Source organism: Mytilus californianus, unplaced genomic scaffold (assembly GCF_021869535.1).
Source record: "Mytilus californianus isolate M0D057914Y unplaced genomic scaffold, xbMytCali1.0.p SCAF_12, whole genome shotgun sequence".
Lineage (NCBI taxonomy): Eukaryota > Metazoa > Mollusca > Bivalvia > Mytilida > Mytilidae > Mytilus > Mytilus californianus.
In genome coordinates this window covers 5,571,424-5,715,602 of record NW_026262604.1, presented here as the reverse complement: position 1 = coordinate 5,715,602, position 144,179 = coordinate 5,571,424, and the positions used below count along the sequence as shown (strand labels likewise).

General features: G+C 32.6%; 5 protein-coding genes across 5 annotated transcripts; 4 read left to right on the top strand and 1 right to left on the bottom strand.

Annotated features, from left to right (window-relative positions):
- The first annotated feature begins 21,740 nt into the window (after positions 1–21,740).
- On the top strand, positions 21,741–30,620 carry LOC127721247 (heat shock 70 kDa protein 12B-like). The gene is made up of 5 exons (XM_052227924.1): positions 21,741–21,776; positions 24,340–24,664; positions 25,587–25,805; positions 28,549–28,684; positions 29,217–30,620. Exons 2-5 carry the CDS (start codon positions 24,365–24,367, stop codon positions 29,825–29,827), a joined length of 1,266 nt encoding a protein of 421 aa, XP_052083884.1. The 5' UTR covers positions 21,741–21,776; positions 24,340–24,364; the 3' UTR covers positions 29,828–30,620.
- A 12,557-nt stretch (positions 30,621–43,177) lies between these two features.
- LOC127721246 (heat shock 70 kDa protein 12A-like) lies at positions 43,178–55,468 on the top strand. The gene is made up of 4 exons (XM_052227923.1): positions 43,178–43,988; positions 44,932–45,150; positions 45,683–45,818; positions 52,894–55,468. The coding sequence occupies exons 1-4, from the start codon at positions 43,689–43,691 to the stop codon at positions 53,943–53,945; spliced, it is 1,707 nt and encodes a 568-aa protein (XP_052083883.1). The 5' UTR covers positions 43,178–43,688; the 3' UTR covers positions 53,946–55,468.
- A 17,107-nt stretch (positions 55,469–72,575) lies between these two features.
- LOC127721245 (heat shock 70 kDa protein 12A-like) lies at positions 72,576–79,058 on the top strand. Its single transcript, XM_052227921.1, has 4 exons — positions 72,576–72,926; positions 74,702–74,920; positions 75,521–75,656; positions 76,170–79,058. Exons 1-4 carry the CDS (start codon positions 72,627–72,629, stop codon positions 77,222–77,224), a joined length of 1,710 nt encoding a protein of 569 aa, XP_052083881.1. The 5' UTR covers positions 72,576–72,626; the 3' UTR covers positions 77,225–79,058.
- Positions 79,059–95,679: 16,621 nt separating this feature from the next.
- LOC127722253 (uncharacterized) lies at positions 95,680–97,865 on the bottom strand. Its single transcript, XM_052229148.1, has 3 exons — positions 97,368–97,865; positions 96,901–97,093; positions 95,680–96,323 (listed from the first exon to the last, which is right to left on the bottom strand). The coding sequence occupies exons 1-3, from the start codon at positions 97,497–97,499 to the stop codon at positions 95,680–95,682; spliced, it is 969 nt and encodes a 322-aa protein (XP_052085108.1). The 5' UTR covers positions 97,500–97,865.
- A 22,659-nt stretch (positions 97,866–120,524) lies between these two features.
- Positions 120,525–142,031, top strand: LOC127721251 (heat shock 70 kDa protein 12B-like). The gene is made up of 4 exons (XM_052227929.1): positions 120,525–120,853; positions 121,710–121,928; positions 138,988–139,123; positions 139,836–142,031. The coding sequence occupies exons 1-4, from the start codon at positions 120,554–120,556 to the stop codon at positions 140,087–140,089; spliced, it is 909 nt and encodes a 302-aa protein (XP_052083889.1). The 5' UTR covers positions 120,525–120,553; the 3' UTR covers positions 140,090–142,031.
- The last annotated feature ends 2,148 nt before the right edge of the window (positions 142,032–144,179 follow it).

Here is a 144,179-nt window from a genome sequence, read left to right as displayed (position 1 = left end):
TTATGCAAAAACAGATTTTATCAGTCAGTTCTATAAAACTTTTAGTGAATTCATACATCAGACTGGTAACTTCATAAATACAACTTTTGCAATATGGCTTTGTTTAAACACTTCTAGTTCATATATTAGCTAAATTATGTTAGAAATATGGTTATAAAACTGACCATTTGAGGCAGAAATTGTGAACTTTTATTGACAAATAGGCATACAGTAAGATGTGGACTGGAGACAGAGGAAGGATTGCATACTTTATATAATCTTGAATGTTGGAATGATTAACTACTAAACTTTACATTTATAGTATTCTGAAATGCTTTCAGTTTGTTATCAGAATAGTTTCAAATAGGTTCTAACCATTTCATCTCAGCAAACATGCACATAGGGTAAGTTGACAATAATAAAAGTCTTGTTTTCAAATTCTTTAAAAATTGAAACAGGGGTGGGGGTATAAAATGTACTGTAAAAGAAAAGTAAGGATATATGCAGTGATTTTTTTAAGGCTATAATTCTGATAAATAAGTATTGTTGTGAGAAAAAGTGTTTTTCAAGAGTTTTCTATTTGAATAAATGTAAGTATAGGTTGCACTTTGTAAATACAGCAGTTTCACAAGCCACGCCTCTTTTGGGGAGATATATAATATTCACTGATGGTTTGTTTTGTTTACGTACTGGTTCCCAGATATGATCTCTATGTTTCATCTCAAAGAGAAGTGAAGGTAGGGGTAGTACAGAATTTTATTATACGTTTAAACACTTAGAAGTTCGGGGCACATAAATGTTGAAAATATGCTAACAGCCCTATGTTTTTACCTTTGAATAAAAAAGTAGTGCATATCAACTTTCCGTTCTAGGATATAATTTTTTACTAAATTTCATAGTAAAAGTGGCCGCAAAGGGAGTTCCTATGGGAAATTGCATTGTCTATATTTACAGAAGTGCAACCTATAAATAATCTGCATTTAATTCATAAAGGGGAATAACTCTAACTAAACACTAGGAAAACTAGTTTTGAGCTAGTGTTTAGGAAACTCAAGACAGCCTTAAGCCTGTCGAGAACATATCAAGAAAAATTAAGACGAAATTATGGATGTCAAGAATATATTGAGTCAAATTAAGAAAACTAAAGAATGTCGAGAACTTGTCAGGTAAATTCAAGACAAAATTCAAAATGTTCAGAATATGTCAAGCCATACTGAGAAAAAAAAAGAATGTCGAGAACCTGTCAAGAAATTTCAAGACAGTATTCAATTGTCGAGAATTTGTCAAGAAATTTTTAGACAGTATTCAGAATGTTTAGAATATGTCGAGTAAATTTCATACACATTTAATATAAGTCAGAATTTGTTAAGAAAAATTCAGACATGAGTCATGCCTTTTGAAAATGTAGAGTTATTGTTCATGCTTATCGAGACAAAAATTGGTCTTTTGAGACTTTTAGATTTTTGTAGTGGGTCCTACTTGTTTCGGTACTTTGTGTATAAGAGATATCACGTGGTTTCTTGAACCGGGACGCCGTCAAGATGGCTACATGTAGAGAATTGATATTCTCAATTTGAAATCGATGGTGATCTCTTATCTAGGAGAATAAAACTTTAATATTTATGAATTTGTGATTCTTTATACATAATGAACATAATATCAATTTTTCATTTTTTTGCGAAGTTTCCCTTTAAGTGACATTTCATGGCCCAATTAGGACCTTTGATAGTCGTTAATCTTTTGGTCATTCGACCTTGGATTAATTAGTGTCGTCGTCACTTCTGATTACACGGTTGCAACAATTGAAATGTTACCTTGTAATTGACGTCAATCGAGACAATTTGTAAGTATAGATGAATCAGTTTATTTCAGAAAACAATTATTTCGTTAAAAATTTGATGAGTATTGCCAGTAATGCACTCCTGTTGAACAAGTTAGTGACACTGTTATATATTTGGATGATATTTGGCTCTCAATAATGACAACGTCAGTATGTACACTAAAGAGATTTATCCTGTTGAACTTACTTTAAATAACGCTAATACTAACAATGAACGCTGTCCTTTCCTGGATCTTGATATCTATATCTCTAACGGGAAGCTTAATACTAAAATTTACGATAAAAAAGATGATTTTTATTTCTTATTGTTAATTATTAGTTTTTAAAATGGTGACATTCCCTTGACACCATGGTATGGTGTTTATATATCTCAACTTGCTCAATTCGCTTTTGTATGTAGCAACGTATTTCATTTTAAAGAAAGAAATCTCTGTATTACTAGAAAAATATTACGCTAGGGTTTTTGATATCAACATTTCACAGCAACAAATGTGTCAATATTAGAACCAGCTAGATTGACAAACTTTGATACATGTTTGGGTTTTGTTTCGAAGCCTTATAACTATCTTGTTTACCAATTCGGATTAAAGAGGACGTGTCGCAACCTGTAAGAGCGTGGAGTAGCTGAACCAAACATCATTGGTTCAATAACTTTCCATATGTCGTGTGAACAGGTAAAACCCGTTTCGCGTCTTTGGTTGAAGAAACGCATCCAGTCTGAAACCACAATTCATCATGTTTGACATCTGAGTAAAATACCTTATACAAAGAAGTAAAACATAAGTGTCTGGTGATTTTTAATAGAATGCGATCCCTCTTTTTACCTTCTGTTCATTAGCAAACAGATCTGGAAGAATAATTCTTATATCTGCCTCTTCCTGTGTATACAACTGATTACAGTCGCTTACAGATCTGACATAAATTTGCTGCACAGACTATCGATTTTGAAAATATCCCGCTAGGAATATTTCTTCATGGTGTTGCAAGTCAAAAAGTCAAAATCATTGTAGTGCTGGAGTGCATAATCACCTACAGATCTTATCAACCCCTGTTTATTTTCGGGTGCACAGATAAATTTCTTACAATCTCAAACAAGTCCAAATATTTATCAGAGAGGTAGGAATAAATTGTAAAGCAGTAGGAATACTAAATTTTTATAGATATTAACATTATCAGGGTACCTTACGGTTAAAGCTGTAACAGTAAGGTCATTGTTCACAGCTTTAGTGCAATAAATCTATATTCAAGTGTTAAACAAAGGGAATACTAAATTTGACAGAGATGGATAGTAATCATTTAAAATTTCGAACGATCGTAAACTGCTTTTCACAATATTTTCAGCATCAGGAAGGGTCTTAATGCAAGAAACAATATGTAAATAGCAAATTATACGACAATGAAAATGCTTTTTTTCACAAACAGATGATCGTGTAGACTTTCTCTTTTTTTTCTTTTTTAAATTTCTTTATTTCCATCAATTGCTTGTTACATTGTCTTCAACAAGTCCAAGCTCCTTGTGAATAATAAGTATAATTATAACAATTCTATTATATTAATAAATTATTAAACATCAATCTAATAAATGTTTTTTTACATAAACTAAGAATTTAACTTCTTTTAACTTTTTAGTATAACACAATCGTTTTGTCGATTCTCTAATGAATAGACAAAATACATCAAGTCCTTTCATTTTCTGATCAGATACATAGTAGGATTTATACTTTAAGCTTTCTCTTATATTATGGAAAGCAACATCATGATCCAACTGATTTGAAGCATCAAAAATAAGTTCAATTTCTCATTTTAGCAAGTATTTAAAGATGCATGCTAAATAATGCAGCGCTCTGTCCTTGAAGTAATCTATATAGAAAGTAAACTTGCCACTGGATAGTCTGACTGGTAATTTGCGTCATTTAAAACATAATCAGCACGCTCAAATGACTCGACATGCCTTAATTGCTTATCTGGTTGTATGACTTTTGTCTGCCTTTAAACATTTGGACCAGTCTAATGGTAATGCCATGGAGCGTGTTTAAACGCATGTTGATTCATCATCACACGCTGTTGGGCATTTATTTTCCCTAATTCAAAAGTATCAAAAATTTTTCTTCTTGTACATGTATAGGCTTTATAACACGACCTATGCTACTTTACATGTACTTGTTCTTACTTAAAGGAATCATGCATGCAGCACTGCCAATCATTTTTCCGGATTTATTCGGATGTTTTCCAATGTGGTTTAAAATTAGTCGATTCGAAAAACTCAACAAATCTATATTCTTATTTACAAAAATTAAGAACATGCACATTTAATTCATTGCAAAAATCACAGCAATTTATAAGGGGAGAATAGGAAAAGGGAGCGCGACATGACTTATTGAGGTGAATATTAAATAGTAAAACTGATATATGATGAGTATTATAAAAAGGCTTGCAAAAGTTGATTCGTATGTCAAAATCAAATACAAGAGATGTATGTAAGAAATTTGATATACTTTGACAGACGTCAAGATTAAGATCACATGTCACATTTGATATACTTTGACAGACGTCAAGATTAAAATAACATGTCACATGAAATTAAAATTCTCCAAATTCACTCCATATGTATTTTCATATGATATTCAAGTTTTATATTAAATGAAAGCTGGTACATTACTCTTTCGTTTTATAACAAATATTTGCTGATATCTTCATTTAGGAATTAACAATAAGAGTTCCCGTGTTTATTATATAAAAAAGAATACAATCGAAAAATCGCGCTATGCAGCGATTTCACAAAAAAAACTTCATCGTGGGAAAACTCTACGACGGGGCTAAAATTATAGTATAATGTTTAGTCTATCATCATGTGGATTTCAACCGTGAGGTGTGTCGGTCCATTAAACTCTTAAAATAAGCGACTTTTTCTTGATTTGTCACTCCACTATTGAGTTTATAAGAGGTTATTATGGCAAATGTTTTATTTTAATGACCCTCACAATAAACAGTGCATACTGATTTTACATTTTCCTGGAATAATCGTTGTCAGATACTCTCAAAATCAAAGTATGGTTTGCCAAAAAATAAGTTATAGATAATGCATAGTTTAAGGTTTTTCTTGTCGTATAACACACCAACGGGTGTCAAGTTTGTTCAAATAAAAGACCGACCATATGCCATTAATGAATGCCTCGAAGAACTTTTTATTTAAACTTGGAATCGTCCGGGTTGTTTCTTTAAAATAATGGTATATCGTTCTGAAAGCAAATAACTCATATAGGTATATGATAAATATTTGAGAGCTCTAGCCTGATACGTAATAGTCAAAAACTTGAAAATGTCACATTTGCCACACGTAGTTAAAAGCGTTTTTCAAAAACATAATTAATCATACAATTAGAAATAAGTCATAAAAATGAATAAATAGTACTTCAGTGACAGCAATGTTAAATCTCATAAAATTTACTTACTTGTGATCCGCTTTCATTGAATACTACAGGATTTGGTGTAATCTTAGTTCTATTGAAGTCAATGTGATTTGTATTGTTAGCGTGGCCTGTACTAATGCAGTCACTGTTAAATGGAAGAATATGCTTGTGTAATACCATGAATACTGAAACAATTTTATTGATGTGATTGCACGCGAACAATTACAAAAATAAAAAAAAAGTGTTACGAAACAGTATAATAGTTTCGCTAATGACATACATCATCCTGGCAATTAAAAAGACTAATAAAAACAGAAAACGTAAGATTGAGCAAAACGAACCAAACAAATACGATGGATGAATGATGAAAAAATCAAGAATTATTAATTGTCAAGTTGATGTCAACCCTACTTAAGTTTAAGAGACACCATTATGACCTAGTAATCGCTATTATTTGCCCTTTCTTTTTACTTTTGTGCTACTTGTCGTGACTTTTAATTTCCGATACTAAGTGTTGGAACAACTATACAAGTCGCAATACAATATCGTGACAGTTTCTCCTAAATTTCTACTGTTTTTAAGATGCATATAAAGAAAGGAATGGAAAACCACGTCCTAATTTTTACGGTGATGTTGTTTATATAGCCCGTAAATTGATATACTATCAGTGTAAACTTATTGATCTTATGCAAAAACACTTGTTTAAAAAGGTTTAAATTGTTGCATTGTTTTTACATTTGTCGTGTCGAGGCCTTTTATAGCTTGCTATACGGTATGGGGTTTGCTCATTATTGAAGGCTGTATGGTGACCTATAGTGGCGCATACATAAACGTCCTTTGGCCTCTGATAAATAGTTGTCTCATTGGAATTCGTGACACATGTTCTTATTTCTATATTGACAAATGTATTTACAAAAAAACATGCATGTACTACGTGATAAATGCAAAAATGTTCACCTTAATCGACGCCTAACCTGATTTAGTATAAATCAAAAGCCACATGAATTATATTAAGAGAACAAACCAAGAAGGCATAATGAAAAAAGCAATGGCTTATTTTACAAAAGAATTGAACTTATTAAGAAGTATGGCCAGTTTCACATGAATTATTTTCATACCAGTATCAGCATCATGTGTCCACTTTGAGTTTCAACAACATTTTGTCTTATTCATAAATGTATGAGTCATCTGATCAGCTCAAAAGATGGCTTAAAACGTCAATTTGGAAGATTTTTGCTACTTTTTAGTAGTCATCAGGAAATTAAAAATGAAGCTCTTCACTTAATCATAATTCAATTCTAACTAAAGCTCAATATAATGCTTTCTTCCTGAATATGTAGCACCCATTAACATTTTGCTTATTTTGGTAGAGGTATAATTGTTTGAAAAGTGTATCTCTTTAATTGTTGAATTCTTTTTGTTATTCAACAACAATATTGCACACGCTGTTAACAATTACTCCACTGACACAGCTATCTCAGTGAAGGTCCCTGTTTCATTAGTACCAGAAGTTCAGGGATTCTTCAGGTAGATAACCTGCATATTGTTAGTCGTTTACAAAAATATGAATATAACATCAATAAATAATGATTTCATTATTTAATGTATTTATATCATCTAGCGTTATAATCGAAATTTCATAGCTCATCCGAGATTTTGATGGTATATAAAGGCAACAGTAGTATACCTCTGTTTAAAAGTCAAAAACAATTACAGAAATAAAAAAAAAGTGTTACGAAACAGTATAATAGTTTCGCTAATGACATACATCATCCTGGCAATTAAAAAGACTAATAAAAACAGAAAACGTAAGATTGAGCAAAACGAACCAAACAAATACGATGGATGAATGATGAAAAAATCAAGAATTATTAATTGTCAAGTTGATGTCAACCCTACTTAAGTTTAAGAGACACCATTATGACCTAGTAATCGCTATCATTTGCCCTTTCTTTTTACTTTTGTGCTACTTGTAGTGACTTTTAATTTCCGATACTAAGTGTTGGAACAACTATACAAGTCGCAATACAATATCGTGACAGTTTCTCCTAAATTTCTACTGTTTTTAAGATGCATATAAAGAAAGGAATGGAAAACCACGTCCTAATTTTTACGGTGATGTTGTTTATATAGCCCGTAAATTGATATACTATCAGTGTAAACTTATTGATCTTATGCAAAAACACTTGTTTAAAAAGGTTTAAATTGTTGCATTGTTTTTACATTTGTCGTGTCGAGGCCTTTTATAGCTTGCTATACGGTATGGGGTTTGCTCATTATTGAAGGCTGTATGGTGACCTATAGTGGCGCATACATAAACGTCCTTTGGCCTCTGATAAATAGTTGTCTCATTGGAATTCGTGACACATGTTCTTATTTCTATATTGACAAATGTATTTACAAAAAAACATGCATGTACTACGTGATAAATGCAAAAATGTTCACCTTAATCGACGCCTAACCTGATTTAGTATAAATCAAAAGCCACATGAATTATATTAAGAGAACAAACCAAGAAGGCATAATGAAAAAAGCAATGGCTTATTTTACAAAAGAATTGAACTTATTAAGAAGTATGGCCAGTTTCACATGAATTATTTTCATACCAGTATCAGCATCATGTGTCCACTTTGAGTTTCAACAACATTTTGTCTTATTCATAAATGTATGAGTCATCTGATCAGCTCAAAAGATGGCTTAAAACGTCAATTTGGAAGATTTTTGCTACTTTTTAGTAGTCATCAGGAAATTAAAAATGAAGCTCTTCACTTAATCATAATTCAATTCTAACTAAAGCTCAATATAATGCTTTCTTCCTGAATATGTAGCACCCATTAACATTTTGCTTATTTTGGTAGAGGTATAATTGTTTGAAAAGTGTATCTCTTTAATTGTTGAATTCTTTTTGTTATTCAACAACAATATTGCACACGCTGTTAACAATTACTCCACTGACACAGCTATCTCAGTGAAGGTCCCTGTTTCATTAGTACCAGAAGTTCAGGGATTCTTCAGGTAGATAACCTGCATATTGTTAGTCGTTTACAAAAATATGAATATAACATCAATAAATAATGATTTCATTATTTAATGTATTTATACCATCCGGCGTTATAATCGAAATTTCATAGCTCATCCGAGATTTTGATGGTATATAAAGGCAACAGTAGTATACCTCTGTTTAAAAGTCATAAATCGCCCAAGAGAAAACAAATCCGGGCCACAAACTAAAACTGAGGGAAACACATTAACCACAAGAGGAAATCATCGGAACAACAGAAACACTGAACCGCAACAAAAAAAAACGCCATCATGCATAGAAACGGACTATTTGATAACAACAGAAACACTGAACTGCAACAAAAATAAACGCCAACATACATAGAAATGGACTATTTGATAACAACTGCCACATTCCTGACTTGGTACGGGACATTTTAAGACAAAAAGGTTGGTTGAACCTGGATGTATGGCTAGCCAAACATTCGTTTATATGTCAATGTTAAAAAATACCGCTAAAATGACAACACTACGTGACAGGAATACAGTACAAACAAACGCAAGAACACTCAGGACAGAGAAATACACAACTAAATAATATAACAGTACATTACAACATGTAAACCGCAGAATAACAACGGAAATCTCCCATGAATTAACGACAGCACAGAACACCACAAATTGCGCGTCACATGAATGGATTATCGCCACAAAAAGTGACTTATTTTTGTGACGTATATATTATCAAAGGTAATCTTGAAATTCATACAATTATGTGGAACGAGATCCAAAAATTCACAATTATTTTCACAATACTAGTCCAAATAATTATCATGATTATGATGGACTTGAAAGGCTGTTTTAAATTAATGCTGTGACGACGTCATAATTAATAATATAACCTATTTCCATGTGTTTTCGGGTAAAGGTTGTTTTAATCAATTTCGGAATAAATTATTAGCATTATCCTCATTATTATTCAGGTAAATAATTTGAAAGATTGATAGTCATACTGTAACCGAAAACAATTGTCCTGTGTTTTTGCAATGTACATACATTTTGCCAGATCATATAAATATCCTCTCAAAAACGAGATGCATATGAAGGGTTCGAACTCGCGAGTAAATCCACTATACCACGAGTGCTGACATAAACCAATAGTTATATTATACTCTTAAAGCGCTTAATTGTCATTACATGTCAATAAACTGGATTTCTGTCTAATTGATAATTCGCCTATGAAATATATATATTATGTCTTGGTTTGTTCATGTTTCATTTCAAATTTATTTGATTTGTTTTATTATGGGTTTTTTGTTGTTTTTTAGGAAGATTATATTCTACATTTGAACGTTCTTGAGTATAATTATATAGCAGTATGAAAATATAAAATGACAAGAGAATAACGTTTTCTTTAGAATCATGAAAAAGAGTTTATTCCGGATGTCAGGTTTGAACATCGTTATAATGAACTGATGAACCTTTATATACGATTGTGTCTATTACACAATAGTTGTAACCACCATAGAATCAAGGAATTGTATATATTAGTACAATTCCTTGATAGAATAAACATCCATATGCCCATTATACTGGTCACTTTTAATGCACAAGGACTTTCAATTTTCCTTTTCATCATAGCAAATGCTTATAATATTATCATACTATCAATCAAAATTTTCTGTGTTTGACTATAAATGGTCAAAATACACCTCATGTCAACATTGAACGTACTCTAATTTGAATAAAGTGTGATACATAAGCCACGACCGTAAAACTTCTTCTTTGACAGTAAAAACAGAAACAAAATCATCGCCATTATATGAAAATGAAATGCATAATACCATCTTTAATTAAAACAATATTTACGATGAAAAAATTTCATTCCGGGTACAAGGTTTAAACTTCATACTGTTAATATCACCGTAATGACTTTCGTTACCAACGACTAGACCATCACGGCTATGACCAGCTTTATTGAAATTTTATACTAGTAAAACCAACATGATTATACATCTGTAGCAAAAGCAATTCTACATGGGATTCGGGAATACGTACCACAGATAATACTATTTTATTGACGGGTTGACGATGGATGAATGTAATAACGCTAAAATAATCCAAACTTAATGAAACGGAAACAGTTTAAACAAAATTTATATATACTTTTATTTATTTTGGCAAGCAACATGAAATGGAGCATCATAAAACGGTACGTTTGTGGCAATCACGCTAATCTTATAGATTTGGATTAGTACGGCTAAATGGTAGCAAGCCATCAAAAAACTTAGTACTATTACATGTTGCGAAATACTATATATATAAATTTCAATGGTTCTAAATTTTGGTAATTAGAATTTGCAAACTTTTCAAAACAAGATAAAAAAAAATCTGTATATTAATATAATATGTCTTTTTAAATAAATCATACAAACCAAAATCTATTCAATTTAAACATTAAATGAAATATGTATTTACCAATATGAAATTTCGAGTTAACTCCCAGGGATGGGCACGATTATTGACAAATGTAATCGAATAATAATCGATTATTTGAAGGTTTTTTATGTAATCGATTAACAATCGATTACTCTGATTTCTGTATGTAATCGATTGCAATCGATTACTTTATCAAAAGTAATTACATTACTTTTCGATTACTGAAAAAAAATACAAAATTATAAAAAAGTAAAAAAGAACTTTAAACACAATTATGTTGCTTAACGTATTTGTAGTGGAAATTTAGAACTTTACAAATAACAGCATTTAAAGCTTTCTTTCCAAATTATGTTTTGTTGAAAGTTTTTTTTTCAGATGGAAGCTTTTAATGAGGATCAAAGATATTTAAAAATTCATGACATTTTGATTTTCAACATGAGTGAGTGGTGATAAAGTCCTTGCAATGACCATTACATCAATCAGTTCTTTATAATTTGACTCCTTTTCTCCATATTTTGCAATTTTTTGCTGTCATACAAGCTTAAGTTTGGTTTTTAGTTTTTATTCATTATTAACCGGTATATTTGAATATTACAATGTTGGAAGTTCCCTATAAATATAAAAATATAAAAAAAATAGAATAATTAGTTCAGCTAATTTTAAAGAATTAAATTTATAATTTATAATTACATGCATGAAGTTACCCTTTTGTTTGAATAACCTCCATAATAACAGAAAACTGTCAAAGGAGTTCACTTTATAACCTGGGGCAATATAATGTAAATCTCTCACCTAATTAGACATAATTGAAATCAAAACAAAGTCTGCATCTCATTGATTAGAAGTCTTTGATCATCTGATTAGTAAAGACAAGAAGGTTGTTGAGAATTCTTTATTCTCTTTTCAAAATTATAAACAATATATATTTTTAGTGTGAAAATGGGATACATGTATTTATTACTGAACAAGAATTTTAATGTATTGGTTCATTTTCAAAAGGATTTAACCCCCAAGGGTGACTGGGGAATAGAAGTATGGTCACCATTGGTCTTCCTCCGACCGGCAGTAAAACCCTCGCCAAAGTGGGGCGTCCGTTTGGCTGTGCGGGATGTATAAATTTGCAGCCACGTCCGGTCAGAATGGGGACGTTAAATCCGATGCCTCGTGTAAAGAGAGTGCCACGTTCTTTGCACGTTAAGAACCCTTGCAACAACTCTTTGAGGGGTCCGTAGGTGACCTGTTGCAAGGCTAAATTTCTGTCCCTATCCAATATACCCTCATTTCCCGTGGCAGTCTAAATTTCACCGACCTTAATCCCGGACGCCTCTATTACAGAACCTACCTATTGTATTTATTGTGAATTTGTTCTCGTCCTGAATATGCATGAAATATTTGCCACTGGACGTTAAGCAACCAACAATCAATCAATCAATCAATCAAAAGGATTTTATATACTTTCAGAATTCTTATATCATAACATTATGACGAATCAATGGTTTATGTATTCCAAGCTAAAACTCCAACTCTAATAGAAAATTATGCAATTAGGCGTTTTAATACAAATGAGCTTACTACAATGCAATACAGAACTTAATTTAAGTCCATTTTCTTATTTTTAATCTACTTTTTTATTTTTAATATAATTGGTCATAAATCATTGACAAGCATTGAAATTCATTTGTTTCAAAAGCTGGAAATACAGCAAAATTTGTTAGATCTGGTTGAACATAATGCAGCTTGAGACAACAGAGTTGAACACAACTGAATAATGCCTTTGATTAATTCTCAAGTCATATAAATGCATTCTTTTTTATCTGTACTGTAAACTGATGAATACATGGAGCTGTCTATTTTCATTTAAACTAGGTTTTTCATCAAACTATTTTACTAAAGTAATCGAAATGTAATCGAAAAGTAATCGATGATTACATGTTATATTTTGCTGTAATCGATTAAATTACGATTACATGTAATCGAAAATGTTGTCGATTACAGATTACTGTCGATTACTTGAAAAAATGTAATCAATTACAATCAATTACGATTACAGATTACGATTACCCCATCCCTGCTAACACCCCATTTAAGTTATCTTAAACTTATGTTAACTTGTCAAATGTCTAAATATAGATGTGAACTGTGTGGATATAATCAATTCCAGCTATTACAGAATCAAAAAGACAAAATACGAAATTATCATTATGTAATTCCGTTGATTTATTGTCCAAACGTACAACAGACAGTCGTTTTACTAGAAATGGGTTAAGCTGGAGAATTGATAAGGAGTAGTGGATCCGGAAACGATAATCAACTTGCGACTAAAGTCGTCCAATGATTATCGTTTACGAATCCACTTCATCTTATCAATTCTCTAATATTTAAAATGTGTTTTCCAAGTTTAATTTTTTCTAACAGATTATATATTTCTTTCTAAAATTTATCGAGAAAGTGCATGTAATAAAAAAAAAATGTTCATAATCTTCTGTATCATTACAGTGATTACAGTCTGATTTTGGACATATTTTCCATTGTTTCAATAAAACTTTGTTTGGAAGAATAAAATGTAAGAGTTTCCATCTGAACATTTTAAAATCATTTTCTTTCAAATAGTTATGAACAAACTTTAATATATTTTGAGCTTTATTCTCTATGTTTTCGAAATTAAGTAATCACTTCCATTTGTAACTCTTCATCTTTTTCTATTAACATTTTGTAAATTTTATTTGTTTCTAATTCATTTATATTTAGTATGAAGATATTTTTGTTATTAATATACAGAGAATTATCTGTTAGTACATTAGTTGTTTTTAAATAATCGTCAGCTAATGTATTTTATACACATGATAAATGTAGTTATATGTTTTTATAGAACGGAAATGTATAGTTATAATTTATTGCAATTTCTATAGTCTCTCATAATTCTTCATTGAATGGCTCTTGTATTTTAACTTATAAAATTACTGTTTTATACAATGCTTTATATTATAATGATTGTTTTACATGTATTACAAGTTGTGAGACAACAAATATTGAATCTAAATCAATCTACTCGTTTGGTATTACGTTTTTTTAATTTTAAAAATTCAGCAATCCAATTTGTCTTTTGGTCATGTTTATGAACCTTAAGTCTGATAAAACTTTTTGTTTCCATTTTCATCAGTGATATCGTGTATGTATTTAATATTGCCATCTATCCAGTTTTGGAATAATATTGGTTTTTTTCCCCAAATAACTTCTTGGTGGATTAGTTTGTAGTTTTGTGGGTGTTTATTTTTTTTATCATTATTCTTATTCTTAATCAAATTTTTGATTATGTTAAGATAAAACTCTTGTTATTCTTTTATACCTGATATATAATTTTCACTATCCAGATTATCAGTAGATTGTTTCCGAATTTGTTTAAATAAAATTTTGGTATAACAGTCTAGTTTAAAAATTTCTCTGCAGTTAATCTTTCAATTCAACCTGTTTTTATAGATTCTATGTATTTTTCCAAATTCACCATTCTTAATCCCCCATTTAATTTGTCATAACTTAATATGGAGTGTTTTACCTTTTCTGTTTTGTTATTCTATAAGAATTCATATATCATTGTTTTAAACTGGTTTATATACTCTTTATCTATGATCGAGACAGACGCTAAAAATGTAATATTAGGATTAATTAATGATTTGATAACTGTGCTCCTCCCTATCATGGTTCAGTTTCTTTTTTTTTTTCCAATTAAGAATAATTTTTGCTGATTTTCTTAACGTTTTTTAGCATCTTTTTTTTATTATGACCAACATATATACATAGGCCCTTTATATACATAGGTATATTTGTCTAGTTAATATTTTCATATTTATCTTTACAGTGTTTTAGTTTCCAAAGCCAAACTCCCTAAGTTTTAGATCTGTTTAATTCTAACCCTGACAATGTTTCAAATGTTTCAATCATATCAAGATTTTTTTTAATTCTAGTAGGTTTCAACGCAAGTGCTTTCATTAAGACCCCGTTAGTGAAATTTAAACAGAAATAATTTCGGTACCTCTTTTTCTTAAGAAAAAGTATTATCATGATGTTGCGAAAATTGAATTAATTTGTTGCAGTCAATACACGCTGTTTATCTTCTCGTCTTGCTTAAAATGGTTCTCTGAATGTCTATATATATATAAAAGAGGACTGCTGCTTACACATGCAGAAAGCCTTTGAAGCAAGAGTTTTTAACAGTAATGTGATCCCAAATCCGAAAATGTGAGGAAAACCTCGCGATTGTAAGAACCGTAATAAAATATATTTTCAAATGACATTGACCTTTATAGTTAATTATATAACTGGAGAGAGATTAAACACAGAAGAAATAGTGTCCGGTTGGGATCAATTTTTGTTGTTGCTGTTTTGAGTGTAATCATTTTTTTGGAGTAAATAGGATAAAAAATGTAAACAAACAGACGTCCTTTCTAGTAAGACGTGAAATAGATGCTTGAACTTAATACCAGTATACAAGATTATAAAAGGTAGGTTAGTATTTGAGGTAAACAGATATCAATCCTAATTTATTTTGTGTTAAAACAGTTTTATTAAGCCTTGCAATGCCTGTATACCAAAAGACATGTTTATACACATACCAATGCAAGTGTTAAAGGAAATGCATACACAGAATCTACATATCCTTAGATATACAGAAACAAACATTCTTGTTATTGTATTGAGAAGGACATTCTGAGAATACATTCCTTTTTATATGTTCGGGCTTTTTCGAGAGCAATCCGGGTTTTTCTCGAGTACGATCCAGGTTTTATCGAGTGAATAAACAAAATTCTTGTGGTTTAAAATGTTATATGTCATTAAATTTACGTTTATAAACAATGAAATTTCAAAAATAAATTACTTTTCAAAGCACGAAACTAATGCTTTAAACCAGTTTGTTAATGCTGTATTAACATGTACATTTCATAAAAGTAACATCTAAATGTTTATATATTGTTGTTTGCCACATCTTATAAATTATATGGACACCAGCATACGTTTTCTTATTTTTGATAGATCAAACATGTCTATGCCTACATAAAGACTTCACAACATGTACGTCCACTATATTCCGGTTTATTTATTGATCGCGATCCAATATGTCCGCACCCAACATGTAAACGCCAAGGTAAACATGTCATATCGATCCAAACGTACGTATACCGATGTCGATGTAATAAATTTACTTGATGAGAACAATCTTCATACAAACGTACCGAAATTGATTTCATACAGTAAAAGATTGTGATGTAAACAATCTCTACGAGAACACAGACATTTTGGATAGAGACGTACGTACATTTAGTTTGCTAAGCGGGTAAAAGTACAAAAAATACATCCTCAACGTTTCATTTACTATTCGTCTTGATGGTAATTTTTTTCATTGTCTTAGAAACGGAAAACAAGAACAATGTTCAAATGCTACTACTTTGAAAGGGAGTCTGTTATATTTGGTCACACACAAAAAAAAAATATAGAAATAAAACACCATTATATCTTCGTTTCATTCAATTCCAATTTTATTGTCAATTGGAAATAGTACAGGGGCGGATTAAGTGTATGTGTGTGTGTGTGTATTTGAGTTTGTTTATAACATGTTTTTTGGGGCCGGCGCCAAGCCTGTTTTAGTTAAAATGTTTGTGTTTATATTGCATTTTTCTGATTTTTAACTGCTATTCATAAGCTTTCCTACCACCACTCCAGGATTCGTCATTGTAATATATATATATCAATCATAAAACAGTATTGTCTAAAAAAAGGGATCATGAATTTAAATTGAAAAGATTATGAGTCCCTGTACTGAATTGTTTAGAAATTACAAAGGATCCAGTGATTTCTTATATATCCTAATACTGCAATTTTATGGTCAAATGTTTTCAGAACAGAAAATTAGCAATTAATTGAAAAGGTCTAAATTTGATCAGCATTGTAATATGTTGTTGTGACTTATTTGGAATATATAATATTGTCCTTCACTGAATTACATTTATAGACTATGAAAAATATGTTTTTAAGTCCAAGAATGCCTTCTTTCTTATTCACATTTTCTTTTGACAAAACTTAACGTTTTGAATTTTTCTCTTGAAAAAAACCTAGGCCCTGTATAAAACGCAGACGTTTAACATGTTTAAGTGAAATACAAGGAAATTATGTGTCTTTTGTGCCAAAATATATATAGTATTCAGAATAAGATGAACAGTCATGTATAAAAACATTTTTCTTGCGAAATAGCAGGAAACCGATCTGATCGCATGTAATATCATTCGAAAAAACCTGGTTTACCCTCTTATAGAATTGGACAGATTCACTCGAAAAGAAATACAATATCAGCTGGACACTATATACATAACGTGTGGGGTTAAATGATACAGGTAATATAATGATAATCTGTAAGTTCTGATGAAGAGGTTTAACCTAAATGACCGTAATACTATTATTGAAATGAGCACCGAGGACGTCCTGTATCCACGGGTAATACATATCAAATTAATGTTATAATGTAATTAGTAAATAACTTACCCATTGAGGCAAATCTCAAAGATTGGATCACATAGTTCGTTGCTAAAAAAGCTACATTTTGGCCAATCTGTGTCATACCTTACCAAACCAACAGTAAAAGATGATGGAGCTGCGTCCGTGCTTGGTACGGTCATCTTAATATCAATTTTTAAAGCATTACATTACTATTCATTAAACATGTAGTTACATACAAAAAAGAGTTATAATAAAAGCTCTTATGATTTAAATTTTGCAGATACTCTGTCCTAAACGATGATAGCAACTACTAGTATTTAGTTATTAAAGTAACAAACGTATATCCAAGAGTTATAAATGATATCATTACGATATGACTTTACACTATAAAGTTATCACAAAACGGATCTGTTATGGAAATAAGAACCTTTTTTACTATCATCGACAAATCCTTGTTATTACGATAACAACTTTGATATCTGAATAAAGACGTCACAAACTCAAACGATGACCTTTGTCACAAAAATAAACTCGTTTCGAGAAGAAACTGTATTTCCTTTATGTTATTGATATAAGTTTCAATGCTATATCACTGCCTAACTGTATCGATATTTGTCGTATTAAGTTTCGCCGCGATATAATCTTTTTGTTCTGATGTGGCGTAAAGTAATCACCAATTAATCAATCAATCGTATAAAGTTAGGAAACAACTTGTAAAACGGCGTAACTGTACATTGTTTTGTGTATTAATTTTTGAACTTTCTATCGCTATTGTTTACAAATTAAAATTACTTAATTTAAAAAAAAAATAATAATAATACACAGCAGGTGATTTCAGAAATTGTAATTCGCACTTTAGAATATAAGAAAAATAGAGAAAAAGTTTATCTTACCGAATGTAACACAATAATGTATAGAATGATATTATCATAACACGCCATGTTGAATGGAGTGTCACATATATATGTTATGATATCAAGATATCAATTTTAAATATAAAACGTTATCTTGAATAATCGTTGACTTATGCACTTGTTGTGTTGATTAATTTTACCATAAGTATAATTTAACCTGTTATGTTTACATGATACATTATCACTATAGTTTAATTGGTTTATAATTAATACTGACAGGAACTAATAATAATCAGATTAGCGGATGTGTCTGACAATAGTTTATTATCTCTAATCATAGTTCACAGCTACAGTTTTCTGTTAGATTTTATGGGCGTAACTTTCCCATGGCATTATATTACTCTTTGTTTCATATATACTGATGTATTGCAAATTGTAATCATTGTGAGTGTAAATTGTACTTTAATAAACATATATACTCTAATGAAATAGTCATCACTGCAACCCACGATGGATATATAACATAACCTAAACTCTTTACATTATAAAACGTGGTTTTTCGTCTGCTAGAGTCCATGTTGTATTATGAAATAGGTTATTAAACTATTTTTCTGGTATGGTACGGTTTAACTTTTTCAAAGTCGTCTGAAAGTAGATCTTTTTTTTTAAATTTTGAGCAAGTGAACAACCACGGTAACACGATGTTCTGCAATAAAAAATGAACCTTTAGAGATTTTTTCGGAAAATATTTGGGGTGAGAGGTTGATCTGTATTGAAAGTATTTTACTGACTAAAGGAATAAGAACAATAACAAAAGCACAGCTTAGTTCAGGTTTTGTTGAAGCTCGTAGATAATTTGTACTATAAATTAATACATAATATTCCTTCTTTTGAGTGTCAAATTTATTTTCAAAGACCACCGAATTGTGTTGTGTGTTTGATTGTTGGTTTTTTCAGCACTCTTGGCTACATCATGGAGGATAGGGTTTTTTTGTGGAGGTAGCCACAGTACCCAGAAATAACAACCCACATTCGGCTTGAAAACTGGCAATCTTTATTCACTTCACAGGCATGATGCCAACATTTTCTATGAAAAACGTGTGGAAACATAAAGCGAGTGAAATTTAAGTTAATTTTGCAAAGAAAATAATTTTACAAAACAAAAATGAAAAAATCAATAAAACTTTATTTTGACCATAAAAGATGCATTTAAATTTAGTTAATATATCAACCAATACGTAAAAGAATAACAGCAATTACCAAAAATATTAGACAGTACAACATACCACAACCACCAACATGACATTTTATGTAGTCGTTTGAAACGGAATCGGAAGCATCATTACTTTAAAAAGGTACAAACGTTCAAACAAACCATGTTGAATTGTACGTCGAGGTTTTGTTTACTTGTTTGTTATAGAGTATCAATGGTCAATGGTTATCTCATCTTTACAAGAAAGTAGGGTTATCGTTTTCAAGATAAAATATTCATTTATAAAGTAGAAAGTCTACAATCATGAATGTTATTACTCATGACTGTTTGACACATAGAAAAGCTATCAATTAACAATCTTGAGAATGTTACCATCAATATAAGTATTATCAATATATATATATATATATATAATTACTCTAAATATCAGCACAACAATGTTAAACTGCAAATTTGCGGCAGCAAATTTTTGTTTTTTCCTCACCGGGATTCGAACTCATGCTATTGGGATATCGAGACAATACCGCCTGCACCGTGTTCAACGCTATAGACCACACGGTCACCTAGACTGAACTAATAATTCAGCTTTCGGTGGCCTAGGGTTACCTTTCCTCGTCAGTAGAATCTAGAGTTGTAACATATATACATATAGAAGTCTATAAAAAGGACCAACCAGCAAATTTAGTATGTACCGGATCGTCTAGAATAGACGATACTGCGCATATAAGGAAACAAATTATATAAGTCTGAAGATTTGCACAACGGTACTAATACAAGATGGTAATATACGAAGATGATGTTATAAAATCGTGTTGACAAATATTTCGGCTTAACAAATAGTCTTCGTCAGTGTCAATAATTTTAATAATGTTCAGCCGTGTATCACCTTCACTGGTGATCCAATGCATGGATCTGTCGTAGAGTTGTCACTTGTTTAGAAGCACTTATCAAAATCATCATTTCTGTGACTGTATCTTACCATCCTTAACGATAGATATTTAGCTAATCTGCAATCAATTCCATCTTCATGCCCAGTATATCATGTACTGTGTTACAACTCTAGATTCTACTGACGAAGAAAGGTAACACTAGGCCACCGAAAGCTGAACTATATGTTCAGTCTAGGTGGCCGAGTGGTCTAGAGCGCTGGACACAGTGCAGGCGGTGTTGTCTCGATATCCAAATAGCATGAGTTCGAATCGCGGCGAGGGAAGAACAAAAATTTGCCTCCGCAAATTTGCTGATTTAACATTGTTGTGCTGATATTTAGAGTAATTTATATATATATATATATATATATATATATATATATATATATATATGAAACCGTGTCTTTCATAGTTGTTAAAGGGCAAGACATCTTTTGCATTTTGATACAACAGCTGAAAACAATTATAAACATGATCAAAGGCTTTGCCCAAATTTATTATGCTGAAAGATGTATTACAGAAATGTTGATTTGGATAATCAAGCCCTTTCTTGCTTTGCATTTAGACAACTACGGAAGCTAAAGAGCTGTAAAAAGGATAAATTTACTTGCAGAGAGCGTGACACTTTCCTGACGCGAGGTGAATATTAACCGTCCTGATACATCGGAGAACCCTCGGGGGATATGTTTTAAAACAACTAGCTGTCTCTCAACATCCTCACTGTGCCCCTTTTTGCTCGACCTCTCTGAATTTCCCAAAGTAGTACTAGTAATCAACGTAAGACTACATATGAGGCACCGACCATTCATCTTTTGTGGTGGGGCATTGTTTTTTATATTTATTCAATAAACTGTTCGATTTTTTTAAGTTTTGAAGAAAAAAAAAGGTTTCAGGAGGAAAGTGTAAAAAATGTTTCAGAAGGAAAGTGGAAAAAAATTGTTTGTTTCAATTGAAAATTAGAAGGAACATAAATATACTATTGCGTTTCACATGTTTCAAAACAAACCCTTGTTCCTGTACCTCTATGGATAAAAATAGTTTGTTTTTGATTAAATTTGGGGACAATAAAAATGATTGTACCGAGAGAAAAACCAATTCCTCCCACAGAAGATCAATGGTCATTGCCTGAGTCTTAATTCTTTGTTAAAGTCAACACTTTTTTATGACGAATCGACGTAACTTTATTCTTATTTTGTATGCATATGTTAATCGTCCGCAAAAGTAGAATGCATTTATAATAGGACATCAAACAGACAAGAGTTGTGTATAAGGAGGGAGAAACACTTACAATAATTACCTTCCGTAACGTTTTTTAAGTGCATTATTATTGTAACTTAAGAGTTCACTTTTAAACTTGTAATAGATATTCCATTGATTTTTTTTATAAAAACTGTGTATAGAAATTTATACCATTGACATACAATAAATTCCGTTCACTTTGAAATAATCAAATATAGGTGTAGTCATTAATTTCGATTATTTTCCGAAAATGCCTTTTTTTTTGTAAACATGTCTAAATTTAGCTATATGTTTAGCTGGAATGCCCATAATTCTACATCGTCAGTTGGGTGATAACATCTGCCATGCGCACTGCCAATCAACTTCCTTATAACTGTTTCATACCAGGTAAGACACTCTAATATTTTCAATGCAAATATTAAATTGTATTCGTCACATTATTTTGTCCGTTGAATAACATAAATCCGTAAAGTTTTATTTCTTTAAAACTAAGTTTCATAATTTTCGAGTAGTTTTTAAATTTATCATTATTCCGCACATTGTGCAGACGCTGTTGAGTATCTGCTGAAACAGTGACTTCCTAATCCTAATACTCGTGACTTCGTCGTGATATTTCCTGTTTCTATTATTCTTCCGATAATTTATTTATTTTACCTTTTTTTCTTTGATCCTACATCTATCAGTTTGCATTCCAGAAAAAAAAACTAAAAAAAGATATAAGCATGAACATGTTGAAAATGAAAAGAGAATGTGAAGTCATACGTTCGTCATAGGATTAAGTGAGCAAGATGATCATATATAATCATTTTTTTCAAAACTTCCTCAATGGTATCGTGCTCGGGGTCGTGGGTTCGAGTCCCGGTCAATTTAAACCAAAGACCTGAAAATTGGTATTTGCTGCTTTTCCGCTAAGCACGCGGTATTAAAGTAAAGAGAAAGAGCAAAGACTGGTCGGTTTGGGTAAAAAAATCATCCGGATAGGGCAACTAGCACGACAGTAAAAATCGCGCTCAGCGTGTCGGTCTAGTACAAAGCAGGTGTTCATATTTGCATATTCTTATTTCGTATTAATTCGTTCTTGTCCTGGATATGAATTTTATTTGCCACTGGACGTTAAACAGCCATCCATCATCATCCATCATCAAAAGTTTTATTTGGCCTCATTTGTGTTATGTTGAAATCATTTAGTGTCCTTTCCTTACCACTCGTCATAGCACCCAAAAACTATCTGTGATTTTTCGAAATAGTATTAGTACACAAGTCCATTTTCCCACAGACATCAATGCGCAATTAGTGTAATTTGTACCTTATTCCTATATTAGGTCTTTATCTATAAAATTAAAATAACAGAATAGTTTTTTAATAATGATTTAATCTTTCAATAATTAGGGACGAAAAGAAGTTTCAAACTGAAAACGATAGACGAAAGTAGAATAAAAATGTTTTAAAGATATACAGGGATGAAACAAGATTTTTATTTTTGCTGTAAAATTATCAAATAAGTGTGTCAAATCTTTAAATCATGTCATGAACATTCAACTTTTTCTTTTATTTTCAGTTTATGTTAAATTTTCAGAAAAATTACAGGTAAACTAACCACAAGCAGTATTAATATCAGATTATAAAGAATTTACCTTTGCATAATTATCGATAAATGAAGGTACATAATTATATACAAAATAGTTAATTATTCTGTTTCCACAACATTTTAAAAGTCAAGGTATGTAATTTAGACCTTTAAAATGTATCATTTGTGAATTGCAAACGGCTTAAGTGTGTAAATATTATGCATACCACAATCGTTTGTAGACATGGCAAAGGAGCTGCGTATTTTATAACAAAAATATAAATAGTGAAAAAGAAAACTTGGGTCTTTTAAAAGTGGTATGAGGGTCTGGATGGGATTTACAGAATAAAGAATAGTGACCCAATTAAAATTATATAAGGAATAGAGAAAATTAAGCCAAAAACTTAAAGAATAGAGAATAATGGGGTGCAAACGTATAAACAATAACAGAGGAAAATAAAAGAATTAGGTAATATAATACTGATTACAGAAATGAACGATATGTAGACTAAAGAAATCATATAATTGCTGAAAAAATCTACAGTAAAATCAATTTCAGGTGAATTTTACAGAATTAGCGTTATTTTTAAAGAAGAAGAAAATTGCCATAAAAATTTAAAGAATTCTGAAATTAGTGATACCCCATCTAGACCTTCAGATATTGGCTGAAAAAGAGAAAATGTTCTTCCACATCCGGTCAGAATGGGGACGCTTAATCCGATGCCTCGTGTTAAATCGACTCTACAAGACAAAATTAATACACCACATCATTTAACAATTGTTGTTACAAAATTTAAATAAATCATTGGAAATCATTGACAATATATTATCTCACTTATTTCAAGTGCTTCATGTTTCCGTCTGTTAATTGAGTATCAAGGTCACACTCGGTAAACTTCGGCACAAAAAAACCAAATGCTATTTATTGTCGAAATGCACATCTGGCACAGCAAAAATGGTTCCATTATTGTTATTAAGTGTCAGCCAACGTATTTGCTCAACAATCATCCAATGAAATATTTTTTTGTCGATTCGTAAAAGGTATTTTAAAAAAAAAGTACACATGGGACTTAAGTAAGTTTTCAAGAATTGAATGCTATTTTTTGTTATTTTATTGATTTGTTTCCCTTGCCGTTATCGTGACGTTGTCATGGGAAGCACGTGCAGTCATGAATGTTGCATATTATAAGAAATCAATTTATTTTGAAACGCGACTATTGTCATCCAATCAAATGGTACGTATTCTTATGAAACATACATGTAATGTAATTATAATTATATGCATGCATTGGTTCAACAATTTTCTTAACATTATAATCATCAGAAACTCGTTTCATATTACTGTAAGCTCTTTTCTGAACTGAAACACATTTTTATTTTTAGATTTTCAGGTAACATGTGATAAACGATGGCTATTCATGTAGCTGCCATAGATTTTGGGACAACGTATTCAGGATATTCATTTTCAGTTAGTGCACCAGAAACTGAGCTGAAGGATGTAGAAATCTTATCTAATCAGATTTGGAATTCTGGGACGGCGGAAGTTGCATCCCTAAAGACCCCCACGTGTCTGCTGCTCTCTAAAGACCGAAAAGTATCAGTTTTTGGGTATGAAGCAGAAGAACAGTATGCAGACATTGTATTGGATGGAGATACAGAAGATTACTACTTCTTTCATAGATTTAAGATGAAGCTTCATAATAACAAGGTAAATAAAAGTGTTATGAAAATACAGGATATATTCCATGTTTATGATTTCTTTTGCAATCCTTGACCTGGGACTATAATACTTAGAACAAAAGTCCCAGCCTTGACAAAGATTGTTTTTATGTTGAAATACTTGGCCTCCTTTTCTGATATTTTAGCTGTTTCTATATTCGCTAGTTTTATCAATAATATTACAGTTAAAGCTGGGTACCGAATACCACCTCAAGATATACCTACTGCCCATTTCGACTGTATGAAATCTACAATGAATAGATATTCCCTCAGGCAAAATTGACCATAGGAGAATTTGACTATTCTTTTTAGGTTCCTTTTGATTTTATAGCTCCTAACGTTGCTAATTATTTTCATCCTTGGGCTTAAATGTTAATGTTGGAGCGTTCCTTATGAAGCTTAATCTAGAAAAATGCTTCTGATACGTGACAGGCGAAATAGCTCTTTAATGACCATTTTTATTTATCTATTTTGAAATCACAGTTGAAACCAATCGTTTTATTCTTTTCCGTCTATTATATTGAAACTAAAATGGATATGACATGTACGAGTATAAAAAATTGATCAGCGACAAAAATTTGGCCAAAACTAGTTTCAATTCTGCAAAAATATTATTGTACCATTGTTTTATGCAAAAGTACCAGGTGAGCGAAAGAGGCTACGTCGTGCGCCGAAAGTTCCCAAATTACTACAAACCATTCTTCAAAAATAAATTTCTATACTTAGAAAAATGGAAAAGTTTTGACCATTTGATGATATCTTTATCCCTATTTCAATTTGTTTTCAATACAAATATTCGGAAGTTATTCACAAAAGTTGCTTTATGACATTTCAGATACTTTTTTCTCCTTTTTCTGCTGTTTACATTGACAAATTAATGACTCTATTTCAATATAATAGTCATTTTGCAGAATATTACTATGACTATGGTTCTGAAAGATGTGAGAGGGCAACCACTACCTGCTATAGATGTATTTTCGTTGTCAATTAAAACCTTAAAAGACCACCTTAACAGTACTGGTGAAATAAAGAACATAGTACTTGACGATGAAAAAACTAAGTGGGTACTTACTGTTCCTGCCATTTGGACGGACACAGCCAAGCAGTTTATGAGAAAAAGTGCTGAAAAGGTAAAACATTCATAGTTTATTCCTAAATATGAAATATAATATTAGGAGTTGTGGTATGATTGCCAATGAGACAACCATCCACCAGAGTTCAAATGAAGTAAAGGTAACATGATGGTACCCAAATTGTACCTACTTTGACAGTTTTTCACCTACGTTTATCTATGATTCACACAAGTTTCTGTGTTTATTTTGTAGATGTATCCTTATATTCTATATAGTTCTTTCTATTTAATATTGAATCCATATTAAATCATAGAACAATAGGTTTGAACCCACCTCCAAACAATCCATGATTCTGTAATGCGGAGTACCAAAATTGCATCCATGCATACATTTATATTTGTAAAAATCAAATAACTGATGTTTTGTTTTATTTCTCCAAATATTTAGAACAATTTGACATTCGTCCATACTTGCTATTCATTTTTTAAGAAATGTATGCCGGTAACATATTATAATTGCTCATTTTCAAAAGTTGACTTCTAGCGGACGTCGCATAGCGACGTTTCTGTAGATTTTACTTTTTCCAGTGGAATGTTCATCTGTTGACATATTCTGTGAACGTTTTGTGTATACCTGAATATGTTTAGCTATCTTGAAAGACGTGCATAATGTCAAATCATAAAAACACAAATTGTTTTGTCTCTAAGAAAACATTGGATGTTGGATGTGTACAGATTGATAATTTAGTCTTAGATGCATGATTTTTTTTTATTAGTTGTTAGTGGCTTTGAACTAGCTGTCAGTTATTGCGATTACTCTCAGATCTGTACTTAGTGTCTTTTTGTTGTTTGGATGTACAAGTACCCGGCCACGTCCACTTGTATTTGTAGTATTTGTATTTTTATCCATCTGATGAGTTAAGCCTCTTTCAACTGATTTTTATAGTTCGTTCTTATGTTGTACTGTTACACCACTGTCTCAGGTTAGGAGGAGGGTTGGGATCCCGCTAACATGTTTAACCCCGCCACATTCTGTATGTATGTGCCTGTCCCAAGTTAGGAGCCTGTAATTCAGTGGTTGTCGTTTATTTATGTGTTACATATTTGTTTTTCGTTCATTTTCTATACATAAATTAGGTCGTTAGTTTTCTCGTTTGAATTGTTTTACATTGTCATTTCGGGGCCTTTTATAGCTGACTGTGCGGTATGGGCTTTGCTCATTGTTGAAGGCCGTACGGTGACCTATAGTTGTTAATTTCTGTGTCATTTGGTCTCTTGTGGAGAGTTGTCTCATTGGCAATCATACCACGCCTTATTTTTTATATAATTGATTTCCGCTGATGTATTTGCTAAATGCGAGGCAATTAAAGACAACCGTTCGGCTTTCAACAACGAGAAAAACACATTCCGTATAGTCGGCTATAAAAAGTCTGACATCAAAAATGGAAAATAATTCAAACGAGAAAACTAACAGTCTTATTTATAACAAAACAAATTTAGGAAAAACATATATGACAGACATGAACCAACGACAGCCACTGAACTGCATGATCCTGACATTGGACAGGCACATAAAGAATGTGGCGTTGTATATCAATCAAAATTGTATTGATGTTATTTCAGCTTTTTATCGATATATATGTTAGCGGCAATAAGTGAAATTGGGCATTTAGCTTAAATACTAGGCAATAAGCTAATGCCTAGGCAGTAAGTTTATTGTCTAAATAATGTTAGGCATTACTCTTAAATCCTAAAAATTATGTCCAGGAATTAATGTTAATGCCTAAAATAAAAATGAGAGTAAATAAAAAGAAATTTTTTCAAAGTTAAAATACATTTTGTACATAATAAAATAATAAGAACTTAAGTTTGAATGTCAATTACATGAAATAAAATCATAAGTAAAATATTGGTGTTATAACTCATTGAATAAACCTCTTAAAATATATGTAAACTTGTTGTATAGTTATCTCATTAGCAATCATACTGCATCTCCTTATTCTTATATTGATTAAAAATTGTATTGGAATTTATTTGTTACCAATTGCTGCAGAGATATGGCACAGACTATTACACAGTTTTAATTCATTCAAGCATTTGTACCTGGTGATCGTCTAAATATAAACAAAAATTAAGTGATCTTGGTACATCATAAGAAAATATAGTTTCTATCTTCCTTAAACATACTTTGATTGGAAATCGATTAAATCAACCTGTCCTGTTTCACAAAATGGAAGAAATAGTACAATGGAATCATGGAAAATGTTTGCAAACCCATCATTAGGTTGTTTAATTCTACGGTCTTTAATAATAATCGGCCGCTTTGACATATTTCTTCATATGTTTTCCCCAAAATACCATACAATTCTTCTAGAAAAACATAAACTTTGAAATTTTCCTCATCATTTTCCTTACTTTAGTTACCAGTCTTTCCAACATCCAATGGTAAAAAAATTGTCATACCATTTTCAATTGTAATAGTCTATAGTTGCCTTATTTTCTAATTTTGAAAGTTTAATCTTGCCAAATGATCATTGTAGTTTCGCCTTAGGTATATGATCTTTATTTTCCCTGATTCAAATAATCCAGATTAAAAAGTGAAAAGACAAGATAGGTATTTAAGACATTAGTACTGTAGTGAAAAACTTGTTTTGGATGTTCCTTCCTTATTGAATATTTTTACCTGATTTGTAAGTAGGAAACCATAAAAATGAGATTAATTGAAATGCTCTATTGTCAGGCGACTCTCCAAATTTAATTGACAATAGCCAGCGTTTAGTCAGTGTAATTACTTTTCCTAGGCTGGAATACCAAGAGATAAGCTAACAATTGCACATGAACCAGAAGCAGCATCGATATATTGTCAAACCTTCCCGTCTGCTGGTTGCAGAGAAATTGCGGAAATTGGATCAAGATATATGGTCGCAGATCTTGGGGGTATTTTGTTAGTTATTCCGATGCTAGTGATTAGCCCTTTACCGGGTTCAATTGACGAGATACATACTCCGAAACAGCGGTGACGTTGCTACGTAGCAAAGACGATGTTTCCACTGTTTTGGAGTTTGGACGAGACCTAGCCTACACGTCTAAATAACAGAAAACAAAACATATAACGACAAAAAAGTACAATTAAGATTAAAAAAAAACTTTTTAAACATGACAGATGTTGTCAGAATTAGATATTACATGCTAAGAACCACCGCTGCAATATCTAGCAAAATCATTCTGATCTTTTAGTATATCAATGTATTTGGTGCAAAAATTAATAAAAGCTTTGGTAAAACAATCAATTATTTGAAACATCTGTCCAAACGAAATTTAATTAGGAATCGTTCAACGATTAATGATTTTCTCTTGTAACTTACAGATGTTTAAATTTAATTTTTTACTAAATATTGCTGAAATTGACGAATTGTATCTATTGATCCCATTAAAATTTACAGCATGCTGTTTTCTGATTATATTCTAGGTGGTACAATAGATGTAACGGTACATGAAAAAATTCCGAACGGCACTTTGAAAGAAGTGACAAAAGCCTGCGGGAATGGTTGTGGCATAACCTCAGTTGATGATGCATTTATCCAGCTGTTCGTTCGCATATTTGGCGGACCACTTCTAAACAGTATGAAATCAGACAGTCCAGAATCTTACTTATATCTGATGATAAGTATAGAACAAGTTAAAAGAACATTTCAACCCACCCAAACTAGAAAAGTGAATTTAACCATTCCATATGCAACTCTCGACGATCTCTGTCAGTCAAATTTAGGGGAAAATATTAAAAATGTCGTCAGTTCATCCTCCCTGGCATGTAACATTGAAATATGTAAAGACAAAATAGGAATTGAACCATTATTCGCTAAATCGCTTTTCAAGACAACATGTGATAATATTAAGGCTTTAATACAGTCTGTTCTACAACAGGCGACAGCATCAAGCGTTTCAAGCATTCTGCTTGTTGGTGGTTTCGCTGAATGCAAGATGGTACAAAATGCCCTGAAAACTGTTTTTCCAAGCATGAACATTATATTGCAAGAGGATCGTTATCGTTCTGAAAGGTGCAGTTTTATTTGGTTATAAATCCGATATCATATCATCGCGAATAGCACGATATACATATGGTCTAGGTTTCCGGTTGCCGTTTGATGAAAGTATTCATGATCAGAAAAGAAAATCGATTTCGGGAGGAATAGCATATTGCAGATCCTTATTTGATCCATTCATGGGGATCAACACACCAATTCCATTAGGACATAAAATTGAAAAATTATATTCAACGAACGAAAAGACCGGCTGCATGTGTCGAGTGTATATAACGGATAGGGACAATGCTATGTATACCGATACGGGAGAATGTACTTTACTTGGGGAGTTCAAATTTTCCATTGCAAACCCTAGGCGCGATGAAAGAGAATTGAAAGTTGTATTTAACTTTGGAGACACAGAATTTTCAATGACTGTAGTAGATCTTGAATCAAAATCTGAAAAGAAGGAATTTTACGAAATTCAACGTTAGACTGATCTTAGTTACTACTTTGCTCCTTTAACACTATCAATTCATGAACTTCAATAATCTATTTCTGTAACCATGTTTCATAAGGCATCAGCTTTATGATTAGTATCTATAATCAAATAATTGTACAGTCTTATGATGATGAATGTGATGATCGAATCTCAAAGTTCAGTGACAAATATTAAGGAAAATACTAGGATGTATACTATTGTTCATATGTACCACCATGAGTATTTAGTATGACGGTTAATTTTCACTTCTGTACTCGTACTGTGAACAACAAAGTCATTAATTTTGTAAAAAATGATTTCCATACGCCTAATAACAAAACTATTACTAGTATATTTAAGTTGATATGTGCACAGTGTTTTATTTAACGCTATTTTGTCCCAGGTTAGAGTTGTCTTTTTGACACTGTTCCTACATCTTTGTTTATTAATATTGTATTAATATTGTGTCATAGATCAAACTTATTCGTTCAGTGTATGTTTACCTGTTTTTGTTCAAATGTCTATTTAATCGAGTTAAGCCATTTCAATTGATATTTTTATAGTGTGACGTTTTATGTTACTGTCTCAGGTTAGAGTGAAGGTTGTTGCCTGTTAAAAACGTTTAAACCCGCTGAATTTTTATGCTCCTGTCCTAACTCAGGAGCCTGTTGTATAGTGGTTATTGTTTGTTGGTGTGGTTCATAAGTATTTCTCGTTTCTCGTTTTTTTTTTTATATAGATTAGACCGTTAGTTTTCCTGTTTGAATTGTTTTACACTAGTCATGTTAGGACCCTTTATAGCTTGCTTTTCGATGTGAGCGAAGGCTCCGTGTTGGAGGCCGTACTTTGACCTATAATTGTTAACTTTTTATACATTGTGACTTGGATGGAGAGTTGTCTCATTGGCACTCATACCACATCTATATAAAAAGGGATAACACAAATCGCCAAAAATACCACACAGCACAACAAACCACATAAACCACCAACACCCGACTCTCCTACAAAATGGCAGACATATATAATGAAAAGTGATGAATACTTTTAGTCTGGTAGAATATGATTTATTTATGAGCTGTAATTGGTTTTCAACTAGCTTTTAGTAACTGCGAGTACTATATGTCCTATGTCTTTTTGTCATTTCTGTTAATGATTCGAGCCAATCTGATAAGTCAAACCATTTCGAACTCATATTTACAGTTTGATTTTATGTTGTGCTGTTGCACCATTTTCCCAAGTATGGAGCCGGTAATTCAGTGGTAGTCGGTGGCTGTTGCCTGCTATGCGTGTAGATCGGTTATTGTTTCAGGCTGTTGATTTTTTAATTAGATCATCAGAAGAAAGAACTATTCTTGATAACTTAATGAATCTATCACGCGTGTAGCCCTTGCTAAAAATTGTCTTATTTTGTCAAAATTCATTGACCTTCCCCTTTTTGAATTAACCTTGGAGTTTAGAATTTTTATACTTTTTTTCTCGTACCGATCTTTTGAGTTAAGCCAATTGCAATTGATTTTTTCAGTTTGTTCTTATTTTGTGCTGTAACACCACTGTCCCAGGTTAGGGGAGGGTTGGGATCTCAAAAACATGTTTAACCACGCCACACGCTTTGTTAGCCTGTCCAAAGTCATAAGCCTGTAGGTTAGTGGTTGTCGTTGGCTCATGTCTGTCATATGTGTTTTACATAATTTGATTTCCTCTTATAGTTGATGTGTTTCCCTCGGTTTTAGTTTGTAGCCCGGACTTGTTTTCTCTCAATCGATTTATGACTTTGGAACAGCGGTATACTACTGTCGCCTTTTTTTAAACATTTCGCTGTAAAATAAACCATGATTGTTTACCTTAAAACGATAGTGATAGATTGTTCTGTAATTATGCTTGGTCAAAATTTTACTGTAGGCCTAGCAAAACTAAACAAAAAGTACTTCTACGTCATTTGGTCTCTGGTTTGGAGTTGTCTCGGTGGCAACCATACCACATCTTCTTATTCGTGTAAAGGAACTGGAACCTATTTTCAACTTCCCGAATCCTTACAAGTGAGCAGGAGTTCGTCCATACAACCAAGATGTACAACTTTTTTTTAAATTCTTTTCGTATCGTATGACATCTACAATTATAGTCTCCTAAATTTACTTTAGAATACTTTACTTTTAAGAATAGAATTAATGTCCAACAAAAATATTGAAAAGAAAAAAATGAGCAAAAAATTATGGAATAGCGAATAATGGGGTGCAAAAGTTTAATGAATAACTGTGGAAAATAACAAAAACACGTAATGAAATACTTATTACAGAAATTACAGGAATGAACGATGTACAGAATAAAACAATCATATGATTACAGAAAAAATAATAGCAAATCAATTTTATTAGAATTTTACAGAATATGCGTTATTTTTGAAAAAATAGAAAAATGCCCTAAAAATTTAAAGAATACAGAAATTAAGACCATCCAGACCCTCATGCACACGCTGACAGATCGAGTTTTATTTTTAATTAATCTATAATATGGCTTGTTTCTGAACATATGACCAAACTATGAATGTCAATAACACTAGCGATACCAACTTAACTGCACTATATGCGCATGTCGACAATTAATGTCTCCGGTGATGCTCGAAGTCAAAAATATTTGAAATCCAAAACCTATATGTTGAAGAGGTGGTGAAATCAAACAGGACCAAACAACGTGTAATTTTGATATATTTCGTCAAATTTGGCATACTTTAGACTAAATTCATAAAAGATACAATCTTTATCAAAAGCATAAATCTACATTTAATTTAGTTCAAGCACAAGCACAAGATATGTATTTCACTCATTCAGTGAAGCAATAAGGAAAGGGGGTTTGCCCATTCTGAGTCTCTGTTTTAATTGAAATGAAAAATAGCTTTCCATCTAATACAACTTTGCTTTTAATTTTGATTGACAATTTATCTTCTTCCCTTTTTATTAATCAATAGGGTAATCTATTGATTCGTTACTGAAATTATAGATGAATAAATTGAATCTTTTAAGGGGCAGGTACTACACAATTTGCCAAAATCAATCAATATTGTACATTTGTGCCATTTGTTTATGAACTTTTTAAATCATTTTGATATTGACAAAAACTTAACATAAACAAATAACCACTAATATAGTCAATTCGGCAAACTTTTGCAGATGCCGCTCGAATTTCGGCGACTGATGCCTCGGAACACCAAATACAGAACAATTACCGTGAGTAAATAATCCAGCAATGTTGATTTTCATACAAACTATTTGTACATTTAGCTTACCTATGTAGATCTTATCAAAAGTAATTGCTTGTTTCTGTATTTGGTATTCCGCCGTTTTAGAATCTAATGCATTCTGGGTAATATTTTCAAAAGTGTACACCAAAACATCCAAATTGATTAAAAACGTCCTTAACAATGGAAAGTTAACGTTATTTTCAATTTGGGGTACGAACAATAAAATTAGCCATAGTCCTTTAGATTCCGAAACGGCCAATTAAAAAACAATAAAAATGACAAGACTTCCCTTTGAACCCCCTTTCACATATGTATATTCTTATTCGGTCAAAAATAGTTGTTCAAAAGGAAGAATTTCAGTTGGACGCTCATAGTATTTCTTAACACAGTTTTAAATGTCCCTTATTGGTTGACTTAATTGTTGTGTCTCATTGACGGTAATCTATCATGCATTCAATCGTAGCAAATTAAGTTGTGTTTAATATTACCCAAATCAGATACCTTATATAATTATGTAGACATGTGTCACTGTGGCCCAGCTAAAGGTCATTGCTCAGCGCGTTAGATTGTACTCTCATCAGTGACCATGGAAAGTTTATGACAATTTTTCTATTTTTATGCTCCCGCCGTAGCGGAGGGGGCATTAAGTTTTACCCTTGTCCGTCTGTTCGTCCGTACGTACGTCCCAAAGTTGGGTTCCGTTCTCTAATTTTAGTTTGCCTCCACCAAATGTTATGAAACTTATACACAATGCTTATTACCACAAAACACAGATCAAGTTTGAATTTTGGTGGCGTCACTTTAGCCGTTCTAGAGTTATGCCCCTTTACAAATGGAAAAATTGCTGAATTTTTCGTTTCCGTTCTCTTACTTTAGTTTGCCTCAACCAAATGCTACGAAACTTATACACAATGCTTATTACCACAAAACACAGATCAAACTTGAATTTTGGTGGCGTCACTTTAACCGTTCTAGAGTTAGGCCCTTTTACAAATGGAAAAATTGCTGAATTTTTCGTTTCCGTTCTCTAACTTAAGTTATTCTTAACAAAATGTTTTGAAACTTATACACAATGCTTACTACCCCAAAATAAAGATCGAGTTTGAATTTTGGTGGCGTCACTTTAACCGTTCTAGAGATATGCCCTTTTACAAATGGAAAAATTGTTGAATTTTTCCTTCCGTTCTCTAACTTTAGTTTCCCTTAACCAAATGCCACGAAACTTATACACAATGCTTATTACCACGAAATACAGATCAAGTTTGAATTTTGGGGGTGTCACTTTTATTGTTCTAGAGCTATGTCCCTTTACAAATGGAAAAATTGCTGAATTTATCGTTTCCGTTCTCTAGCTTAAGTTTGCCTCAACCAAATTTTATGAAACTTATACACAATACTTATTACCAAAAAACTCAGATCAAGTACAAATTTGGGTAGTGTCACTTTTACCGTTCTTCAGTTATGTCCCTTTATAACTTTATATGATATTTTTTTTTATATCAACCGATAGATGACCTATCAAATTTGATTCATCGTAGCTCGATCACACACTAAAACCATCCGCTCTTGGATTCGGCGGAGTGAACACAGGTTGGAAACAGGGTGGACAAACCTTTTAGATTGTTCCCAAGTATTCTTGATAGAGGTGACATGTCATTCCTTTTCTTCCAAAAATAAAAAAAAACAACTATAAAATGAGTTTAACTTTTGTATTCGCTATTAACATTGAATTTGTATACATTGAGAGTCCAAATGTTAAAAACTATAATTAGATCGTTAGATTTCTCAATTGAATTGTTTCATATTTTTTATGTCGGGGCCTTTTATAGCCGACTATACGGTATGGGTTTTTCTCATTTTTGAAGGTCGTACGGTTGCCTATAATTGCTTACATCCTCTTCATTTGAACTTGGGTGGATAGTTGTCTCATTGGCAATCATACCTCATCTCCTTATTATTATACTAGTACACATGTATATCGCATTGCCAAGATATGTAAATATAAGAATTGAATGTTTTTTTTTATCAATTTATACAGAAATATGATCGTCACTCACTTCCATTTCGAAACCGCCTCGGTGTTCTCGTGGTAGCGTGTTCGCCTAGAGTGCGGGAGGTCGTGGGTTCGATCCCAGGCCGGGTCAAACCAAAGACTTTAAAATTGGTATTTGCTGCCTCTCCGCTAAGCACGCGGCATTAAGGAGTAAGAGCAAAACTGGTCGGCTCGGAGTCAGAATAATGTGTTGATTGGAATTTTTTATATTTAGATATCTGGGGTTTACTGTGTTCACGGTTTGCTGTGGATTATTGATGCTTTCCTGCACATTTATTTGGGAAAATGTTGTTTTGTTGAAGCTCAATAGTGGAAACATCGCAGTAAACAAAACGCAAGAAACATGATATAATGATTGCACTCACATTAAAAAGACAAAACAAATCTACGTTGGAGGCGTTTCGGTATATAAGTTTTAAACAGTAATAAGTAACTTACGTTTCAGGGATAAGTAACATTTAGCAGGACTAACAGTACTATTTTTTCTATATGATACAGCTTCTTTGTTCATTTTAATGCCTTTACAATGCAATCAAAGTATATTTCATCATGCATTAAAGATTAAAGATAAGTCAATGTTACAGACCCTGTAATCTGAAATTATTAACTCGTATCAACTCTTATAACAATGATAACAATGTATATCTTTTCAATAAAATCTACTTACTTCTGAATAATTGTAATTGAATACTGCGGGATTTGGTGTAATGGTAATTTCATTGAAGTCAATCTGATTTGTATTGTCACTTTTGTTTGTCTTAACGCAGTTACTGTAAAATATGAAGTTAAGCTTTTGTTATATCATAAAAACATAACTGTTACAATTCTATTAATTTTATTGACTAAGCATGACCAATAAATTTATTTATGGATTTCTAAAAACATACTGAGGTGCAATGAAAATTGCAACAGAACAGACACCAAAAAGAGGAAAAATGAAAGACCTAACAAAAAACTACGCATTTAACGAAGAAAGCCTACTGTGTAAACCGGGTTCTTGTGCTAAAGGTGATATCACTCATTTATACGATTTGGGGACCGCTAGGGATGAAATTAACAGCCTTCAAAATAAAAATAATCCTTTTAATGTTACACATTTCTAGAACAAAAACTGGGACCATTTTCAAAATGTTTTTCAATCTTTACGGAAATTCCCAATTCTCAGCTTCATGTGCAATAATGTGTTTACCTAGAATTTATAACATTATAACGGCGTATTTCTAATCGCAAGTATTATTTCCAAAAACTGCAATTTTGATAGATTTCTGCAAATTCTGCAAATTTTGAAATATGAGGGACGTTCAAAACCAAAATCTCAAATTCCATTGTAAGTTATAAGCTCTGTAATTTTCGGTGTTCAATCATCTTCAACTTAGTATTTGAGCTTGCCTTTCAACTGTTTTGATTCGAATGCCACTGATGAGTTTTTTGTCTGAGTCGAAACGCGCATCTAGCGTACAAAATTATAAGTCGTGTATCTTTGGTGAGTTTTTGCATATAAAAAAATATATCTATTTCGGTTAAAGATGTCGTTTAATGTAAATTTTTAGAAGACATGTGATTTTAACTTCAGCATATCAAAATCGCCCTCAACGGCAAAATATAATGCTGAATAACATTTTTATTTAATGGCTAAATCAAGTACATGTAAAATAAATCAAGTACATGTAAAATTGTTTAACCTATTTCAAGTGTTTTACACTTTAATATTCATTTGTTTTTTTTATTCTAACCTTGCAAGTGAAACAAATAGAGACAGAATGGCGCAATAACTTCTCTTGCGATACACACGATAAAGCATAGCTATAATTCTGATGTAAAAGTAAGTGAAATCGTTGAAGAAAATCTAAGCTATGTTTATATACCTATTTTATGGTTCTATAAATATTTGCAAGAAAATAACTGTGCTTTTTACGGATATTTGACACTCGCTTTTCAAACTTTACGAGATAACTGAAAAATTAAGGAGCCTCTCGTTTTCGAATTCTGCATGCAATTACAACTTTAATCGTGCTCCCTTTTCTAAATAACGTTTTTATTCTGTTCCTCTAAGTACTTGAAAAAAAGAAATTATACTCTGCCGCAAAGCTTTAAACTGAATAATCGATTACGGCATGTATCAACGTTTTTTTGTTGTTAAAGTATATATATGTTATAATGTAACTAGCAAAACACTTACCATTGAGGCAAATTTCAAAGCCTGGATCACATAAGCCGTCGAAAAAAACCGCATCTTTGCCAATTAGTATCATACTTTACTAAACGAACAGATACAGATGCAGTTTCTTCAATGTTTGGTACAGTCTGCGTAATATGATTTTTGAAGTATAACATTACAAGTCATTTAAAATGTTTAAAAACAATAAAGAGTTTTGTGTTATTGTCAATAATTAAGTCTGTAAAAATTCAAACGATGACGTTTGAACTAAAAATTGACTAGTTACGGGATCATGATAAGCAAATTTTCATCATATTTTGATCGTGATAAGCATTCATTAGTTATTTGTTATATCAGTGCCTTACTTTATCGACATTTTTCGCAAAAAACTTAGCAAACTGTAACTGTAAATTGGCTTTGCATATTCCATTCACTCTATACACCCTAATGATTGGCTCGGGATATGGATAGAAATCAACAGTCAATTTTAATTGTTAGTATGAAATGTAGCTGTTTCGACCTTTGCTGTATAAGAAAATATGAAAATGTCAATTGACTCAACCCGAAGAAAATATTAAGATATCAACGATTTGGTATAAAAGGTGACTATAATTATTGCCAAACGACATTCGAATTTCATAAAAAGTTTTGTTGTCAAAAATTGTCATTCGATTACAAGAAAAGTAGAGTAAAGTGTATTTTACCGAAAATAACATAATAAAGAACAGAACTAAATGAGCAAAACATGCCATGTTGAATGGAGTGTCAATATACAATAATATAATGACAAGCAATCAATTTAAAGTGTAAAAAGTTATCTTGAATAATCTTTGACTTATGTACTTATTGTATTGATTACTTTTATCATGAATATAATTAAACCTAAAATCGTCACATTTTAAAATGAGATCATTCGGATGTGGTGAACAATCAACCTTATGAGTTTAAAGATTTAATGAAAAAAAAAAAGAAATAATAAGACCTTCAAGAGAATAGCAAGACCATCTTCATCAATCCTTTTATTATATATTAACTTTATTGTACAAGAATAAGAAATATACGGAGAAGTTCTTAAGAATAAAATACTGAATTTTGATACCAAAGAATGACCTAAATCAACTTGAATAGGTTTTCAAAAGGAAAAATATGATCACAAGAAATAACGTAATAATTTATAGTGAAAAAGTGTCTAGAGATAAAAAAATATATATATATATATTCCATCAACTTATTATTTTGTTGTTTCTCGAATATGCTCGACTTGGGCAGTCTGTGTGAAGTCTGTTGCAAGTCAAATATCCAGCCAACAACAATTATCTAGTTGAAGTCATAATATCATACCCATTGCCCTTGACTAACGACCCACTTAGCAAAACCTGCTTGCTAGATTTATAGTCGGCATGTTAATCGTTATCACTCTGCATATACATGATATATTTGCTACTGGAAGTAAAGCAAACAAATAATTAATAAAAATTCTCCAAAACTACTTTCTGAAGCTAGTAACAAAAAGAATAACCACATTGACACGATGTTCTGCAAGCAGAAATGAACCATTTTGAGATTTTTCCGAATAATGCAGGGGTGAGAGTTTAGTCTGTGCTGAAAGTCTATCTGTGACTAAAGGAACAAAAACAGTTTCGATCGCGTTTTTTTTCAAGCGCTTAGAGATTTTGTATCAGGGTCTGGATGGTGGTTTACAAAATAGAAAAAAATGGGCAAAAAATATAAAGGATAGAAAATAATGGGCAAAAAATATAAAGAAGAGAGGAAAATGGGCCAAAAAATATAAAGAAGAGAGAAAAATGGACCAAAAAAAAAGAATAGAGTCCTAGATTATCACATAATCAAATAATCATGAAATATTTGGTCTGGTAATCAAATAATCACTATAAAAACGGCCAAGTAATCACAAAATCAAAAAAACCATGAAGAGGCTCATTGGTGGAAGAAGCCGGGGTACCCGAAGAGAAGCACCGAATGTCGACAGGAAAACTTGCAATCTTTTTTCACTTTATCGACATGAATCCAGTTAAATAAGACAAAACATTTATATAAATCATACGTATGCAAAAAATTGCAAGTGAATTTAAGCTGCATGTAATTTAAAATTCAAACAAACTTACAAATTAAAGGTTACTCGTAATTATTTGCTAAAGCTATATTTTGACTATAACAGAAGAAATAAGGTTTTGTTAAAATATCAACCAATACGTAAAAAAACAAGAACTACCAAAAATATTGGACAGTAGATCATACTACAACAAACACCAAATTGAGAGCAAAAAGGCACAAACGTACAAAACAAACTAGGTTGAATTGTATGTAAGAGATGTGTTTGCTTGTTTATTATAGGTTATCAATAGTCAATAATTATCTCAACTTATTATCTAGTGTCTTTTTCCTATTATCTCTATTGATATAACTAGGTGAGTAACTATAATCAACAGGTTTTACATGTACAAACTGTGCTAAGCAATGCCCCTCCTTGACCTTGACATCTGAACGCATTTTGTTACAAAAAAAGGTAGGGTTATCATTTTCATGATAAAATATTACTTTATAAAGTAGATAGTCTACAAACATGTAAAATTGCTACCTTTCGGTACATTGAAATAGAAAATCAATCAAATAACGGCAATTAGAGTGACACCATAAATATAAGTTTGTTAAAATTATTAATCAATAGATCAAATTATGTCTCCCATATTTGCTAAAGAGAAAGACACCGTTTGCATTTAATGCAAGAATGCAGCTGCTGACATCCTCAATACTCTTCAACTTTGTACTTTATTTGGCCTTTTATTATTTTTAAATCAAATGTCCCTGGTGAGTCTTTTGTAGAAGAAATCGAGAAGAAAAGCGCGTCTTGCGTACAAAATTATAGGGCTGGTATCTTTGTTGATTTTTTATTTATCCAAGGCTTTGCCCAAAAATATTTTGCTACAAATGAATTACAAAACCTTTGATGTGAATGAAAAGACCTTTTTCTAAAATCTAATTGGACTTGATCTTCCCCCCTGCCTTATTTTGTTCATTGTTTATTATTCAACTATAGATATTTGTTTGATAATTTATATGTTTGTTTGTTGTGAGTTCGAATCCGGCACGGTGCAGGTGTACTCGACTTTAATCTTAATTGACTAGGATTGTCAGTTTTCCTACCGAAGGTCGGTGGTTCTCTCCGGGCACTCCGGCTTCATCCACCAATAAAACTGACCGCCACGAAATAGCACAATAGTGTTGAAAGTGGTGTTAAACATCAATCAATCAATCAATATGTGTTTATAAGACATGTACATATTACGTTGTTATACTCAGAATATGTTTTGATTAATCGATTGACGAAGTGATCGACCTAACCATGCTAACTTTATTCTTATGTTTACATAATTATGTCAATCGTCCACAAAAGTAGAATGTATTTATAATAGGATATCCGACAGATAAGATAGTTGTGTATAAGAGGGAAAACACACTTATAATAATTAAATTCCGTAACGTCTGTTAAGTGCATATTATTTGTACGAATAATATGTACCAATGTACGAATGTAGTTGTGAATAGATATTAATACCATTTCCATACAAATAATTTCTTTTTTGCTTTAAAATAATCAAATATAGGTGTAGTTATTGATTTAGTTTTTTTCCATAAATATCTTTTTTTTAGTGAACATGTCTATTTATAGCTAAATAACATCTGACATGCGCAATGCCAATCTACTTCTTTCTAATTATTTCATACTAGGTAAGACACTCTTATTTGTTCAATGCAAATATCAAATTGAATGAATTTGTCGCGTAATTTTGTCCTTTGAATGACATAAATCCGTATACATTATCAACTGTTTCTTTAATATAGTATCACAAGTTTCAAATGATTTTGCCCGCCCGTAGAGTGTCTACTGAAACAGTGAATTCCTAGTCCTATAACATATGACCTCGGTTGATATTTCTTGGTTCTATTGATCTTCTGATAATTCATTTATTTTACTATTTTTATGCTTTTATTGCTTTCAGTTTGCATTCCAGAAATTAAAATTGAAAAATTTAAAGATATAAGTATGAAGACGTTGAAAATGGAAAGAGAATGTGAAACCATACGTCATGTCAATTAATTTGGCAAGATGATAACATAATCAGATTTTCAAAAGATTTCTTTACCGCCTCGGTGGTATCGTGCTCGCCTCGTCTGAAAACGAAAGTCGAAAGTAGGCTACAAATGCTTCACAAAGATGTAGCACATTTTTTTTTCCTTTAAAATTTTCAAATAAGTGTGTCAAATCTTTAAATCATGTCATGTACATTCTACTTTTTCTTTCATTTTCAGTTTATCGTTAATTTTCAGAAAATACAGGTAAACTAACCACACCTATTAATAATTTACCTCTAAACTATGACCGATAAATGAAGATACATAGTTATATATAATATATATATATACACCTTATGTTTGCGGTATACCATCTTTTCCGCAAGTTTATTGTTTTCTGTTTGGTATTAAATTAATAATTAAGATCAATTTTGTTACATCTGGGTTCCGTTTATTTGGCAATCGCCATGACAGTCAGCAGGGTTTAAGAACATCTGGTGTTCGACCTGCTAGTCAAATGCGTTTTGTTAAAATATACTTTTTCACTTTTTTGGTCTTTTGGAAAATGTTGTTTGTGCTGTATTTAGACCCCTCTACCAAGAAATTTGTTTTGCATGCACACGTATAAAAATTGCGGTTTTTATCCAACGCAATCATAGGTTTGAACGTTGTTTTCAATTTAGACTTGTTTATATATAATATATATATATATATATATATATATATAAAACATTATAATACTCAAGGCATGTAATTTAGACCTTTTAAATTTATCAGTTGTGAATTGCAAACGACTTACCTGTGCTCATTTTATGCATACGACAATCTTTTGTACACATGGTAAAGAAGAATTTCATAACAAAAATATAAAATGTGAAAAATAAAACTTGGATATTTAGTGATATGATGGTCTGGATGGAGTTTACAAAATAGAATTAAGTGAAGAGTAGAGAAAAATGAGTCCAAAGCATAAAGAATACAGAAATATGGGGTGCAAAAGTATAAAGGATAACTGAGAGAATTGAAAGAATAAGGTAATATAATACTGAATATTGAAATGTGAACGATGTACAGAATCATATAATTGCTGAAAAAATCAATAGTAAAACCATTTTCATGTTAGGTTTACAGATTAAGCGTTATTTCTAAAGATAAAGAAACATATCATGAAATTGTATAACAATAACAACAACAGGTAAGAATACAGAAGTTAGGAATATCCCATCCAGACCCTCTGATACCATTAATGTTATTAATAAGCAGCCAAAGTTTTCGATCAACAATTAATGAATGAAGTATTTTTGTCGATTATACGTTACGGATTCATAAAAGATATAAAAAAAAACGTACACAGGGGACTTAGTTAACTAAACTAAGTCCCCTGTGTACGTTTTTTTATATCTATTAAGTTAAAAATTGACTGCTGCTTTTTGGCAATTTTATTGGCATGTAAAAGTGTGGACCGAAGCACATTTGCACTTCATACTTAAAATGAGCGCACGAACATCGTTTTTTACACCCTATAACATTACAAAAAAAGAAGCTTTCAATTCTTTTAATTACATTTATATGCTACAACCATCACAAGTTATATCAAGCTTTTGCTTTGTGTTCCTTTACATTGACGTGACGTTATCTAGGGAAGCACGTGTAGTCAGGAATGCTGCATTTTATTAAGTGAAAAAAAATTGTTTTGGAACGCTTCGCGATTTTTGGCATCCAATCAAAAGTACGTATTCTTATGAAACATATAAGTAATGTCAATATATACATCCATATGTTAAATAATTTCCTTAACATAATTATCACCAAAAACTCGTTTCATATGACTTTAAACTCTTTTCTGCACTGCAACACATTTTGTTTTTAAAGATTTTGAAGTCACATTTGATAAACGATGACTGTTTATGTGGCCGCAATAGACTTTGGGACAACGTATTCAGGATATGCATTTTCAGTTAGTGCACCAGAAACTGAGCTGAAGGATGTAGAAATCTTATCTAATCAGATTTGGAATTCTGGGACGGCGGAAGTTGCATCCCTAAAGACCCCCACGTGTCTGCTGCTCTCTAAAGACCGAAAAGTATCAGTTTTTGGGTATGAAGCAGAAGAACAGTATGTAGACATTGTATTGGATGGAGATACAGAAGATTACTACTTCTTTCATAGATTTAAGATGAATCTTCACAATAACAAGGTAAATACAAGTGTTATGGAAATACAAGATATATTCTATGTTTATGATTTCTTTGACTCGGGACTATGATACTTAGTACAATAGTCCCAGGCTTGACAAAGATTTTTTTTATGTTGAAATATGTGACCTCCTTTTCTGATCTTTTAGCTGTTTTTATATTCGCTAGTTTTATCAACAATGCTACAGTTAAAGCTGGGTACCAAATACCACTTCAAGATATACCTATTGCCCATGGCCATTTCGGCTGTACTCACGAAAACTATAATGAACAGATACTTACAATTGATCTTATGAGAATTTGAATATTCTGTTATAGTTCCTGCCATCGATCTGAAGTTCTTAAATTACTACAATGCATCCTTCGAAGATCAGCATGAAGAAGTCGACTGCTGATTCGGCCTTATTGACGTATTTCGTTATTGATAAAAAAAATGCTCTATAATGGAAATAAAACTTTATAAGTTGTGTGCATCAGAAGCATTTTTCTAGATTAAGCTTCAGCATGCACGCTCAAACCTTAACATCTTAAGGCCAAGGATGTATAAAAATGAAGCAATATTAGGAGCTTTAAATGAAAAGGAACTAGCTAGAATGTTCAAATTCTCCTAAGGTCAATTTTTTTATAGCATTGTATCAGTTTTATGGAAACATATCAGATGAGCGAAAAGGCTAAGCCATGGATATGAAGTTCTTAAATTACTACAGTGCATCAAGATAAATCTTTATAATTGAGATGAAATTTAGTAAAAGTGTTGATCCATTTATGATATCTATATATCATTGTATGAATTGGATTAATCAAGTATTTCTATTTCTATTTCAATACCTTCTTAACAAAAATTCATTCAATATTTTATGAAAATATTCATCAAATTCCAAATACTTTTTTCTCCCTTTCTGCTTTTGTTTTGACAAATTAATGATTTTAAGAATAATTTTGCAGAATATTACTATGACTATGGATCTTGAAGACGTAAGAGGACAACCACTACCTGCTATAGACGTATTTTCGTTATCAATTAAAGCCTTAAAAGACCATCTTAACAGTACCGTTGAAATAAAGAATATAGTACTTGACGATGAGAAAACGAAGTGGGTACTTACTGTTCCTGCCATTTGGACAGACACCGCTAAACAGTTTATGAGAAACAGTGCTGAAACGGTAAAGCGCTCATTTATTTTGAAATATGAATTATCAATCAAAATTGTATTAATGAAATTTCAGCTTTTTATCGATATATAGTTTCTTGGGGGGAAATGCGGTTAAATTTGATGAGTGCTGCCACTCAATTCTTATTTGATAAAAATACAACAAACGGGCAGAAAATATAAGCTACTGTTATTGTAAGATAACGTATCATTGAGGTGTTTTTTCCGGAATTTGCCGTTCGACGTCGAAATGCCATGCGATAACGTTACGGAAAGGAATGCGATAATAACCGGAAGCAGTTGATATTTTTTTCATAGCATCCCGCTAAGCACCGTTAAGGAAAATATGGAATACTAGAAAATTGAATGCTATTATCATACTGTCAAAATTATAAGTTATTTGCTCTAAGTATATGATAACAAACGATATCCAATTCTCACGCGTTATGAAACCTATAAATGGCTTATTTACTGGAAAACTTTATTACATTATTTTAGTAAAATACACAGCTGAATTAAAAAGGACGCATATTTTCTTTTGTTAGGCTGGAATATCACGAGATATGCTAACCATAGCCCTTGAACCAGAAGCGGCTTCGATATATTGTCAAACCTTCCCGTCACCTGGTTGCAGAGAAATAGCTGAAATTGGATCAAAATATATGGTCGTGGATCTTGGTGGTATGAATTATAGTCATTTCGTACCCTAACCATTTCGTACACCCTATTTCGTACCCTGGCAAAAACCATTTCGTACCCTGACCATTTAGTACCTTGACCATTTCGTACCTCAAGGAATATTTACATGTATACCATTTCGTACCTCATGGAATATTTATATGTATACCATTTCGTACCTCATGGGAGATTTGTATGTATGCCATTTCGTACCTCATGGAAGATTTGTATGTATACCATTTCGTACCTCATGGAAGATTTGTATGTATACCATTTCGTACCTCATGGAAGGTTTGTATGTATGCCATTTCGTACCTCGTGGAAGATTTAGATGCGTTTTATTTCTTGGTTAAAACTGTCTCATTGACCTTTTACTGTAAGGCGGTAGAGGTCACGAGAAATGTCTAAAATATAAAATTAAAGCACTTATGAGACATATTTATATAGGAATAAAGTCAATAAACGAAATTCTTTGAAATCTGTAAAACTTTGAATTTAAAATATTTATTTCAAATATTAGCTGGCGGTTTAGTAACAGTTCACTTTTCTGCCTATCACATTGATTTTGTTACTTCAGTATACACTAGAAAACATGCAATACACACGAAAAAAAGATGTTTACCAAACGTTTTTAAAATTAAGAAGGTCAGATATATGGATACAAAATAAATGAAGATGTAATTTCTCAAATTGAAAAAGCCAAAGCAAGTTCTTTGATTGCTCACAAAAGGTGCAAATTCTTATGCAAACATTTTTATTCGTGGTTTCCTTTTGGGTGAATATCAGCTTGTGTCCCTTTTCACTGCATTTCCCGACGAAATCAACTGGTAATAACTATAGTTATATATATAACCTCATATTTTTAAAGTTGAACAATTAATTAAGGATTGGCAACCATACAATTTCTTAATTCAAATTAAGTACAAAATATCTGAATATCTAACTAATGTCATATTCAGATATTTTGTACTTAATATTGAATTAAGTTATGGTATGGTTGCCAATAAGACAACCCTCAACCAGAGCCAAAATTTACGTAGAAGTGGGCATCTATATATAATAGGGCGCAAGACAATTAGCGAAAAATTTTGAACTGCTAGGGGACATTTTAGTTCAGGAATAATCCGTTCACCTGTATTTTCGATAGCCCATTTAGCGCAAACTTACCTGGTTGAATAATACTCATCATACTAAAACCACGAACAGTAATTTATGCTGGCTTAATGTTTAAGTTGTTTGCATTTACAGTTTGGTTAATCATGGAAATAACGTTTTACATTTTTCTGGATACTATCATCAAATTGAAAACAACAACATTTATCAAAATAAGAAGTGTAGATGAATGTGCACCGCAATCTAGACATAATAAAGTAAAGGAACACTTCCTACTTCAATTTTATGAACAATATTGCACAGGTGGTATATCAAGAGCTTCTTACGTACGTTCTCTATGATATAAATTTCATACTAGAACGGACTTGTAACATTTGAGTTATAACCTTTTAGACTTTTGGTGTTGTATTGTAATTGACATACTTTTTTTTTATATTGTGCTTTATTGATTCTATTGAAATTTATTATTCATAATTTCGGTCGCTAAAATAGGCATTGCTCATTTAACTTTACGCTAAAATGTTTTAAACATCTTGCGCTAAAATGGGTTATACTTTGGCGCTAAAACATCCGAATTTATCGCTAAAATGTCCTGTCAATGCACTAAAATGTCCTCCGCCGCTATAATAGGTCACCATACGACCTTTAAAAATGAGCAAAACCAACACCGCACAGAAAGCTATAAAAATCAGGGTTGCCAAATTAGTACCTGTGCTGGGCAATACTCCTAAAAATGGGTAATACTGGGCAATATGTTTTTTGAGCTTATGTTTACACAAAATAGTAAAGATTGTTTTAGTTTACTTTTTTTTTTATTACTAGGTGTCTTTTGGCTATTCCTACATTTTGTATTTTACTATTCTGGCTATTCCTACATTGGAGATTAAGGGAAGAATAATAGATGTTGTTATTGCAAAATATGTTGTTTTAGTCATTAGTGTCTAATTAGGTCACAGGTAAATTTACTTGTGGAAATTAGATAACAATAATTATTTATATGAAATTTATGTTAAACATTGATGGTTTTTTTGTTTTTTTGTTTTTAAACATGTATCAAGTGTTATGATAAAGTGTTTGTAATATGGAATTTCTTGAAAAGAAAATTACTTGAAAGAAAAGATAGTAAAAGCATTTAGTAGTATGGAAAATAAAATTATTTCAAAGAAAAAATGGTAAAAGCATTTAAAAGTCTGAACAAATAATATTTAAAAGGAAAGGTAGTTAAAGCATTTAATAGTAACCAACACTTTCAACTTTAGCTTCGAAAAAATAATTAATTTCATTATTTGAATAAATTATGATTTTTAAAATGAATATATTATCAAAACTACTGTTAAAAGTACTTAATTATTATAGATAAGTGCATTAATTGCCCTAATAGATTAAGCCAAGCCAAGTAACTTTGAGCTCTGATTAGCTTTGAACACTTTTAAAAGAGGTACTCAGTGTCTTAACTGAACACTACAAACTATGCCAAACAAATAAGCATTATTATAAATAGCAAGATTTTCCTGTGGGGCAACTTCAATTTAATTCCATTCTTTATTATCCAAATGTTTTACAACATATAGGTACATGTATAATTAATATATATTAAATAGAGATTACAAAAATATGCGATCATGACAAAACATAAGTTACATTCGTATTTAAGAATTATACAATAGTTGCAGCTGATAAAAATAAAAATAAACACAAACAAGCGACACAATATGTAATTTATTATAAAACTCACAACCCAAGTTAAAAAACAAAAGAAACATCAGGTACTTTTTTCTTAATTAAAATTAGGTACATAAAGGGCGCGATTTCAAACAGGAAAGCCGTCGTCTAAAAAAACAAATCTTATTCACTAGTAGAAGTTAAATTCCTAAATAACAATAAATATTTTCTTCTTTTTTTAAAAGTTATTAAAATAAGTTTTAATATTATAGGGCAATCTAGCGCATTACCACAAAGCAAGTGTATTCGCCATCAAAGTATTAATTTGTATTTGTAATGAACCTTATTTTTTAAAGGTAATTAATATTGTTGAAAATATAATGAACTAATTCCAAAAAAGTAGTTACCAGGGAGCAATTACCAGTTGGTAAGACGTAAAAAAAAAATAACCGTAACTATGTGTGTTCATTCTCAGTTAATCATGGCTAATCCACAGTTAGATATCGGATTTACAACAAATAGATTAAACAAACAGAGCTTAGTACACAATTCCTACCAATTCCAGACGTGGAGACAGATGTTATTGGAAATGCTCTCCCCGTAACTGCCCTGTCACTATCAACACACACAACAACATTCCAACCAAAGTGAATGCTAACCCCAATCACCACTCAGACAGAATGCAACTCAGAGTAGACGATGTACTAGAACGTATGAAATCCCGTTGTAAAGTTGAACTCACTGCTCCGTGACTGGGAATGGAATGATGTAACACCAACTAGTTGAACACATACCAACCCTCTACTCATGCTAAGACCAGCTTACAACGAGAGACACAAGGCATTACCTGCACTACTAACATCAGTAGCAGATATCACAGTAGATGGTGAATGGGCTGAAACTTCTACTGGACAACCTTTTCTACCTGCAGATGATAACACAAATGGTCGAGTGCTTGTATTCAGTACCCAAGAGAACCTCATACATCTAGTAGCAGCCACCATCTACTGTGATGGAACATTCTAAGTTTGTCCAACACTGTTTTACCAGCTATACACGTTCCCTGCTAAAGTTGATGGTACTATGTTTCCACTAGTTTATAGTCTCCTACCTGGTAAAGATCAGCAGATATACACAAGCCTACTCACTATTCTTCAAGATCTATGTAACCAATTCAACATAATACTACAACCAGCCTCGATGTTCCTCGACTACGAAATAGCCATCAGAAACGCTGCCACTTCAATCTTCCCAGGAATCAACATTGAAGGGTGTTTTTTTTCACGACACTCAGTGTATCTTGAGAAATGCCCAGAGGCATGGTTTGCAAACTGCATACAGTGAAAAAGGCTACATTCACCAACTCGTTCGAAGAGCTGCAGTTCTGTCACTTTTACAAGCCAATACAGTCGAAGATGTTTGGTTTAACGCACTGGAGGACATCGATGCTGCAGATACTGATACAACAACTCTTAACTTAACAGACTATGCAACACGCTACTGGGAAGAAAACAATCAAAGCCTATGGAATCACTACGAAACAGAAGGTCATAGAACACCAAATCATTTAGAAGGTTGGCATAGTAAACTGAAGAAGCTAGTCAAGGCACCTCACCCAAACATCTTCAGCATGATCAAGTTGTTGAGAGAAGAAAAAGCTTGCCATGCTCTCACACTTATTTATCCAATACCGAGCCGGTGGGAAATGTATTCCAAGAAAGAGAAAATACAGGGAAATAGATGACAGACTTCAAACACTGAAAAAAAGGTTACAGAATGATGACCTTACGCCAGTTCATTATGGCGATGCTGCTTCTTTTTTCCTATACATTGATTAAGACTTTGTATTCTCCTGTGTGTTCAATTTAGTGTAATGTATTACTGTGTTAGTGCTCTGTTTTAATGTCTATTTAGTGTACTTTTCGGTGCTTTGTTTCAATGAATATGTTTATTAATGTTTTCACCTGTGCCTATAAATTCATGTTGAGCTTTTGAATATTATATACACAAAATGTGCTACGAAATTATTAAAGAAATAATTGTAATATAAACTATTCTTCTTCTTTTACCTGGATTTACCTTGGTTCATTAGTTTAGTGTTGTAACAACATAATCCTACATAATCCCATTGTTTTCATAAAAATTCTGAGAACTCCAACATAAAATTTTACTATTTTACCTATAAAATTCAAAATGTAGGCCAATAGCCAAAATAAGCCGTATTACTAGTAAAGCTAAATATATACATTTAATGCAGATATCCATTGAGAGTCATTTATATAGGATTAAAAATTCCATTTCAACCTTTTCTCCAATAATTTTATGTAGACAGAATACAAGTTTTGTTTCAGTAATCCAATCTTTTAAAAAAATGTATTTCATTGCAGTGTTTAAGTGAAGTGTAAATTTTAATTGTGATACATATAGCTAAATAAACACCCTAAGGGGACATTTTATGGACTCTTATAGAAATGAAAAGGCTGATTATTGTCATATAAAGAAATCTCTGTTATAATGTGACTAATTAGTGATGTAAATTTCTCTAATGTTTGTGCTATTTTCACACTTCTTGATCGGTGTGAGAAAAGTATTTCTCCTCACTAGTGAAATATCTGTTCTCGGCAAATGATTGGTCCTATTGTGACGTCATGAAAAAAGGCGACCATGTCTGATGGACGTCACATATAAAGAACACAACGTTCTGCAGATCTTTAAAAAGTAACTATAAAAATCATTAGAAAAACAGATTCCAACACTATAACTCGTGTATTATGATATTTCTCCACTCAACAGTTGAATCTTAATCATTTAAAAAGGTCGGCAAGCTTCGCGTTTTATTTTATTAAAATTTAACTGTCTCGAGTGGAGAAATGTCGTAACACTTGTTGCAGTGGTGGAATCTATATATACTGCTTAGTAAACATTTTTACTAATGAACGAAATTTGTTAAAAATTATTTTCCTTACGCATAATTGTAAATTCTTTATAGTTATATATCTTAAAAATATCAAATAGAATACTTTAGCTTTATGTTAACCGTTTGACAAATTTAAACTGAATGTTGAATTAATAGATTTTTAGGAGGATTATTGAGGAAAGCTTTTTACATTTGTCTAATGTGTCTTCATGTACACTTCTCTTAGAGATGCTGGAACTTTCTCAGATTTTTACACTTTATAATAAGATTCTTAAATAAGTGAAATTATAAATTAAAATAATATGTTTTATTTTTTTAAATATATTTAATGTTTTGCATTTGTAATTAATCACTAAAACCTCTTTAAATTTCAGGCCAGTATTTCATATAATCGAGTATTGCCCAGTTTTACCCGGTAAACCCCATATTTTTTACTGTGCTGGGCATTACACGTGGTACTCGGGTGTTTGCCAACCCTGATAAAATGCCCCGACAAATGAAAAATGTAAAACTAGTCAAACGAAAAACTAACGGCTGGATTTATGTTAAAAAAAACAATGAACGAAAAACAAATATGATATACAGTTACAAACGACAATCACTTAATAACAGGCTCCTGACTTGAAATATACACATACTTAAGCCTTTTGAAAGGTTTAAAAAAAAAAGGAGGCGAAAGATACCAAAGAGACATTCAAACTCATAAGTCGAAAATAACTGACAACGCAATGCCTAAAAAGAAAAGGACAAACAGACAAACAATAGTACACAAACCAACATGGAAACCAAAGACTGAGCAACACAAGCCCCGACTTAAGCTAGGGTGATCTCCGGTGCTCCGGAATGGTAAGCAGATCCTGCTTCTAATGTGGAACCCGACGTGTTGCTCATGTTAGTACCAATCCGGTGATATGTCTTATTCGATAGGTCACATCCGGTACAAAGGGACGATATTATAGTTACGAATTGGAACATATCCGTCGTTATCAGTTAAATTAGCGAAACTTAGCCTTAATGTCCAAACAACAGAAAAACAAAAGAATATAACGACAAATATACACAATAAAAATATGACTTACATGAGAGAAGATTTAATTTTAAGAACCACAACTGTAATATCTAGCAAAAGCATTCAGGTCTTTTGGCAGTTCAGTATATTTATTCCATAGATTAAAAATAGTATTTGTCAGAAATCAAAATTATTCATCTGAGTGTCTAAAAATAATTATATAAAAAATCATTTAAACATTTTTCTGTACATATGTATCACAAATTGTTAAATCTAATGTGGTAGCTATATATTGTTTAAAAATGACTCTTTATACTTTATATTCTTTATACTACTGACCCACGTGTATAGCATACTTGTTACGTATCATTTTCTAGGTGGCACAATAGATGTAACAGTGCATGAAAAAATTCCGAACGGCACATTGAAAGAAGTGACAAAAGCCTCCGGGAATGGTTGTGGCGGGACCTCGGTTGATGATGCATTTATCCAACTTTTCGTTCGCATATTCGGAAGACCACTTCTCAACAGTCTGAAATCAGAGAGTCCAGAATCTTACTTGTATCTGCTTAGAAGTATAGAGAACGTTAAACGAACATTTCAACCAACCCAAACCAGAAAAGTAAACTTAACAATTCCATATGCAACTCTTGACGATCTCTGCCAGTCAAATTTGGGTGAAAATATTAAAAATGTCGTCAGTTCATCTTCATTGGCATGTAACATTGAAATATGTAAAGACAAAATGCGAATTGGGCCATTATTCGTTAAATCGCTTTTCAAGACAACGTGTGATAATGTTATAACTCTTATACAGTCTGTTCTACAACAGGGTACCGTTGTCAACGTTTCAAGCATTCTGCTTGTTGGTGGTTTTGCAGAATGTAAGATGGTACAAAATGCCCTGAAAACTGCTTTTCCAGGCATTAACATTATTTTGCAAGAGGATTCCGGTCTTATCGTTCTGAAAGGTGCAGTTTTATTTGGTTATAAATCCGACTTCATATCATCGCGAATAGCACGATATACTTATGGTATAAAGGCTGAGATGCCTTTTGATGAAAATATTCATGACGTAAAAAGAATGTATATTTCAGAAGAAAAGACATGTTGCATCGCTATATTTGATCCATTCATGGAAATCAACACATCTATTCCATTAGGACATACAATTAAAAAAGAGTATTCAACAGACAGTAAGAACGGCTGCGTTCTTTCAGTGTACAGGACGGACAAAGAGAATGTTATGTATACAGACACAGATGAATGTACATTACTTGGGGTGTTAGACATTTGTATTTCAAACGAAGAAGGGCAAAGCAGGGATCTAGAAGCTGTATTTAACTTTGGAGACACAGAATTTTCAGTGACTGTGATAGATCTTAAATCGAAATCTGAAACTATGGAATATTTCGAAATTCAACGTTAGACTGATATTAGATAATATGTTTCGCCTTCAAAAAATGACAACTCATGTCATGCACTTTAATAATCTGTTTTATAGCCATTTTTCATCAAACATCAACCTGTTTCTGTATTGTTATGAGTTACAATTTATGACTAAAATCAGCAAAGATCCATCGAAACAACATCTGATTCAAAAATTTAATAACACTTTTAGATATTTAGATGATATATTGGCTCTCAATAATGACGACTTCAGTGTGTACACTAAAGAGATTTATCCTGCCGAACTGACTTTGAATAAAGCTAATACTAACAATGAGCACTGCCCTTTCCAGGATCTTGATATCTATATCTTTAACGGGAAGCTTAATACCAAAATTTATGATAAAAGAGATGATTTTTCATTTCCTATTGTTAATTATTCATTTTTAGATGGTGACGTTCCCTTGTCACCATCTTATGGTGTTTATATATCTCAACTTGTTCGATTCGCTCGTGTATGTAACAACGTATTTGATTTCAACGAAAGAAATCTCTGTATTACTGAAAAATTATCACACCAGGGTTTTCGATATCACAAGCTAGTCAAATATTTACTAAATTTTATCATCGGTACAAGGACATCATTCGTAAATATAAATCAACATGCAGACATCTTATACATTCAGGTATTTCACATCCAATATTTTATGGTAATATTCTTTACAAAGCACAAAAACGTCGGCATTCACCTCAAAAGCTAACCAAACCTTTAAACAGACTTATTCGGAAGGGTTATAGTTACGATACTGTTGTCAGGTCATTAAGGATTGCATATTTTGGTATTAATATTGATTCATTCATAGGGTCTTTGCATCGGCAATAAACACATTTATTCTAAAACCAGTTGTTGGCATGATACGGGTTATGTTCTTCTCATATATTTTATGATGGTATGATGCTAAACCCTTAACGGGAGGAATTGTAACTGATTTTCATATGATGAAGACATAATCTTTCAATCAGTTTAATTGAGGTCTGGAGCTGGCATGTCAGTAACTGCTAGTAGTCCTTTGTTAATTTATGTATCATTGTCATTTTGCTTAGTTTCTTCTGTTACCTATTCTGACATCGGACTCGGACTTCTTTTAAATTGAGTTTTACTGTGCGTATTGCTAATTGTTGCTTTATTCTACATTGGCTAGAGGTATAGGGGGAGGGTTGAGATCTCAACAAACATGTTTTACCCCGCCGCATTTTTTTGCGCCTGTCCCAAGTCAGGAGCCTCTGACCTTTGTTAGTCTTGTATGTTTTTTTAATATTAGTTCCTTTATATGTTTTTGGAGTTTAGTGTGAACCAGTACACAATTTTATTTAGGGGCCAGCTGCGGACCACCTCCGGGTGCGGGATTTTCTCGCTGCGTTGAAGACCCATTGGTGGCCTTCGGCTGTTATCTGCTCTTTGGTCGGGTTGTTGTCTCTTTGACATATTCCCCATTTCCATTCTCAATTTTAGTATTGACATTTATAGTCAAATAATTGTACAGTCTTACGATGATGACGATGATGAACGAATATGAATGTTCAGTGACAAGTATTAAAGAATATACTATGATATATATACTATTTTTTTCTGCCTGTGAAACATAAAATCAACAAAATAAAACACAGCAGGACTTACCACATTAATCACCAAGACCTGACTCTTCTGCACCTTGGCGCACATATATTATGAAAAATGATTGATATTTTAGTCAAGGAGAGTATGATTTGTTGTAATAACTACGAGTACTGTATGTCCTTTGCCTTTTTATTAGTTGTGTGAATCGTGACAATATAATTAGTCAAGCCATAATTTCAAACATTCATTTACATTTTTCTTAAATGTTGCATTGTTTCACCACTGTCCTAGGTATGAAGCCTGTAATTCAGTGTTAGTCGATGGTTGATGCCTGCTGTATTTGTTTTTCGTTTATTGCTCTGTCATAAATCAGGCCGTTGGTTTTTTCCATCAGATCATCAGAAGAAACAAGAGGGCACACGCTGAAATGTTTCGCGTGCTTTACTGACCATTGATTTTATGTTGAAAGTCTAAAAGGTAAAGGTTTTACTACAACTATCACATAAACTTGCCATTTTTAAAGATCCATGACAATGAGTTAAAGGTAAAATACTCCCTGTCAGACAGACATGTACACCTAACAATTATTCCAATTTCCATAATTGCTTATAGTAAATCGATAAACTGACCAAAACAAAAAAATGTCACATTGACAAATGAACCGTGAAAATTATGTCAAGGTCAGATTATACCTACAAGATAGACATGTGCACCTTACAATCATACCAAAACCAAATATAGTTGATTTACTGCTCATAGTTCATTAAAAACAGATCAAATACAAAAACTGAACATTGACCAGTGAACCATGAAAATGAGGTCAAGCTCCGATGATTCCTGCTAGACAGACATGTACACCTTACAATCGTTCCATATACCAAATATAGTTGACCTATTGCTTGAAGTACTTGAAAAACAGATCAAACCACAAAACCCTTACATTGGCCAACGAACCATGAAAATGAGGTCAAGGTCAGATAAAACCTGCCAGACTGACATTTTACCCTTGCAATCATTTAATTCATCCACAACATATAGTTGACCTACTGCTTATAATATCCGAGAAACGAACCTAATCACGTAACGTTTACCTTGATCAATGATCCGTGAAATGAAGTCGTGGTCAGATGAACCCTGTCCGACGGACATGTAGACGTTGCAAGGAACCCATATACCAAATACAGTTATTCTATTGCTCATGATAAGTGAGAAACTTGCATGACAAAAACACTGTTTTATCAAGCAGTTGTTGAACCATGAAAATGAGGACAGTGGACATATGACAACCGGAAACTTCATCATATGTCTGCATTTCGTCTCTCCAACTAAGATATACAGCCTGTTTTCTTTCTATTAATATCACATGACTTCTAAAATCATATTATACTAAATTTACTTCTCCAATTTTACATGTTCAATCCTTACTAATATCCACGGCATCGTAACTGCACAAGCATGATGGTCTGGATGGGGTTTACAGAATAGAGAATAATGGCCTCCCAAAAAAATGAATAGAGAGCAAAAAATTAAAGAAAAGAGAATAATAAGGTGCAGAAGTATAAAGAATAACTGTGAAAAATAAAAGAAACGGGTAATGAAATACTGATTACAGAAATGAAGAATGCAAAGAATAAAGAAATCATATCATTACAGAACAAAAATATTGTAAAATCAGTTAAATGAGTATTTTACAGAATAAGCATTATTTTTTACAGATATAGAAAATGCCCTAAAACATAAAAAAAGACAGAATTTATCCACCACCCCCTAATTCAGAGCCTCGTAGTCACGCTTATTCTAGTTCATTATGCAGGCAGGCAGTCATGTGTCAAGCTGTCTTGTCTGATATTGGTCATATTTAGTTCAAAGTTTTACCACACTTTTGGAAAACCTTGAGAGAAAACCATGATATTTTGATATAGTCATGATCTGATGAGATGTTACCAAATAGAAGACAGACCTATGTACCATATACTGTATATTTATATTATAAATGGTTTATTTATTTATGTCGAATAAAATAAACATCTCTAAACTTGACGAATTACTTTATTCCGTCCAAGAACTCGGTAACATATGAATGCACAAATAGTTTGTATAAAAATCAACATTGCTGAATTATTTACTTACGGTAATTACAAGTTTCTATATTTGGTGTTCCGCGGCACCAGTCGGTTAATTCTCAGTTTCGGAATCTAATGCATTCTGGGTAATCTTTTCAAAAGTTTACACCAACACGTCCTAAACAATGGAAATTCAACTAATGACGTGACTTTATTTTAATTTTGAGATACGAACAATAAAATTATTCATAGTCCGTTAGATTTTGAAACGGCCAGACAATAAAAATGACAGGACTTCCCTTTGAACCCCCTTTCACATATGTATGTTCATATTCCGCCAAAAGTAGTGATTCAATGGGAGAAATTTCAGTTGAACGGTCACAACATTTCTTTACACTGTTTTAAATGGCCTTTATTGGTTGACTTAGGGTGTTTGGTTGCTGTCTCATTAACGGTAACTTATTATTCCATCGAAGCAAGTGAAGTTGTGTCTAGTTTTACCCAAATGATCAGATACCTTCCATGGAGACATGTGTGACCCCATTAATGGCCATTGATTTTTAGCATTTGATAAGAATGAACAGCGCGTTAGATTGTGCTCTCGACAGTTACCATGTAAAGTTTATACATTTTTTTTCTATTTTTTTTTTTTTATTAACCGATATATGACTTATCAAATTTGATTCATCGTAGCCCGGGCACACATTAAAACCATCCGCTCTTGGGCTGGGTGGAGTGGGCACAGGTTGGAAAAAGGGTGAACAAACCGTTTATATTGTTCCCCCAGTGTTCTTTTCATAGGTCAAATGTCATTCCTGGTCTTTAAGAAATGAAGAAAAAAACTTTAAAATGAGTTTAACTTCTGTATATGCTATTAACATTGAATCGGTAAACATTGAGAGTCCGAATGTTAAAAACTATAATAAGTTCGTTAGTTTTCTCAGTTGAATTGTTTCATATTTTTCATGTCGGGGTCTTTTAAAGCCGACTATACAGTATGGGTTTTTCTCATTGTTGAGGTCCTTACGGTTGCCTATAATTGCTTGCATCCACTTCATTTGAACTTCGGTGAATAGTTGTCTCATCGGCAACCATACCGCATCTCCTTATTCTTATACTAGTACATGTATATCGCATTGCCAAGATATGTAAATATAAGAATTGGATGGGTCTTTTTTTACAATTTATACAGAAATATGATCGTCACTCACTTCCGTTTCGAAACCGATAAGGTGGTCTCGTGGTAGCGCGTTCGCCTCGAGTTCGGGAGGCCAAAGACTTTGAAATTGGTATTATTTGTTTCTTCGCTAAGCACGCGGCAAAAAGGAGTAAGAGCAAATTAAGACTGGTCGGCTAGTAGTAAGAATAATGTTTCCAGGTAAGGTGACATGTCTTCCTGTGGACTTTTACCTAAAATTACGAAGTAGCATGTTAAAAATCCAGCTCCGCGTGTCGGTCTAGAACAAAACACAGTGAATTTTCATATTACAGTAGCATGTTCTCGTCCTGAATATGCATATTAATTTGCCACTTGACGTTAAGCAGCCATACATCATTAACACTTCCATTTCGTATAAATTGTTGAAAAAAAACTCACTCAATTCTTTATCATGTTTATCTTAAACAATGCATATTAGGTCATTTCTTATATAAACTGTAATCAGTTAAAGGATATCGATTTTTTTTTATAATTGTCTTTAAATTTGTATTTTTCTGTAAAGAGTTTATTAATATGACACCCCAATGAAGGAACTGTAAGCTGTTTTCTGTGTTTATTTAACAGGGACTTACGGATCTTTTACCTTTTTTCTAGCCACAATTTTTCAAATTTGAGATATTTCAATCTTAACTGTATTGACATGTTTCATCAATTTTGCAGGTTTTTATTTTAGGTTTTTAAATTGTGTTTAAAAATAAATCGAGGAAAAAATTTAGCTACACATACTTATTTATTAAATATCAATATTCTATTTGTGTTTCTTTATTTCAACCAACAATCTATGTAAGTCTCAGAATAAAATCACATAAATCTTTTGTTAACTTTTATTAGAATCTATCAAATTATGGCATTCTATATTGAATGACTGAAAACAGTCACATTATCAAATGCTTCAGTTATCTGAGAGCAAACTTTAAGGTCATGCCAGCTTTTTAAAAAGCCTATACTCAATTATGATTCACGATTTCTGAAATACCAAATGTTCAACCTGTTGCATAATAATATTTGAACTAAGACTGCATTCAATATTTAACTACAGTTCCATTCACATCTAGATGAACTGGTTCCTCTGGTAAGTTTTCTAGCCTTTCATCCCAGCTCTCTACTAAAGGACCTGCGACTTTCACTGCCTTGCTAAAATGTAGTCCATTTTCTCTCCAGTTGATAGTCATCCCCGTTTTATTAGGAAAATTTTGGTAAAGAGTTCTCTCGTTTTTACTGTATACGTAATAAATTTGCCACATAGTCAAAATATGTTCATGCGTTCCAGCCTTCAACTCTTTTTTATACCATTGAGATGGTAAAATGCCAGGAACTAGCGGCAGAAATGTTTAATTATTATGAGCTTCCCTGAACCAATTCTGAAATTTTATCCAATTATCCCTATTTGGTGAAAAACCCCATGAACCTAAAACAGGATAAAGAAAGATAATATTTTCGTCTGGTGCATGTAGAGGTCCTTTTCCACCTCCGTGTTTTAGACTTGCTGCTTGTTAAGCAAAGCCATTGACTTCCGGTCTATGATCATAACTCGCATGCATCTTTTTCAAATACCGATAGAAAAATGTTGAAACAGACAAATCGTTCTCTAAGATGACACAGATTTATTTTGTATCAGATGTTGGCTGCCATGTCCATATCCACTGACCATATATCCCGGCATGCTTTTTCTGAATATTTAAGAAATAATTCATGGCAGCCGTAGATTTGTTTTCATTTAACCATGGGTTGGGCATTAAATTTCGATTATTTTACCCTGAACGTTAGCGAGGGGTAAAATACGAATATAAATGCCCAACCCATGGTTAAATGAAAACAAATCTACGGCTGCCATGAATTATTTCGATTCTAATAGGACAAATTCGGTAATTTTGTTAACCGTGAAAGCCCTATACATACGATATTGTTTTGGCTGTTCCGTTTTACCCAATTTTGATAATATTAGTAATATTATATAATTCAGTGATTATTTTTTTTAATCGCATTTTTCATTTACATAATTTCTTCCAATGTAATTTTATTCGTTCTGAGGCGTACAAGAAGCTTTAAAACGCCCGGTATTTACATTTGACTTTTCGTTTACGAAAACATACTTGTGATGTCACCTTGTTTCGTTGCCATGCCAAGACAATAACATCATTTCGCGGAATTTTTGTTTTATGAAATTTTACCATGAAAAATAAATTGAAATGGACTGATTAGTTTATTTTGCTGTAGAATAGAGATAAATATATTAATGTATCTGAATCTTGGCCTACGTAAACTTGGGGTTTTGATGTAGAAAATTGAGAATATCTGGTAGTATAAATAAGTTGGTCGTAACGCGGAACAGCCGTTTTTGTGTATTACTGCGTTTGCGCTAAAGGTAGATATATTGTGATTATACTGGTTGACGATAATAGGACGTCATATTAGAATTATGGATTTTGTCCTTTATCAAAATAAAGTTTTTGGCCGTGACATAAGTCTGTTCATAAAATTCTTTATCTTTATTTCTTTCAATCCAGATTTCTATTACTACTTTGTCGTTTAAATAATCCACTTTGTTTAGAGATTCCAATAGCCTGCGTAAAGAGTTTGATCTGTTTTATGTAATTACAATTGTCCGAGCGTCCACGTCTGGGATATGTACAGGAGGAGGAGTTCTGAATGAGATTATGGTATAGGTGAATTCGGTTTGTAGTTCAGTGATCCCTCAATTATTCGTGCCTTGAATTCTCGAGTCAAATGGTATATTTTTTCATTGCTCTAAAAATGAAAAATACAACACAATTAACATATTGTTTAAAACTTTTAAAAAAAAACAACTTTATACCATTAAAGAACAATAAAAACTGTACCATTGTGCCTCGTTTTGACTTACAGATTGAATAAGTTTCTATTATGCGTAGTTAACGAGCTTGAGTTTCCTTGGAACACCTCACATCACATATAGCTTCGAATCGACCAAATAAATGTCAATTCCATCTTGATAACGATTTGCTATTATTTTTACTTAAGAGTAAAAATTACTAATGTTAATTTATCTATCAATGGTGTTTTCATACTACTTGTAATAGAAAACAAAGTTTACCTTTTTATGGCTTAATTCAACAAAGACTTATAAACATATATTTTTTATAACTTTAAGAAAATTGATACTGACAAGTTACCTATTGAAAAAATGCTACTTCACTCCTTTCAAAGATGTTATATGAGAGGGTCCGGATGGTTGTCTTTATTTTCTTTATTCTTTAATTTTTTTAGACAATTTTTCTCTATTTTTATATGTTTCAGCACCTCATTATTCTCTTTTCTTTATTTTTTTTGCCTATTTTTCACTATTATTTATATTTTTGCACTTTATTCTGCAATTTTTTTCCATAATTTTCTATCATGCAAACCCCATCCAGACCCTCATATAAATCAAATGTATTGTACTTAGCAGAGTTGAAGATCAACTTGATTTACGTAAAGCGGGGGGGGGGGGGGGGGGGGGTTATCAAAAATCATAGTTCACCTTTACCCACGTAATCTACGAAAACTGATATCCCAAGAATAATAATAAATAAACAGTAACTGAATTGTATTTCCTTTCAACATGATCAGATAGATACATTTTTGTTTTAAAAACATTTAATTATATTTATATCTATGTTATTTGTTTTATATATTTATATATTTTTATATATGGGATGGACACGATTGGATGTTGCTTAACGCAAAACACGTGCAGAAAACCTTGGTGTGTACTCAGGATCTCTCGATATTGGCAGTTCTTGTTTATATAATGTATACATTTTCTAAACCTGTGAATACTAAATCAAATATCAAATTTCGACTATGATGTAGTGCAATATTATTCCCTTAATATTCACATACCAGTTTAACATTATAGTACATATTTCATTGCACAAGTCAATTGCTTCAAAAATAAATGTTACTGCTGGAGCACGAATGTTTTGAAAATAAAAGATACACAAATTTTAGAAACTTTACAATCAAGAGCATCGACAAATAAACAGTCAAAACCTCCAACATCAATTTTGTCTGAGTTAAACCTGCTGTTTAATTAATGAAATATAATCACAGACCTACAATGCTAAAACGAATAAAAAAAACGGACATCTAGAGGCGTAATCACAAACTGTGAATCGTAAATTGAATTTAAAAAGCAAAATGTATCGAGTACACCATGCCATCATCTTGTATACTCGAAGACTGAAAGTTTACTAACCACGATGAAAAACTAATGGTTAAAGAATACACGATGTTATCCAACTTCCAGATTAACTTGTTCTTTTAATCAAGAAAAGGTCGATTATTGCTTTTGATTTTAGATTTTCTTAATTATAAATCTTGATTATTCACGCAAACATATCATCAAGGTTACGATAAGAAGTATTTTTCAATTCTTGCTATCAAATGAAATTCAGATGGAACTTTACTGAGTTTGGTCATAATTTTTTTTCCATCACAACGCCTCAAGGATCGGCAGGCAGAGATAGAAATATGGTAATCCCTTGGTCTTCTTCCAACTGGCAGTAAAACCCTTGAAAAAGTTGAGCGTCCGATTGGCTGTGCGGGATGTATCATTTCGCAGCCACGTCCGGTCAGAATTGGGACATTTAGTCCAATGCCTGGTGTTAGATAGTTTCACGCTCTCAGCTTTAAAAAAACAACTCTTGCTACAACTCTTTTAGGGGTTCGTAGGTGGCATGTTGTAACATGAAATTACTGTCCTTAACCAATATACCTTTTTTCAGTGACATTCGAAGTTTTCTTCATCCCGGTCATTCCCTATTGCAAGACCTACCTGTTGTATTTGTTTTCAATGTATTCTCGTCCTGAACATGCATGAAATATTTGCCACTGGACGTAAAGCTAACAACAATCAATCCATTAATATTCATTACAATACAGAAATAAGTCTGTTGTTAAAGGGGCTCAATTTGGTGCTAATAGAAAATAGTCAGTAATGCTTACATAATTAATCAATACTACATCTAGAAGATCCAGTCGCGCAAATTATAACTGTGTTTGTTCTATTTCTTTGCTCGTTATAGCCTGTGGTCATTAGACACTTTCCTGCACTTGTTACAATCTTTATACACAGATGTAAAATTATCGGCATCTGACAAAGAAACTCACTAAACAGGTGCTATGGGCAGTCATGGACTCTAAGTGAGGAGTTTTTTTTTCGTGTTGAAGACCTGACTGTGACTTTTAGATGAAGTAATGCAATAAAGGTGTATTCTAGATTGAAATATAGAAATAAATATGTAGTCACATTTTGGCTAATGTTGATCTTGTTTTTCGCTTGAAGGTCAAGATATTTCTTCAATTATTTTTCGTTTTTTTTCCCCTAATTTTCTAATCAAACAATGTAAACGTTGAATAGAAAACACGAACTCGTGGTATTATGGATAGGACTATGATTCAGCAAACGATGAAATATTGTGCCAGTCGACCGCTTACTGACATTGTGACAAATAAATGTAGTACCCCCTCCCCCCAAAAACAAAATGATGTACCAGTAGTCTAATTGATATTTTTACGCAAAGATGTTGACAGTCGATACTTTGAACAAGAAATATCGTTCTTGTCTTTTTTATTCCATTTTAGAACTAGCTATTACAAAATGAAAAATGTCAGATGGGAGCATTTGTTACAGAAGTTTGCGTTTTGATTTAATTTCTTGGAAATTGTTCTTTCTGGCTATTAAAATTAGTTTCGTCTTATTTATTTGCCTCCTCTAAATCGAATTATATGCTCATACCGAGTAATAATTAATTCCTGATACTGTATTGATAGTTGGTACCAACACAAATGATATACAATGCATAGATAAAGTGATTTCTTTTTTTGTTTTTACAATAAAAATGAATGATGTAGTTGAGTCAACATCTGGAACAATAACTTAAAAAATGATTACTGAATAAGATGATTCATTTATATAAATAGAATCAAATAATTTTCTAAATAATATGCTGATTTTGTTGGTTTTAAGCGATACGAAAGAATGACCTACATCACTTCCATATGTTTTGAAAAGGAAAATATGACCAAAAGAAATAACTTAATATTTTATAGTGAAACTGTGTATTTAAATAAAAATGCCTCTTCCATCAGCATATTTTATTGTTTCTCGAATATGCTCGATTTTTGAGCGGTCCGTATGAAGTCTGTTGCAAGTCAAATATCCAATCAACAAGCCTTTTCTAACGTTGAAGTCCAATTATCCCGCCAATTGTCCTTGACGACACACCTAGCAAAACCTGTCTACTAAATTGATGTTTAATCGTTCTCACACTGAATATACATGAGATATGTGCCACTGGGAGTGAAGCAAACAATCAATCAATAGAAATTACCACAATGACACGATGATCGGCAACCGAAAATGAACTTTTGAGATATTTCCGGTGTCGCAAAATGCCAGCGGAAGTGAAAGTTTAATCTGTGTTGAAAGTTTAACTTTGACTAAAAGATAAGAACGGCAATAGAGATAAAATTGAGAATGGAAATGGGGAATGTGTCAAAGAGACAACAACCAAGAGAGGCACAGTTTCGTTCGATTTTTGTTTTTAGTTCTTAGAAATTTTCTATGAGGGTTTGGATTCTGTTTTTACAGAATAGAGTATAGTGGGCAAAAATTACAAACCACTGAATTACAGGCTCCTGACTTGGGACAGGCACATACAGAACGTGGCTGGGTTAAACTAGTTAGAAGGCGCCAACCCCCCCCCCCCCCCCCCCCCCCTAACCTATAACCGTGGTGCAACAGCACAAAACAAGAAGACACTATACAACACAATTAACGAAAAACAAATATGATAAACAGCAAAAAAAAACCAACCACTCAATTACAGGCTCCTGACTTGGAACAGGCACATTTAGAAATTTAGAATGTGGTGGGGTTAAACTAGTTTGAAGGCGCCAACCCTCCCTCTAACTTGGGACAGTGGTGTAACAGTACAACAAAAGAACACACTATAAAAGTCAGTTGAATAGGGCTTAACTCATCAGACAGATACAAAGCAAGCAGAGATATATATATAACAAAAACACAGAGTGGACGTGGCAGGGTACTTATACATCCCCACAACAAAAAGACACTAAGTACAGATCTGAGAGTACTCGTAGTTACTGACAGCTAGTTCAAAGCCAATAACAACTAATAAAATAATCATCATGCATCTAAGACTAAAATATCAATCAGTACACATCCAACATCTAATGGATTTAGTGTAAAGACGTCATTAACAGTCAGAAAAAAACATGACCTTGTGCAATGCCGAGATACAGGTATCGACAGATTGTAGATCCATGAAATCAATATGAATGTTTCTCTAATTCTTCGTCGATTTATCCCTTTCTGCACCCATTGTATAAAAAAAATTTAATCAACGTGTGGTTCGTTTGATCTCAGTTCTTCATTGGTTGAAATCCGATTATGACGTCGAATTTTCTTGCTTTCCTCTGAATTTCCTATTGTGACGGCATGAAAAAGGCGACCATGCCTGATGACGTCACATAGAAAAAACATGTCTTTTTGCAGATTATTCGAAAAGAAGGAATAAATTTGCCTGCGTATTGTTTGAAAATCATTAGAGAAACAGATTCCACCACCAAATCTCATGTAATACGATATTTATCCACTCTCGACAGTTAAATTTTAAATATTTAAAACGCTCGGCGAGCCTCGCGTTTTAAATTTGAAAATTTAACTGTCTCGAGTGGATAAATATCGTATCACACTCGATGCAGTGGTAGAATCTATATATATAAAAATAATATTTAGTTTGATTGTAATTTACTGTTAACAAAATCAATATTAATAACAATAACAACAATATTCAAAGATCTAATTATAGTGTTTAATTGGTACACTTTTAGAATAAGTTCATCTAAAGGATCGATAAGTTTACCCGGATCGTATATAAATTTATGGGCTCTTGTTTGATATAGGTTTTCTACAGATACAACCAAAATTCCAAACCAAATCTTTATATCTATGGAAGAATTTAGTAAAGGTTTTAAGTAATTTGTGGTAACGAAATCCCTGACTGAATAATTTACCAGTAATACATAGATTACGTTCATCGAAATCCAAAACGTCACAACAGACAAGGTTATACTTATAGCAAACGAATTGTGATATATAAACACCGTAAGATGGTGACATCACCGTCCAAAAAATAAAAATTAACAATAGGGAACGAAAAATCGTCCCTTTTGTCGTAAATTTTAGTGCAGAGTTTCCCGTGTAAAACTGAAATATCTAAATCTAGGAAAGGACTGTTATTACCGTTTATATTTGATTTATTTAAAGTTATTTTGGGGAAATTTTGGCAGTATATTTAGAAAATTCTGGATTATTTAACGAAAAAATCATCAAGATAACGGTAAGTGTTGTTGAATGCAATTTAGACGGGTTTTTACTGAGTTTGGTCATGAACTGTGATTCATAACAGTACAAGAACAAGTATGCTATTAAAAGGGCGCAATTGGCGCACATAGGAATACCTACAACTTGTCGATAAAATTTATTGCCGAAACGTACATAAATATTATCAAGGAGAAAATTAACAGCTTCAATCATCTCATCACACCTCCAGTAAGTATATCTAGCATATTTATCTCTTTCGTTAGAGAAGAAGGCTTTAAATGAGTTGCCGCAAAATTATTTGCATTCAGATTTACCAAACGATCATTAATTTGAAAGGAAAACTTTTGTTTGATAATTAAGATTGTGTGGAAGCGTAGTGTAAAGAGTTTAAAAGTCAAAACTGTCAACAGAATCAAAAGGACCATCAAAAGCACGTAATTTATCTAAAACATCGAAAGATTTTTTTACACTCCGAAAATAGTTAATTCCACTATTTTCATATGTTTTATTACAAATGGTAACGACAAGCTCAGAACCTAGTTAAAAGCACTAAACTAGAGGCCGAGATGAAACGATAATTTACTGTTTTTTTGTGTGTTTGGTTTTTTTTCCAGGTAACCAATAAATAGTAGGGACCTTCAAATGTTCAGAAGAGACCTTATCCTGTGATATGATTATGATTGTTTGCTAAATGACTCTCTGTGGAGCGCACGGACTTGAATGTAGAAGAATTTGAAATTTCATTCTTAAGAACGTCCATGTAGTATTTACGGCATACCACCACCACATTGTTGGCTGCTTTGTCGGCCGGTACAAACAGAAACCGCTTTGCGAGTACTTGAAGTTTGTTTCTTATTCTAGAAATAGACGTATTATATACTCGTTTGTTTATTTCTAAATTATTTTCAAAATGTGACATTCGAATATCCACAACATTCATACATTTATTTAGATAAGAAACAAGAGATTGTTTTATCAGATTTTTCCTGTTTACACCAATTATTACAAAACGATGAAAGAGCGTCTTTTGTGACCTGACGCACTGTTTTCCAATCTATTTTCGATGAAGGACGATATTTCGGTCCTTTTTTCAAAAAGTGTTTACCTTCTCGCTCTTGAACGATATTGAGGTTCCGGTAATAACATGGCCATAGGGATCATATCTAAAATTCGACGATTCAGTCTCAAGTTAGAGGAGTATTATTTTCTACACTCAGTCTGACGTCTGATGTTACTGACGTATAATTAAAAAAATAAACTTCTGCTGGTTTTTTTTTGTATGTATACGAAATAGTAGGTGGTTCTGTGTTCAATACCTCTGTTAATATATTTAATTTTCAGAAAATGCCGTTTATGATCTTCAGGTTTATCGATACGCGGGAACAGCTTAATGTATACGATGTTTAATTCGTTGAGTTCGATTGATACTATTCCATGAGACCTATCATTACGTTGTCTTTTATCAACAATATTCATGATATCAATAGAGGAAGTTTAAGATATGTTCCCTTGTCCCATTGCATTGTCATTTAGACCCAGAGGATATGCTGTTTGCAGTCGTTTAATCCAAGACAGTTCGATAATTTTACGGGAATCTTCAAACTGTTTATACGATTGCCCTTGTTGTTTCTGTATCGTTCCGAATGGTTGGAATCTTATAAACTTAATATTTTGATTGTGTCTACCTAAATGGTGGTTAATTATTATACTTTTGAATTTCTTAGGTTTTCGGAAGCGGTATAGATGTTCATGTGTTCGTCTAAGAAATTCCCGTCCTGTTTGTCAAACATATTGTATACCACATTTTGGCTTTGTTCAAGTAACAAGATAAATGAGGCTTTGAGTTTTTCATGTAATGTCACAGTTACAGTTCACTTCACAGGCATGACTAAATGAGGCCAAAAATATCATCCAGAATGAAGGAGTTTTGGATGGGATTTACATAATAGAGAATAAATATATCATTGAGTTTCACATGTTTCAAAACAAATGTTAGTTCCAGAATCTTTTTGAAAAAATATATATAGTTTGTTTTTTTTATTTTATTGAGGGAGGGATTGTTTGTCCCGAGACAAAAAAAAACATGTTAGTTTCCATTGAAAATTAGAACTAACATTACATTTGGCGAGGGGGGGGGGAGGGGCTTGTTTGTCCCGAAACAAAAACCAATGCCTCCTACAGAAGATGAAAGTTCGTTGCCTGGGTCTTAATTCTTAATTCTTTCTTAATTTTAATTTTAACACTTTTTTTCTACGAAGCGACGTAACTTTATTCTAAAGTATACGTATGTCAATCATCCACAAACGTATTATAGAAATGAGAATGGAAACGGGGAATGTGTCAAAAAGACAACAACCCGACCAAAGAGCCCAAACAGATCAAGGCCATCAATAGGTCTTCAACTCAGCGAGAAAATCTCGCACCCGGAGGCGGACTTCAGCTGGCCCCTAAACAATAATGTATATTAGTTCAGCGAAAAGGGCGCCCACCAAACTCCAAAACATATTAATGAACCAAAATTTAAAATATAAACACACAAGACTAACAAAGGCTAGAGGTAAATGTATTTATAATCGGGCGGGCTCGACATCTGACAGATACGAGGAAATAAACACCTATAATGAATAACTTCCGTAACGTTTGTTAAGTGCATATTTACTTCTAAACTTGTAATATATATCCTATTGAATTTGATATATAAGTTGTGTATCGAAATTCATACAATAGACATACAAGAGTTTTCATTTTTTCTTTAAAATAATCAAATATAGGGATAATTATTGATTTAGGTTATTTTCCGAAAATGTTTTTTGTATAAACATGTCCAGTTTTAGCTATATTTTCTGCTCGAATGCCCATTTATAATACTTCGTCTGTTGAGCATGTTGAGCGATAACATCTGCCATGCGCAATGCAAATCTTCCTCCTTATGATTATTTCATACCAGGTAAGACACTCTTATATTTTCAATGCAAATATTAATTTTTTCGTCACTTAATTGTGTACATAAAATAACATAAATCCGTGTAGTATCAATTGTTTCTTTAAAGTTTCACAAGTTTCAATTGATTTTGTTATCAATATTCCGTACATAATACAGAAGCTTTATAGTGTTTTGTGAAACAGTGACTCCCTAGTCCTCTAACTTATGACCTCAGGTGATGTTTCCTGTTTCTAATGTTTCTGATAACTTATTTAATTTACTGTGTTTTGGACTTTTATAACTTTCAGTTTGCATTCAAGTAAAAACCTCCAGTGCGGGAGTCGAGGGTTCGAGCCTCGGCCGAGTCAATCCACAGAACTTCAAATTGGTATTTACTGCTTCTCCGGTAAGCACATGATATTAAGGAGTAAGAGCAACTCGTAGTCAGAATAATGTATCCGGATAGTGTGACATCTCTTCTTGTGGACTGTTACTTTGCAACCAGCACAATAAAAAAGAATCCGGTTCATGTTGTCGGTCTAGTAAACATCAATGTTCATATATGCATATTCATATATCGCATTAACAAATTCTTGTCCTAAATATAGATTTAATTTGCCACTGGACGTTAAACAGCCATTATAGTTTTTTTCTCATTGTTGAAGGCCGTACTGTTGCTTATAATTGCTTACACCCACTTCATTTGAACTTTAGTGAATAGTTGTCTCATTGGCAATCATACCATATCTCCTTATTTTTCTATTCATCATTATCCATCATCAAAAGTTTTATTTGGCCAATGCTTTATGTTACAATCTTTCAGTGCCATTTCCTAACTGCCGGTATAGTACTAAAAAACTGTCCGTAATTTCTCAGTTCATTTTCTCTCAGAGACCAATGCGCAGGGTTAATCAAAGGAATTGCTGTAATCTGTAACGTATTCCGATATCAAGTCTTAATCTATACAACTCAAATAATTAAATAATTTTCTAATAAAACGAAATCGTCTAAACTTGCTACTTTCCTTTTAGAATATAATTAAAATAGAATTTAAGATAATTTCATGTTTTCAATAATTGGGGACTATAAATCGAATTCAAATTAAAAACGATAGACGAAAGTAGCAAAAATTCCTTTACAGAGATATACAGAGATGTAACAAGATTTTAAATTTTTGCTTTAAAATTATAAAATAAGTGTGTCAAATCTTTAAATCATGTCATGTACGAGGTTGTGGATGGGGGTTTACAGAATAGAGAATAATGAGCAAAACATATAAAGAATAGAGAAAAATGGCCTAAAAAGTTAAAGAATACAAAAATGTAGGACCCCATCCAGACCCTCCTGTATTTTCTACTTTTTCTTTCGTTTTAACTTTATCATCGAATTTCAGAAAATACAGGTAAACTAACCACAAGTATTAATATCAGGTTGCAAAAAGTTGACCCTTGAATTATGACCGATAAATGAAGATATATTACTATATACAAAATAGATAATTATTCGGTTTCTGCAACAGTTTAATAGTCAAGGTATGTAATATAATTCAGACCTTTTAAATTTATTTATTAGAAAAGATGACGTGTGCACATATGCATACCACAATCTTTTGTACACATGGTAAAGAAGCTGCGTATTGTATAACAAAAATATCAAATATAAAGAATAAAACTTGGATCTTAAGTTATATGAGGGTCTGGATGGGGTTAACAGAATAGAGAATAAGGACCAAATTATATAAAGAATAGAGAAAAGTGAACAGAAGCTTAAAAAATAGAGAATGACTTGAATAATGGGGTGCAAAAATATAAAGAATAACCGAGGAAATAAAAAAAAAAATGTGTGATTCAATACTGATTACAGAAATGAACGATATACAGAATAAAGTTTAGTTCTTAAGAATTGACTGCTGCTTTTTGCAATTTCATTGGGGTGTAAAGGCGTTGACTGTGTGCACACTATCATCTTTTTTGTTACACCCTAAATATATAACACAAAAAAGAAGCTTTCATTCTTTAAAATTATATTTATATGCTACTACTCAGGCAAAGTTGATCTTAGATGGATTTGGCTATTTGTTTTAGGCATTTTTGTCATATAGCTCTTCAACTGTTTCGGTACTTATACATCCCTCGGGTTTCAAATGTTTGGCTTTGAGCGTTCCTGATGAAGGTAAATCCAGAAAAGCGCTTCGGACGCATGAAATTATTAAACGTGTTGTTTTCAATTTTCTACTACCTTGAAATCACAAGTTATATCAAGCTTTTGGTCTGTTTTCCTTTGCATTAACGTGACGTTCGAGAAATAAAATTTGTTTTGGAACGCCTCACGAATTTTGTCATCCAATCGAAAGTACGTATTCTTATGAAACATACACGGCCGTCATACATGTAATGCAATATGCATGCATTAGTTCAACAATTTTCTTAACATTATAATCTTTTCTGCATTGTAATACCACTTTTAAGCTCTTTTCCGCACTGCAACACATTTTTATTTTAGATTTTCAATTTACATGTGATAAACGATGGCTGTCCATGTTGCCGCAATAGACTTTGGGACGACGTATTCAGGATATGCATTTTCAGTTAGCGCACCAGAAACAGAGCTTAAGGATGTAGAAATTTTATCTAATCAGATATGGAATTCTGGGACGGCGGAAATTGCATCACTAAAGACACCCACGTGTCTGCTGCTCTCTAAAGATAGAAAAGTAACAGTGTTTGGGTATGAGGCAGAGGAACAGTATGCAGACATTGTATTGGATGGAAATGTCGATGACTACTACTTCTTTCATAGATTTAAGATGAATCTTCACAATAACAAGGTAAATAAAAGTGATTTGGAAATATTGGATATAGTCTATGTTTATGTAACCCGAATAATTCAGTCGTTATATTCCACTGCTCTACGGTGGCTACATTAACGCCTGAAGGCCTTGTCAACAAAAAAAATCGTCAAATAATCATTCGGAATTAGCTCGGGACTTACCTATCTCAATAACATTGAGCTATTATTAGCTCACAGAGAGCACCAATCAAAATCCTGGATTCGTGACGCGTTTTTATTGTATAAAGAATTCAGGCCCTCGCGAATTATTCGGGTTAATGTTTATGATTTCTTTTGCAATCCTTGACCTGGGACTATAATACTTAGTTTAACAGTCCCAGCCTTGATTTATTTTAGGTTAACATACTTGGCCTCCTTTTCTGATCTTTTAGCTGTTTCTATATTCACTATAGTTTTAGCAATACTATTACAGTTAAATCTGTGTACCGAATACCACTTCAAGATATACCTACTGCACATTTCGGTTCTACTCACGAAAACTATAATGAATAGATACATGAGATACTCACTCAGGCAAAATTTACCTTAGGAGAAGTTGAATATTCTGGTTTTGGTTCTTTTTCATTGTTAAGCTCCTACCATTGCTACAGTTTGAGCGTTCGTGATGTAGCTAAATATAGAAAAATGCTTCTGATGCGCACAAATTATAAAATTTTATTTCCATTATGAAAATTTTATTATTAATAAGACAAGAAAAACCTACAAATATGTCAAAAAGGACCGAATCAGAAGTATTCTCCTAAAGGCGATATTGCTCTTTAATGAAAATCTGTTTGTATCCATTTTAATCACAGTTGAAACCAATTGTTTTAATCTTTTCCGCCCATTATATTGAAACTAAAATGGATATTAGTAGACAAAATTGATCAGCGAGACAACAATTTGGCCAACGCTAGTTTCTATTCTACAAAAATATTATTGTAGCACTGTACCAGTTTTCTGCAAAAGTAGTAGGTAAGCGAAAAAGGCTACGCAATTGGCCTTAAGTTCTCAAATTACTACAAAGCAGCCTTCAAAAATAAATTTCTATTCTTAGAAAAATAAAAAAGTTTTGACCATTTGATGATATCTTTATCCCTATTTCATAAAATTGAGAATGGAAATGGGGAATGTGTCAAAGAGACAGCAACCCGGACCAAAGAGCAGAAGACTGCCCAAGCCCACCAATGGGTCTTCAACACAGCGAGAAAATCCCGCATCCGGAGGCGGGCTTCAGCTGGCCCCTAAACAAAAATGTGTACTAGTTCAGTGAAAATGGACGTCACACTTAACTCCGAAACATATAAATGAACTAAAATTTTTAAAAAATTACAAGAATAACAAAGGCCCGGGGCTCCTGACTTTGGACAGGCGCAGAAATCAGTCAGGAATAAACATGTTTTGTGAGATCTCAACCCTCCTCCTATACCTCTAGCCAATGTAGAAAAAACAAACACACAGCAATACGCACAGTAAAACTCAGTTTAAAAGAAGTCCGAGTCCGATGTCAGAATAGGTAACAGAAGAAACTAAGCAAAATGACAATGATAACAAATGACTACTAGCAGTTACTGACATGCCAGCTCCAGACCTCAATTAAACTGATTATGAGATTATGTCTTCATCATATAAATAAATGAACCATATTTTCATTGAACAGTTTATGAAAAAATTCACAAAAATTTCATCAAATTCAAAATACTTTTTCTCCCTTTTCTGCTTTTTATATTGACAAATTAATGACTCGATTTCAATATAATAATCATTTTACAGAATATATCTATGACTATGGTTCTTGAAGATGTCAGAGGACAACCTCTACCTGCTATAGACGTATTTTCGTTGTCAATCAAAGCCTTAAAAGACCACCTTAACAATACTGTTGAAATAAAGAATATAGTACTAGACGATAGGAAAACAAAATGGGTACTTACAGTACCTGCCATTTGGACGGACACAGCCAAACAGTTTATGAGAAAAAGTGCTGAAAAGGTTAAGCACTCATTTATTTTGAAATATGAATTATCAATCAAAATTGTATTAATGTAATATAAGCTTTTTATCGTAACGTCTGTATATGGTGACACGTTTTCTTGGAAAAAAATGCTGTTTGATTTGCTGCGTGCTACCACTCGATCTATTCTTATTTTACTAGATTAGAATAACAGGCCAGCACGTATAAACTACTGTTATTGAAAGATTGCGTGCGTAAGAGACACTTCAAATAAATTGAAATATACAAAAAAATTATTAAAAAAGATTAAACAATGAAAATAGAAAGAAAGGTGTTCCGGCATGCCTAAAACGTCTGTGGTATATGGTGGTTGTTATGCACCGCAACTCAGTGACCAGAATATGTTAGTATAAGGTTACACTTAAAATATTTGCTTTTCCGTCTTTTTTGTTGAAATGTTATTAATACCAATTTGTAAAATTTTGGATGTCCAGTCCTTATTGAATATTTTTACCCTATTTCCAAGTAGAAAACCATAAAAATGAGATTAATTGAATTGCTCCATTGTCAGGCGACGCTCCAAATCTAAGGCACAATAGCCAGTGTTTAGCCAGTGTAATTTCTTTTCTTTTTTTCAGGCTGGAATATCGCGTGATATGCTAACAATTGCACTTGAACCAGAAGCAGCATCGATATATTGTCAAACGTTCCCGTCTGCTGGTTGCAGAGAAATCACAGAAATAGGATCAAGATATATGGTCGCAGATCTTGGCGGTATATTGTTAGTTATTGTGATGTTACAGTTAAGCCTTTAAAGGGGCCCCAGTGACGACACACAAACTCCGAAACATCGGTGATGTTGCTTTAATAAAGTCAACGCAGAGTAGCAAAGACAATATTACCACTGTTTTGGAGTTTGAACGAGACCTAGCCTTCACGTCTAAATAACAGAAAACAAAAATTATAACGATCGACAAAAATGTACAATAAAGATATAAGATTTTTTATACATGAGAGGTGTTGTCAGAGTTAGACATTACACGCTATAGCTTTTGACATATCAACGTATTTGGTGCAAAGAATAATAAAAGCTTTGATAAAAAAGCAATTAATTGAAACAATTGTCCAAACGAAATTAATTAGGAGTCATTCAACCATTAATGATTTTTCTCTTGTATAAAACAGATGTTTAAATCTAATTTGTTACTAAATATTGTTGAAAATGACGAATTGTATCTATTGATCCCATTAAAAATTTTTAAGATACTATTTCGGATTATATTCTAGGTGGTACAATAGATGTAACGGTTCATGAAAAAATTCCGAACGGTACACTTAAAGAAATGACAAAGGCCTCCGGAAATAGCTGTGGTGGGACCTCTGTTGATGATGCATTTATCCAGCTGTTTGTTCGCATATTTGGTGGACCACTTCTAAACAGTATGAAATCAGACAGTCCAGATTCTTACTTATATCTGCTGAGAAGTATAGAACAAGTTAAAAGAACATTTCAACCCACCCAAACTAGAAAAGTGAATTTAACCATTCCATATGCAACTCTCGACGATCTCTGCAAGTCAAATTTTGGGGAAAATATTAAAAATGTCGTCCGTTCATCCTCCCTGGCATGTAACATTGAAATATGTAAAGACAAAATTCGAATTGAACCATTATTCGCTAAATCGCTTTTCAAGACAACATGTGATAATATCATATCTTTAATACAGTCTGTTATACAACAGGGGACAGCAACCAAAGTTTCAAGCATTCTGCTTGTTGGTGGTTTCGCAGAATGTAAGATGGTACAAAATTCCCTGAAAACTGCTTTTCCAAGCATTAAAATTATTTTGCAAGAGGATTCAGGTGTTATCGTTCTAAAAGGTGCAGTTTTATTTGGTTATAAATCCAACATCATATCATCGCGAATAGCACGATATACTTATGGCGTCAGTTGTTATGTGCCTTTTAATGAACGTTTGCACGATCAGAAAAGAAAAATAACTATGAGGGGAGAGTCATATTGCACTAAAATATTTGATCCATTCATGTGGATAAACACGTCTATCCAGTTAGGACATACAATAATTAAAAAAGTGTATTCAACAGACAGTCAGACCGGCTGCTGGTGTCGAGTGCTTATCACGGATAGGGACAATGTTTTGTATACAGACACGGGAGACTGCACACTACTTGGGGAGTTCAAGTTTTCGATTGAAAACCCATGTCGCGAAGAAAAAAAAATAAAAACTGTGTTCAACTTTGGAGACACTGAATTTTCAATTACCGTGTTAGATCTTGAATCAAAAACTGAAAAGAAGGAATTCTTTGAAATTCAACGTTAGAATGATCTTAATTAATTTTGTACGCCTTTAAAAAGCAATTTAGGCTCTTAATAATCTGATTTTCTTTGAAATAATATTTCAACACATCAATTGGAACCATAACTTTAAAATAATTATGGATTCCATTGAGGACTACGTCAGAGCAAGGGCTAAACGAGAAGAAGTTGAACTGGACACTTTGTCAGAATGGGTCAAAAGAATCAGGTCTCTGATAAACGTCGCATTCATAAGTTGAAAAACTGTGCGAATGATCGACCAAAGTCCATTTTAAGAGACAAAGAGGCTGTGAAATGTCTATCATCTCCTCATGATAAGTGTGTTATTGTTCCTGCGGACAATGCTTCAAATAATATTGTCTTTGTATGTGAATCGTATTACTACGAATGTCTTGCAAAAAAATTAGGAATAAATGAGCACTCATGTAATCCCACATACAAAGACATATCATTTGACAAGGATCAGATTTTGGCGAATCATAAGTCCTTCATGGCTTCAATGAACATTACATTGAACGACAAATCAGAGGACTTACCTTGTTTGTATTGGATACCTAAGCTTCACAAAATTCCGTACAAACAACGGTACATTGCCGGCTCGTCTGCATGTTCCACCAAAGAATTGTCCATTAGATTGACTAAAATACTGTCCGCAGTGAAAGAGGGTCTTCAGAAATACTGTGAAACTGTTTACTTGCGTAGTGGTATTAATCATATGTTGATTCTTAAAAATTCTAAAGAACTTCTGGATAATTTTAAATCTCGGTCTTTTTCTGAAATTAGTTCTATCAAAACTTTTGATTTTTCAACCCTGTATACCACCATTCCCCATGTGAAATTGAAAAATCGCCTAAAAGAAATAAACCAGAATGCCTTTCAACATAAAAATGGTAGCATACGCTATAAGTTTATTACTTTGGGATACCATAAGGCATATTTTGTTAATAGCGAACAAAAGAGTAAAACATGCTACACAGAGGAACAAGTGATCAGTATGCTGGAGTTTCTTATCGACAACATTTTTGTCGAATTTGGAGGTAGGCTTTTTCAACAAATTGTCGGCATTCCTATAGGAACGAACTGTGCGCCTCTCCTTGCCGACCTCTTCTTATTTTCATATGAATCGGAGTTCCTTAAAACACTTGTCAAAAACAAGAAGATCAAAGAAGCCAGATTATTCAATTGCACTTTCAGATATATTGATTATGTTCTTTCCATTAACAATCCTAACTTTTCTGATTGGGTTCCATTAATATATCCCTCAGAACTAGAAATTAAAGAACAACAGACACGGCTTCCTCTGCCTCATTTTTAGACTTATACCTCGAATTTGACATACACAGTCATCTCAGTACCAGAATCTATGACAAACGAGACGATTGTAATTTTAAAATTATCAATTTCCCCCACCTTAGTAGCAATATACCAAGTTCATATGCATATGAGGTATACATTTCCCAACTTATTCGGAATGCAAGAGCTTGCAGCTCCTACTCAGACTTTATAAAACGTCACCAGTGCCTGAGCAAAAAGTTGATGAACCTTGGGTATGTCAAAGAACGTCTCGTCCTTTTTTCTAAAAAAGTTCATCGGAAGGTACCAAGACCTTGTTGATAAATATTCCGTATCAACTTCACAAATAACACATGAAGGTCTTGAAGTATATAGATTCTGCGTACTGACGCTGTTTATCATCTTAATAACGTGTTCTTTTATTTGTCTTTATTATAATATTAATTTTACTGTTTGGTCTGTTTTTGGTGATATACATTTGACGTAGCTCTGTACTTATGCATCCCGTCATTGTGTTGTTTGTATCATTTTTCATTTTTACTTGTGTACTTAAATTTATCGGGTGCCCGTAGCTTATCCATTGTTCCCAGAAAACGCACGTGGTTTTGAGCGGGACTTGAATTTGTTGCTTATTTCTATGTTTTAGGAATAGTGTTATTGTTGCAATTCTCTTGTTGTTCCACATGATCAAATTGTTCATCGTCCTCGAATTCATTTGATTCTGAATTGAATTGTTCCTTTTCACATGTTTTGTTGTTTTCGCTCGTTTTATGCAATTGTCTCCTATTTCTTCTGAATGTTTTTCCTTTAATGTTGATTTCATATGATCGTTCGTTTACTTTCTGATTAACTGTTCCTTTCTCCCATGTCTTTTGATATTTGTTTGCTGGTTCCACTCTCACAACGTCTCCTTCTTTTAAAGATGATAGTTCCTTTGCTCCTTGATTGTAATAATGAGCTTGTCTTTCTTTAGAGTATTGAATTTCCTTTTGTACATTCTGTCCTTCTATTTTTGGTTTAAGTAAACTTTCTTTTGTGGGTATTAGTGTTTTTGTTCTTCTGTTCATCAATCGTTGAGCGGGACTAGTTTCGAATCCTTGAGTTGGTGTATTTCGAAAGTCTAGTATGGCTAAATAAGGATCTGATTGTGCATGTTTTCCTTTCCTCATTAACGATTTGGCGGTTTGGACAGCATGTTCTACTTTCCCATTACTTTGTGGATAATAGGGTGATGATGTTTCATGGCTAAAATCCCATTCTTTGGCAAAATTTCTGAATTCAACACAGTTAAACTGAGGTCCATTGTCAGAAAAACAAGTGTCGGGTATGCCATATCTAGCAAACTGTGCTCGTAATTTATGAATGACTGTTGTTGCTAGAGTGTTTTCTAGGTAGTCGATCTCCCAGAAATTTGAGAAATAGTCTACAGTTATTAGGTAATTTCGTGTTTCAAATGTCATTAAGTCAATACCGACTTTTGCCCATGGTCTTAAAGGGACTTCATGTGAAATTAATGGTTCTTTACTTTGTTTCCGTTCATACGTGCGGCATGTTTCACATCTTAAAATGAAATCTTTCACTTCTGAATTCAAGCCTGGCCAGTAGAGGCTTTCGCGCGCTCTTCTTAAGCATCCTTCAACTCCAATGTGAGAAGAGTGTATTCTGCGGATCATATCGGATCTTAAGGACTTTGGTATTATTACTCTTTCACCTTTGAAAATTAGTCCATTTTGAACAGTGAGTTCATCTCGGATGTCGAAGTATATATTTATCTCATGTGACACATCAGATTTTATGTCTGGCCATCCTGATTGTATAACGTGTTTGAGCTTTTGTAGTTGTGTGTCAGTTTCTGTGTGTTGTTGGATTTCTTTGAGCCTTTCTTCTGATATTGCAAGATCTTTTATCATGTTTATTGCTTCTATTTCTTCACTTTCTGACTCGGTTTGCTTATCCTTGAGATATGCTCTGCTTAGTGTATCTGCGAGATACATCTCTTTTCCTGGTTTGTATACTAGCTGTATATTGTATTTCTGTAGTTGTAACATCATTCTTTGTAGTCTCTTTGGTGCACAATGTAGAGGCTTCTTCAAAATTGACTCTAATGGTTTGTGATCTGATGTTACATACACATTTCTGCCATATGTATATTGGTGGAATTTTTGTAGGCCAAAAACTACAGATAAAAGTTCTTTCTCAATTTGTGCATATCGAGTCTCTGTGTCAGTGAGTGCACGACTAGCATACGCTATCGGTTGATTTTCCTGCAATATTGCTGCTCCAAGACCTGTTTCAGATGCATCGCTTTGTAGTGTAAGCTCCATGTTTGGATCATAGTATTTCAGAACAGGTTCACTGGTTACTAGTGTCTTTATCTCATTTAAAGCTTTGTCATGATTATCTAACCAGCAGAATTCTGAATCTTTAAGTGTCAATTTTCGGAGTGGTTCACAAATATGGCTTAGCTTGGGTAGAAATTTGCTCAAGTATGTTACAAATCCTACCAATCTCCGAACTCCTGAAACATCAGTGGGCTTAGGCATTTCTAGTACTGCGCGTACTTTTTCTGGATCCATTTTCAGACCTTTATTGGTAATCAAGTGACCAATAAATTTTACTTCTTTCATCTTCAATTTGAGTTTGTCTTTATTCAATTTAAGATTTCTTTCCCTGCATCTTTCCATTAGCAATCGGAATTTTCTGTCATGGTCTTTAATAGCTTCTTCTTCTGTTTTCCCTTCACCATAAATCAATATGTCATCAATTATGCTTTGGACTCCAGGTAGACCTTCTACTGCCTGATCTTGTCTGCGCTGATATTCTTCTGGCGCTGAGGTAATACCAAAAGGCATTCTTAACCAACGGTAACGTCCAAATGGTGTATTAAATGTAGTCAGGTATGAAGACTCTTCATCTAACTGGACGTGCCAGAATCCATTCTTTGCATCAACAACACTGAAAATTTTCGCATTCGAAAGCTCAGGTAGCAGATCATCAATTGTATGTAGTGGGTAATGACTTCGTTTGATGTGTTGGTTGAGGTGTTTAGGGTCAATACAAACTCGTAGCTTATTCGGCTTTACCACGGTTACTAAGCTTGAAACCCATGGCGTTGGTTTAGTGACTTGTGTAATAATGTTCATATCACAAAGTCTGTTTAGCTCAGTTTGCAGTTGGTCCTTTATTGCAACAGGTACCTTCCTTGGTGGGTGTACTACTGGTTGAGCATTTTCGTTCAACTCCAGATGATATTTTCCTTCAAGTAAACCTGTACCTTCAAAGACATCTTCGTATTCTTTCAGAATATTTGCTTTATCAATTGGCTTATATGAATCCGGTGACATTGGTGCTCCTTGCTGTACACTTTTAATGTTTTCATAGTGTATTGTCATTAAGTTCATAGCTTGAACTGTTTTGTTACCAAGTAATGGAGTGAGTGTTTTATCTTTCACAACAATAAATTCAGCTTTGAATTTAGCATCATTCTTAGGATTGATTAGTTTCAGCTGGCAAGTACCAAGTGGTTTTATTGTAGTGTTATTGTACATTTTAAGGACTTGGCTTGTTTTCTTTAGTTCTTTAATTCCTAATTCTTTCAGCGCATTGCTATTTATAATGTTACATGTTGCACCACTGTCTAATTGAAATCTGACTGGCATGATTTTGTTACTTACAATGTTCATTGTTGCGTACACATGACGGCTATTTGTACCATCTACAGTGTTGATCGGTACAAGGGTTACTGCTTTGATTTCAAAAAATTCATCACTGTCGTAATCTTCTGACGCATAATTATCTGACAGAGTACGAACTTGCTGTGGTCTTCTCATTTTTGTTATCTTGCCTGATTGGCACACTGCTTCAAAGTGGTTTGTTTTGCCACATTTACGACAAGTTTGACCATACGCTGGACAGCTGGATCTAGAATGTTCATGTCTCTTTCCACAATATTTGCAGTTGCTATTACTTCGGTATTGTTGCTTTTCATGTTTGACATAAGTGCCTTGTTTCTGTTTGAATTTTGTGTTAGGTTTTGTCTTATGTCTTACAGCATTTACTTCAGTGTTGGAGGCAGCTGTAGGGTTTTCTATAGTTTTGATTCTTTCTTTAGTAAGCTCAGCAGCTCTTCCCAATTGCATGGTTTTATCAAGTGTAAGATCTAGCGTGCGTAGTAAGCGTTCCCTCAGACTTGAGTTGCTTATGCCGCAAACAATACGATCACGTAGCAGGGAGTCATTCAGTGCCCCATAATTACATGTGGATGCAAGCAGTTTTAGTTCTGTGATGTATTTGTCGAATGTTTCATCTTGACGTTGATTTCTCATATTGAACATGTATCTTTCAACTGTTTCATTTTTCTTGGGATTGCAGTGGTTCTCAAATGCTTCTATGACCTGTAGAAATGTTCTTTCATTCGGCGGACGTTCAAATGTCAATGTTTCGTACACTTCTCTCCCTTGGGTGCCTACCAGATAAAGAAACATTTTTACCTTAGCTTTCTCATCTTCTGAGTCCATTGTCAAATCGATGTAAAGTTCAACTTCTTCTTTCCATCTTTTCCACGCATCAGCGAGGTTTCGAGCTTCAACATTAAATTTATCGGGTGCCCGTAGCTTATCCATTGTTCCCAGAAAACGCACGTGGTTTTGAGCGGGACTTGAATTTGTTGCTTATTTCTATGTTTTAGGGATAGTGTTATGCTTTCTTGGTTACTTCCCTGTTTCCAAATGACGGAATCTTTATATTTCTTCTTAAATTTTCATTGTATCGTCTTTACATCTGACACCATGTTTCAAGTTTTGGCTTCGAGTGATATAAACACAGTACGTTGAACTACATATTTAATAACAATACAATGCATTATGGGTACATTCCATTCTAACAGTTTGTAAATAAACAATAGCTAAATTAAGTATGCAGACCCGGACGCGTCTTATAAATTGGAGTATTGTTACATGTGTGCTTTGTCCGTGTGATTTTTTTATGTTTCTTTGATACATATGACGTGTCTCTGTACTCTAAACATCCCGCCATTGTGTTATTGTTCTATTATAATTTTTGCATACTTTGAACGACAAAATTATTTTATATCTCTACCTGTGTGACGTTTACATTCTGACGTCAAACACGCGATTCTACGCTAGAGTTTATGTTAAAATTACGAATCGGTACCAGTGCTTACAATACCTCGATCCTTTATGGGCTGATTTGGCATACATAAATAAAATACAAAAATAAGTAAGCAATGAACGAGGTTGTTAAATGTGATATATGCTTTTTTGTGCTACTTTGTTAAATATTTGTTTGTTTTTGTTGTGATTAAGATTGTGACACGGTGTTAACTGCTGTACCCCTATTTTGACATTTTTACCTATTATGTCTGTTTGTTTTATTCACGCATCGTTGTCAATATAATGGAATTTGATGCGACAGTCATACAAGTGAGAGGTTTAGCGCTATAAAACCAGATTCAATCCACAATTTTCTACATAAGAAAATGCCTGTACCAAGTTAGGAATATGACAGTTGTTGTCCATTCGTTTGATGTATTTGTGCTTTTGATTTTGCCATTTGATTAGGGACTTTCCGTTTTGAATTTTCCTCGGAGTTCAGTATTTTTGTGATTTAACTTTTTTTTTCATAAGGCAACAGTAATAATATTGATATTTATCCTGTTTATAGTCAAATATATGTACAGTCTTATGATGATAAAGATGATGAACGAATTCTTAAAGTCCAATGACAAATATTGAGGAAGATATTAGGATTTATACTTGTAGTATTGTATTCAGCTTGTTGAAGATGGGGGAAGTATAACACAAATCCCCAAAAATACCATATAGCACGTTTACCACAAACACCCGACTCTTCTGCAAAAACAACTCAGACATAAATTCTGAAAAAACTGATTCATGCTTAAGTCCGGAGAATATGATTAATTCATAAGTTGTTATTAGTTTTGAACTGGCTTTCAGTAACTGCAAGTCAGTACTCTTCAATTGGTATTTTGTATCCTTTGTCTTTATATTAGTTGTGTAATGCTACGTGCCAATCTGATGAGTCAAACAATTTTCAACTGACTTTTACAGTTTGTTGTTATGTTGTACTGTTACACCACTGTCCCATGTATGTAGCCTGTCATTGGTTGCTATCTGCTATATTTGTTTTTTGTCTAATGTTTTGTCATAAATCAAGTCGTTGTTTTCTCCAAAGCCATGTGTTGACCTATCGTTGCTAACGTCTGCGTAATTTGGACTCTGGTGGATAGTGTTGTCTCATTGGCGATCATATGCAATGTTCGTATTTGTATTTAGATAACAGACGAGCTACGGACCAGGTTTTTACAGATAACCTGACTTGGTATAGGCAAGAAATGTGGTTGGGGTTTTCCTATAATATCTCGTAACGCTAAAATAAATTTCAAAGTGCTGATACAAACAGGATGACTGTTAACTTGAACATGCAAAAAAAAAGACGGAACGTTACTTGGAAAGTAGGGTCAAAATGTGCTCGCTAATACATTAAAGAGAGTGATATTCAAACTCATAAGTCGACAATAAAATGACAACGTGATGGCGTCAGTAAAATGTTTCAAAGGGATTACTTTTATCTCTTGGAACCCTTGGGTTAAAAGCTTTCTCGTATGCAGCAACCCTCTATCAAGGAAATCCTGATAAGAAATGCAAGGTTCGGAATATCGTATCAAATAGGAGATATGTACCCCATGTGCAGGCTACATAGAAACGAAAAGTTCACAGTTGGGAAGTTCGATGTGATAGATGCGTTCAACATGATCGCAACCAAACTTTGATAATTTAGTGAGAGAAGATCATTTATATAGCGGGACGTAAATTTAAAGGACAATGATAGGTTGTTTTATTCAGAAGATCATGAATGCAGTCAGCCTATATGTCGGCCTGAAGAGGAGCACAGTTTGCTCCATGATTTTTTTGTTGAAAAACATGGACTCCAAACGGAACAAATATGTTGCTAATCAAGAAATCAACCATATTAATGACCTTCTGCCATTAGTACAAAAGCCGTTAGGTATTCATCATATTCGCACGAAGCTTTATTCATTACCGTTTCCTTAACTTTATTCTCTGTGCAACATATGTTTGGAAACCACTGTTACAAACTTCCATTCAAGCCAATACAAACCTACTGCTATCATCTCGGATATTTCTAGTCACAGACTTTTCAAACCAGCTTGCGTTGGAAAATATATATAGGAAAAAAGATTCTTTCTAACACTTTCCGTTGCCAGCAAAGATTTTGATGCCATAAACTTTGACAATATCCTTCCTCATATATCAATTCACTTGAAACAAAATCCCTATTTCAAAGATCAGTCTTATATCTATAACAAACTAGTTGCACCTAAGAATTTCAATTACAAACACATATTGCAGGATCTCAATATGGAAGACTTCAAAGTCTTAATCTCCTGAATTCACCTGTGCTAGTTCCCCATTCAAACATAATTCGCCTGACCACGTTATTAATGGTGCTCTTAACATTGCCAATAACACAATACCATTAGGGCTGTGAGGTCGTTGCTGCAAATCACGAATAAATTACTTAATGGGCCTATGAATACACATGCTACAACAACTATTGCTGGTTTTTTCTAAGTTCTCCATGAAACCTCTATTTTGTTTTTGCAATAATCATTTAGAAAGAGGTTTCGTGGAGCACTCAGAAGACCAAGTAATATAACGTTAGTTATAAGGACACTTGTGTAATTTTGGTATCCAATACAGTAAATGAAGATCAAGTTCTTTATTTTTGATTGAAATTCCAAATGAACATAGAACAGACCTATGATTATTCCGGATATCCTCCTAGGTAAGGGTCGTGGTGGTATATGTAAAGTTTTCAAGTGAACTGTCAATATCTTATTTCTTTTTCAAGCAGTTGATGTAATGTGGTCTTTACCCACCCCCCCCCCCCCCCCCAACCCCCAACCCCCCCCCAAAAAAAACGATGTTGTTTGGGTTGTATCTATCATACAGATTTGTCTTGAAAGTAGGACAGGTGCTTAGCAACATTTGGGTCTAAAAATATCGATTTAGCATGTGAATTTAAAGACCCATTTAGTTTGGTATTTTTAATTCTAATTTGTATCAAAGACCTCATAGATGTAAGGGCATACGTTACAGTTACAGGAGAAGTAATGACTTTGCTAACGTAAAATGTTATTTTTCGCCTCTTCAAACTGTAACATATTGGGAAAATATGCATATTTTTACCGATTTTAATCATTAGCTTGAAACGAGCTCATGCACCTCTATTTTTGAAAATGACCTTTGGCATGATTTGATGTGAAGATTATTTGTACAAATTTTTATGAACAAATAACCAATAAATTTTTAATTAATTAGATAAGTATACTGCAAAACATGTCGACTTTTTAGCTCACCTGGCCCAAAAGGGCCAAGTGAGCTTTTCTCATCACTTTGCGTCCGTAGTCCGTCGTCGTCGTCGTAGTTCGTTAACTTTTACAAAATCTTCTCCTCTGAAACTACTGGGCCAATTTAAACCAACATTGGCCTAAATCATCCTTAGGGTATCTTGTTGAAAAAATGTATCCGTTGACCCCGCCCATCAACCAAGAAGGCCGCCATGGCTAAAAATAGAATATGGGGGGGGGGGGGGAGCAGTATTTGGCTTATATCTCTGAAACTAAAGCATTTAGAGTTAAATTGTTCATCAGGTCAAGATCTATCTGCCCGGAAATTTTCAGACACACCAGACAACCCGTTGTTGGGTTGCTGCCCCTGAATTGGTAATTTTAAGGAAATTTTGCGGTTTTTGGTTATTATCTTGAATATTATATTAGATAGAGATAATCTGAAAACAGCAATAATGTTCAGCCAAGTAATATCTACAAATAAGTCAAACATGACCAAAATTGTCAATTGACCCCTTAAACAGTTATTGCCCTATAAAGTCAATTTTTCACAATATTTCGTAATTTTTTGTAATCTTTTACAAAAATCTTCTCTGAAACCACCGGGTCAAATTAAACCAAACTTGGCCTAAATCATCATTATGGTATCTACTTTACAAAATGTATCCGATGACCCCGCCCATTAATCAAAATGGCCGCCATGGCTAAAAATAGAACATGGGGGTAAAATGCAAGTTTTGTCTATTTTCAAGTTTTGTCTTTTTATTTTTGGCCATGGCGTTGTCAGTTTGTTTTCTATCTATGAGTTTGACTGTCCCTCTGGTATCTTTCGTCCCTCTTTTGTTGAACCATTATAAATAGAAAAAATCTGTAAAGAGCAAAAATGTTCAGAAAATTGAGCTCTACCAATTGTCCATATACGTCAAAACTGTTAGACAAATTCTTATAGGAGTTATTGCCCATAAAGGACAAATTTTACTTTTTTTTTCGTTTTTGCCTATTGTCATGAAAACTATGATATTTAGAGAGAAACATTTTTTTTTTCGTTATGCCTTATATGATTTAAATTATAATAGATAAATAAACACTTTAAATCACAACAATAATTAGCAAGGCAAGATCTATTAAAAAGTCAAATTTTGTCGATATAGTTAGTAGACTGTCACTTTTCATAGGAGTGATTGTCCTTAAATGAGGATTTTTTTTACCTCTTTTGTGTTTTGAACAAAAACTAAAGAAGATAGAGAGAAATTAAACAGACTAAAAGATCAGTAGTTCAAGATCAACAAAATAGAGATTTATTTCATGGTCTATTCTCGTCTACAATGTTGGAGAGTGTCCCTTGTTTGATATGCACATAGACCAAGGTGAGCGACACAGGCTCTTTATAGCCTCTTGTTTCTGAAATCATGAACATTTAATGAAAATTAATCATTTTCAAAAATAGAGCACACTTATGCATAGAAGATATTTCAAAACGTTTTTTTTTTTCACAAAATCCTGCTTGTGTTTATCTTTTGAAACATAAAAGTCAGGTATGTCTGTCGAAAGGATAAAAATGGCCAAGTACCGAAACTTGAGTAAATGCTTAAAATTTCGACCCCATTTGATTTAAAAATATAACACATGAAGGAATATTGTTTACTACATATTTGAACTGCAGATGTGATAGATAGCTTGTTTGCAATTTTCGTCACGGTAGGATCAAAGTGTATCGTTGCCATTAGGCTACTCGGAAAGAGAACATACGTCTTCTTTTCCCGTTTTGCCTGTTGTCTTGCATAAACCTTGACTGAATCCATCAGTATTTTGATGTTGTGTTTCCAATTGATGGATTTAGGCTCACGATATTTCGAACCTTTGGATATCACATTTCGCAGAAAAATTTATTGCCAATGTTTATTTTCAACTCCGCAATTCATGTGAGCAGGAAACAAAAGAAATTCGTCTCTACAGCCAAGGTGTACAACCTTTCTTTTGTTTTGTATTTTTGTATGCATCCATAGTAACGTAGTTTCACATGTTTAATCTGATCTTATAACAATGATGTGGTTTGTGTCTTAAAATATGACCAATTTATAAATGTCAGTAACATTAACAGTACCAATATTACTGATTAGAACCAGATGGGCATTTCGGCATAAAGGTATAGAACCACTAGTTCAGCCCGGTCAGAAAGAACATACAAGACAGTAGTACATATTTTAAACAAAATCGTTTCTATGCATAGCTTTAACTTTGTCAATAAGTTAAATATTTGGGTTATTTTGGTATCAAAAAGTAAAATCACAAAAATACTGAACTCCGAGGAAAATTCAAAACGGAAAGTCCCTAATCAAATGGCAAAATCAAAAGATCAAACACATCGAACGAATGGATAACAACTGTCATATTCCTAACTTGGTACAGGCATTTTCTTATGTAGAAAATTGTTGATTAAACCTGGTTTTATAGCTATCTAAACCTCTCACTTGTATGACAGTCGCATTAAATTCCTTTATATTGACAACGATGTGTGAACAAAACAAACAGACATAATAGGTAAAAATGTCAAAAATAGGGTTACAGCAGTCAGCATTGTGTTATAATCTTAATCACTATAAAACAAACAAATATGTAACAAAGAAGCACAAAAAGGCAGATAGACAAAGCACATTAGCAAAAATGAAAGACAAGAATACAAAAAATTACAATAGCATAATAACACAATGACGGGATGTATAAGTTAAGAGCCACGTCATATGTATCAAAGAAACACAAAAAGGCATATAGACAAAGCACATTATCAAAAATGAAAGACAAGAATACAAAAGTTATCATAGAACAATAACACAATGGATGGGATGTATAAGTACAGAATCACACCAAATGGATATCACCAAAAACAGACTGAACAGTAAAAGTAATATTCATAAAGACAAATAAAAGAATACTACAACACATTATTCAGATGATAAACCACGTCAAAACCAAGAATCTATACTTCAAGACCATTGTGTATTATTTGTGAAGTTGATACGGAATATTTATCAACAAGGTCTTGGTACCTTCCGATGAACTTAGAAAAAGGACGAGACGTTCTTTGACATACCCCAGGTTCATCAACTTTTTGCTCAGACACTGGTGACGTTTTAAAAGGCTGAGTAGGAGCTGCAACCTATTGAAAACCGAATAATTTGGGAAATGTATATCCCATATGCAGGTGAAGTTGGTATATTGCTACTAAGGTGGGGGAAATAGAAAATTAAAATCGTCTCGTTTGTCATAGATTATGGTACTGAGATGACTGTGTATGTCAAATTCGAAGTATAAATCTAAAAATGAGGCGGAGGAAGCCGTGTCTGTTGTTTCTTTAATTTCTAGTTCTGGGGGATATATTAATGGAACCCAATCAGAAAAGTTCGGATCAAATGAAAGCTCAACGAAAAATTGAGATCACTGTAGAACCCTTTTTAAAGGTTCTTTTGAATAATTCTTTTTTTATTCAAACTTAATGAAAAATAGCTATGAATGCCTGAAGTTGCATAATTTAACATAGAAAGCAAGGGGCTATGAATTAGTGGTGCTATTCGATAAATGTCGCTTCCGCAATGCTCGAGGTTAAAATAAATGAAAGTCCAAAACCTATTACAAATTGAAAAAATAACGTGCAATTTTTATGTATTTCGTCAAATTTTGAATACCTTAGAGTAAATTTTATTAAAACAAAAGGACTTTTTCTATAAAAAGCGGTAATCTTCAGTAATTAAAACAAAAAACATGTAATATTTGGAAATCGTGTTCAAAAAGCAATTCTTTAAGTGTATTTCATTCTGAATACTCTTTAATATTCAGCAAGGTTTTACGATGTTCTTATGTTGACCCCGTCAGTGAAGGAAACTAACAGGGGAAATTGTCCCAGTCTCATTTAAAAAAAATGAAAATACCTTTACGTCTAATACAAGTTTGCTTTTATTTTGGATTAACATTATTTTTATCGTGTTACTTTTTTTTTACCCTTGAATTAAAAAGCTAAGGTTAAAATCATAATAAATAGTATTAGATACCCTAATAACGATTGAGGCTATGTTTGGTTTAATTTGGCCCAGTAGTTAAATTAAATGCAGAAGATGTTTGAAAAATGTTTACAAAATCACCAATAAATTGTGCATGTTGCAGAAAATGACTTTAAAGGACAATAACTCCAATAAGATGTCAATTGAAAAGTTTGGTCAAGTTGACTTATTTGTAGATCTTTCTTTGCTTGATATTTTTGCTATTTACAGTATAACTCAATCTATAATGATTCAAGATAATTCACAAAAATTGCAAAAGCATGCTGTCATGAAAGTCTACCAAACGAAAACCAATTGAATACCCTTCCTCTCTAAAATTTGTTTCACCCAGGAAATATTTTTTGGTAACGACCTTCAAAACAAGTTGACAGGGGGGTGCATTCACACAATATAAGTATGCTAAAAGAGACAATATAATAATGGTTTCTATAAAAGTTACTGAATTATTCTGAAAATGAAAAATATCAAGCAGAAATTATAAGCACCCCCCTTGAAAAAATTGCACCCTTCCATGGAAAAAAATCAAGTCATCCCATTGTAGTCTTACAATAGTTACTGAAGACCCCTTATCATTATTAAAATTAGTTTTCAAGTGTGACCATTTGAAATTGTTTTTTTAACATTTTCCTGTAGACTTTTGTAGTAAACAACTATGTTCTTTTTTAGCCATGGTTCACCATGTTGGTTGGATGGCAGGGTCATCGGATACATTTTTCAATCAAGTTACCCTATTGAAAATTGTGGCTAACTTTAATTCTATTTGACCAAGTAGATTAAGTGGAGAAATTTTTTGTAAAAGATTACAAAAATTTACGAAAAAAGGGCAATAACTCCTCAAGTGGTCAATTGACAATTTTGGTCATGTTGACTTATATGTAAATTTTATATTGCTGGACATTATTGGTGTTTACAGTTTATCTATAATGATATTAAAGATAATAACCAAAAACTGCAGAATTTCCATACAATTACCTATTCAGGGGAGGCAACCAAACAACGGATTGTCTGATTCGTCTGAAAATTCCAGGGCAGATAGATCTAAAACTGATGAACATCTTTTTTTCCTGTCAGATTTGCTCTTAATGCTTCAGTTTCAGAGATATACGCCAAAAACTGGAGTTCCCGCCCTATGTCATATTTTTAGCCATGTCGGCCATGTTGGTTGACATGCAGAGTCATCGGACGCAATTTTTAAACTACACACCCTTATGATGATTGTGGCCAAGTTTGGTAAAATTTGTCTCAGTAGGTTCAGAGAAGATTTTTGTAAAAGATTACAAAAATTTACGAAAAATGTTAAAAATTGACTTTAAAGGCCAATAACTCCTTAAGGGGTCAATTGACAATTTTGGTCATTATATGTAAATTTTATTTTGCTGAACATTATTGGTGTTTATCTATAATGATATTAAAGATAATAACCAAAAACTGCAGAATTTCCATAAAATTACCTATTCAGGGGAGGAAACCAAACAACGGATTGTCTGATTCGTCTGAAAATTCCAGGGCAGATAGATTTAAACCTGATGAGCATCTTTTTTCCTGTCAGATTTGCTCTAAATGCTTCAGTTTCAGAGATATACGCCAAAAACTGCATTCCCCCCCCCCCCCCCCCTATGTCCTATTTTTAGCCATGTCAGCCATGTTGGTTGGCAGGCAGAGTCATCGGATATAATTTTAAAACTATATACCCTTATGATGATTGTGGCCAAGTTTAGTTAAATTTGTCTTAGTAGTTACAGAGAAGATTTTTGTAAAAGATTACAAAAAATTACGAAAATTGTTAAATATTGACTTTAAAGGCCAATAACTCCTTAAGGGGTCAATTGACAATTTTGGTCATGTTGACTTATTTGTACATCTTACTTTGCTGAACATTTCTGGTGTTTACAGTGTATCTATAATAATATTAAAGATAATAACCAAAAATTGCAAAATTTCCTTAAAATTACCATTTCAGGGGCAGCATCCCAACAACGGGTTGTCTGATTCGTCTGAAAATTTCAAGGCAGATAGATCTTAACCTGATGATCATTTTTACCCATGCTTTAGTTTCAGAGATATAAGCCAAAAACTGCATTTTCCCCCTATGTTCTATTTTTAGCCATGTCAGCCATGTTGGTGTGCAGGCGGGGTCATCGGACACTTTTTAAAACTAAATACATTACTGATGATTATGGCCAAGTTTGGTTAAATTTGGCCTAGTAGATTCAGATCTAGAGTATACGATTTTTTTTAAAAGTTACGGACGAAGGACGATGACGAAGGACGACGGACGACGACGACGGACGACGGACGACAAGTGATGAGAAAAGTTCACTTTGCCCATTGGGCCAGGTGAGCTAAAAAGGAGAAAGTCCATAAAACCTTACAAAATCAAACGCTCAACCGTACCGTATCAACCAACAGAACGAATGAATTGGGTCTGCCGTTTATAAGCGTTGCTAATAATTGTGATGTTTACTTAACATATATTGTAACATATAACATAATAGTTTTAATTATAATCAAGTGGATTGTTCAGGACGTAACTTGTACTCTCTCTCTGTAATTAACATACCACGTGTTGAAATCCCGGTAGGTAAAGTGTCAGGTTGAGATCGAGTGAATCGGTCCACTATTTTCAAGTATAGATCAGGTTTTTTTCGAGTAATATTATATACGATCGGGTCGATTTATTTATTTGTTTTTTTTTTCATACTAAATCATACTTTATTGATAATTTTGACATTTGTTAGTGGATACATCAAATACCGGTACCTTATCCCGGCCTCGTTAACCATTAGTAGTATATAATCAATTTGGTTAGTACTTATTAGTTTATTTTATCTGTAATATATACATTTATTAATTATAATATATCCAAATAATACATTATCAATATAGAATGATCCATATATTTGAAAAAGAATAGAAAATTAAAAAAAAAATAAATAAAAATCACAGAAATTTGGAATTTTGGAAAAAGCAAAAACAAAAAAACAAAAAAGTATGTCTTACTTACAGCATTCATAACAGCTCGCAAAGGATTTTTTTTCAGTTATTTTCGTTCAAGCAATAACTAAGAGGAACATAAATATAGTTACAAACAAAACATCAAGCATACATATTAATGGTGATGTGGTTAAGGTAAAGAAATGTAAGTGAAAGTAATTCAGGTACACAAAGTTTAGATTTATATTTAGATATCTATAATTCTTTGTAATTATGACTAACAGATACAGTAATAAACTTTCATGTTTGCAACCAAGAAACACATTCTCTATGTATTGAACAAATTAACAAAAAAAAGTTTTACAACATTTGAAAAAGACTGTCACAATTGAAAAGTTATTGGGCATTGAAAAAACAGGTGTTCAATAGTTTCTTCGCCAAGTTTACATAAAGTACATAACTTGGTTTTTTTTAATTCAATTTTGTACAAAAAGGTATTAGTTACATATTTCTTTGGCAAAATTTCATAACCGTCATAACAAGCCATTAAGTGATTATTATACCGAACAAAACAAATTTTTAAAAAGTCGATCTGCATGCACCACTAGGAAAAAATGGTCACGTAAACATGCACAAGATGAACTATCAGGGTTGTTTTTGCCTGTGTGGTATTTGTCAATATTTTGATTACTGTAATCAAGACCAGGAATCCTTGTGTAAAAATTCCTGTGCATATAATAAAAGCTAGCTACCGTACACCAAAGCAATCCCAGATTATGAAGACGTCGTGACGACAGACCCATACCACTACTTTTGTTTTAGTTCTTAAAATATGTCACATGTATTTTCTTTTTCTTTATTTTTAATTGTTTCTGTAAGTAATATATTAATTTGAAATTATGACGACAAACATATACAGATTATACCGTTAACAATATTTCAGAGTTTAACGTTGTCAAGCGCACAAATCATAGAAGAATAGTTAATCACCTCATTGCTGTCCAATGAAAAATTAGTATGAACACGATGAAAAAATACGGGAAAGTTTGTTTGTTAAACTATTGACCGGGGTAATAGTCTTTGAAACTATTGACTAGCAAATAGTCTGTGAAATGAAATAGCACAAATATGTCATTCTTTTTTATATCATTGTATATAGAAAAACACATACTGATGTATAATATACAATTATAGCCTTTGTATGAGGTCGATGCAAGGATATATCGACCTGAAAGAAGTATATCGACTGAGGACGAAGTCCGAAGTCGATATACTTCTTTAGGTCGATATATCCTGTATCGACCTCATACAAAGGCTACAATTGTTATATTATTAATTCACAAATATTGTCAGTGCATAAGAATCTGTATTTTTTATGATTTTATCTTGACGGTAGTATATTAATTGTTTCTTTGACTTGTTCACCAAATCTGTTCTTTTCTAAATATTTAAAAATTCTTATAAGATGTAATAATTGATTTGGCCATGTTGAACGAAATATATGATGATTATTTATTCCAACATTAACAATATCATGAAATTTAAAAGGTATTTCATAAATAATATGCCAACAATTCAAAAACAATTGAAACATTTAACTAATGTTCTTGGTAGACTAAACAATTTAACAATTAAACATTGAATAAATTTCTAAAACACTTTGTTTTTCATTAATTCTTCTGAAAAAAGTTGTAATTGACAGTAATATTTGAACAGTTATTGAATACTGGAACTGGCATAGCTTTCTGGTTAATACTAGCAGTATCAACTGAGTTTGACTGTTTTTATACATCTTGGAACTTCAAGGGATTTCAATAAATCATCCATACCATCATCATGATGATCAGCTGCTAATTCAGGAATGATATCATTAATGAGGTTTTGAGTTTGGGAGTCGGACAATGGCTGTAAATTGAAAGAGCCAAATGAGGCAGTTGATATTGCTTCAGTTTCAACGGTCACACTTGTTTGTGAAAGACACAAATAATCAATATTTGACGACAAAGTGGCCGGTTTTGTAACTTTAGATGTTTTGCATAGTGTTTTTTCACTTAATGTCTCTGACATCACTTTTTTTGTTTTTTCACACGTTTTACCGCTATATGTCTTTAAGGATGCCTCTGATTTATGACCAGTGACACTCATAATGTGTCTACTGGGAATTTGTGCTTCATCCAAAATGTGGACAGTTGTAGCCCTACAAGAATGGTTGGTATACTCTCTTGAAAGATTGGCTGCCTTGCTTATCTCATTCATGTAGTTGCCGAGATTGTTATGTCCAAGGGGAATGTTGTCATAATATATCCCCTCTTTAGCTGCTGATTTTGGCTGTTGAAAAAGTTTATTACACTGTGGATTGAGACGGCGGATATATTTTACAAACGACCGTACTGGACATCGGTCACTACCTGAAAAGACAAATAAATTAAAATAAAAAAATATTGTCTATATTGAGAAACAAAAATGAGATATGCAAATAATATATTGATATTGATATAGCAATGAAACAGAAAACTAAGTAAAAAATGATATAGGATTGGAGAGTAAAGACATGGTTTTGTTTTATCATAAGTTGCTATTGGTTTTTTTTTTATCTTTTATTTTGGCTGTTTTTAGTTTTCGTAGAATAACGAGATTGAATGTGCCTTTGGTATCTTCAGCTTCTCGTTTGCAAATATCATTTTAAATGTCTTTTTTAGGTATTTTAATATAGTTTCTTCATAATTTTATAAATATTGTAGAAATGGCGAGTTGTGTACCTGCACTTACAAGATTTTTTTTTATTCAATTGGAAGTAGAAACCAAGCTTTCCACCTTGCGCTAAGACAAGAAGATAGGTAAGTTCGCCCGAAGATATTGTTTCCCCCTGGATCCATTGACAGCCTTTATCTTGAATAATTTCCTGATATACAAATCTTAAAAAACATTTGGAGCTCATCAGGTAATGCCTGCCTCATATTAATTTAGACATAAAAATTTAATTACCTTTGATTTCATACATCCTACCATCAGAAGACTTTTCACTATCTGTCTGATGATTTTTTGTTAGTTCATCATGGGTTTTATAAACATAAAGTGTACCCTCTGGATCTGGTTGTACTGCAAAGTCCTGTCTTGTCAAGGTAGCCAGGTTCTCCCTGCCTCTACGACCGAAATACATCATTATGTCCACAAATACCTGAAATTAAAGGATATTGTATGTATATCAATATCAATAAAATACATGTGATATAATATTAAATTGTAATTTTCAAATTGTTATATAAAACATGTCGCAAGAAAATTACTGGTTACCGGTCCATTTGATCAATTTTAAGTTTAACCGGTCCATTTGATTAATTTTAAGTTTAATAAAATTCACCTGTTCATAAAGACATACTTTTCTAGCACATATTGTACAAAATTTGAATGAAAATGTAAGATATCTTCATTTGATTTTTTGTTATATATACCTTGTACTGGAGCATTTTTGGACTTTCCAAATCTGTACAGAAAAACATGTACATCTTTTCCATATCAACATCAGCAATTGCTGGATAGTGCTCCACAGCTGCCAGACCAAGTCTTTTTAGCTCCTTTGTCATACATTGATATGCTTTTTTTGACTTCTTGAAATTGTCACCTTTGAGTATGTCAATATCCCTTTTTTTGGACAAGTGACGTTGCAAACCTTAACGGTACGACTGCATGGTTGACTTTTTGTACATATCACCATTTTTGTTGCGCATTTCCATATAAAATTTAGCCAAAACGTCGTCCAATTGTTCATCTTCATAAGATTCAAAGTCGAGTGGTAGGCTCTTCTCCGTTAAATATTCACGAAAACTATTAAGAGCTGTGTTGGTTTGCCTCTTAGTATTTTTTGCATCCACATTTTCTAATAGATTTTCACTATCTTCGTCCTCGAGGGATGCAAATCTTCCTTTTGTGGCCATTTAGCTAACGTCTGCTTGTTGTGATTGCACCGGAAGTAATGCAGAAAAGCATTTGATTGGTTGTTGAGAATGCGTCATTAAGTATATTGGTTTTTAGATTTCTATTTTTAGATTTTTTAAAAATAACCGTGCAATATGCTTTTTGCTGTGCAATATGCTTTTTGCTATCCGCCGTTTTCTCTCTACCTTCGAAAATATAGTTTAACATGTGACTATCCCTGAACGAATCAAATTAGTTAAAATATACGAATTAATAATATTAAAAGTTATTGTCATTAAATGATAGTTTTTACCCTTTTTATGTTTAGGGCAAGAAATATAGAAGATAAAGAGAAATATAAACAGTTACAGCAGAAATGATCGGCAAAACAAGATAAATAGAAGACAACAAGGCCTAAATGGTAGGGCCACTTCTATATAATAAAAGTGATTGCCCTTGAATGATGACTATTATAAAAATAAGAAGATGTGGTATGGTAAATGAGTGAACTATCCACCAAATTTCAATGAAGTGGATGCAAGCAATTAAAGGCCAATGACGGCCTTCGATAATGAGAAAACCCATACCTTATAAGTCAGCCAATTAAGGCCCCAACATGAAAAGATTTAAACAATCCAAATTAGTTCAAAGCCAATAACAATTAATAAAAAAAAATCATGTCTGTGAGCACTCAACCTTACCATAATCTAGGACAGTGGTTCTAATAGCACAACATACGAACAAACTGTAAAAACTGTTTCAAGTGGTTCAACTAAAAATATCACTGCAAGGCACTAAAACGACTAATATTAAATCGTGGACACAAAGCACTGAAATAAGGGAACTCATAAGTAAGAATATCAAATGAAAGTTTCTCAAAATGTTCATATTAAACTTGATAAAATAAGCTTATTTTATATTGCTGTTTTTTTCTCCATTGATAACATTTTTTTTATTTTGTGTATTTATAGGTCAGACATCTTGGTTTTCATGATCATCAACAGGTCAATACTGAAGTGGAAACTTAAAGTGAATATTTTTCTACATTGTGTGCTAATCGGATTAATGTGAAATGAAATGTGTGCTTTCCTGGAAAAAGAAATAGGAAATTTCAACAATATGGCTATAAACAAAATGGAGTACTATCATAGATGTACAAGAACACAATTGTGTAAATGCAACAACCTACATATTCACTGAAGGATTAGGGAGAAATGTAGAAACAAATAGTATTTTGTTGGCGAAGTTAACACCTGCTTTATCCATTCATGTACATCGCTCCGTCATATCAAATATATACAGAGGAAGATGTTTGAAGAACAAATTGCAAAAATGTATTCTGTACCAATTAAAGGAAGATGTCAAGGTGGATCGAATTAATTATGCACTGAACTGTTATGTAGGGTATGGAATAATTGTACACAGCAGCTGAAACAGAAGAAAAGTTAAATTAACATGAAAAGTGTTTATTTTATTTAATCTGCAAATATGAGCACAATATTAATAACATCACAATTGGTATGATATTCATAGCGCTTTGCTTATTATTGTATTGTCTTTAACAGCCAACCTATTGTTATTGTATGTCATGTTACTCATCAGTGAAAATTTTATTAAAGTTTTAATTATCTTTTGTATCAACTATTCAGTCTAGGAAAAGTTATATTCATACTGCATGTACTGTTTGTACTGTTATGAAATTTCCGTAGAGGAAAAATAGGGGAAAACATTTCCTTAGGGGAAATTTGATGTACAGAAATTTCCATAGAGGAAATTTGGAGATCAATATTTTCCTTAGAGGAAATTAGCTGTCTTTAATTTTCCCTCAAGGAAAAATGTTGGTCAAAAATTTACTCAAAGGAAATTGTAGTTGACAAAATTTCCTCACAGGAAAAAGTATTTCCTCAAAGAAAAATATGAAGCCGCAAATTTCCTCAAAGGAAAATTTGAAGCCGCAAATTTCCTCAGAGGAAATAGAATTTCCTTAAAGGAAATAAAATTTCCTCAAAGGAAATATTTAAGCTGCAAATTTCCTAAGGGAAATCTTTTTCCCTTGAGGAAAAATCTTTTTCCATTAGGGAAATTTGATTTCCCTTGAGGAAAACTACTTTTCCTCTGAGGAAATTGTTGAAAAAAGGGACATAACTTTTTCAACAGTGGTGCTAGAGCCAAAATTTTTCAGGACACATATCAGGAAACCAATACCAACCAAGTTATCAACTTCATTTTGACCTAACTCCAAAAATCAAGGTGAAAACTTTTGCACTCAGCGGAATTGCAAACTTGTCCCGGAGACTGTTACCTATTATTTTATAATAAAAAATTATTCTTCAAGTACTGGAAGCCAGGGGTCCCAGCAGATATTGGCCATCTGAAAAGGGTTACTTTTAAAAAATATATTCCTTTCTAGTGTAAGAGATTCTTTGAGGTAATTTTTTAGTCCTGTGAAATTTACCTGATTTTCACAGAGTTTTGTTCTATAAATATAGAATTTTGTAAGGAGTATTATTAAGTTTTTTGTCTTATTATTTCCTTTGTTTCCTAAATTTCCAAATAAAATAATATCTATATTAAATGGAATTATTATTTGTGTTTGGTTATAAATCCAATCACTAAGTTTAATCCATAAATCTGAAATTTTATAGCATGTCCAAAATATGTGCTCAATATCTTCAATAGCTTCATTACAGAAAGTACATTTATCTGTTTGTTTTATCTTAATTTTGAATGAAAATTCATTTGTGCCTATGATTCTGTGTACTATTCTGTATTGGAACCAATGAAGTCTAGAGCTTTTTGTGGTGTAAAAAGACATATTATGCACTTTTTTCCAATCCAATTTTTTGTTTAATCTTAGAGACCATTTATCTTCACAGTTAAGCCTTGTACTATTTTTTTCTAATAAAACATTATACATATCTTTTGACCCTTTATTTGATAAAAAAAACTGTTCTTATATTATACGGAAGAATTGGTCCATGAATTTTATGAAGACTGTCTATATAGATATTATGTCTGAGAGAATTTTGATATGATTTTATTGCTGATATAACCCCATTATAAACTAGAAAGTTAGATTTAATTTCATAAATATTTTTGCATTGCTCAAAAGTCAATAATTTACCCTTATTATCTACCAGATCATTTATCAACAAAATACCATTATCAGCCCAGTCTTTATAGAAAACAGATGTGTTTCCTATTTTAATATTTTCATTATTCCAAAGTGAGTCTGCTAAAAATTCTTCTTCATTTTTTGGTATAAGTTTATTTTGCATTTCTGTCCATGCTTTAAAAACCTCTTTCCAAAAGGGGTTCTTACATCTGTTTGATGGACCTAGAAATACTAGGTTTTTAATATTAATATTTTCTGTGCTTTCTACTAGCTTTTTGAGTTTTGTATTGCTTTTTAACAACCGTCGGACCCACGTTAGTTTTAACCCTTTTATATATTCTTCAATATCTAGCATTTTCAGCCCCCAAATTTATGATCCAGATATAATATTTCTCTTTTAATCTTGTCAGGCTTGTGTTCCCAAATAAATGAATATATTGTACGAATAAGTTGTTTAAGAGTAGTATAGCATGGTGCTTGTAATGTTAAAAACAGATGATTTAATTTTGAAATAATTAGTGTCTTGATAATTGTTATTTTTCTCACTGGAGTAAGTGTTTGTTTAGACCAAATATTAATTATATTTTCAATTTCTTTTATTTTAGGATAATAGTTCAAAGATTCCATTTCTTGCAAATTGACCGAAAAGTTTATTCCTAGTAGTGTGAACCTACTGGAACCCCATTCCAATCCCCACTTTACACACATGGTGTCTTGACTATATTTTTTCTTCCCTATCCACACCACCTTTGTCTTGTCCAAGTTCATATGGAGACCAGACATTTCAGCATATTTATGTAATAGGCGGAGAGATGCATCCAGAGATTCTGGTGTCCCGTCAAGAATAATTGACGTGTCATCTGCATATTGAGAGATCAAATATTCGGTATCATCTATTTTAATTCCCTTTATTTCTTTATTTTTTCTAATTAATATTCCAAGTATTTCTGCACATAAAAGAAAGATATAAGGTGATAAAGGATCCCCTTGTTGACAACCTCTTTGAATTTCAAAGAATTCAGATAAAAAACAATTTTGAGAAACTGCAGAACTTATATTTTTGTAAAAGGTCCTTATCCAGTGTTTTATAGAGGGGCCAAAATTGAAAAAGTCTAAAATGTTTTCAATGAAATTGCATGATACAGAGTCAAAAGCTTTTTCAAAATCTATGAGAAGGAGCAGTCCTGGTAAATTATTTAGTTCTGTATGAAATAAAATATCATAAATAAGACGAGTATTTTCCCCTATAAACCTACCAGGAATGAAACTGGTCTGATCACTATTTATAATTTGAGGTAGAACTAATTTTATACGCTCTGCTATGCAGCTTGACGCTAATTTATATGTGGTATTTAGTAAACTTATTGGTTGCCAGTTTTTCATGAACTGTCTTGGTTTATCTCTCTTTGGTATACAGGTAATAATACCTTGTCTTTGAGTAAAAGATAATCCCCCTTTTCGTAACCATTTATTATAGAGCGAAATACAAATGTTCCTACATCTATCCAGAAAAATTTGAAAAATTCATTTGTGAAACCATCTGACCCAGGGCTTTTTTCATTTTTCATTCTTCGCAAAGCTTTTGTTAATTCACTATAAGTAATTTTACCCTCCAAAGATTCTTTTGTGGTATTATTTAGTTTTTTTAATATCAGTATATGGAATTTCACAATTTCACAATTAAGGTTAACATTATTCAAGCTTTCTGTTTTGGTATATAGCCTTTTGTAATAATTGTTTGCCTCCTTTAATATTTTATCTTGCTCACTGACAGTGTCCCCTTTTTCATTGACTAATTTTGGAATAGTTTTATTTATAAAATGTTTAGTTTCTAAATTCAGAAAAAAAGTTTGAAGGTTTTTCTCCTTCTTTTATCCATTGCATTTTGGATCTGATGTAGGACCCCCTCATTTTTTCTTGCCTTAATACTTTTAGATCAGTTTTCTTTTTTTCAATTTCAGTAAAGATTTCTTCTGTCAAGATTTGTTCTCCTGGTTTTTTAATATCTTCTGATAGTATTCTTTCTTTTTTATCTTTTTGTTTCTTCCTAAAAGAAGTATGAAATTGATTTTCCTCTAATTTCTGTTAATAAAGTTTCTAACAAGAGTTGATCGTTTATAGTAAATTGAATTTCTAAGTCATTTATCTGTTCTAATGTTTCTCTGTTGTATACTAGTGATGCAGATTGTTCTTTTACTTTATTTATAGTCTCTTTAACAGCAGCTGAATATTCAATGTCATGTAAAAGTAAATTGTTAAATTTCCATAGACCTTTACCAATTATAAAGTTATTCATCTTTAAATGTAACATTATTGGGGAGTGATCAGATCTATAACTGTTAAGAATGTGTACATCATGTACATGTTGATTAAGGCCTTGTGATATTAAAAAGAAATCCAATCTTGCTTGCTTAATGGGATTAGTTTTTCTCCATGTAATTTTTTTTAGTTCAGGGTACAATTCCCTATAGGGATCTGTTAAATCATAACTTTCTATTATATCTAAAACTTTCTCTTTTGGTAATTATAAGTATCAATATTTTGGTTTTGGACTAAATTATAATCTCCAGTTATAATAACTGATTGGTTGTTCAAGTTTTCTATTTTGTCACTAACTCTAGAATAAAATTCAGGTGAATCTTTATTTGGACCATATAAGCTTATCAAAGTTATTCTTTTTGCTTCAGTTTCAATACCAATTCCTAACAAATTCCCTTTATCATCTTTTAATTATGTATCTTGTATTCAAAGTTTTTGATAAAAAAAATATTGCTACCCCCTCTTTTGTTTGTTGCAAAAGAATTGAAAATACAGTCTCCTCCCCGTAGATTTTTTATTGATATTTCTTCTTTTTCTGAAAAATGTGCCAAAATGAAAAAGAAACAAAAAAAATAATAGCATAAAAAAGAAAGAAAATTTGAGATCATAGTGTAAACAACAAACGTCTAATAATAATTAAAAACAAATAATTATTATAATGAAGAGTAACATATCCACTTGTGTTCAAATTTTTTTAATACAGAAATATTGTGTACAATGGGAGATTACTCTATCTTATTGAAATTATAATAGAAATTATCTCCCTTATATAATGTGTATTCATATCAAAATCTTTGATTTATATTGAATGCATTAAATATCAACTGTTTTAGTTGATTAAAATAAGTTTTTTGTTTTAATTCAATTCAAAAGAGTCAAACCCAAAGAAATAATGTATTATTTCAATATGTGAAGATAAGAAATATGTGTATATTTATTGCTATTTTGCAAGTATGATAGTTTTATTTATCAGGCACAATTGCTTTGAAATTCACTTACAATTCATTGTTTTTTATTGTCCGTGTTTTGTTTTTTTTTTGGAGCAAAACATATAAAACGTCCGGGTTTTTAACAAAATTTCCGGGTTTTTAACAAATGGTCCGGGCTTTGCAAAGAAAATGTGAATAAGAGGGATGACATTCTTGGCTTAAAAACTGATTTTTCTAAGTTTGTAACTGTAATTTAGAGAAGGGCAATATATAATAGAATTGTATGCGACTGTCATACAAGTGAGAGATTTACCTAGCTATAAAACCAGGTTAAATCCATCATATTGTACATAAAAAATGCCATACCAAGTCAGGAATATGACAGTTGTTATCCATTCGTTTGATGAGTTTGAGCTTTTACAAACATGTTGAGTCAAGACACATGTGCCTGTACCAATAGAAGAGCCTGTAATTCAATAAATGAACTATGCTATGTATAAAAAGTATTGGTTACGTAATACAATACTACAGTTAATCAAACATAGTTTTGCGCTATGAAAAGTACTTTATTTGACTTATTCATATTCCTGACTTGGTACAGGCATTTTCTATTTAAACGTTTATAAAGGAAAGAAATGTATAGTTGATGATATTGTTTTATCCGGGTTTGTAATAACATGAGCAACACGACGGGTGCCACATGTGAAGCAGGATTTGCTTACCCTTCCAGAGCACCTGAGATCACCCCAATTTTTGGTGGGGTTCATGTTGCCTAGTCTTTAGTTTTCTATGTAGTGTCATGTGCACTATTATTTGTCTGTTTGTCTTTTTCTTTGTTTATTTTCGATCTATGAGTTTGAATGTCCCTCTGGTATCTTGCGCCCCTCTTTTATCGCTTATTCTAATTGACCTTGTGCATATTAAGTTCAAGCATCTATTTCACGTATTACAAGAAAAGAAGTCTGTCTGTTTGTTTACATTTCTTTTATCATATTCACTCGAAAAACTGCAGTAAAACTCGAACAATCCCGATCGAATAACTCGAACGAAACACGATCAAATCGGACACTATACCTACAGTGAAAATGGTGATGAAACTTCCGACATTATTCGTTGAAATATAATTAGATTTTGGACTATCAAGTCAATAGTATTTGTCAAAGGTTTAGAAGTTGTTAAAACGTCCGTATTGGTTAACTTGTGTTGTTTGGTGGCTGTCTCGTTGACGGTTATTACTTATTCCATTGCTGGATGTGAAGAAATATTATCTAAAGCCCTTCTATATAGACATATGTGAAGCTGCAAAGGGCCATTGATTTGAAGTATCTAATAAAACAATTATTCGGCACATGAGCTTATACTTTCATCAGTGACTAAGAAAAGATTGAAAAATAGTTTTCTGACATAAACCGACAATGCTCCCATCGAATTAACACAATACTAACAAACGCATTCATAATCGAGTGTACTTGACATCTGACAGATACGAGTTGTGTATCAGGAGGAAATAAAACACCTAATATATACTATAAACAATAACTCCCGTAACGATTGTTAAGCGCATATATAAAAACTTCTACATTTTATGTATATGTAACAGGCATTTTCAAAATTTAGGCATTTTGTAAAATGACTGAATTTTGAGGCCATTTTTTTAAAATGCCTAAAATTGACAAGCATTTTTAAAAATGCCTGCAATTCTTAATAAAAGTTCAACAAATTACCTGTTCAATTTCAGGCAAATTGTATAAATATGAAATACATGAATTAAATGATAAAAATATCTTGTAAGGCTAAAAAAAAATAAAAAGTTGAGTAAAATAAATTTAAGATACTCTTTAAAAATGTAGCCTGCAGGTTATGTTTTACTAGTTTTAATGTCTATATTTAGCTATAGAACTCCATAGAACAACAACTTTGAGTATGTACTCACTGGTGACATCCTGTTAGTCCCGACAACCATTATTCCGACATCCCATTATTCCGACAGCCCACTACTCCGACATCCCATTATTCCGACAGCCCATTATTCCGACATCTCATTATTCCGACGATTCATCTGTCATAAGTGTGGATTAATTTTCTCCAAAAAGACCAACTCCTTTCTCGATAATATTTGTAGTTATCTTTTTAGATTCCGATTTTTCTTCTCATGCGGGATATTTGTCTTAGTGCCTTAAGCTTGGAGTTGATAAACATGTTCTGTCCTTATCCTTTCCGACTATCGTTTTACGGGTCCGGGAAGTTTATTTGTTTTTTATATTTCGTTTGTGTGTACACTGCCATTCCTTGCTTTTTTTTAGTAAACGGTTATGTTTTATGTCAAGGGTTAACCTGTCTGCCCTCTTTGGTCGTAATACTTCAAATTCCGTGTATGCCTCAACTAATTTTTATTTAATTATTTCTCGGAAAATGGCGACTAATGGAGCGTCAGTCAAAAATGAGAAAAATAAGGAGACAAAAACAAACCTAGGGCCCAGCAAATAAGATGACGTATAGGAAGAATATTGTGCTCCGAAAAGATGAACCATTCCAACTTCTACCAAGACACCCATCGTGCGATTTGATGAAATTCATGTTCGTGAATATGAATCCACGAAATACGAAGTACCTGGCACTTCCCATAACGTTCGATCAGACATAGAGATGACACTCAAAATATAAGTAGGGATACCATACCGAATTTATATCCCAAGCTTATTTTAAAATCTATTGAAAAACATGCTAATTTTAAGATGTAATTAAGGGGGAGTCGGGACAGGTGAATTATAACGAAACTATTTACCAAAAACAAATATGACAGACATGTACCAACGGCAACCACTGAATCAACGGCTACTGACTTGGACTATCATTTAAAGAATGTGGCGTGGTTAAACATCGAAGGTGCCAACACTCCCCAAACCTTGGACAGTGGCGTAACAGTACAACATAAGAACACACTATAAAAATTAGTTGAAAAGGGCTTAACTCGTCAGATGGATACAAAGCAGAAAAAACATCAAACACAAGTACAGTCTGGACGTCGCAGGGTATTTATTCATTCCAAATAACAACTAAAACATGAAGTACAGATCTGAGAGTATTCGCAGTTAGTGACAGCTAGCTAATTCAAAGTCAATAACAACTAATAAAATATCATGCATCTAAGACACTGTGTGTATGTCTTTTCCCGCATATTTCTTTGTCAAATGATTAACTTACTCCTGGACTAACGCATTGTTTGTATACCATTCATTTGTTAAGTCAATGAAATTGTTAAGGCAAACTGACTGTGCATAACACTAATGTTTAGATTCTTTTATTTTTCAATTTTGGAGTAAACTGGCGTAAATGTCTCTTTAAAAAACCTGTGATGGCATCATGCTGAATGTCAATTTCAAAATTCGAATATTGAAGAAAACAGATACTACTCTTATTAACTATGTCTTTTAAAAAGTACAGTGTACATTAAAGCACCACAATTTTTGTTATAGTCGTAGGTTGTTTTGTGCCGCAGATTCGTCCACCTAATCTCTTAAGTGGCGGGTCGAATTTTGCCATATTGGAGCTTCACAATATCCAATATACAGAATAGATTCTGAGATTTATTAACGAAATGATATTCTGACCCCTCTGAATTTGTTGAAAATAGTCTGATGAAAAACTATATAAATAATTCCAGGTATAAAGTACGGAAATTGAATTCTGCATATATATATACACGTAATTAAAATTCTATTTAGTAGATGTATTTCAGCATACGTTATGCAAAAATTGTTAGATAATAATTCCGTATGTACGGAATTCGAAGTGTCCATACGGACATAATTCTGTTTATCCGTTCTTAGCTCACCTGGCCCAAAAGTGCCAAGTGAGCTTTTCTCATCACTTGGTATCCGTTAACTTTTACAAAAAGCTTCTCCTCTGAAACAACTGGGCCACATAAAACCAAACTTGGCCTAAATTATCTTTAGGATATATAGTTTTAAAAATGTATCCGATGAACCCCCCAACAAATAAGATGCTGCCATGGCTAAAATAGAAAATTGGGCTAAAACGCAGTTTTGGTCTCATATCTCTGAAACTTAAGCATTTAGAGCAAATATAACATGGGTATAAATATTCATCAAGTCAAGATCGATCTGCCCTAAAAAATTTCAGATGCATCAGCCAATCCGTTGTTGGGTTACTGCCCCTGAATTGGTAATTCTAAGAAAATTTTGCAGTTTTTGGTTATTATCTTGAATATTATAATTAGGGATGTCAACTCGTTGAAGATTAACTAATCGATTACTCGTTGGATTTACCGAGCGATTCTCGAGTACTGGATAAATTATAATAGATAGAGATAAACTGTAAACAACAATATTGTTCAGCAAAGTAAGATCTACAAATAATTCAACATGATAAAAATTTTCAATTAGAACCGTAAAGAATTATTGCCCTTTAAAGTCAATTTTTCGTATTATCTTATTTTTATTTTTACAAAAATATTTTTCTCTGAAACTACTGGGCCCAGTTCATTATAGATAGAGATAATTGTATACAGCAAGAACTTTCAGTAAAGTAAGATCTACAAACAAGTCATCATCACCAACACAGAATTTTGTCATGATTTTAATGTGTTTGATATGCACATCGACGAAGGTGAGCGACACAGGCTTTTTTGAGCTTATAGTTTTTTCAATTCTGTCAATACATGAATGATTTTTGCATATACGAAAAGGTGCGAAAAAACATAATTGAATAAAACCTATTCTGATATCGGACTCTGACTTCTTTTAAACTGCGTTTTACTGTGCGTATTGCTGTGTGTTTGTTTTTTCTACATTGGCTAGAGGTATAAGGGGAGGGTTGAAATCTCACTAAACATGCTCAACCCCGCCGCATTTTTGAACCTGTCCTAAGTCAAGATCCTCTGGTCATTGTTAGTCTTGTATGAAATTTAATGTTAGTTCATTTGTATGGTTTTGGAGTTTAGTGTGACGTCCATTTTCACTGAACTAGTAGTCGAGTGTCATATTTGAAAAAAAAACGTCTAGTTAATGACTTTAATGAACCCACCTAACATACGGCTATTTTTTTTTTTTAAATAAAAGAATATTGATTTAACTTTTTAAATTTTTGCCCGGTCGTCACAAAATCGTACGGTGCAGTTTTTGTAAAATTGACATTTATTGCAGAAATTACTTGAAAATTCTAAAATGACGACATGTTTTTCAAGCAAAGACAATTAGACGTACTAGTATCTCTTCTTTTAGGCAGAACAATTTAGTGAATTCGATTCTTAGAATATCGAATAACAGTACTTACAACAGTTAGTCCGCATGCTTTTGCATTCCTTCAAAATATTTGACATTTTATACGAAAATGTTCATAATCTTGACCTTGTCAGGTCTACAATTTGATGTTTATTACATGTATTTGCACTCTTATCGCTTTAGAACACACTAAATTACTGGTCAGTTGTCGTTTTTTTTTTCATTCTAGACAAGGACTTTCTCTCAATATTTCTGAAATCACGAATTTCTTTACTTTTAAAATGTTGACAAAATTACTACAGTTTCCGGAATTCCTTATCTACTTCGTTATCGGTTTTTAACTGTATTTGTTAGTCGATTTCCGTATGGGGAGCGCGGTAGTATTTGCATTCCAGAATTTAGGTTGCTCTTTTGTGTACCCTACTTAAGTCAATGTATCTGAACAGTGTGATTGGACAAAACATACAGTATCAACTGAACATACTTTCCCAAACTGAGGGATGAATCAGGTGTAGAAAAATATGAAATAATTTTACATACAGATGAAAATGAATTTTTGAGAATTTTTAAAAATTTTGTATTCACTGCATGATAAAAGACCTAAAAGCACTAGTGGCTTTAGGTTTTTAAAGATAGCAAAAAAAGTAAACGGTCATGATACATATTTAAATTCATTTCTGAAAATTATAATGAAAGTACTTCAGTAAACTGTGTACGTAGAATTTTGGGCAGTGCTAGAAAGTGGTGAAAAGTCTAAAAAGGCTATCACTATCCCTTATGGGCCAGGAAATACTACCGTGCCACCTATACTTATGTGTACTGTTGGAGTACGATAAATCATATTTAAACGGTTCTATTTCTATCTAAAACTGATCCAGTACTTTAGTATGGCATAAATAAATATAAAATCGTCCAAAATTAAGATCTAATGAAAATAAAACATTTTTTTTTTAGTTCTGTCGAATACATCCCTTACTAAATAAGGAATCGTATCGGAAAATGGTAGAAAAATTTCCGAGACGTGTCGAATTTTCACAGTCCAGTTAAAATGAACCCTTCCTCTGCTAAAAAGCAAAAACTATCCATTGATTGGCACATATGCATAGTCTGTCAGGTTTTTACTACAGAGAAGCTATGTAGTTCAACACTTAAAGGAAGATTAAGTTTTATTGCCGCAGTGGAAAAACTTAAATTATCGGATACGTTCCTTATGTCGTAACTACAACCCCCTTCCCTTTTCATGAATGTTACCTCCCGAGTTAGACTATTTACTGGTTTTGTAATAACATGAGCAATACGACGGTTGCCACATATGTAGCAGGATCTGCTTACCCTTCCGGAGCACCTGAGATCAACCCCAGTTTTTGGTGGGGTTCGTATTGAATAGTCTTTAGTTTTCTATGTTGTGCCTTGTGTACTATTATTTGTCTGTTTATCTTTTCTTTTTCAGCCATGACGATGTCAGTTTATTTCGATCTATGAGTTTGACTGTCCCTCTTGTATCTTTTGCCCCTCTTTTAAAGATTAAGTTAAGAGAAGACTGGTCGATGAGTATGAAAAAATTGAAAACATCAAATTTGAAAGTACAAAATATCATAAGAGTTGCTATAATTTTTTTAAAAGTGAAAAGTGAGCACAACTTATCATCTTATGTTTTGTCTGGACTTAAACTGATTAGTCTGTTAGTATATTTTGCAAATGTAGTCTTAAACAAGTCAAAGAACTTCATAAGGTATCCTCTGAGGAGAGAACTCAAGCTGTATTGAGTGTTGTTACACATATCCCCGACAATGATATGATTTACAAAATTACTCAAGAGCATTTTACTAGTAAAGTTTTATACCATCCAGCTTGCATTACTTAATATTTGCTAAACATTTTGAAAGAGCTATTTAATTCTGAACATGAAACAGCGTTTCTTACATTTGTTTTGACAATTAAAGATGACTTGACTGTACACAAGAAAGTATTCTTGTTCACAACTTTACTTGATAAGTTTACTCAATTTCTGAAAAAAAGACAAACATATTTGGTCAGTCTATATAAATACAGCCCCAACAAGGCCAAGGTATGTCCAATATTGTATACAGTAGCTCTAAAAAGCTATCTAATGCCGTAAAGACGGCTAAACGTTTAAACTGTGATATACAGTCTATCAAATTTAAAGATCTGAACAGTGATTGCGAAACTGTTTGTATTGAAGAACAAATACTTTATGCAGCTGCTAGTATTTTACGGAGGCAGATTAGTGAAGTTGTAATCCAATGTGATGAATATTCATTATCTAAAGACACTTCACTGGATCATTCAATTGAAATTATGAAGCCTGCTTTAGAAACATTTCGGTATTGTCTTTTTGCTGATGGCGCATACGCGGCAGTTAATAAAGAGTATGAAATACCTATTGACAAAGTTCATACATGTATGGCTTTAGCAAAATGTATGGTATCTATAAAAAGAAATTCTTTTACACCTTTTCATTTAGGTTTAGCATTACAAATGCACCATATATCTATTGATCTAAAACTCTTGTAGATACATTAAACATTATGGGTTTTGCGCATCAAACAATGAACTTACAAAAATTGAAGATGGGGCATACTTTCCGCATGGTATTGTTTCTTCTTCTGGGGGTCAAACCTTATCAAGGAAGGTGCAGACAATATCGACCTAAACACAGAAACAATAGCCATCTATTGTTTCTGCATTTAGGTACATTCCATTCAATGGATAGGGCTGTGTTTTAAGTAGTCACATTACCCGCAGACACCACTGTTGCGGATATAAGGTTAGCACGTGTTCAAGGACGTTCACTGCCTGTTACGGAAGAATCATCTCCCCCAATTCGTTGTCTTCCTTTCAGTAAACCAAAAGAAAGGGTAGAACCTACTCGGCGTGATAATTATTCTATGAGCTAAGTATTTTCTGCAATGTTTTAAATGCAGAAATATCAAACGATTCATGGGTATTTCTAAGACTTTTATCTAGAAACCCTTTCGAGTTCTCAATATTTTTCCAAAAGCACACTGATCAACAAATTATACCATTTTGGACTGGATATCACAAAGCATTTCAAAACACTGTCCATTTGTCAGTACTGCATATGCACCGATAGTTGATGCAAAACCAAGTGACATGACAACTGTCTATACTACGATGTACAGATGGGTTGACATGTGCGAAAAAGCCGATCCAAACTTTCGACCAACAGCTGTATGCCATCGCTCAGCAAATAATGTGGGCAAACCCTTTGAAATTTTGTGATCATATTTTACGCCTAGGTGGCTTAGATTGTATTGCACAACAATAAAAAAAGAAAAAGAAAAAAAACCCTGCCATTTAATTCTTTGACCTTGACGCGGTTGGTAGGCTTTCATACTAGCAGGAAACCACACGTTTGAACGGTTTCATCCATTTTAATGAACAGTTCGTCATGGGACTTTTCTATGAAAACCAAAATACGTCATGTATAATATTTTCCCCTTGCTTAAAATACTTTGTTTCGGATTATTTATATCAAATTTGCAGTTTTATGTTTGTAATTACGTGCAGTTAGTTGGTATGGAGGTCTAATAAGATTTAAATAATACAAGGGCGACTACCGATAACTTTGTGCGACTTATGGAATTGATTTTCAAAGACTCTGAGAGAAAACGTTACGTAACATACGTTACCGTTAAAATCGACCAAAGTTAATTAATACTATGATAGAATTATATTTTCCAGCAGTAATACTGTATTTTCATAGTATTGTTTCGTTTTTGCATTTGTTTTAACTCGATTTTTATACTGCAAGTATCCCGTGAATTAAGATTGACCTTTGAACCCGATTTAAAAACAATTGCACCATAATTTCTTTTGACGACCGGGATATTTGGAAAGTACACATTCTTAGCTTTCCATTGATATATAATTTAGCCGTATGTTAGGTAGGTGCATTAAAAATGTATATTTGGCTCTCATATCACTTGCCTATAGTACACACTTTGTTTAGGGGGTCAGCTAAAGCCCGTCTCCGGGCGCAGGATTTTCTCGCTGTGTTGAAGACTCATAGGTGGCTTTCGGTTGTTTTTCAGCCATTTGGTCGAGTTGTTGTCCCTTTGAAACATTCCCCGTTTCCATTCTCAATTTTAACTAATATACTAAATTCTGATTACGTATATACTATAAAAAAAGATGTGGTATGATTACCAATTAGACAACTCTCCACAAAAGACCAAATGACACAGAAATTAACAACTATAGGTCACCGTACGGCCTTCAACAATGAGAAAAGCCCATACCGCATAGTCAGCTTTAAAAGACCCCCAAATGACAATGTAAAACAATTCAAACGAAAAAACTAACGGCCTAATTTATATACAAAAAATGAACGAAAAACAAATATGTAACATGTTAACACGACAACCACTGAATTACAGGCTCCTGACTCTGGACAGGAACATACAAACAGAATGTGGCGGGGTTAAACATGTTAGCGGGATCCCAACCCTCCCCCTAACCTGGGACAATGGTGTAACAGTACAACATAAGAACGAACTATAAAAATCAGTTGAAAAAGTCTTAACTCATCAGATGGATACAAATACCAATACTACATAGAGTGGACGTGGCCGGGTACTTGTACATCCAAACATCAAAAAAGACACATAGTACAGATCTGAGAGTACTTGCAGTTACTGACAGCTAGTTCAAAGCCACTAACAACTAATAAAAAAATATCATGCGTCTATGACTAAGCACATATTTCGAATTAAGTATATAAAAGTATTCGAACTACATATTTGATACTTACAGAATTATTCCTGACGTCAGAATATTTGCATAGTAATTTCCAAAATAGAAGGCAAATATGTAGTTGAACAGGTTATGTCCATTGTTATTCATTGGAAATATGCATTAATTTCACGGCGTGAAACAGTAATTTCTAAGGAAGTGTCCACTGTCGAATATAAAAATCATTTGAGCTCTTTTAAAGCTGTATAATGCCAAATAAAAAACATTGCTGCTTCGAAAAACACAAAAAAATGCACTTAAACACTGCTTAATTTCAAGCATGTTGTCGTAGCGTTACAGGCTAACTGGCAATATGTTTGTAACGACAGAAGCAGACTTATCTGAACTGGATGTGTAAACTTTTAAATTCAGGACCTGATATAAAAGAAAGTACATCATAATATTCAGTATTCTAAAAAAAATAGTGTTATAAAAAGCGGAGGCGGTAAATAGCTTAACACATCTATCGATGAAGTCCGTCTGTTGCTAATATTATCCAAAAAATACATAAGAGATATTTTTATCGTTCGGCTTCTGTCCTATTGCCTTATGTGCAATATGTTCAGTCATTATTGGTGCTATGTTGCCCATTTCGGTTTGCTAAATTGTGCTTTGTATATAGAAACACTTTATAGCTTACTTTACAGCGTTGATTCTATGATTGCTTTTTTTTTTGAGTCTTTACTAGATGGTGTCCTGAATGGAGAGATGTCTCATTTGGAACTCATCCCTCATGACTAGTGTAAAACAATTCAAACTAAAAAAAACATCGGCCTAATGTATTTATTAAATAAATAAGAAAAATATAATAGGTTTAGATACAACGCTGTATTTTTCACAAAACACATCAAAGTTCTATTATTTGATTAAGATTGGCAAATATCCGAGTCCGTTAAAAATATCAAAAATTCCAAAACCTACATAAGATGAAAAAGAACTTGTAAAGACGAAAACTAAATGAAGCTACATCTGCTTGCAAGGATTGAGGAAAATATTGCTTCATTACCTTCAGAACAAAAGGGACAGTTTGAAATAGAAAAAAATCAATACTTATAGAATGATTTTGTTAACATTGTCAAGGTGTAATACCAACATTGATCCCCTCCCCCCTCCCTGTTAGTCTTTGTTAAATTTGCACTTTTCAAAATATTGTGCAGTGTTTATCTTTGTTTCAAATAAAGAAAGTGAGTAAAGTTTTATCCTCTCCAGTACTAACATAACATTTCATTGAATATAAGAAAATAACCATCACTGAAAGTTAACCAATCTAATGTCCCCCCTTATTTAAAATGTGTACAAGCTTTAGTAACCATGTAACCTCAAATTTCCAAAATATTCTTTAGAAACCCCAAATAGAAAAATAACGGTGCTTTGAATTACCCAAGATATATTTTTATGACCAAGAAATGTTTTTCTGCAATAAAATGTAGGATTTATTACCTACAACTGTCAAATTCAAGGGAATATTTTTTCGACCTATTTTCCTACATGTATGCAACCGGATGTGACGTATCCACAGATTTGTCGTCATATGATAGATGATATAGGCTGTATACATGTTCTGTACCTGTCAAATTCTAAATATAAAATATTACACAGTATTTTACAGTAAATATCTAATAATGGAATTATCTTTCTGAATGGTGTTTGTGTTTAAAAATAAGGAGATGTGGTATTATTGAGGGGCCTGATGGGGGGGGGGGGGGGGGGGGGGGGGAGTCTCATCACGATTCACGAGTTGATTTTTTTGTCAATCACGATTCATAGAAAATAATTTTCCATGATCACGGATCACGAAAATATAAAAAAAAAAAATCTAGAAAAACGGATCACGATAGCGAAAATGCGTCGATCACGAAGAACGAAAATAACCCATCAGGCCCATCATTATTGCCAATGTAACAACTATCCACCAAAGTTCAAATGAAGTGGTTGTAAGTAATAATAGATAACCGTAATACCATCAACTATGAGAAAAACCCATACCGTATAGTCGGCTATAAATTGCCCCGATTGATGATTACATGTGCTTTATTTCTTAAACACAAATTAATAAAAATACATTCCCTTCCTCGATTTAAATGAATTTTTAATCGTGAAAGAAGGTACAATATCATAACATCAATTTCATGGAAAGCTGTGATATTTTGATATTTGACACACTCTAAGTCTTCCCCTTTTTAAGAACACAAAATGCAATGATCCCTTATTTTTTTTCTGTCTATCTATATGAAAGTTGCTGGCCTTATGAATATTTTCGACGACTAGCTTCACACTAGATAGTTTGTCTTATGGCTTAATGAGTTTTTCACTGTTGTTTGGTTGCTGTCTTGTAGACGAATACAATCTCCATGTCATCATCAATCATCTTAAATGCTATGTTTCGGGTCATCCAAACATTCGTTTCTTCGCATAGAAACAATTCTTTGTTAACCTGAGCATGGAACGAATACTTTATATCACGGACTACAAGCTGAAAAGCTAAGCAAATTTTTTAATCCCGCAATGCATAAAAAAAAATGTGTCGTATTTCAGTAAGTAACGCGCGTTCTCGGTTGATTGTAAACACCTAGTAGTCCATCATGCATTGTTACAACCAATTAATTGAAAAGGCTGGTTCCAATCAGTGTTATATGGAACAGAGAAAAATACAAAACAATTTTGAAAAAATCAAGATTGGAATAAAAGAACATTCTTCGGATTATTATCATATGTAAAGGTAGGTGCATTTATGCTGTCAAGCTATTAAGTTGTTTTACAGTTTTCATAACAAACGTTAATATTTAAAAAAATGTAGGCTCCTAAGATCCTGAATTGCTCACCTGGCAAAATCTTGAAAATAAAAATATGATGCACTCCTGGAATATTTTAACAAAAAGTCAAGTAAAATAAGGACATAATCACATTTGAAGATTGAGTTGACGACTTCTGTTACCATTTAGTTGCCACATCGACCGTATTGAATATGCATGAAATATTTGCCACTGGAAATTTAGCATGCACCAATTAATTGACAAAACATTGAGACTTAACGTTTTTGATCCGTTTTTCTTCTTCTCCTTCTAAATTATTATTTTTGGGTCCTGATCGGATGTTGAGAGATATTTGTTGTGTACATTCTACCTTTTATTTATTATAAATATTACTTTCTGTCCGCACTTTCCTTTTAAGCTAATTGTATAAGGCCATCATTGAAAAATTACATATTAACAAATTTATATACTTTTGAATTGCAGATAAGTTGTGTATCGAAATTCATACCATTGACATACTAGAATAGTTTTTTTCACTTTGATATAAGTTAAATTATTTTCCGAAAATGTCTTTTTAATGGGAAAAAAGTCTAATTTTAGCTATTTTTTCTGCTCGAACGCCCATAATTTTATCTCGTCAGTTGGGTGATAACATCTGCCCTGCGCAATGTAAATCACTTCCTTATGTTTACTTTGTTTGAGGTAAGACACACTTATATTTTGGATCAAATATTATTTTTTTCGTCACGAAATTTTATCAGTAAAACAACATTAATTCGTGTAGTATAGACTGTTACTTTTAACTTAAGTTCCACAAGTCTCATATTATACAGAAGCTTAATATATCTGCTCAAATAGTGACTTCCTATTCCTTTTCCTTTTGACCTCCGGCGATATTTCCTGTTTATATTGTTCTTCTGATAATTTATTTATTTTACTACTGGGTATGGGTTTTTTTCTTACTAGTATTCTTTTTGCTGTTATTACTATCAGTTTGCATTCTAGAATAAAATGAAAAAGATGAATGCATGAAAATGTTGAAATTGGAAAGAAAATGTGACGGGTTGGAGTCCCGGTCGGGTGAAAACCAAAGACCCGAAAATTGGTACTTGCTGCTTATCTGCTAGGCCAGCAGTGTTAAAGTAGAGAGAAAGAGCTAGGACTTGTCTGCTTATGTTTAAAAAAATAAGTCCGGAAACAGCAACAAACACTACAGTAAAAAGCTGGCTTAACGTGTTGGCCTAGTATAGAGCAGTGTTCAGATATGCACATTCTTATATGGTATTAATTCGTTCTTTTCCGGAATAAGAATTAAATTTGACACTGGACGTTCAATAGCCATCCATCATCATCTATAATAAAAAAAAAATCATTTGGCCTCATGTGTGTTATGTTGAAATCATTAAGTGTCCTTTCCTTGACGCGCGGCATAGCACCCCAAAACTATCTGTGATTTTTCAAAATAGTATTAGTACAAAAGGTCATTTTCCCACAGAGATCAATGTGCAATTGGTGTAATTTGTACATATTCCTATATTAGGTCTTTATCAATAAAATTCAAATAGTAGAATAGATAAAATTGATAATGGGAATGGGGAATATGTCAAAGAGACAACAACCCGACTTAAGACCAGATTACAGCCGAAGGTTTTCTTAATGATTTCATTTTTCAATAATTTGGGACAAAAAGTAGTTTCAAACTGAAAATGATAGACGAAAGGAGAATAAAAATGCTTTACATTATACAGAGATGAAACAATATTATTATCATTTTGCCTCAAAATTATCAAATATCAACCTTTTTTTTTCATTTTTAGTTTATCGTTGATTTTCAGATAATACAGGTAAACTAACCCACAAACAGTAAAAATATCAGGTTGCAAAAATACCTTTAAATATTGAATCACCTTTAAAGGAAGGTACATAATTATATACAATATAGATAATTATTCGGTTTCCGCAACATTTTTAAAGGCATGGTATGTAATTTAGACTTTTTATATTTATCAGTTGTGAATTAAATGGCTTACGTGTGGAAATGTATGCATCAATCTCTTGTAGACATGGTAAAAAAGTTGCGTATTTTATAACAAAAATATAAATAGTGAAAAATAAAACTTTGGTCTTTTAAAAGTGGGATGAGGGTCGGGATGGGATTTACAGAATAGAGAACAGTGACCAATTTATATAGGAAAAGATAAAATTAAGCCAAACACTTAAAGAAAAGAGAATAGTGGGGTAGAAACGTATAATGAATAAAAAACGAAAATAAAAGAATTAGGTGATATAATACTGATTACAGAAATGAACGATATACAGATCATATGGTTGCAGAAAATAATCTTCAGTAAAATCAGGGGTCCGTAGGTGACCTGTTACGAGGCAAAATAATGGGCCGTATCCAATAGACTCTCTTTTTTCGGTGGCAGTCCAAATTTTCCCGACCTTCATTCTAGGTAATTAAAGATGAGTACTGGCAAGATGATATGTAGAAGTATGTTTATTTTCTGCTGCCCTGGTAATTAGAAATCAAAATTTGAATAGTGATAAATGAGTGTTGGCCATTAGTGTAGAAATAGCGAGAAATTTTGAGAAAACTCTCTGTAACGATCAATATTTTCTATGCCAAATTAAGCAAGGGGTGTTCTTCATTTATACTATTTCAAAAATTCCGGAACCGTTGAGCACACTTAAAAAAATGCCATTTTTCTTTCAAAAAAGCTGCTGCATCATACGTGTTTTGCAGTTTTATTTACACACAAAGTATTGATAATTCCGAATTTGACATTTTTTTCAATGGACCTTACATAGTGAAAAAGCAGGACCCAAAAAGGCTACAATTGTCGATTATGTAAGCAAAACGAAAACAAATAAGATTTAAATCAATTGAAACAAATAACATTTTGTAGTTAACCAGACACAATTTTAAAAGGGATGCATTCATGAATCATTATGATAATGTCAATGATTTCTAATGAGTTACTTTTTCACGTGCTCCATGGTTCCGTGAGTTAATTGTGTATCTATATCACAATCGGTACCTTCTGAACAAACACTTGATGGCTACCTTTTGATATGTCAGATGTGCTTTTCAACAAAAGGTAGCCATCAAGTGTTTGTTCAGAAGGTACCGATTGTGAGTTAATTGTGTATCTATATCACAATCGGTACCTTCTGAACAAACACTTGATGGCTACCTTTTGTTGAAAAGCACATCTGACATATCAAAAATGGTTCCATTATTGTTATCCATGTAAGTAGCAGCCAACGTATTTGCTCAACAATCAACCAATGAAATATGTTCGCTGTCGCTCGTGGTAAAATATTTAGCATAAAGGGCCAACCCGTGGTAAAATCAGTATAAATTCAAACCCTCATGAATTATTTCTTAACTAATTTGTTTTAAACGCGACTGTTGTCAAATGGAATTCAACATACATGTATTTGTTATTATAATTATATGCATGCATTGGTTCAACAACTTATTTTAACATTATTCTCACCAGTAACTCGTATCATATGATTTTAAGCTCTTTTCCGCACTGCAACACATTTTTATTTAGATTTTCAAGTTACATGTGATAAACGATGGCTGTCCATGTAGCCGCCATAGACTTTGGTACGACATATTCTGGATATGCATTTTCAGTTAGTGCACCAGAAACTGAGCTGAAGGATGTAGAAATCTTATCTAATCAGATCTGGAATTCTGGGACGACGGAAGTTGCATCCTTAAAGACCCCCACGTGTCTGCTGCTCTCTAAAGATAGAAAAGTATCAGTTTTTGGGTATGAAGCAGAGGAACAGTATGCAGATATTGTATTGGACGGAAATGTCGATGATTACTACTTCTTTCATAGGTTTAAGATGAATCTTCATAATAACAAGGTTAATACAGGTGTTTTAAAACACTTATAATATTTTATAACTATAACAGTGGTGGATACGTGTGGCATGGTCTTTTGAGTGAAAAAAGTATCATTTATTGGCATAAAATGATAAAAAAACGACTCGCTACGCTCAGTCCTATAATCACCAATTACGTTCTCGCACCGCCTGTGTAAAATATATAATTTTATAAAAAAAATATCTAAAAAAAATTGCTTTAGAAATTTTCAAGAAATTATATGTTGGAAACCATGTATGGTTAATGAGTACTTTTGTTTGCCTTAAATGAGGGAGCTTATAAGCTACTTCCGGTTTATAGAAGGTTATTTCTGGTCTCTACTGACAGATTTATATGCACCTATCCTGCATCCAAACAATTAAAACTTGCTGAAAAGAATTTGAAATCAAGTCCTCATAAACCCTTTATATTGGAAATTTTACTTTTTAGAATAGTTCATACAGCAATTAGTAGATATAGGAAGATGTGGTATTAGTGCTAATGAGACAACTCTCCATCCAAGTCACAGTTTGCAAAAAAAGTAAACCATTATAGGTCAAAGTACGGCCTTCAACAAGGAGTCTTGGCTCACATCGAACAGCAAGCTTTAAAGGGCTCTAAAAATGACTAATGTAAAACCATTCAAACCGGAAAACTGTCTATTCTATATAAAAAAAGGAGAACAGTTAACACTTATGAACCAAACCAACAAACGACAACCACTGAACAACCACAGGTTCCTGACTTAGAATTGCCTTTAATGCAACAGGAAAAATATAGAATTTAAATGAACATTTTTTTATACATTAGGTGTGTTGCTTTTTAACTATATTGACAAAACATAGAATTTTTTTTCAGAATATTACTATGACTATGGTCCTGGAAGATGTAAGAGGTCAACCACTACCTGCTATAGACGTGTTTTCCTTGTCAATTAAAGCCCTAAAAGACCACCTTAACAGTACCGTCGAAATAAAGAATATAGTACTTGACGATAGGAAAACAAAGTGGATACTTACTGTTCCGGCCATTTGGACGGACACAGCCAAACAGTTTATGAGAAAAAGTGCTGAAAAGGTAAAAAAAAAATCAATTCCTAGATACAAATTATAAAATTAGGAAATGTGCCAATGAGACAACCATACAACAGAGTTAGAATGAAGTAAATGTAACGTGTCGGTGAGGGTACCCAAATTTCATTATGTTGATAGTGTTTCACCTACGTTAATCTATGATTCAAACAAGTTTCCATTTTGTGTTTATTTTGTAGATGTATCCGTTTATGCTTTACTGTTCTACCAAATTATTTTAATCTATATTAAATCATTGAAAAATTAATTTGAACCCAACTCCAAACAATCCATGATTCTGTAACGAGGAGTACCCAAATTGCATTCATGCTTAAATTTAAATTTGTAAAAATAGAATAATTGATATTTTGTTTTATTTCTCGAAATATTTAGAACAATTTACATGAGTCCATACTTACTTTTCATTTTGTAAGAAATATATTCCGGTAACAAATTTTAATTGCTTATTTTTAAAAGTTGACTTCTAGCGGACGTCGCGTGGCAACGTTTCTATAGATTTGACTAATTCCAGTGGAAAGTTCATCTGTTTTAATATTCTGTGAACGTTCTGTGTATATTTGAATATGTTTTTAGTGAGACGTGCATAATGTCAAATTGTAAAAATACAAATTGTTTAGTTTCTAAGAGAACTTGCAAGATTTCCGTCGGTGTTTTTGCTAAATGTGTGTCATTTGGGTACTATGACGTTAGGCAATAAAAAGCAACCGTTCGGATTTCAACAATGAGCAGAACACATTCCGTATAGTCGGCTATAAAAGGCGCTGACATGAAAAATTTTAAATAATTCAAACGAGAAAACTAACAGTTTAATTTAGACCCAAACACATTTACCAAAACTTATATGACTGAAGAACCAAGGACAACCACTGAACTATATGATCCTGACATTGGACAGGCACATATATGATGTGGCGTGGGATATCAATCAAAATGGTATTTATGTCATTTCAGATTTTTATCGATATATATATATATGTCGTGTACAATTTGCGATTTTGTATATGTTATAACATGTATAGAAATATTGTACATGTTATAATTTGTACAATGCAAAAGTACATGTTATAACATGTATAGAAATATTGTACATGTTATAATTTGTACAATGCAAAAGTACATGTTATAACATGTATAGAAATATTGTACATGTTATAATTTGTACAATGCAAAAGTACATGTTATAACATGTATAGAAATATTGTACATGTTATAATTTGTACAATGCAAAAGTACATGTTATAACATGTATAGAAATATTGTACATGTTATAATTTGTACAATGCAAAAGTACATGTTATAACATGTATAGAAATATTGCTTAAAAATGGTTTTAACTTGTACAACATTTGAAAATTATTTCAAATAAAGCAGAATATACATTTGATATTTGTTGAATAATGAGAACATTTAGAGCACAGTGATCACAACGTTTCAGAAATATCTTTATTGCTTCAGTGCCTTTGTTGGCAGAATGTGTTTTCATGTCATTGTTTGTTTTATTCAGTCCAACATGGCCTACAGCAGTGTGGATGTTTAATAATAGCATACATTTCCTCAACAAAGTAGATAACTGGTTCATCTTAATATTGTATTAACGTTTTGAAGTCTACCCTCCTCCCTCTTTTTTTAACATACAAACACTAAAGCTAGGTCCACTATGCATGCTCTATAAAAGCCAGAGAACGAAAATTATTTTCATTAGACCACGCTTAATAATATACAACTTTGGAATTATTAAATCTGCTCTTCAACAATTTTGGCCTTGAGCATAGCTGATGTAAATCTTGTTCATCAAACTATTATTGTTTGATAATTAATCAGACTAATATTGCATGAGATGAATGTCATATTGATGTTTTAAATTTCTACCCTCTCCTTTGAAAACATGGTATTGTTTGCAGAGAAATTTTTCCTCGACACATCAATGATTTCATTGGGAAATCTTACCTGGCAATTTACTTGCATCTTAATTCTCAACTATTATGAACTTATTTTCCTATAGCCTTCTGTGGGGAAACTCACAATCAGTATTCATCGATTGAGAATACTGAATTATGATTATTACGTTTTGTTGACTATATGTGCGCTTTAAAAGGTATTAGATAATTATAAAAACTATTCTTCAGCTGGGCCCGTATGCATAAAACATCATAACTTAAGTGTTCCTTAAACTTAGATTTCACTAAGAATTCCCTTAGTTAAGTAAAATTCTTAAGTCGTATGCATCAACTTACTTAAGTCTTCACTTAACTAAGGAATACTTAAATCGGAACCTTTCTCTAATTACCGTATGATATATATTAGCTCATCGCATGTACTCATCCGTGTAAAAATTTGTTGTGATTATTTAGGTTTATTCCCGATCGTCCCACTTTTTAAAATTTGAGAGTTCTGATTGATCAATACACACTTTTATTTTAAAGACCTGGTGTTAAATTGATATTGGTATGTGAAACAATTTAATAGTACGTAACATAGTACAATTGGGTAGCAGTGGCGGATCCAGAAATTTTCATAAGTGTTGGGGGGCCCACTGACTACCATAAGAGGGGGCCCGCTCCAGTGATTCCCTAAACAATCAACCAAATTGTTTCAACAAAATGGAGGTCCACGCCCCCTGAAATCCGCCTCTTGGTAGGTCTTAAAACTTTTGGATTTTGTCCCTGCAAGTGAAACAAATTTAGGGGAAATTTGCCCTTCATCTTTAGAATAAAACTAAATAATTGAAAATTCAAATGATGCCATTTTTAAGCAATATGTTGTACATGTCATAACATGTACGAGGTACTTTTGTACATGTTATATCTTGTATTTTTGCATTGTACAAGTTATAACTTGTATTTTTGTATTGTACAAGTTATAACATGTGCAATATTTATGTACAGGTTATAACATGTACAAAATCGCAACTTGTACACGACATATATATGGTGACATGTTTTCTTGAAAAAAAAGCTGTTTAATATACTGCGTGATGCCACTCTTTTTTATTCTATAAGATTATTGTAAACGGGCATCACGTATAAACTAAAAGATTGGGTTGCTCAAAACGTTGGATAGTGTTAGCCAGTGGTTAAACTGCTTATCCACTGGTTAACTTTAAACCAATGGATTATTTCTATTGCTCAAAATTTATCCAGTGGATAAAACGTGCTATCCGCCGGATAAATTTAACCGGTACTTTTTTGCTGGTTACGTTTTAGCCATTGGTTAAAAACGGCATTGAGATTGATTTACAATGTTTTTTTTTAAATTCATATTTTGAAATTTCAGATATTTTCATTGTTTATAACTCGTCCACCTTTATATCTGTCATGTAAGTTATTTTGAACCCCATGAAAATTTGATCTTGGTGTAAATTTTCACCCCTCCCCCTTTAAAAATTCTTCACTTTATTTCGATTGTATGTCATACACAGTAAACACTCACTTGTGGCGTTTTATATGGTAATTGTGAAGTCAACAACTTATAATACATATACGCTATACATGTCAATTTATAAATCTGTGTCATCCTCATTGACATTGAAAGCATGGCCCGGCTTCCATGGACGCTGTACTTTAATTTGCACATTGCGATTACCAGTCCAGAAATTAAGAAAACAATACTTTTTCAACATATAGTGGTAGTGGTCCATCACATTTGCACGCATTTAATCAACAGGTACCAGTGGTAGATCTAGAGTTGTACATATTATGAATCCATAGTTTCAATGTAATTACATTTTGGGCACCATGCGTTCTATCAGGTTCGCGTACCTGTGAGGTATAAAATAAATGCTTCAACTCTGTAATCAATACCTGTTTTAATTTGTTCTAATGTTTAGATTTAAAAAAAATCTATAATTCTAGGTTCTAAAAAACTATGATATTTCACTTTGCCATTGTTGATTTTGTTTATACTTAATTTATAATACTTATTTTCAATTTAGTATGTGTTTTGATACCAAATATGTAATTATTACAAAAATGTTCAAATCCTATTAAATATTTTTTTGATTAAATTTCAAATTTTCTTTAGGTGACTTTAATTTCGTATTTGACACTTTTTCTTAATTTTCAATCATTCCCAGATTATTTATCAAGGCAACCCTTCATCCCCTCTATGTTATACTAGTAGTAGTAGCAGCTCAAACTAATATTAATTTCGCTATTGCTCTTGCATATCCCCCCCCCCCCCCCCCCCCCCATTAAAACAGATGTACTGACAACAGTTTTAAAAGATATTGCTATAATTTACCTATAGTTGGATGAAAGGGAGCCAATGTATATTTCCCATAATATACTAGCATAAGTGAATATAAAAAAGATATGGTATACACTCTCCACAAGAGACCAAATGACACAGAAATTAACAGCTATATGTCACCATACGGCCTTCAACAATGAGCAAAGCCCATACCGCATAGTCAGCTATAAAAGGTCCCGAAATATTAAATGTAAAACAATTCAAACTAGAAAAAAAAAAGCCTAATTAATGTACAAAAGGATGAACGAAAAACAAATATGTAACACAGCAACAAACGACAACCACTGAATTACAGGCTCCTGGCTTGGGACAGGCATATACATACAGAATGTGGCGGTGTTAAACATGTAAGCGGGAACCCAACCTTCCCCCTAACCTTGGACAGTGATGTTACAGTACAACATAAGAACGAACTATAAAAATCAGTTGAAAAAGGCTTAACTTATCAGATGGATACAAATAGAATACATATAACAAAAACACGTGGACATGACCGGGAACTTGTACATCCCAACAACAAGAAGACACTAACTTTGATACAGATCTTAGAGTACTCGCAGTTACTGACAGCTAGTTCAAAGCCAATAACAACTTATATAAAAAATCATGCATCTGAGACTAAATAAATGTTTTCTAACCGACATCATGCTGGTCCTAATTGCGTTTATGCCGAACATACAATGAAATTGTATTATATATCTCTTGTACATCTATGCATAAAAGAACGTTTATAAAGAATGATTCCTGATGAATTCACATGTAATTGCAGTATTTCATGCATATTCAGGACAAAAACAAAATATGCCAATTCTTCAAGAATTGTTAGCACAAATATAAACTGCCTCTTTTGAAAGAAGCTGTGTCGAATAGGGCAGAAATCTTGCCTTGCAACAGGCTACGGATCACTCAGACCACAAGGAGATATTTCAATGATTCTTTAACGTGCAGATATAGTGACATTCGCCTGAATGAGGCATTAGATTTAACGTTTCAATTCCGATATGACTTGGCTGCGTATCTATACATACAGCACAGCATATAAAGTTATAGCAAGATTTAAATGAAACTTGAGGAAGGTGAAGAGAAGTTCCCGTAAAATGTGATCATGCAGAACTACAACTTTGGTAACTTTTGACCGAAAATAATCTTTCAAATATAAAATTGTTCAATGTTTGGTAAACATGCCATAAAACACAGGATTTATTACATAAAAGTGTTTTGTTTTTGCCGATTATTGACTTAATATATTATTCCGTATTTTTCATACGACCGACTTTTCTTGTAGCCGACCACGCGGTATTGGTTTTTCACGTTTTTGAAGGTCGTACGGTTGCCTATAATTGCTTACATCCACTTCATTTGAACTTAGGTGGATAGTTGTCTCTTTGACAATCATACCACATCTCCTTATTTTTGTAGGAATAAGGGGCATAAAAAACAATAATTTTCAGGTTTCCAGACAATGAATTGAGTGTAAGTCTAAGGATCTCTATGAAATTGTACCACAGCGTTCGATATAATAAAAGTAAGGATGGGATTGATTTTGGGGATTATGGCCCTAACCGTTAGGAATAAGAGACAAAAAAAAACAATACTTACTAATACTTTGTATAGTAAATTGCTTATTTCTTTACCAATTTCAACGGGATTTAATTCAAAGTCTTGAATTTAGTTTTTTTCTTTAATATGCCGAATTTAACCGTGTATTTAAATTTTGGTTTTTGGCCTCGTTTTTCAATCGGTCCACAATGAGGACCAAAGGATCCCAAATTAAACTTTATTTGATTTCATCAAAATTGAATTACCGGGGTTCTAACCGTGTATTTAAAATTTTGAATTTTGGGCTCCGTTTTTTAATTGGTCCACATCGGGGTCCAAAGGATCCAAAAAGGATTCAAAATTAAACTATTATGATTTCATCAAAAAATTAATTCACTGGGGTTATATGAAACACCGAATCTAACCGTGTATTTGGATTTTAAATTTTAAACTGGTCCACATTAAGGTCGAAAGGTCTAAAATTAAACTTTGTTCATTTCAACATATAATGAGTATATTGGATTCTTTGATATGCTGAATCTAACCATACCTTATTTAGGAGATTGGAAGACCCCATTAATGAGCTACTTTTATAGTTATCCCTGAAAAGTGAACCCGGGGTCAAAATACCATATGGACAATTGACCCCGTGGTCATTATACCATATGGAAAATTGACCCCCCCCCCCCCCCTGTTTTAGATAAATAGTATTGCAGATTATCTTATTTACAATTTGTTGGCTAAGATTTTTTTTTAAATTGTAGGTCTATAGCAGGGGGTTCAATATACCATGGCAGGGGGTCAAAATACCATGGCTAAGAAAAATTTTCAAAGCATCTTTTCCAGCATGTTAAATACATACAAACTACTTATTGGAGTATTATAACTATGTAAAGGAGCTAGAATAGCTAGAATTTTTTAAGTTAGAAGTCTATAGTAGGGGGTTCAATATACCATGGCAGGGGGGTCAAAATACCATGGCTAAGTAAAATTTTCAAAACATCTTTTCAAGCATGTTAAATACATACAAACTACTTATTGGAGTATTATTACTATGTAAAGGAGTTATAATAGCCAGAATTTTGAAATTGGAGGTTTAAAGGGGGGTTCAATATACCATGGCAGGGGGGTCAAAATACCATGTATTATGACTATGTAAAGAAGTTAGAATGAAAGTTAATGACAATTATTTTGGTAAAGACTTTATAGCACTAATTGCCCTTCTACTAAGGGAAATTGACCCTCCCCTTTTAAGATGTCTGAATTTCAATCTATAATACAGTGTTTAAAGATACCGGGTATTTAATTATTAAATAAGTAGTTGGTATGAAAGAGCATGAAGGAAAGATGATTCAACAATTTCACTTAGCCATGGTATTTTAACCCCCCCCCCCCCCTGGCCATTGTAAATTGAACCCCCTTCCTATTCACCTCTTTATTTCAAAACTAATATTTTTCAAACTCCTTTTCAAAGTTTTAATGCTGTTATAAGTATAGGGTATATATAAAATATGTTGTAAAAGACGTTTTAATATTTTTACTTAGCCATGGTATTTAGTCACCCCCCCCCCCCCCCCCCCCCCACCACCACCACTGTCATGGTATATTAGACCCCATCCTTTATTTTAAAATTTCAAAAATCATTTCTATTCAAACTATTTTAGATAGTTATATAAATGCTGTTACTAGTATTTGGTATATATGTTGGACATTTTTTTACTATTTTTCTTAGCCATGTTATTTTGCACCCCCTCCCCCCTGTCATTGAACCTCCTTTTTTATACACCTCCAATTTCTGAAGTCAAATTATTTTCAAACTAGTTTTCAAAGTTTTAATACTCAAATAAATATATGATACATGTAAAACATATTGTAAAGATGTTTTGACTATTTAACTGAGCCATGGTAATTTGACCCCTCCCCCTTTTTTACCATGGAAAATTAAAACTACCTTTATATGTTATATTTTCAAATAATTAAAGCATTCAAGAGACATGGTCTAGTTATAATGCTTCAATAAGTATTTTGAATGACATTTTGTTGGTAAAGACTTCAGAGCACTTATACCAAGCAAAGATATTTCTTTTAACAAATTATGGAAAACTGACCTCCCCTTCTTGTATGAATGATTTTTAATCTATGACAAACTTTAGAATAAGGTATAATGTTCTAATAATCATCTAGAATGAAAAAACAGCATGTTCAATCTACCATGGGGGGTCAATTTTCCATACAAAGGGGGGGGGTCAATTTACGGCATAACGATATTTTGACCACGGGGTCAATTTACCATAGGGTTCAAAATACCATATGACATCGGAACATTATTAATTAATATGAATATATTAACAAAAAGCTAACAAAACCTTTAAACAGACTTTAAAGGGATATAGATACGATACTGTTGTCAGGTCATTAAAGATGGCATGTTTTGGCTTTAATATTGATTCACTTATAGGGTCTTTGCATCGGAAATAAACACATTATGTTCTTCTCATGTATTTTATGATGGTATGATACTAAACCCCTAACGGGAGAGATTGTGCTTGATATTCAGATGATGAAGACACAATCTTTCAATCAGTTTAATTGAGGTATGGAGCTGGCATGTCAATAACTGCAAGTAGTCCTTTGTTAATTTATGTATCATTGTCATTTTTCTTTAGTTTCTTTTGTTACCTATTCTGACATCGGACTCGGATTTCTTTTAAACTGTGTTTTACTGTGCGTATTGCTGTGCATTTGTTTTTCTACATTGGCTAAAGGTATAGGGGGAGGGTTGAGATCTCAAATAACATGTTTAACCCAGCCGCATTTTTGCGCCTGTCCCAAGTCAGGAGCCTCTGTCCTTTGTTAGTCTTTTATGATTTTTAATTTTAGTTCGGGTTGTTGTCTCTTTGACACATTCCCCATTTCCATTCTCAATTTTGTTAACCCTGCTTTGTTCTATACTGACACGCTGAGCCGAATTTTTAACTTGCTATTTCTCCCTTTAATTTTTGCAAAATATTATTTTCGGTGAATTCAATATTAAGTCAAATCAAGGTAGTTTTAAATATTTATTAAATGTTCATATTCATATTATCTTATATTTATTAAACCGCAGTTACTACATGCTGTCCCTCTTTTTTATTTGCAAAAATAAATAAAAATTAGATGATTTATTTTCTTTCGAGCTTATCTAAACACCTGGGGTAACTGCTAAAAAAACAATCCCCCAAATACTTGGGGTTTCACCTATTACCGACAGATGAACCAAGACTCGGACAATAAGTTAAATATAAAGGATTTCAGTCAGTAAACTTGTGCAAATTTTGGCTCGGAGAACGAGAACAGCGTGCTCCTGAGAAGAAAATTCGAATTTATTTCATAATACGTATTTGGTCTAAATCCTCATATATTCAGACTGTTAATAACCAAAGGCACCAAACGAATATATGTCCTTGTGGTCCTAGTACTCATATTGTCCGGAACATAACCACATATAAGATACCTTTATGTGTGCCAGTATCACGTCCCAATATAAATTCACGTTTTCTTGCCGGTAGTCCCCTTTTTATATTACATTTAGTCCAAATAGTTATGACGTCTTGAAAGGCTATTTCAGTTTTTTTTTGTGACGCCTTCCAAATAATTATGACGTCATGAAAGGCTATTTTAATTTTTTTCTGTGACGCCTTCCTAGGTTATGACGTCTTGAAAGGCTATTTTAATATCGTTTTTTTTTTAATGATTGCGTAATTCTTAAACAATATTCAAAACAGACTCAGCTTTTTCCTAACCCTATTGTGAAACACTCGCAGTTGAAATCTTTAGTTGCACGGACCGGTTATGTAATATTTAAGGTTTATTTCTGATTTGTGTAAATAACTTGGGAATTATTTACTTGGGATGAGTTGAAAGTAGCTGTTAACCACTGGTTAAGTTAGTTATCTTAACCAGTGGATGGCCAACTAACCACACTTCAATTTTGCTTTTGAGCAATGGAAAATTAACCAACGGATAGTAGGCCACTGGATAAGATAATTATCCATTGGATAAGCTAACCAATGGCTTAATTTAGCCATAGTTGTCATAGTTTTGAGTAACCCAGTCCAGCTGGTGTTATTAAAAGATCGGGTGTGTAAGAGACACATTAAAGGGAAACTCCGCAAAAAAATGAAAAATTGATATTTTGTTCTTTAAGCATAAAAAACCACATGTTCATAAATAATAAACTTTTATTCTCTATATAAAGAGATCAAAATCGATTTTTGAAATTCACTATCAGTTCTCGACATATCGCCATCTTGTCGGCATGTTCGATCTAAAAAGTCACGTGATATCTATAAACCACAAAGAACAAAAAGAATCGGGGATTTACCGACCGTGCGTTAAAAACTCCCATCATCAATTGGGGATTACCGTAGACGGTTATTCAGTGTCAAAATGTCTTGTCAAGCGTACGGTTGTTCTGTCAGACAAGGTTATGACAAAAGTCTACATAGTTTTCCCAATCCCACAAAAAAAGAAAGAATTGTATCAGACATGGTTGTACAACCTTAAACTAACAGCAAATAGTTGCATCTATAGCAAGCACAAGTTGGTGTGTGAAGACCATTTTGAACAATATTGTGACGAGGGAGATTCGATGGTTATTATCCTTTTTTGTCGAGCCTTCGACTTTTGTCGAAAAAGCGAGACATAGCGATCCTACATTCCGTCGGCGTCGGCGTCGTCGTCGTCGTCGTCGGCGGCGTCCACAAATATTCACTCTGTGGTTAAAGTTTTTGAAATTTTAATAACTTTCTTAAACTATCCTGGATTTCTACCAAACTTTGACAGAAGCTTGTTTATGATCATAAGATAATATTCAAAAGTAAATTTTGTAAAAAAAAAATCCATTTTTTCCGTATTTTACTTATAAATGGACTTAGTTTTTCTGCCAAGAAACATTACATTCACTCTGTGGTTAAAGTTTTTGAAATTTTAATAACTTTCTTAAACTATCCTGGATTTCTACCAAACTTGGAAAGAAGCTTGTTTATGATCATAAGATAGTATCCAGAAGTAAATTTTGTAAAAAAAAAAATCCATTTTTTCCGTATTTTACTTATAAATGGACTTAGTTTTTCTGCCAAGAAACATTACATTCACTCTGTGGTTGAAGTTTTTGAAATTTTAATAACTTTCTTAAACTATCCTGGATTTCTACCAAACATGGAAAGAAGCTTGTTTATGATCATAAGATAGTATCCAGAAGTAAATTTTGTAAAAAAAAAATCCATTTTTTCCATATTTTACTTATAAACGGACTTAGTTTTTCTGCCAGTTAAACATTACATTCACTCAGTGGTTAAAGTTTTTAAAATTTTAACAACTTTCTTAAACTATCCTGGATTTGTACCAAACTTGGACAGAAGCTTGTTTATGATTAAAAGCTAGTATCTAGAAGGAAATTTTGTTAAAATTTTGTTTGATTTTTTCCGTATTTTACTTATAAATGGACTTTGTTTTTCTTCCAGTTAACATTACATACAGTCTGCAGTTTAAGTTTTTAAAACATTTATTAGATTCATAAACTATCCTGGATTTTTACCAAACTTGGACAGAAGCTACTAACAATCAAAAGATAGTATAGAGAGGAATATTTTTATTTATTTTTTTCCTCATTTTTGTTGAGCCTGCGATTAACAGCAAAAGTATGCGAGACACTGGGTTCCGCGGAACCCTTACGAATTTTTGATAACAAAATAACCTAGCAGTTCTGATAGCTATAGTTATCAAATCCTTATATGATAAGATCTCGTTGAATAAAAAAAAAAAATATAGATTTGATGAGGAAGAACAGTTTCAATTATAAGAAAGACAAATGCAGTGCTCTTGTAACAATCACTGATTTACAGAAGATTCATTAGTATGCCTCTTTTATATAAAGTGCATTGATTTGTATAAAGAATAGTTCCGTATTTAGACAAGATAATTTTTCAATTAATAAAGATATACGATATAAAATAACATTTTTTTAATTATGAAATTTAACGGCTATTGACAAGGAGCAATGTTAGGAAGAGGTTTTAGCTGGGACATAACATGTTGATATAGTATAATATTCCCAGGTTATAGATATGTAAATATCGAAATATCGGACATCTTAATTTTTTTTTATTAAAAGTGTTTTTTTTAACTAATCTTTAAATTATATCAAATTGATACGGAATCAATTCGGAACGGTCACTTATAAAGACACTTAGCTTTACAGTTAAATGTGTGACTCTATCTGGTATGTTCGGTGAAAATTTTATAGGTTTTTTTTCTTTTTAAATTTTATTTACGTTATCTTATTATATATATATATTTTGGCTTACTCCCGAATTGATAATAGGTATGTCAGAATTATTGATAGATGTCGTGTCAGAGCGACACATTCAGTTAGGTATTCCAAGGACGTATATTAGATACACGTCCCTGGGTATTCCAGTGACATCCTGTCAACTAAACATTCGTATTACACAATTATATAATACAGGTTCATGCATGGCCTCTTTATTGAGGTACCCGGTGTGCACAGGTAACATTTATTGAACCATATATTTGTGTCTAACGTTGTTTATCTTGTGTGTGTTTGAAATTATAATTCCACCTTTTAATGAATGATGTTCTGATAATGATATTATCCACTATTTTTGCTGATAATAAGTTTAAAAAAAATTATAAACATGACCTTTGAACATTTTGGTAAAATGAATATTGTTTTGTCATGATTCTGGACCATATTTTTGAAGAAAAAAAAAATTCTTCACGCAAATACAAGCTTTTGTCGATTGGCAAACATGCAGATATATAAAGTAATGCAGCACTTATAGTCACTATCAATATTAATTCATTGAAGATAAGAGAGCCCCTTCTATGTCTAATGTCCCTATGTTTATAAGGATTAGGACGACAGGGGAAAAGGGAGCGGAGTAAGAGTGGCAGTGAAAAAAAAAATAACCGAATAGAGAACAATATAGAGAATGATCGACGAAAAGCGAAATAGTTATTGTAAAGGAGCGGAGATAAAGAGAGGCATAATGATAAAAATGTTTGCTTGACAAAGTTATTGCTCGCTTTGATATTTTTAGTTATACAAAATCACATGTATCGTGTTCCTAATTGGTATTCACGTGCACTAACTTGATGCTGGGAACAGTATATTAATATATATGTTCCTGCTTGATGTGTTAAGTTTCTGCATAGCATGGTTAAACATAATTAGTATCCCATTTGTTATATCGTAGTGTCACGGTGTTACTTTGTTAAATTTATTTAGTTTGTTAATGATTGTGTAAATAAGAACAAATCTGTATAAAAACTTCATACCATTTTAGTGATTGCCTATAGGCGTTTGATTATTGTTACATTTAAGATATATATATATATACATTTAGAACCTTTCATACATCTTAAAGTAAAAAATGTGTGTCAGAGTTAAACGACACAAGAACCCTGTAATACTAGTACGAGAGTATAGCATGTAAAAATTCCTACTCAATATGGATGTATTGGAAATCTTTTTATACAGATTGTCAACTCATGGTCCGACATGCATGTAATATTTTCCTCATGACGCTCATAGTTCTTTCTACCATCATCATCTTATTCATTAAATATTGCTGTAAACATCGATGGTCCACATCCAAACAAAATGGGAGTAATATACCTTCAGATCTTCTCCGTGGTATACACTTGTGAAATATATAGACGAAATTCGGTATTGAAGTGAATCTACATCTCACAAACACAATTTTTGAATTACGATTTTGAGTGAACACCCACCAAACCAATACAAACGTATGGCAAGATGATAACCATGCAGGCATTTAGTTTTCGTCAGACACAAGATAAATAATGACTCTCATAAACGTGTATATGCATGCAGTTTCAAATATCAAGAACAAGCGGTCGATGTCTATAGATCATTGATATTGTAGATACATATCCTTACCTTGGAGTTATTTTCAAATATAATGGTACATTTATTGAGACTAAGAAAAAACTTGTAGAACAAGCAGAAAAGGCAATGTTTTGTGTTTATAAACTTATCAGAAATGAGTCTTTACCTGTTGATATCCAATTAAAGCTATTTGACTCGATGATAGAACCAATTTTATTGTATGGATCCGAAATTTGGGGATACGAAAACCTTAAAACTATTGAGCAAATCCATTTGAAGTTTTGTAAAAGAGTACTCAAAGTAAGGAATACTACACCAAATTTTATGGTTTTAGGTGAACTTGGAAGATTTCCCCTCAAAATTAAAGTCAAACTTAGAATGGTATCATTCTGGACAAGACTTGTACAAAATGATTCTAAACTAAGTAGTATTTTGTATCAACTGATGTTATCCTTACAAATTAAAACTAAATATACCTTCAAATGGATTAAATGTGTAGAAACTATTTTTAATGAAGTTGGAATGAGTTACATTTTTAAAAACCAGTTTGTATTTTGTGATAAAATTGTTGTGAAGCAAATTTTATGTGACCAGTTTATACAAAAATGGTATAGTGATATACAAAACTCCTCCCGTGGCCTCTTTTATTCGATATTCAAAAAACAGTTTTGTTTGGAAAATCACTTATTGAGACTTAGTGAATTTAATCGAACGTGGCAGTAACCAAACTACGTACATCTAATTTACATTTACCTATAGAAACTGGTCGTTGGTACAAAATACCAAGGGAGGAAAGAACATGTAACGTATGTACAAATGGTATTGGAGATGAATTCCATATTTTGTTTATATGTAAAAATGAAAATATTGTGTCATTAAGAAACAAATACATACCTATGTACTACACAGCTTACCCGAGCATTATCAAGTTTGAAGGTTTACTGTCTTATTGTAATACTGAACTATACAAAAAGCTATCCTTGTTCATCAGAAAAGTTAATGTATTTCTTTGATATATGTCATTTCGATCCATATGTGTTGTATATCTTTCTGCATAATCATTCACACTGTTTGATGCTAATGAGCTATGTGTATTGACTTTAATATGTTTAATTGTTCTTCTGTCATGTTATTTACATATACTGTATTATATATTTGACCTCATGTTACACGTTTAAATGTGTCTGAGTGTTTTCTAATAAATCGTAAATCGTTAAGTCCGTTTACTAACTGTTCAGAGTCAGACATGTCAATAGTTCATTCTTGGAACCGTCATATACCCCATCCGACGATGGGAACTCTTTCTGATAGTGTTGACAACATAAGCTTGTTTATCTGTACAAGTGGTTGCATGGCCTCTCCTGCCCCAACAAACAAATACGCTACTATTCTGCTATCTCTGGAGCTCATCCTCAATGGCGCTTATACGTCAGGAAACTGACAAGTATACTAGTAAAGATTGTTTCAAGAACAACGAGGTTGGGACGAACTGTTCTAAAATCGTCAATATCAGTAATACATTACTAAGATATGCCTTTAATTACAACAACTGTATTACTAATTTGGATTAATGACGGCTATCCTAAAAAAAATCCTCAAACAAATTAATGTATTAGCTTAGATTTATAATGTATGTATATTCATTAATGAAATAAACGATAATTGGTATTCTTTTCACAAATAATTTGTCTAAGTGATTGTCAAATGAATTTAACTATGTAAGATGAAATGTTAATAAGAAAATTTAAAAAAATCATGCATGTTGTACTGTTGTATTTTTACAATTAAAAACTTTAAAATTGCGATAGTTTTACGATTGTTAGCATTTAAACATCGCCAGATTTAAATACAAGTTAAGAATTCCGGTAAAGTAAATTAAACAGATGTGCAATGATTATTAATTGGGAAATGTAACATTTAATTTTTAAGATTAAAAGTACTATTCTTTTAACTTCATATCTTAACTTAATGCTAATTGCATAGAACGTAACCGAAAATTGTTCCATTTTAATATTGTAAAACTTCCGGAATTAAAAAGTTGAATGTTAATTTTCAATTAATTTATACAATTTAATTATTCTTTCTCTATTGTCATCGGGTATTTCATCTGGGTATATTAATAACGCTATACTCTTTCTGTTAATCCATTCAAAATGACAATACTCACACCTGTGTACGCTTGAATTCACACATGTGTACACCTGAGGCTAAATTGCTGCAAGGTAAAGTTCAAACGAATTCTCAAATCGAGAAATAAACAATGACTTTACAAAATTATATACACACTCTGTTCACAAATATTTTGCATTGAAATGGTTATCAAAGTTATAACGGTAAATAAAACTTAAAATATTTTCAGTTCAATATCAGTAAAAATGTTCTATAGATATTTTATGAAAAAATCTCAATAATTTATGAAATTAATTCGAAAATATTTATATTTAAAGATAACTTCATATAGGAAGTTTTATTCAATCAATACAAAACGGTACACACATATTCATTTTCTTTCATTCTTATATTGTGGTTATTAACTACGACCAACGGTCATCTGTGCGCTTTTAATTACGTAAAATTCTGATAAGCAATTAAGACTTTAACAGATTTTATTTTTTCCCATGATTCAACAATTCGGGTTAAAACGTCACAACCCAGTGACGTAGGTCAACCAAAAAAGTTACAAATACTTGATTTTCTCCGTTATTAGAAAGAATATAAATTTAAAACTTTGTGAATGTGTTTTTTATGTTAAGATGAACATATTTAGATGATAAGTAAAAAATCGCGGAGTTTCCCTTTAAAGGAAGAAAATAAGCTGAAACATTACCAAAAAAATAATTTTCAGTAAAAATTAAACAACAAAAATAGAAAAAGGGGTTCCATGCCTACAACGTCTGTGGTATATGGTGATTGTTATGCACCGCCACTCATTGTCCAGATTATGCTGGTATAAGGTAATGTGTAACATGTTTGCTGTTCCGTCTTTTGATGAACGTTTTCATGATCAGAAAAGAAAGATATTTCGGAACGGATAGACAAAGTGCAAAAACATATTTGATCCATTCATTTGGATCAACACATCTATGCCGTAAGCACATACAATTAAAAAATCTATTCAACGAACGAAAAGACCGGCGTTATTAACGGAACGTCGGAAATACACAAATAGTACTGTACTGAGAAATTTTTTTTCATGTTCAGCCCTCATTGAATATTTTTACCCTATTTCTAAGATGGAAACCATAAAAATGAGATTAATTGGAGTGGTCCATTGTCAGGCAACACTCAAAATATCATTGACAATATATATAGCCAGGCTGAGTGTTATTTCTTTTTTTGTCAGGCTGGAATATCACGAGATAGGCTAACAATTGCACTCGAACCAGAAGCAGCATCGATATATTGTCAAACGTTCCCGTCTGCCGGTTGCAGAGAAATTGCGGAAATTGGATCAAGATATATGGTTGCAGATCTTGGTGGTATGTTATCAGTTATTGCGATGCTACAGTTGAACCTTTTAACGGGTTTAAAGTGAGACAGAGAGTCTAGCTAGCTTTAAAACCAGGTATAATCCACCATTGTCTACATTAGGAAATGCCTGTACCACGTCAGGAATATGACAGTTGTTTCCATTCGTTTGATGTGTTTGATTTTGACATTTGATAAGAAACTTTCCGATTTGAATTTTCCTTGGAGTTTGGTATTTTCGATATTTTACTTTTTTCAAGTGACGAGACACAAACTCCGAAACAGCGGTGATGTTGCTTTAATGAAGTCAATGCAGAATAGCAAAGACAATGTTACCACCGATTGAACGAGACATAGCCTTTGTGTCTAAATAACAGAACACAAAACATATAACGACAAAAATGTACAAAACAAGATTTTTTGTTCACATGAGATTGTTAGACACTAAAAATGCTAAGAACCGCAGTTGCAATATCCAGCAAATTCATTCAGATCTTTTGGCATATCAATATATATTTCGTGCGAAGATTAATAAAACGTTTTGTAAAAAAAATCAATTGTTTAAAACACTGATCGTATAACCATTAATGAAATTTCTACTGTACATCACAGGCTCCTAATTTAACATGTCACTAAATATTGTTAGAAATGACGATTTTTATCAATTGAAACCTGTCGATACTAAAAAATTAAGTTATATACTTTTTATGGATTATATTCTAGGTGGTACAATAGATGTAACGGTTTATGAAAAAAATCCGAACGGCACTTTAAAGGAAGTGACAAAAGCCTCCGGTAATGGCTGTGGTGGGACCTCGGTTGATGAAGCATTTATCCAGCTTTTCGTTCGCATATTTGGTAGACCACTTTTAAACAGTCTGAAATCAGAGAGTCCAGAATCTTACTTGTATCTGTTGAGAAGTATAGAAAACATTAAACGAACATTTCAACCCACACAATCAAGAAAAGTGAATTAAACCATTCCATATGCAACGCTTGGCGATCTCTGTCAATCAAATTTTGGGGAAAATATTAAAAATGTCGTCAGTTCATCATCCTTGGCATGTAACATTGAAATATGTAAAGACAAGATGAGAATTGAGCCAGTATTCGCTAAATCGCTTTTCAAGACAACATGTGATAATGTTGTAACTTTAATACAGTCTGTTCTACAACAGTGGAAGTTGGCAATGTTTCTAGCATTCTGCTTGTTGGTGGTTTTGCGGAATGTAAGATGGTACAGAATACTTTAAAGACCGCATTTCCAAGCATAAACATTATTTTGCAAGAAGATTCAGGTGTTATCGTTCTGAAAGGTGCAGTTTTATTTGGTTATAAATCCGACATCATATCATCGCGAATAGCACGATATACTTATGGCGTCAGTTGTTCTGTGCCTTTTGATGAACGTTTTCATGATCAGAAAAGAAAGATATTTCGGAACGGAAAGACAAAGTGCAAAAACATATTTGATCCATTCATTTGGATCAACACATCTATGCCGTTAGAACATACAATTAAAAAAATCTATTCAACGAACGAAAAGACCGGCGGCATATGTGGAGTGTATATCACGGATAGGGACAATGGTATGTATACTGACACGGGAGAATGTACATCATTTGGGGAGTTCAAATTTGTCATTTATAATCCAGACTGCCAAGAAAAAATTCTGGAAGTTTTATTTAACTTTGGAGACACAGAATTTTCAATGACTATGGTAGATCTTGAATCAAAAACTGAAAAGAAGGAATTCTTTGTAATTCAACGTTAGGCTGATCTTTTATAATTGTGTGCAGAACGCCTTTAAAAACAATTTATGCTCTTTAATAATTTGATTTTTTAACCATATTTCATAAGGGAAGAATGATAATATTGATATTTATAGTCAAATAATTTAACAATCTTGACGATGAACGAATCAAATCAGGACGGTGCAACATGCGGAGTAGGATCTGGTTAGTGGGATAAACGAAATTGGCAGTATTTATGAGAGGCCAGTAAACATCAGAAGATCATCAGAATAATAAAGAACAGTTTGTAATTTTTAACGGTTATAATACTTTATTCTATTGCTCCCTATTATTCTAAATTCTAATTTTTTGGCTCATTTTTCTCTATTCATGATATTATAATCTGTATTCTGTAAACCCCATCAAGACCCTTGAACATGGTGTCCAATACTTATATTCTTCTTTTATATATAAATTTCATACTTATATGCTTTCATTGACCTGTAACTAATTTTTTTGGGTAATGTGTCTCAGTGTCTCATTATTATTTCTTCTGAACCTGTTTTTTTTTCATAGCCAATAAAAATCAAAGGGGTTTAACTATCACTCTGGTTTAAAGACGTGTCTTCCCTTAAAGATGGTTCTTTGCAATTGTTCTCTTCATAGTAAGAAACTATTTTTTTTTTAATTTCTCAAGATGGTTATCTGCATTTGTTCTCTCCATAGTAAGGAACTTAGATTATTAAACGAAACAGTTTATATTGATCAATTTATTATGAGAATAATCAGAAGTCAACCGTACGTAACAGCTATTGGTTAAATATTCCAGAAGCTCTTTTTATATTTCGCTGTAAAACTGAACCGTGATTGGTTACATTAAAACGATTGCTCTTTGATTACGTTAAGGTTCTAGTCAACAGATCCCTGTAGGCATAGAAAAAGTAAACAAAAGAACTAAAAACTCTATTTCAATTCCGCAATTCACAACTAGTGAGCAGGATATGTAGGAAGTCATATTCATTTCGTGTCTTTCTATTCATATCAGATGACTTCTAAAATCATATATTCTACTAAATTTACCACTCCAATTTTACATGTACAATCCTTATAAATATTAATGGCATCGTAGCTGCACAACAATGAGGGCCGTGATGGGGTTCACAGAATAGAGCACCTCCCCCCCCCCCCCAAATGAACAAAAAATGAATAAAAGAGAATAATGGAATGCAAAAGTATAATGAATAACTGTGAAAAATAAAAGAAACGGGTAATAAAATACTGATTACAGTAATGAAGAGTGCAAAGAATAAAATCATATCATTACAGAAAAAAATAATTGTAAAATCAGTTCCATGAGTATTTTACAGAATCAGCATTATTTTTTTACAGATATAGATAATGACCTCAAAACATAAAGAAGACAGAAATTACAACCCCCTCCCCCTTAATTCAGAGCATCGTAGACACGCTGATTCTGGTTCATTATGCAGGCAGACAGTCACGTGTCAAGTTATCGTGTCTGATATTGGTCATATTTAGTTCAAAGTTTAACAATGCTTTTTGAATACCTCGAGATAAAAAAGCTATATATACAGCATCAATATTTAAAATATAATAGTTTTATATATTCTGGACCCTTATTCCATATTAATCAAAACCATGATATTATGATAAAGCCATAATCTGATGAGATGTTACCAAATAGTAGACAGACCTATGTACCATATACTGCGGGGCGAAAGATACCAGAGGGACAGTCAAACTCATAGATCGAAAATAAACTGACAACGCCTTGGCTAAAAAAGAAAAAGGCAAATAGACAAATAATAGTACATAAGACACAACATAGAAAACTAAAGACTAAGCAACACGAACCCCACCAAAAACTGGGGGTGATCTCAGGTCCTCCGTAAGGGTAGGCAGATCCTGCTACACATGGTGTACTCGTCGTGTTGCTCATGTTATTACAAACCCGGTAAATAGTCTAATTCGGTAGGTCACATTCGTTTAAAAGGGATTGTTGTTACGACATATATATTATTAATAGGTAATGTATTTATGTCGAATAAAATAAACACTTCTAAACTTGACGAATTACTTTATTCCGTCCAAGAACTGGCTAACATATGAATGCGCAACTAGTTTGTATACAAATTAACATTGCTGAATTATTTACTCGTGGTAATTACAAGTTTCTATTTTTTGTGTTCCAAGGCATCAGTCGGTTATTTCTCCGTTTCGGAATCTAATGCATTCTGGGTAATCTTTTCAAAAGTTTACACCAAAACGTCCTAAAAAATGGAAATTCAACTAATGACGTGACGTTATCTTAATTTTGAGATACGAACAATAAAATTACGCATAGTCCGTTAGATTCTGAAACGGCCTGACAAGACTTCCCTTTTAACCCCCTTCCACATAAATTATTATTTTCATATTCCGCCAAAAGTAGTGATTCAATGGGAGAAATTTCAGTTGAACGGTCACAGCATTTCTATACACAGTTTTAAACGGCCTTTATTGGTTGACTTGGGGTGTTTGGTTGCTGTCTCATTAACGGTAACTTATTATTCCATCGAAGCAAGTGAAGTTCTGTTTAGTTTTACCCAAATTAGATACCTTCCATGAAGACATGTGTGACTCCATTAATGGCCATTGAGTTTTAGCATTTGTTAAGACTTTGAAGAGCGCGTTAGATTGTGCTCTCGACAGTTACCATGGAATGTTTATACATTTTATTTCTATTTTTTTATATTAACCGACAGATGACCTATCAAATTTGGTTCATCGTAGCTCGATCACACATTAAAACCATCCGCTCTTTGCCTGGGCGGAGTGGACGGAGGGTGGAGTGTGGACAAACCTTTTAGATTGTTCTCCAGTGTTCTTGTTATAGGTGACATGTTCTTCCTTTTATTCCAAAAATAAAAAAATAAAATAAAATGAGTTTAAATTTTGTATTCGCTTTTAACATTGATTCGGTAAACATTGCGCTTCAATTGTTTGCACCTGTCCTAATTCAGGAATCTGATGTTCAGTAGTTGTCGTTTGTTGGTGTGGTTCATAAGTGTGTCTCGTTTTTTATATAAATCAGACCGTTGGTTTTCCCGTTTGAATGGATTTACACTAGTAACTTTTTTGGACCCTTTATAGGTTGCTAAACGGTGTGAGCCAAATAATGGTTTACTTTTATAAATTGTGACTTGGATTGGGAGTAGTCTTATTGGCACTCATACCACATCTTCTATAGAGTCCAAATGTTAAATCGTTAGATTTCTCAATTGAATTGTTTCATATTTTTCATGCAAGGGTCTTTTATAGCCGACTATCATTA

Bases quoted from the DNA above. Each gene is read 5' to 3' on its own strand.
- LOC127721247 (XM_052227924.1), top strand. From the start codon at position 24,365: ATGGCTATTCATGTAGCTGCCATAGATTTTGGGACAACGTATTCAGGA. The intron at 24,665-25,586 runs GTAAATAAAAGT...GTCATTTTGCAG, and splicing joins TGAAGCTTCATAATAACAAG to AATATTACTATGACTATGGT. The intron at 28,685-29,216 runs GTATTTTGTTAG...ATTATATTCTAG, and splicing joins TATGGTCGCAGATCTTGGGG to GTGGTACAATAGATGTAACG.
- LOC127721245 (XM_052227921.1), top strand. From the start codon at position 72,627: ATGGCTGTCCATGTTGCCGCAATAGACTTTGGGACGACGTATTCAGGA. The intron at 72,927-74,701 runs GTAAATAAAAGT...ATCATTTTACAG, and splicing joins TGAATCTTCACAATAACAAG to AATATATCTATGACTATGGT. The intron at 75,657-76,169 runs GTATATTGTTAG...ATTATATTCTAG, and splicing joins TATGGTCGCAGATCTTGGCG to GTGGTACAATAGATGTAACG.
- LOC127721246 (XM_052227923.1), top strand. From the start codon at position 43,689: ATGACTGTTTATGTGGCCGCAATAGACTTTGGGACAACGTATTCAGGA. The intron at 43,989-44,931 runs GTAAATACAAGT...ATAATTTTGCAG, and splicing joins TGAATCTTCACAATAACAAG to AATATTACTATGACTATGGA. The intron at 45,819-52,893 runs GTATGAATTATA...ATCATTTTCTAG, and splicing joins TATGGTCGTGGATCTTGGTG to GTGGCACAATAGATGTAACA.
- LOC127721251 (XM_052227929.1), top strand. From the start codon at position 120,554: ATGGCTGTCCATGTAGCCGCCATAGACTTTGGTACGACATATTCTGGA. The intron at 121,929-138,987 runs GTAAAAAAAAAA...TTTTTTTGTCAG, and splicing joins TGAGAAAAAGTGCTGAAAAG to GCTGGAATATCACGAGATAG. The intron at 139,124-139,835 runs GTATGTTATCAG...ATTATATTCTAG, and splicing joins TATGGTTGCAGATCTTGGTG to GTGGTACAATAGATGTAACG.
- LOC127722253 (XM_052229148.1), bottom strand. From the start codon at position 97,499: ATGACAAAGGAGCTAAAAAGACTTGGTCTGGCAGCTGTGGAGCACTAT. The intron at 97,094-97,367 runs GTATATATAACA...CTTTAATTTCAG, and splicing joins CAAAAATGCTCCAGTACAAG to GTATTTGTGGACATAATGAT. The intron at 96,324-96,900 runs GTAATTAAATTT...TTGTCTTTTCAG, and splicing joins TAGGATGTATGAAATCAAAG to GTAGTGACCGATGTCCAGTA.